A 144179-nucleotide genomic window follows, 5' to 3' on the forward strand; every position below is an offset into this window, starting at 1 on the left:
AATGCTGAATACAACAGGTGTAGTAGACCTTACAGTGAAATGCTGAATACAACAGGTGTAGTAGACCTTACAGTGAAATGCTGAATACAACAGGTGTAGTAGACCTTACAGTGAAATGCTGACTACAACAGGTGTAGTAGACCTTACAGTGAAATGCTGAATACAACAGGTGTAGTAGACCTTACAGTGAACTGCTGAATACAACAGGTGTAGTAGACCTTACAGTGAAATGCTGAATACAACAGGTGTAGTAGACCTTACAGTGAAATGCTGACTACAACAGGTGTAGTAGACCTTACAGTGAAATGCTGAATACAACAGGTGTAGTAGACCTTACAGTGAACTGCTGAATACAACAGGTGTAGTAGACCTTACAGTGAAATGCTTAATACAACAGGTGTAGTAGACCTTACAGTGAACTGCTGAATACAACAGGAGGTATAGACCTTACAGTGAAATGCTGAATACAACAGGTGTAGTAGACCTTACAGTGAAATGCTTAATACAACAGGTGTAGTAGACCTTACAGTGAACTGCTGAATACAACAGGAGGTATAGACCTTACAGTGAAATGCTGAATACAACAGGTGTAGTAGACCTTACAGTGAAATGCTGAATACAACAGGTGTAGTAGACCTCACAGTGAAATGCTGAATACAACAGGAGGTATAGACCTTACAGTGAAATGCTGAATACAACAGGTGTAGTAGACCTTACAGTGAAATGCTGAATACAACAGGTGTAGTAGACCTCACAGTGAAATGCTGAATACAACAGGAGGTATAGACCTTACAGTGAAATGCTGAATACAACAGGTGTAGTAGACCTTACAGTGAAATGCTGAATACAACAGGTGTAGTAGACCTTACAGTGAAATGCTGAATACAACAGGTGTAGTAGACCTTACAGTGAAATGCTGACTACAACAGGTGTAGTAGACCTTACAGTGAAATGCTGAATACAACAGGTGTAGTAGACCTTACAGTGAACTGCTGAATACAACAGGTGTAGTAGACCTCACAGTGAAATGCTGAATACAACAGGAGGTATAGACCTTACAGTGAAATGCTGAATACAACAGGTGTAGTAGACCTTACAGTGAAATGCTGAATACAACAGGTGTAGTAGACCTTACAGTGAAATGCTGAATACAACAGGTGTAGTAGACCTTACAGTGAAATGCTGACTACAACAGGTGTAGTAGACCTTACAGTGAAATGCTGAATACAACAGGTGTAGTAGACCTTACAGTGAACTGCTGAATACAACAGGTGTAGTAGACCTTACAGTGAAATGCTGAATACAACAGGTGTAGTAGACCTTACAGTGAAATGCTGACTACAACAGGTGTAGTAGACCTTACAGTGAAATGCTGAATACAACAGGTGTAGTAGACCTTACAGTGAAATGCTGAATACAACAGGTGTAGTAGACCTTACAGTGAAATGCTGAATACAACAGGTGTAGTAGACCTTACAGTGAAATGCTGAATACAACAGGTGTAGTAGACCTTACAGTGAAATGCTGAATACAACAGGTGTAGTAGACCTTACAGTGAAATGCTGAATACACCAGGTGTAGTAGACCTTACAGTGAAATGCTGAATACAACAGGTGTAGTAGACCTTACAGTGAAATGCTGAATACAACAGGTGTAGTAGACCTTACAGTGAAATGCTGAATACAACAGGTGTAGTAGACCTTACAGTGAAATGCTGACTACAACAGGTGTAGTAGACCTTACAGTGAAATGCTGACTACAACAGGTGTAGTAGACCTTACAGTGAACTGCTGAATACAACAGGTGTAGTAGACCTTACAGTGAACTGCTGAATACAACAGGTGTAGTAGACCTTACAGTGAAATGCTGAATACAACAGGTGTAGTAGACCTTACAGTGAACTCCTGAATACAACAGGTGTAGTAGACCTTACAGTGAAATGCTGAATACAACAGGTGTAGTAGACCTTACAGTGAACTGCTGAATACAACAGGTGTAGTAGACCTTACAGTGAAATGCTGAATACAACAGGTGTAGTAGACCTTACAGTGAAATGCTGAATACAACAGGTGTAGTAGTAGACCTTACAGTGAAATGCTGAATACAACAGGTGTAGTAGACCTTACAGTGAAATGCTGAATACAACAGGTGTAGTAGACCTTACAGTGAAATGCTGACTACAACAGGTGTAGTAGACCTTACAGTGAAATGCTGACTACAACAGGTGTAGTAGACCTTACAGTGAACTGCTGAATACAACAGGTGTAGTAGACCTTACAGTGAACTGCTGAATACAACAGGTGTAGTAGACCTTACAGTGAAATGCTGAATACAACAGGTGTAGTAGACCTTACAGTGAACTGCTGAATACAACAGGTGTAGTAGACCTTACAGTGAAATGCTGAATACAACAGGTGTAGTAGACCTTACAGTGAACTGCTGAATACAACAGGTGTAGTAGACCTTACAGTGAAATGCTGAATACAACAGGTGTAGTAGACCTTACAGTGAAATGCTGAATACAACAGGTGTAGTAGTAGACCTTACAGTGAAATGCTGAATACAACAGGTGTAGTAGACCTTACAGTGAAATGCTGAATACAACAGGTGTAGTAGACCTTACAGTGAAATGCTGAATACAACAGGTGTAGTAGACCTTACAGTGAAATGCTGACTACAACAGGTGTAGTAGACCTTACAGTGAACTGCTGAATACAACAGGTGTAGTAGACCTTACAGTGAAATGCTGAATACAACAGGTGTAGTAGACCTTACAGTGAAATGCTGAATACAACAGGTGTAGTAGACCTTACAGTGAAATGCTGACTACAACAGGTGTAGTAGACCTTACAGTGAAATGCTGACTACAACAGGTGTAGTAGATCTTACAGTGAAATGCTGAATACAACAGGTGTAGTAGACCTTACAGTGAAATGCTGAATACAACAGGTGTAGTAGACCTTACAGTGAAATGCTGAATACAACAGGTGTATGTAGACCTTACATTGAAATGCTGAATACAACAGGTGTAGTAGACCTCACAGTGAAATGCTGAATACAACAGGTGTAGTAGACCTCACAGTGAAATGCTGAATACAACAGGTGTAGTAGACCTCACAGTGAAATGCTGAATACAACAGGTGTAGTAGACCTCACAGTGAAATGCTGAATACAACAGGTGTAGTAGACCTTACAGTGAAATGCTGAATACAACAGGTGTAGTAGACCTTACAGTGAAATGCTGAATACAACAGGTGTAGTAGACCTTACAGTGAAATGCTGAATACAACAGGTGTAAGTAGACCTCACAGTGAAATGCTGAATACAACAGGTGTAGTAGACCTTACAGTGAAATGCTGAATACAACAGGTGTAGTAGACCTTACAGTGAAATGCTGAATACAACAGGTGTAGTAGACCTTACAGTGAAATGCTGAATACAACAGGTGTAAGTAGACCTTACAGTGAAATGCTGAATACAACAGGTGTAGTAGACCTTACAGTGAAATGCTGAATACAACAGGTGTAGTAGACCTTACAGTGAAATGCTGAATACAACAGGTGTAGTAGACCTTACAGTGAAATGCTGAATACAACAGGTGTAGTAGACCTTACAGTGAAATGCTGAATACAACAGGTGTAAGTAGACCTCACAGTGAAATGCTGAATACAACAGGTGTAGTAGACCTTACAGTGAAATGCTGAATACAACAGGTGTAAGTAGACCTTACAGTGAAATGCTGAATACAACAGGTGTAGTAGACCTTACAGTGAAATGCTGAATACAACAGGTGTAGTAGACCTTACAGTGAAATGCTGAATACAACAGGTGTAGTAGACCTTACAGTGAAATGCTGAATACAACAGGTGTAGTAGACCTTACAGTGAAATGCTGAATACAACAGGTGTAAGTAGACCTCACAGTGAAATGCTGAATACAACAGGTGTAGTAGACCTTACAGTGAAATGCTGAATACAACAGGTGTAAGTAGACCTTACAGTGAAATGCTGAATACAACAGGTGTAGTAGACCTTACAGTGAAATGCTGAATACAACAGGTGTAGTAGACCTTACAGTGAAATGCTGAATACAACAGGTGTAGTAGACCTTACAGTGAAATGCTGAATACAACAGGTGTAGTAGACCTTACAGTGAAATGCTGAATACAACAGGTGTAGTAGACCTTACAGTGAAATGCTGAATACAACAGGTGTAGTAGACCTTACAGTGAAATGCTGAATACAACAGGTGTAGTAGACCTTACAGTGAAATGCTGAATACAACAGGTGTAGTAGACCTTACAGTGAAATGCTGAATACAACAGGTGTAGTAGACCTTACAGTGAAATGCTGAATACAACAGGTGTAGTAGACCTTACAGTGAAATGCTTACATACAGGCTCTAACCAATAGTGCGAAGAAAAAAAAGTGTGTGTGTGTGTGTAAGTAAAGAAATAAAACAACAGTAAAAATACATTTGACAATAAGAGTAGCAAGGCTATATACAGACACCGGTTAGTCAGGCTTATTGAGGTAGTATGTACATGTGGATATGGTTAAAGTGACTATGCATATATGATGAACAGAGAGTAGCAGAAGCGTAAAAGGAGGGGTTTGCGGGAGGTGGGACACAATGCAGATAGCCCAGTTAGCCAATGTGCAGGAGCACTGGTTGGTCGGCCCAATTGAGGTAGTATGTACATGGATGTATAGTTGAAGTGACTATGCATATAAGATAAACAGAGAGTAGCAGCAGCGTAAAAAGAGGAGTGGGGGGGCCACAAAATGCAAATAGTCCGGGTAGCCATTTTATTACCTGTTCAGGAATCTTATGGCTTGGGGGTAAAAACTGTTGAGAAGCCTTTTTATCCTAGACTTGGCACTCCGGTACCGCTTGCCATGCGGTAGTAGAGAGAACAATCTATGATTGGGGTGGCTTGACAATTTTTAGGGCCTTCCTCTGACACCGCCTGGTGTAGAGGTCCTGGATGGCAGGCAGCTTTGCCCCAGTGATGTATTGGGCCGTACGAACTACCCTCTGAGGTGCCTTGCGGTCAGAGGTCGAGCAATTGCCGTACCAGGCAGTAATGCAACCGGTCAGGATGCTCTCGATGTTGCAGCTGTAGAACCTTTTGAGGATCTCAGGACCCACTACCCATGCCAAATCTTTTAGTCCCAGGTTCCTTAGCTTAGTGATGAGCTTTGAGGGTACTATGGTGTTGAACGCTGAGCTGTGAATAGCATTCTCACATAGGTGTTCCTTTTGTCCAGGTGGGAAAGGGCAGTGTGGAGTGCAATAGAGATTGCATCATCTGGGGATCTGTTTGGGCGGTATGCAAATTGGAGTGGGTCTAGGGTTTCTGGGATAATAGTGTCAATGTGAGCCATTACCAGCCTTTCAAAGCACTTCATGGCTACGGACGTGAGTGCTACGGGTCTGTAGTCATTTAGGCAGGTTGCCTTTGTGTTCTTGGGCACAGGGAGTACAGGGACACATGTTGGTATTAAAGACACAGTCAGGGACTGGTTGAAAATGTCACTGAAGACACCTGCCAGTTGGTCAGCACATGCCCGGAGCACACGTCCTGGTATTCCGTCTGGCCCCGCAGCCTTGTGTATGTTGACCTGTTTAAACGTCTTACTCACGTCGGCTACGGAGAGGGTGATCACACAGTCATCTGGAACAGCTGATTCTTTCATGCATGCCTCAGTGTTGCTTGCCTCGAAGCGAGCATAGAAGTGGTTTAGCTCGTCTGGTAGGCTCGTGTCACTGGGAAGCTTGCGGCTGTGCTTCCCTTTGTAGTCTGTAATAGTTTGCAAGCCCTGCCACATCCGACGAGCGTCGGAGCCGGTGTAGTATGATTCAATATTAGCCCTGTATTGATGCTTTGCCTGTTTGATGGTTCGTCGCAGGGCATAGCGGGATTTCTTGTAAGCTTCCAGGTTAGAGCCCCGGACCTTGAAAGCGGCAGCTCTACCCTTTAGCTCAGTGCGAATGTTGCCTGTAATCCATGATTTCTGGTTGGGGTATGTACGTACAGTCACTGTGGGGACGAAGTCCTCAATGCACTTATTGATAAAGCCAGTGACTGATGTGGTGTACTCCTCAATGCCATCGGAAGAATCCCGAAACATGTTCCAGTCTGTGATGGCAAAACAGTCCTGTAGTTTAGCATCTGCTTCATCTGACCTTTTTTTAAAAGACCGCATCACTGGTGCTTCCTGCTTTAGTTTTTGCTTGTAAGCAGGAAGCAGGAGAATAGAGTTGTGGTCTGATTTACCAAATGGAGGGCGAGGGAGAGCTTTGTACGCGTCTCTGTGTGTGGAGTACAGGTGATCTAGAATTGTTTTCCCTCTGGTTGCACATTTAACATGTTGATAGAGATTTGGTAGAACTGATTTAAGTTTCCCTGCATTAAGTCTCCGGCCACTAGGAGCACCGCCTCTGGGTGAGTGGTTTCCTGTTTGCTTATTTCCTTATACCGCTGACTGAGTGCGGTCTTAGTGCCAGCATCTGATTGTGGTGGTAAATAAACAGCCTCAAAAAGTATAGCTGAGAACTCTCTAGGCAAGTAGTGTGGCCTGTAATTTATCACAATATACTCTACTTCAGGCGAGCAAAATCTAGAGACTTCCTTAGATTTTGTGCGCCATCTGTTGTTTACAAATATTCACAGACCGCCCCCCCTTGTCTTAACGTGTGCTGTTCTATCTTGACGGTGCAGCGTGTATCCCGCTAGCTGAATATCCATGTCGTCATTCAGCCAAGATTCCGTGAAACATAGGATATTAGTTTTTGATGTCCCGTTGGTAGGATATTTGTGATCGTAACTCGTCTAGTTTATTGTCCAATGATTGCACGTTGGCGAGTAATATTGAAGGTAATGGAAGCTTTCCAACTCGCCTTCTGCGGATCCGGACGAGGCATCCGGCTCCTCTTCCTCTGCGTCACTTCCTTTTGCGAATAATTGGAATGTCTGCCCTGCGGGATGTTTGGAGAATATCGTGTGAGTCCTGCTTGTTGTTGTTGAATAAATCTTTGTCTAATCCGAGGTGAGTGATCGCTGTCCTGATATCCAGAAGCTCTTTGTCTAATCCGAGGTGAGTGATCACTGTCCTGATATCCAGAAGCTCTTTGTCTAATCCGAGGTGAGTGATCGCTGTCCTGATATCCAGAAGCTCTTTGTCTAATCCGAGGTGAGTGATCGCTGTCCTGATATCCAGAAGCTCTTTGTCTAATCCGAGGTGAGTGATCGCTGTCCTGATATCCAGAAGCTCTTTGTCTAATCCGAGGTGAGTGATCACTGTCCTGATATCTAGAAGCTCTTTGTCTAATCCGAGGTGAGTGAACGCTGTCCTGATATCCAGAAGCTCTTTTATGCCGTAAAATACGGTGGCAGAAACATTATGTACAAAATAATTTACAAATATCGCGAAAAAAAAAACACATAATAACACAATTGCTTAGGAGACCGTAAAACGGCGGCCATCTCCTCCAGCACCATTTTCCCAGTTCAATTCTTCCAGGAGTCCACTGGGCCTCTGGGTAATTAAATATCACGTCCTCCCTGGTCTCTGTGTAGTTAAAGATCACATCCTCCCTGGTCTCTGTATAATTAAAGATGACATCCTCCCTGGTCTCTGAGTAATTAAAGAGCACATCCTCCCTGGTGTATTCGTAATTAAAGATCACATCCTCCCTGGTCTCTGTGTAATTAAAGATCACAGCCTCCCTGGTCTCTGTGTAATTAAGGATCACATCCTCCCTGGTCTCTGTGTAATTAAAGATTGCATCCTCCCTGGTCTCTGTGTAATTAAGAATAACATCCTCCCTGGCCTCTGTGTAATTAACGATCGCATCCTCCCTGGTCTCTGTATAATTAAGGAACACATCCTCCCTGGTCTCTGGGTAATTAAAGATCACATCCTCCCTGGTCTATTCGTAATTAAAGATCACATCCTCCCTGTTCTCTGAGTAATTAAAGATCTTATCCTCCCTGGTCTCTGTGTAATTAAAGATCACAGTCTCCCTCGTTGAACCTGAGAGACTCATAAAACAGCAGACGACATCCTGTTTAGTCTCTCGGGATCCGTATACAAAGGATCCAGTAGCCAGGTTGCCCTGGCCGTGTCCGGCCTGCTTCTGGAACCTTTATAGGCAGGTCAGTTAACAACCAATTCTTATTTACAATGACGGCCTACCCCGGCCAAACCCGGGCGACGCTGGACCAATTGTGCGCTGCCCTATGGGACTCACAATCACTGCTGGATGTGATGCGGCAGGTAGCCTAGTGGTTAGAGTGTTGGGCCATTAACTGAAAGGTTTCTAGATTGAATCCCGAGCTGACAAGTTAAAAATCTGTTGTTCTGCCCCTGAACAAGGCAGTTCACCCACAGATCTTAGGCCGTCATTGAAAATAAGAATTTGTTCTTTAACTGACTTCCCTGGTTAAAAAAATGAATAAATTATGCAGCCTGGATTTGAACCAAGAACTGCACTGAGATGTGGGGGTTTATTCGATAGCCTCCTGCTCCTCAGAAGGCAGCCTGGATTTGAACCAGGAACTGCACTGAGATGTGGGGGTTTATTCGATAGCCTCCTGCTCCTCGGAAGGCAGCCTGGATTTGAACCAGGAACTGCACTGAGATGTGGGGGTTTATTCGATAGCCTCCTGCTCCTCGGAAGGCAGCCTGGATTTGAACCAGGAACTGCACTGAGATGTGGGGGTTTATTCGATAGCCTCCTGCTCCTCGGAAGGCAGCCTGGATTTGAACCAGGAACTGCACTGAGATGTGGGGGTTTATTCGATAGCCTCCTGCTCCTCGGAAGGCAGCCTGGATTTGAACCAGGAACTGCACTGAGATGTGGGGGTTTATTCGATAGCCTCCTGCTCCTCAGAAGGCAGCCTGGATTTGAACCAGGAACTGCACTGAGATGTGGGGGTTTATTCGATAGCCTCCTGCTCCTCAGAAGGCAGCCTGGATTTGAACCAGGAACTGCACTGAGATGTGGGGGTTTATTCGATAGCCTCCTGCTCCTCAGAAGGCAGCCTGGATTTGAACCAGGAACTGCACTGAGATGTGGGGGTTTATTCGATAGCCTCCTGCTCCTCAGAAGGCAGCCTGGATTTGAACCAGGAACTGCACTGAGATGTGGGGGTTTATTCGATAGCCTCCTGCTCCTCAGAAGGCAGCCTGGATTTGAACCAGGAACTGCACTGAGATGTGGGGGTTTATTTGATAGCCTCCTGCTCCTCAGAAGGCAGCCTGGATTTGAACCAGGAACTGCACTGAGATGTGGGGGTTTATTCGATAGCCTCCTGCTCCTCAGAAGGCAGCCTGGATTTGAACCAGGAACTGCACTGAGATGTGGGGGTTTATTCGATAGCCCCCTGCTCCTCAGAAGGCAGCCTGGATTTGAACCAGGAACTGCACTGAGATGTGGGGGTTTATTCGATAGCCTCCTGCTCCTCAGAAGGCAGCCTGGATTTGAACCAGGAACTGCACTGAGATGTGGGGGTTTATTCGATAGCCCCCTGCTCCTCAGAAGGCAGCCTGGATTTGAACCAGGAACTGCACTGAGATGTGGGGGTTTATTCGATAGCCTCCTGCTCCTCGGACCTCTCTTTCTCCGCCTCCTCTTCATGCATATCACTGGGGTCGGGGCCTGTTTCCGAGGGAGCCGTATATCCTCCACCTGGGGCTCGTCAGAGTCGTGAAAGAAGATTCTGCTAGCCCGTGGTGAGTAATCGCAGTCCTGATGTCTAAAAGTTATTTTCGGTCATAAGAGAAGGTAGCAGCAACATTATGTACAAAAAGAGTAAAAAAAATAAGTTACAAACAACGCAGATAAAAAATAAATAAAATACAATCGGTTGGGGGCATGTATAAAATGTCTGCCTTCTGCTCCGGCACCATCTCAGTCACATTTAAAGCATGTTTAGTGGTCTGCCACACCGCACCATGGCAGTGCTAGGACAGAGAGAGAGAGGTAGAGTGATATAGTTAGAATACTTAACAAGAGACTAGGGAAGAAGCAGGGACAAATACACAGATTTGGACAAAGGGTGTGCTCACACAGTCACACACACAGACACACACCTTCTTCATGTAGTTTTCCTCCCAGGTCTGTTTCTCGATATCCAGGCGTTCTCTGAGGGCCTTCATCTCCACCTAGTCAGTCAGGCAGAGACAGTTACTACCTGACAAGACCAAACAACAGAACACAACCCAAATTATCCAGTCAGACTGTCTGTAGGTCTGTCTCTATGGTAGGGAGGGTCCAGTCAGAGTGTCTGTAGGTCTGTCTCTATGGTAGGGAGGGTCCAGTCAGAGTGTCTGTAGGTCTGTCTTTATGGTAGGGAGGGTCCAGTCAGAGTGTCTGTAGGTCTGTCTCTATGGTAGGGAGGGTCCAGTCAGAGTGTCTGTAGGTCTGTCTCTATGGTAGGGAGGGTCCAGTCAGAGTGTCTGTAGGTCTGTCTCTATGGTAGGGAGGGTCCAGTCAGAGTGTCTGTAGGTCTGTCTCTATGGTAGGGAGGGTCCAGTCAGAGTGTCTGTAGGTCTGTCTATATGGTAGGGAGGGTCCAGTCAGAGTGTCTGTAGGTCTGTCTCTATGGTAGGGAGGGTCCAGTCAGAGTGTCTGTAGGTCTGTCTCTATGGTAGGGAGGGTCCAGTCAGAGTGTCTGTAGGTCTGTCTCTATGGTAGGGAGGGTCCAGTCAGAGTGTCTGTAGGTCTGTCTCTATGGTAGGGAGGGTCCAGTCAGAGTGTCTGTAGGTCTGTCTTTATGGTAGGGAGGGTCCAGTCAGAGTGTCTGTAGGTCTGTGTTAATGGTAGGGAGGGTCCAGTCAGAGTGTCTATGGGTCAGTCTTCTGTGGTCCTCTGTAGTCTTCTGTGGTCCTCTGTAGTCTTCTGTGGTCCTCTGTGGTCCTCTGTGGTCCTCTGTGGTCCTCTGTAGGTCAGTTGGTAGATCATGGCGCTTGCCATGTCAAAGTTGTGTGTTTGATTCACACTGCGACCACCCATATGAAAAAGTTTGCACGCATGGCTGGATATCTCTTTGCATAAAAGTGTTTTTAGGTTAGGGAGAGTACAGTATTATTATTATGGTAGGTTAGGGAGAGTACAGTATTATTATTATGGTAGGTTAGGGAGAGTACAGTAGTATTATTATGGTAGGTTAGGGAGAGTACAGTATTATTATTATGGTAGGTTAGGGAGAGTACAGTAGTATTATTATGGTAGGTTAGGGAGAGTACAGTATTATTATTATGGTAGGTTAGGGAGAGTACAGTATTATTATATGGTAGGTTAGGGAGAGTACAGTATTATTATTATGGTAGGTTAGGGAGAGTACAGTATTATTATGGTAGGTTAGGGAGAGTACAGTATTAATATTATTATGGTAGGTTAGGTTAGGGAGAGTACAGTATTAATATTATTATGGTAGGTTAGGGAGAGTACAGTATTATTATTATGGTAGGTTAGGGAGAGTACAGTATTATTATTTTGGTAGGTTAGGGAGAGTACAGTATTATTATTATGGTAGGTTTGGGAGAGTACAGTATTATTATTATGGTAGGTTAGGGAGAGTACATTATTATGGTAGGTTAGGGAGAGTACAGTATTATTATTATGGTAGGTTAGGGAGAGAACAGTAGTATTATTATGGTAGGTTAGGGAGAGTACAGTATTATTATGGTAGGTTAGGGAGAGTACAGTATTATTATTATGGTAGACTAGGGAGAGTACAGTATTATTATTATTATTATGGTAGGTTAGGGAGAGTACAGTATTATTATTATTGTTATGGTAGGTTAGGGAGAGTACAGTATTAATATAATGGTAGGTTAGGGAGAGTACAGTATTATTATGGCAGGTTAGGGAGAGTACAGATGTATTATTTTTATGGTAGGTTAGGGAGAGTACAGTGTTATCATTAGGTTAGGGAGAGTACAGTATTATTATTAAGTTAGGGAGAGTACAGTATTATTATGGTAGGTTAGGGAGAGTACAGTATTATTATTATGGTAGGTTAGGGAGAGTACAGTATTATTATTATTATGGTAGGTTAGGGAGAGTACAGTATTATTATTGTTATGGTAGGTTAGGGAGAGTACAGTATTATTATTATGGTAGGTTAGGGAAAGTACATTATTATGGTAGGTTAGGGAGAGTACAGTATTATTATTATGGTAGGTTAGGGAGAGTACATTATTATTAGGTTAGGGAGAGTACAGTATTATTATTATGGTAGGTTAGGGAGAGTACAGTAGTATTATTATGGTAGGTTAGGGAGAGTACAGTATTATTATTATGGTAGGCTAGGGAGAGTACAGTATTATTATTATGGTAGGTTAGGGAGAGTACAGTATTATTATTATGGTAGGTTAGGGAGAGTACAGTATTATAATTATTATTATTATTATGGTAGGTTAGTGAGAGTACAGTAGCATTATTATGGTAGGCTAGGGAGAGTACAGTATTATTATTATGGTAGGTTAGGGAGAGTACAGTATTATTATTATGGTAGGTTAGGGAGAGTACAGTAGTATTATTATGGTAGGTTAGGGAGAGTACAGTATTATTTTTATGGTAGGCTAGGGAGAGTACAGTCCTCTCCTGCTCTTCCTCTTTTCTTCTCTCACTTCTTTCCTTGCTGTTATCTGTTATATGCTGTTATCCTCCAGATGTCTCCTCAGGTCCTCTAACTCAACACCCTGCTCCTGCAGGGAGCCATAGTGATTCTTTAGATACTGGACTCACACGCTGTTCAAACTGTAGCCATTAATAATAATAATACCTTTCATTTGTAAAGCGCTTCTCACACCCAAGGCACTAAAAATGTTATAATAATAATATAAACAATCAGCAACACAGAGAACATTGAAAACAGACAACAATCCAAGCTAAGGTGGCGTGAGATCTGAAGAACAGAATTCACAGAAGCCTTTTGTTGGCCTGTGGGTAAGGTTTATGACCCCCCCATAAATACCTTTCTCCCTTTCCTCTCGACTCTACTGAAGGACTCTTGAAAGCCTTTGTTAAACATAGAGAGTCGGGGAACATCAAAAGTTGGGGGGAAAGGAACCATATTTCGGTAATCCAACTGTTTGAAAATATGGTTTGTTACTTAATGAATATGATGTCAGTCCGGTTGTCATCTGAGACATTCTTATTAATGATAGGATGACATAACTATAATGTGTAGACTTTCCACGATACAGTTTATCGAATTCACATGGAATTGTTGTGCAATTTAAATGTTCAAATATGAAACTATTCGTGAAAAGATTAAATGGAATTTTAGCTTCCAAATGAGAGAATTGGGTTTTCATAAGGTTAGAGCTCTGCTCACTCAGTGGCCCGCCCATGTGAAGAGACATCGGTTATAAACTATGAAACACACCCTTCTCTCCCTCCACTATATAAGCCCTTTACGAAAATATAACTTCCTGTTCCGAGTACGCGAGGCCTGTAGCCTCTGCGTTAAAAGGGCAAATAACTTGCTTTTCCGGGTACATTAGGGCGATGGTCCGATGTCAGAAGGATTCAGATAATAACTACAGAACGAAGCCAACCTCAGCGTGAGCTTTGGTTGCGAATGGTATGAACTTTGAACTCTTATTCACTACAGAAGGGATGCCTCCTAGCCGTTGAGTTAGCAGCGGCCACTGTAAATGTGGGCTAAGAAAGGACGGGCAAAGGATCTCTTCTAACAAACAACACGACACTGCCAAGTATTCAGTTTACCACCAGAGACCCTCTTAACCTCTTGAAGCTTGGGGCACTATTTTTAAGCATGAGTCACTTCCTGATTGGATTTTTCTTTGGCTTTCGCCTGCAATATCAGTTATGTTATACTCACAGACAATATTTTGACAGTTTTGGAAACTTTAGCGTGTTTTCTATCCTAATTATATGCATATTCTAGCATCTGGTCCTGAGAAATAGGCAGTTTACTTTGGGAACGTTATTTTTCCAAAAATAAAAATAGTGCCCCCTAGTTTCAAGAGGATAACATCATTGATGTGTCCTCATACAACGCCTTCGTGATTTGGAACAAGATCAACGCTACCTTGATGCCTGATAAGCAGAACAATAGGAGGGTGCAACTGGGAAAGGCACTTGTATCCCCACACATTCAAAGAAGAGAGCGCCTCCCCCACACAGCAGCCTCTGCAGCGCTTGTGAAAGCTGTTCAGGGGGCTGAATCTTGTCCTGATCCACTTGAGGCTGCAGCTGGGGCAGGCGAGAGGAGGAGATGCCAATTCTGTCCCCCAAAGAAGGACTGTAAAACAAATATGATGTGCTGCACATGTGAGAAATACATCTGAAAGGTTCATGCACACACTCTTACATACTGTCCTACATGTGCTAGTTGATTGGTTTATGCTCTTCACGTTTTTGTTTTGTATCTTATCTTATTTTATTATTAGTTTTTGTTGTTGATTATACACCTTGTGGGTGGGGGCAATGGTTCAACAAATGGGAGAAGACTAGAATGTTGTTATTGAATTCCTCATTGTACAGTATATAAGAATATATCATTATGTTTCCCTTCAATAAAACACATTCAAAACTACTTTCTGCACATTTCTGCTACTTTCTTAGGCTATACAAGTGCTCTCTTGCTAAACAATTGGTTTACACCTATGTACCACCTAAGTACCTTTAGCAAATATAATAATTATAATAAACCTCTACTTTAGTGAAGAAAACAATTATGACAAGTGTGTTGTAATAAAAACGAGTGGTGTCCACTGATTAAATGCAGTCTTTCTGCATTGTGAAGAGGGAAAACCCAGTTATTCGCAAAGTGTGTGATGAATGACAGGTTGTTTCTTCATACAAAATAGATTTGGGGCGGAAGGGTAGCCTAGTGGGTAGAGTGTTGGGCTCGTAACCAAAAGGTTGCAAGTTCAAATCCCCGAGCTGACAAGGTACAATCTGTCGTTCTGCCCCTGAACAGGCAGTTAACCCACTGTTCCTAGGCCTTCATTGAAAATAAGAATTTGTTCTTAACTGACTTGCCTAGTAAAATAAAAGTCAAAAAAAAAAATTGGCGTATTAAATTAAGCTGGTTTATTGAAGGCGGGTCATTTTTTATCGTTAGGACAAGGGGAGTATACAGGAAGTTAAGACTACACAAGGGTTTAAAGATGTTGGCAACAGGTTCCCTGTCAGATAGTACACGTGAAGAGGATGTAGCTCAGTGCCAGAGGCTATACTTTACCCATCAGTCACTGGTCTGTGTTCTAAACAGCACCCTATACCCTACACAGGGTATTACTTTTGATCAGAGCCCATAGGGTCCTGGTCAAAAGTAGTGCACTATATAGGGAATAGCATGCCATTTGGGACGCAGGCATAGCCTGGTTTTCCGGGATCCTTTGTTCTTATCCTGATGTGTCTTATCACTACTGATCAGGCAGTATGATATAGACACCAGGCAATGTGTAGGATAGAACGGACTAGTGGAAACAAGGCCATCCTCATACCACACGCACACAACGGGAAGGCCATCTCTACACCACACGCACACAACGGGAAGGCCATCTCTACACCACTCACACACAACGGGAAGGCCATCTCTACACCACTCAAATTAATGCACTCGCCTTGTAAAATAACAGAGGTTAAAGTGAGTTACAGTAAAGGGATGGTTTGGTGACTAACAAGACATGTCTCTAAAAAAGTATTTGTGACAGGGGGGCAGTATTGAGTAGCTTGGATGATTAAGGTGCCCAGAGTAAACTGCCTGCTACTCAGTCCCAGTAGCTAATATATGCATATTGTTTGAATGATGTCTGTGAGTATAACAAAACTCATATGGCAGGCGAAAACCTGAGAATAAAATCCAACCAGGAAGTGGGAAATCTGAGGTTGGTCGATTTTCAACTCATTCCTTATTGAAGATACAGTGGGATATTGGTCATGTTGCACTTCCTAAGGCTTCCACTAGATGCCAACAGTCTTTAGAACTTTGTTTGATGCTTCTACTGTGCGGTGGGGGCAAATGAGAGGGGAATGAGTCAGAGGTCTGGCAGAATGCTTTGAGCTTGTGACGCGCGGTCATGTGAGAGGTAGCTCACGTTGCATTGCTTTTCTACAGACAAAGGAATTCTCCGGTTGGAACATTATTGAAGATTTATGTTAAAACATCCTAAAGATTGATTCTATACTTAGTTTGACATGTTTCTACAGACTGTAACGGAACCTTTTGGACTTTTCGCCCGACCTTTCGGCTGGACTTGCACACGCGTTTGGATTTGTTTACCAAACGCCCCAACAAAGGAAGGTATTTGGACATAAATTATGAACTTTTTCGAACAAATCAAACATTTATTGTGGAACTGAGATTCCTGGGAGTGCATTCTGATGAAGATCATTAAAAGGTAAGTTAATATTTATAATGCTATTTCTGACTAATGTTGACTATACAACATGGCGGATATCTCTTTGGCTGTTTTGGTTTTTGAGAGCCGTACTCAGATTATTGCATGGTGTGCTTTTTCCGTTAAGCTTTTTTGAAATCTGACACAGCGGTTGCATTAAGGAGAAGTTCATCTAAAGTTCCATGTACAATAGTTGTATCTTTTATCAATGTTTATTATGAGTATTTCTGTGAATTGATGTGGCTCTCTGCAAAATCACTGCATGTTTTGGAACTACTGAATATAACACGCCAATGTAAAATGAGATTTTTGGATATAAATATGCACTTTATCGAACAAAACATACATGTTGTGTAACATGAAGTCCTGTGACTGTCGTCTGATGAAGATCATCAAAGGTTAGTGATTAATTTTATCTATATTTCTGCTTTTTGTGACTCCTCTCTTTGGCTGGAAAAATTGCTGTTTTTCTGTGACTTGGTGGTGACCTAACAATCGTTTGTGGTTCTTTCTCTGTAAGTCCTTTTTGAAATCAGACACTGTGGCTGGATTAACGAGAATTTTACCTTTAAAATGGTGTAAAATACTTGTCTGCTTTGAATTTGGCATCCTGCACTTTCACAGGCTGTTGCAGGGGTGACGCTAGCGTCCCACATATCCCAGAGAGGTTAAGCTAGTTTCTGTCCATTCTGTTGGGTTTCCTGTCTTGCCTATATACTGTCACAGTGTTACTGCAATGTGTCTGTGTGTGTGCGTCTGTGTGTATATACCTCTGCTTGGCCAACTCCCTCTTTCGCTGATACTGCTCGTCCCGGTCTCTCTCCAGCTGTTGTCGGAGTTCTTCACTCTGGCGTATGTAGCGTTGGGCTGCTCTCTCGTCTGCTTGCAGACCCCTCCTGTCTCAGCCTCCAGTATTTATGCTGCAGTAGTTTATGTGTCACGGGGCTAGGGTCAGTCTGTTATTTCTCCCATCTTATCCAGTGTCCTGTGTGAATTTAAGTATGCTATCTCTTTCTTTCTTTCTCAGAGGACCTGAGCCCTAGGACCATGCCTCAGGACTACCTGGCCTGATGACTCCTTGCTGTCCCCAGTCTACCTGGTCGTGTCGCTGCTCCAGTTTCAACTGTTCTGCCTGCGGCTATGGAACCCTGACCTGTTCACCGGACGTGCTGCCTATTTCAGACCTGCTGTTTTCAACTCTCTAGAGACAGCAGGAGCGGTAGAGATACTCTCAATGATCAGTTATGAAAAGCCAACTGACATTTACTCCTGAGGTGTTGACCTGTTGCACCCTCGACAACCACTGTGATTATTATAATTTTACCCTGTTGGTCATCTATGAACATTTGAACATCTTGGCCATGTTCTGTTATAATCTCCACCCGGCACAGCCAGAAGAAGACTGGCCACCCCTCATAGCCCGGTTCCTCTCTAGGTTTCTTCCTAGGTTCTGGCCTTTCTAGGGAGTTTTTCCTAGCCACCGTGCCTCTACACCTGCATTGCTTGCTGTTTGGTGGTTTTAGGCTGGGTTTCTGTACAGCACTTTGTGACATCAGCTGAAGAAAGGCTTTATAAATACATTTGATTGATTGCAGCAGCTCAGCCTCGTGAAGGACATGCAGCTTTTTCATCTTCCGCTTGTGTTTACAGATCAGCTTTTGGACCTCTGGCTCCAGACCTGGATTTCATGAAATGTGTTATAAAATTACTAAACTTCTCTCTGCCTCATGGCAAAATGTTTAGAATTGCAGAAAGCTTGCTTAAAAACTGCAACATTTCCTCTACTCCCCATGATAAGATATCTGGAATTGCATGAATTTACTTTAAAACTATTTATTTCCACCGTGAAGAGTGGGGGCCACTAAAATATTTAGCCTGCGAGGTGGAGGCGGGGCTATACTAAGATCTTGCTGAACACCCCAAAAGGCTAGGGCCTTTCCTGATCGGTAGAAAGATATTTGTTTCTGATTTCTGGTTTGTAAAAGCAGAGAAATAGACTAAGTGGTCAAAATGTCAGAGGAAACATAATTGATGATGTTACTAAATGTCACGAGTCCGACCGAGGGTGGCTTCCCTTCCCGGTCGGGTGGCGCTCGGCGGTCGTCGTCACCGGCCTATTAGCTGCCACTGATTGTCTTTCCTCCCCCTCCTTGTATGTTTATTGTTAGCACCTGTTTGTGAATGATTAGTTGGGCTTTATTAGACACCCGCCTGTTTCTTTGTGCGGGATTAATTATTGTGACCTTTGGTTATGTAGTAGAGGAACGTGTTTGTTCCTGGTCGTGTATTTCGGTTGTACTATTTTCGTCCCCCGTGTTTAGGGCAGTTTGGTTGTGAGCACCCTGTGGTGCGTTTGTGCATTAAAGAGCACAGCATTGCACTCTCTGTTTCCTACGTCTGACTCCACACCCACGACACCCAGAGCGTTACACTAAAACATCTGTATAGTTTGATTGGTAGAACACATTTCTGTTCTGATTTCAGATTTGAACAGCAGAGAAGTAGACTAAAGCCTCAGACACACCCATAGTGTTTGCTGGCTGAGAGTACTTAGCACCTACAAAGGTAAATTTGCGAACGAATTTAGCATGTAGAATCGTGTAAAAAATTACGGCAGTCAGCGTCTACAGTGGATGATCCCTAAAACACAGCTTGCTGAATGATCGGCAGATAAATGCTAGATCCACATTCAATGCGATGTGTGGCGAGCCTTAAGATTTTAAAGTTTGACTGTTTACTTTGAAAAGAATGTTGGACATCTGGGAGTTTAACAATGGGACCTTTATAAAGCTGAAGAAATCCAATGAAAGTGGATGAGTTTTTTGGGGGGGGAGGAGGACAGGTTTAGGGTTTAATAGTATAAATATTATCAAAACAATTCTGCACCAACAATAACGTTCTAAAGAATAAAACTTTTATGTTATTTAATTTAGGACTTTTGCTGTTCCAAGTCCCACCAAATAAGTCCCACTAAATAATAGTCACACTAAATAAGTCCCACTAAATAAGTCCCACTAAATAAGTCCCACTAAATAATAGTCACACTAAATAAGTCCCACTAAATAAGTCCTACTAAATAATAAAAGTCCCACTAAATAAGTCCTACTAAATAATAAAAGTCCCACTAAATAAGTCCCACTAAATAATAAAAGTACCACTAAATAAGTCCCACTAAATAATAAAAGTCCCACTAATATAAGACCCACTAAATAATAAAAGTCCCACTATATAAGACCCACTAAATAATTAAAGTCCCACTCTATAAGACCCACTAAATAATAAAAGTACCACTAAATGCTAAAAAGTCTGAAATAAGTTGTACATTAAAGTGTGACTGCTTTCACAAGTTACACTAATTAAGTTGACCCTTGACACTGACACAGTTTCAGATATTTTCCTCCCAAGTAGGATTTAGTGGAGGTTAGTGTCGGATAAGTAGTTCCTAGACTCTGCCTTAGGGGCAACTTCAACTGAAGCCCCCCTCTCTCACCTTTCAGTGATCTCTGATCTTCTTGATCTTCTCATGGATCCACTTCTCCCTGCAGACCTTTTCCGTGGCGCTCGTTACCTCTTTCAGCTTCTTAATCTCCTGGTGGCGACACCATCTCTGTGACATCTCTCATGACAAAGGTGCCTGAAAGAAACATCCAGAGTACTTTCAGTTGGCCACAGATTAGTCCTCTGTAGCTCATTTGGAAGAACATGGCTCTCGCAATACCAATGTAACGGATGTGAAACGGCTAGCTTAGTTAGCGGTGGTGCTAGTGTAACGGATGTGAAACGGCTAGCTTAGTTAGCGGTGTTGCTAGTGTAACGGATGTGAAACGGCTAGCTTAGTTAGCGGTGGTGCTAGTGTAACGGATGTGAAACGGCTAGCTTAGTTAGCGGTGGTGCTAGTGTAACGGATGTGAAACGGCTAGCTTAGTTAGCGGTGGTGCTAGTGTAACGGATGTGAAACGGCTAGCTTAGTTAGCGGTGGTGCTAGTGTAACGGATGTGAAACGGCTAGCTTAGTTAGCGGTGGTGCGCGCTAAATAGCGTTTCAATCGGTGACGTCACTTGCTCTGAGACCTTGAAGTAGTGGTTCCCCTTGCTCTGCAAGGGCCGCGGCTTTTGTGTAGCGATGGGTAACGATGCTTCGTGGGTGACTGTTGTTGATGTGTGCAGAGGGTCCCTGGTTCGTGCCCGGTTATGGGCGAGGGGACGGTCTAAAGTTATACTGTTACACCAGGTTAGTGGATTAAATTCCCGGGACAGCCCGTATGTACAAAGGACCACCCGTATGTACACGGGACCACCCACATGTGTATGGGACCACCCGTGTGTACATTGTTTTACTCAATGTATACACGCATGTATGTCAGTTTTGGATACAGGCGTCAGGCTAAATGGCATAATATTATCAGTCTCATGTTTTTAATAATAGATGGAGAGAGCAGTAATCAGACAGACATATATTCATATTAATTATTTATGTACGTTGGTAGTTATATGCAAACGTGAATGGTTTGTGGGGCTACACTGCACAAGAGGGAAAAGGTTATGAAATAATAGTGGTTATGTGTTCTAATGAGGGTAAGACCGAACCGCAGACAGACAAGGTGCTGAGAGAACAGTGTAGGGTTAGTCAGCTGCCTAGGACAGGGGTTTAATAAACTGGCATAACAAAGTCTACTGACAGACAGGCCATACCAGGGTGGTCCCGTGTACATGAGTAGACAAAACAGGGACGCAACGTTTTGTTACGTTCCGGTAGAAATATGTTATGTAGAATAATGAATCATGTCATTTCTATTTCATTTCATATTTCATTTCTATCTGCAGCAATTCAGAACATGGCCCTTATCTCATCTGACTCCTTTACAGCTCTTGTTGTGGATGGCTCAAGTCTGCCACCTAGTGGCCTTGACAGAGGATGGTAGTTCTGTAAGCTGTGTGTGTGTGTGTGTGTGTGTGTGTGTGTGTGTGTGTGTGTGTGTGTGTGTGTGTGTGTGTGTGTGTGTGTGTGTGTGTGTGTGTGTGTGTGTGTACACACCTGCTTTATAAAGGTGAAGTCTCTCTGGATAGTGACCTCGTACTTCTCCTTCTACGGTGAAGTTCCTGCTCAGCTCCTTCTCTGTCTCCTTCACATGTCTCACTGTTAGCGCCCTCTGCTGAGAGGAGAGGGAGGAAGGGGAAAGGGAGAAGGAAAGAGAGATGAAAACAGGACAGCTTGGGCAGCAACCCAATTTAATTTGGCCCCTAAGGTTGAAAAAAATGTTAAAAAATTGTTATTGATCTTTTTTTTTTGTTAAAATTGTTATTATAGGTTGAGATGAGGTAAAGATATATATTTAAAAGGTACAATGCAGCCCTTTATATCTCAATACCAAATCATTTCTGGGTAATTATTAAAAGTGTAATATGCAGAAATTGCTCCGCCATTTCCTGGTTACTAAACTTCTAGTCGCCTAATTTCAGTTTGTGACAAAACAAGCAAGTCTATTGTAGATAATCATTGTACCATCTAAACCGCTGTGAAAAATCTTTTACGTAACCAAAAATATTGTAATTTCAGCTGTTTGAAGCAAAACAAAACCGAAAATAAAGTGCGGGAAACATAGAAATAGAGCACATAGAAGAGAACTAACGGTTCTTAGACTTTTAATGAGAATTACATAGACCCACCCACTTTGGAACCAGGCACACCCACTGGGTTTTCCCCACAAAAGGGCTTCAATTTCAGACAGAAATACTCCTCAGATCATGCGGTTTAATCAGCTTCTTGATATGCCACACCTGTCAGGTGACTGGATTATCTTGGCAAAAGAGAAATGCTCACTAACAGGGGTGTAAAAAAATTTGTGCTCAAAATTTCAAGCTTTTTGTGTGTATGGAACATTTCAGGTATATTTTATTTCAGATCATGAAACATGGGACCAACATTTTACATGTGTTATATCTTTGTTCAGTATAGAAACCCCTCATTGTCAGTATTGGTTGTTGGTCTAGTTCAGAAATGGAGGCGAGCCCAGTACTATTTTAATAGCAGTATTCTCAAGTTAATATCTGGATAAGGACATTGAGAGTTTCCCCTCATCCCTGTATATAGCCTTGTTATATTGTTTTACTTTTTATTTAGTAAATGTTTTCTTAACTCTTCTTGAACTGCATTGTTGGTTAAGGGCTTGTAAGTAAAGCATTTCACGGTAAAGTCTACACTTGTTGTATTCGGCGCATGTGACAAATAAAGTTTGATTTGAATGTAGAGCGCCCCCATCTGGCAGGTGTATGGATCAGCTGGCCATGGCGCTCCAGGTTATCAGTGGTCAGGGAGTATCGTTGCTGAAGGAAGAGATCATACACACGTGTGTCTGTGACCGAAGGGGCTTTGAACATGAATCTCCTGGCGTAACAAGACTTTGTTAGCTCATTACGCTCAAAGGTTGAAGTTAGAGTACACATCAAGTAGTTCAACTCGATTGGATTATAAGGCATTAACAAGAGGTGAATACAGTTGTGAAACACGGACTGGATAGATGAAAATAATATGGAGAGAAACCTGACAGAAAAATTGCTTACAATTCCAAGTAGCTTTAGATCTGCTACGGAGAGAGGGAAGGGTACAACTTTAGTGCAGGGATTATCAACTGGATTCAGCCTCGGGCCGAGCAGGAACATATAATTACAAATCATTTGAAACAGATATAATATTTTATGAAAAAAAAAGATCATTTCAAACCTTGTTTCCATTTTGATTACGCTCTTTCTATTATGTGTGGAAATACTTGGAAACAGATGAAATTAAAATCACTTGGAGCTGATTTCCTGGTGTTTTTACAGTCTTATGTACAACAATGAAAATTAATAAATGTATATATTTTCCTCAGAAAACTGTGTGGGTGGGGGGGGCTGTCTCACCTCGTCTATCCAGGAGTACTTCTTGCGGCAGCTCTTGGGTTCAGACAGCCTCTGGTTCCTCCTCTAGCAGGTTCAGCATGTCTATAATACAGGGGTGGGGGGGGTCTATGACCACCCAGAATGACCTGACAGTGGAAGGCAACTCCAGTCCTCGAGGGACTGATTGGTGCCACAGGTCTGCCCCAGCTCCAGCCAACACACCTGACTCCAATAATCACATCTAATCATGATGTTCGTTTTAGAATGACATTAGTTTAATCAGCTGTGTTTGCTGGGGATGGGGGGGAAAGTGTGACACCAAATCAGGCCCTAGAGGACTGGAGTTGCTCTACCCTATCAGGTCGTTCAGGGTGGTCATGGACTGGGCTCTGCTCAACAGCGCCCCCTGTTACTGGTCCTCCACACTCACAGACTGCTGCACAATATCCTGTTATACAGAGAATAAATGTTTTTGATAACATTACAACCATATGGATATAATTGTAGACAATATACAGATTAGTAAGACAGATGTTGAGAATGAGACATAGACATGGGCATTATTCCAAAGATCAGGTCTCATGCATGATCTGTTAAATGTATATAGAGCTAGAATCATCAACAAATCCTTGGTTTGTTACCTGTGAGCATTGAGAATCTCTGCGATTGGACAGTGCAGGCGACAGCGCTCTCAGGTTCGTGACGTCACCCACGTCAGTCGCAACGTTCATTTTTTCATGAGCGCAATGTCTATATGCAACTATATGTGTTTAGGGGTCAGGATATGTTAACTGGCAATGGAGAAAGGAAATGGGGAACCCAGCTACAGTGTATCTGCTTCACACTCATTTACATTACGCCCGTGAATGACTGATGGGCTAAGTTGTCATGAGAGGCCTTCGGAGAGATTGACCTGTGTTCTTGGCGTCAGAGTCAGTAGGCGAGATGAGGTTCCTGTTGTAGGGGGAGGTGGGTCTCTGGTTACGGGGGGGGGGGGGGGGGGGGGGTCTTGGGGGGGTTTCTTGCGGCCCACCTTGGTGCTGTGGGATCTCAGGGTTTCCATCTCCTCCTGGGCCGAGGTCTGTACCTCTGCAGCACTCTGGGCTCTCGTCTGCAGCAGCTCCTACAGCATATCGGGAGGGGGCTGCATTAGGCAGGGAGGGGGCTACATTAGGCAGGCAGGGCCACGCAGAGCGAGACAGGGGAACTTGGGTGTAGTTGAACCCTAGACGCTGATCTTGGGTCAGTTTATCATTTCCAATCTTTTGACTGGTACTGTATGTGTACGGTACCTGTTAACGGGCATCCTGGGAAGTGGTTTTGTATGTTATTGCTGTAAGAGCGAATTGCCTAGCATGCGCTAACTGTAATGGTCACACTGTCTCCCTGCTAATTCACAGCTATTTCCATGCTAATTAACAGACGTATCACGAATCTACAGCCATCAACATACTGTTGTCCTGCGCATCTAATGTGTTTCCTTGTGTCTATCGTCAGGTATTTGGAGTATGGGGAGGAGCACAGAGAGAGACACAGCTGCATGTGAGCTCTCACATTTTACAACATGTTTTTTTTACAAAAGGATAGATCTGGAGTTAGATAAACTTGGATATTTCGGTAGGGACATATGCAGGATGCTACCCTACACAGCATGGCCTTAGCTCCAGATCAAAACTCCAAACCTACAACCTAATTTTGGCTAAAATGAACTGGAGGGATTACTGCTTTCCTTTTTCCAAGCTATATTGAGGTTGCTCTAGCAAACAAACAGCAGAGACCTGAGGAGACCATCCAATCTGGAACTGAGCTTGCTAGGACAGACCAGATACAACTTCAATGAGCACGGAGGTGTGAAGTGAGAGGTGTCGAAGCCTTTGGGCCCAACAAGTGGCCGTTCTGCTGCCCTGCTGCTTGGATTCCAACTGGCGATCTGTTTACTGTCCGTCCTGGCCTGTCTCCCCCTGTCTGGTACAGGTACCCCCACCACACTCTCCCCTCTCTGTTCCCCGTCTGTCCTGGCCTGTCTCCCCCTGTCTGGTACAGGTACCCCCACCACACTCCCCCCTCTATGTTCCCCGTCTGTCCTGGCCTGTCTCCCCCTGTCTGGTACAGGTACCCCCACCACACTCTCCCCTCTCTGTTCCCCGTGTGTCCTGGCATGTCTCCCCCTGTCTGGTACAGGTACCCCCACCACACTCTCCCCTCTCTGTTCCCCACCTGTCCTGACCTGTCTCCCCCTGTCTGGTACAGGTACCCCCACCACACTCCCCCCTCTCTCCCTGGCCTGTCTCCCCCTGTCTGGTACAGGTACCCCCACCACACTCCTCCCTCTCTCCCTGGCCTGTCTCCCCCTGTCTGGTACAGGTACCCCCACCACACTCCCCCCTCTCTGTTCCCCGTCTGTCCTGGCCTGTCTCCCCCTGTCTGGTACAGGTACCCTCACCACACTCCCCCCTCTCTGTTCCCCGTCTGTCCTGGCCTGTCTCCCCCTGTCTGGTACAGGTACCCCCACCACACTCCCCCCTCTCTGTTCCCCATCTGTCCTGGCCTGTCTCCCCCTGTCTGGTACAGGTACCCCCACCACACTCCCCCCTCTCTGTTCCCCGTATGTCCTGGCCTGTCTCCCCCTGTCTATACAGGTACCCCCACCACACTCACCCCTCTCTCCCTGGCCTGTCTCCCCCTGTCTGGTACAGGTACCCCCACACACTCCTCCCTCTCTCCCTGGCCTGTCTCCCCCTGTCTGGTACAGGTACCCCCACCACACTCCCCCCTCTCTCCCTGGCCTGTCTCCCCCTGTCTGGTACAGGTACCCCCACCACACTCCCCCATCTCTGTTTACTGTCTGTCCTGGCCTGTCTCCCCCTGTCTGGTACAGGTACCCCCACCACACTCCCCCCTCTCTGTTCCCCGTATGTCCTGGCCTGTCTCCCCCTGTCTGGTACAGGTACCCCCACCACACTCCCCCCTCTCTGTTCCCCATCTGTCCTGGCCTGTCTCCCCCTGTCTGGTACAGGTACCCCCACCACACTCCCCCCTCTCTGTTCCCCGTATGTCCTGGCCTGTCTCCCCCTGTCTGGTACAGGTAACCCCACCACACTCCCCCCTCTCTGTTCGGCTAAGTTGTATATAAACTTCTGACTTCAACTGTACATATATATACATATATAAAAGCTGAAATCAATATTATCTATATTCTCCAGATAATATTGATTTACTGCCTAACAATAATACTAATTAGAATTATGTTATTGAGGACTGGCCAGTAACACATGAATTATTTATTAATAATTGAACCCTTAATTCAGGTCGAATATATTGATATACGGCATAATAAAGGCCTTATTTACTACTTTTATATATATATATATATATATATATATATGTATATATATATATTACACACACTTATATATACACACACTTATAAACTACTTAATAGTGGCTAATATGTAAAGCTTGTAGCACACTCTATATGTGTTCACAACATTTTAATGAATAAACCCACTCTATATGTGTTCACAACATTTTAATGAATAAACCCACTCTATATGTGTTCACAACATTTTAATGAATAAACCCACTCTATATGTGTTCACAACATTTTAATGAATAAACCCACTCTATATGTGTTCACAACATTTTAATGAATAAACCCACTCTATATGTGTTCACAACATTTTAATGAATGAAACCCACTCTATATGTGTTCACAACATTTTAATGAATAAACCCACTCTATATGTGTTCACAACATTTTAATGAATAAACCCACTCTATATGTGTTCACAACATTTTAATGAATAAACCCACTCTATATGTGTTCACAACATTTTAATGAATAAACCCACTCTATATGTGTTCACAACATTTTAATGAATCAACCCACTCTATATGTGTTCACAACATTTTAATGAATCAACCCACTCTATATGTGTTCACAACATTTTAATGAATAAACCCACTCTATATGTGTTCACAACGTTTTAATGAATCAACCCACTCTATATGTGTTCACAACATTTTAATGAATAAACCCACTCTATATGTGTTCACAACATTTTAAAGAATAAACCCACTCTATATGTGTTCACAACATTTTAATGAATCAACCCACTCTATATGTGTTCACAACATTTTAATGAATAAACTTCAACCAAAGTTTTACAATGCGGTGCCTTCTTTAGGAAAGGTTAAAATGTGTATTTAAAGCATAGTGTTAACCATGCTTTTAATTGATAGGAAAGATAGAAGACGAGACAAGAAAGACAGTAGACGTTTTACACGGCAGTCATTTAGCAGACGATCTTATCCAGTCGGGCTGTGGCACTAAACCACAAGACCACTGCAGGCCGCTCCATAAAGACATTTGATTTTTCATTATTATACAACTTTCATAGCAAAAGGATTTGTCATTTCTCAAATATTAAAAGGGCAATCTGGGAATGGTACACCCATTTTCTAATTTATAAATTAGACACACTCCAGCTAAAAAAATAATAATAATAAATTTAAAAAAATTATTGTTGAAACAATATCTATCCCAATTAATGTACACCCACTTAAGGGTATAACATATATGTTTTGTGCAAATTAGTGGTTAGACGACCAATAGAGAACAGAAGGGGAAAAGCCCCTCCCACTTGTGCCATGTCATGACTTACTTGAACTTGAGATGTGCCTTTTGTTAAATAAATAACGTGATAAAGGAGATGAAAATGAGACTAAAGTGCCTCTTTAATGATATATAGCCATTCATTCTTGAAGAATGTAACTTAAAATGTCTCATGAGCTGTCCTACTTCACCACAAGCCAAAATATAAGCTTGTTTTAATATCTTTTTTATAAACAATGTAATTGTAAAAAACAGTCATTGTTTCCAAACCGCTGTCTATGAATTTAAGAGATACATTTCTTTAGCCTCTATCCCTAAGCTTTTTACAAAACAATGTCAGGGTCACTGTTTGTTTGAATCCCATACTGCCCCTTTAATAAATAAGTAAATATATTTCAGGTTATCCATCTTCACAAATAAATCAAGACAACAGTAAGGCCCATTGAAAACAACACTCACTCAGCAAGATGTGCCCAGGGAAAAGTGAACACACAATATACTAGATAGCCTATTGCTGCATATCCTATCTCCTTCCCAACTCTCGTTCTTCCAGAGCACGCCAGCCATTACTTTAAAAGATACATCTCCCGAACGAATAGCACTTGCACTCAGACTGCCAATTCAACCTTGCCCTTGACTGCATCACGGAAAGAATTTAAATGGTAAGAAACATCAGAATGAACAAGGTGCTCAGCAAATAAAGGGAGCTGAACAAACTGTGCCCATGATCAAAAATGGATTCGTAGGGGTAGGGGTAAGGGTGGGGGTAAGGGTAGGGGTAAGGGTAGGGGTAAGGGTAGGGGTTGGGGTCGACAGTAGTTGTTGGGCCATCAGAACATATGTAATCGCTGTCAGCATCTACCCCACTGGAGGTAAATTGGACAAAGCCTGGCTTGTCGGTCCTGATATGGCCGTCGATCCAGGACTGGTAACGGGACACTCTGGTGTAGATCCCAGGGAGATTGGGCCGAGCGCAGCCTTGACCCCAACTAACAACCCCAGACTGGACCCAGACAGAGTTCTGTTGGATCACCATTGGACCTCCTGAGTCACCCTGAGAAGATGGAGCAAGGTCATTAAAAGAAGGATCTAGGAAATTAAATGGAACGGGGCCCAGTTTTTCAAAACTTATCAGATCAGATTTCTGCAATCTGATCGGATTAAAAAGCATAGAAATGTAATGAGTAGAACAGAGGTATCATTGACCTGAATGGGGACGCCCGTTCTATTCATTCTATTTCTATGCATTTAATCCTGTCCGCTTGCCAAAATCCGAATCGATAACTTTTGAAAAACTGGGCACTGTCGTAGAACAAGATGAGTTAGTGTGAACTTTACCTGACATGAGTCCTTGCCCCCTGCCAGATCACCAGCACAGAGCATGTTGTCTGTGATTGAGCCTGCCCCATTGAGGCAGTCACACTGTCTGTTCCCCACAACTGAAACCTCCACTTCTTGCAGATCCTGGGGGGATGGGAGGGGAACTGAAGGAAATAAAGGAAGACAAGTGATGGGAGATTAAAAATGGGAGGTAACAACTTTATGACAGTTTTCATCAGGTTGTCAATTTCCATCAGAATAAGAAGAAATTCATGTGCACCTGCATTGTGACCACTGGGGGGCACTGTTTCACATAAAACATCATCTCATCAACATCTCCTACAATGGATCATGAATGTGTCCTCACCTCCTTCATTGACGTTGCCCCAGCCGGTCACCCAGCTATCAGTACCATTGTTGAAAACACTATCACTTGCTGCCAGACAGACGGGTCGGATGTAGTTTGTGAAGTTGACTGGTGAGGAGAGTCTGAGCAGAGCGATGTCGTTGTCCTTTGTTAAATCGTTGTAATCTGGATGTATAATGATCTCAGCCACAGTTCTGGACACTTCGTTGGGGTTAATCCCCTCCAGGGTCTGTAGACCAAGGCTAACGTTCCAACCATTTGGGTCTGAGCTTTGTTGGAACGAAAAATGTAATTAAATTAAGATGGATCAAAGTGATGAAATATAAGATTAACATGGAATTAATAGACAGTTACATTTTGGAAAAGTTATTTCAAGAGTTGCGCTCAGCTGCATCACAAATAACTGACATAATTATTTATTTGTAATACAACTTTTATGTCCCCTTGTATCTCACGCTAACTCACCTAGAGAAGCAGTGGGCTGCAGACATCACCCACGCCTTGTTGACGAGGGACCCACCGCAAACATGTCCGTCAGAAGTTTGGAGACTTGCCTGCCAGGGCCAACTTCCTGCAGGGGCATTTTCTCCTCCCACTATTTTGTTGTTGAGTGGAGGGGTGCCACACACTAACATAAAAATAGAGATTATTGGAATTAAATACTCCACATTTGCCATTGGTATTAGATCAACAATTTATATTGGAAATCTATAGTGTGGTATCTGCACCGGGATTTCAGCCAAACTGACTTTAGATGAAAATACAATGTCAGAAACTCATGTTTATCATTTGGAGGGTTCCACAAGGGTTCTGTAGGAAGGGTGATGGTTCTATGTGGAACCATACTGATCCAAAGAACCCTTTAAGCCTTTCAAAGGTTCTTTGCACTTTGCAGAAAATTATTATTTCCTCTTTTGAAGGGGCGGTGGCTCATTAGAATATTTTGGGGAGTGGTTTGCTCACAGCTGTTTTTGTGAATGTGTGAGTGAGTGTGTCATGCCAGTTTATCTAATCTGTTGTGTTATGCAATTACATGTTATAAATGTGACCTAAGGCCAGAAAACCACGGGAAGAGGCGACCTGGCACGCAGGCCGGGCTTGTCATTTTGGAAGCATGTCAACAGTGGGCGGCTCGTTACTGAGTTTCCCGAATTCCCACACACAGATGGAATTCTTGTCTGGGGCTCAGGTGAGTCAAAAAGTGGGGCGCAATATGCAAACAGACTGCGAAATATATACTTTCTCCTTTGAGTCAAGTAAAGGTGAGAAAAATGCATGTTACGCGCCTGAAAACCCGGAGCAGATGACGGATAGTGAATTTGAAATTTGATCCTGACAAAAGTGAGTATGATTCGTGGAGAACGTGGATCCATGCCTTTTGGCCGATCCATTTGTGGTGAAGAAGTAGTTGTGTTCTGTCAATTCGATCAGAGTATCCAGAGGTGAACTTTTTGTGCTGTTCATATGGCATTTCAAGACTCCAAGACCAAAGCGTTGACCTGCTTTTGTTCCGAACCCACTATGGTGTTTGGGGATAGTGGTATATAGAGTATGTAGGGTTAGAGGTTAGAGGACGGTTTCCTTTTTACCCAATTCCCCTTTGCCCTTTTGTTGTGAATAAATGTGCAATTTTCAAACTTTGAAAGGATACAATAAGTAACGAGGCCTCTACTCTGCCGGAAAGCCAGACCAAGATTACATGTTATATACACTGAGTGTACAAAACATTAGGAACACCTGCTTTTTACATGCTATAGACTGACCAGGTGAATCCATGTGAAAGCTTTCATTCCATATTGATGTCACTTGTTAAATCCACTTCAATCAGTGTGGATGAAGGGGAGGAGAGCAGTTAAAGAAGGATTTTTAAGCCTTGAGGCAATTCAAATCTAATCTAATTTTATTGTCACATTAACCGAATACAATGGTTCACCTTACCGAGAATTTTCTTTTTAATTTTTAATTTATTTAACCAGCAAGTCAGTTAAGAACAAATTCGTATTTACAATGACGGCCTACCAGGGAACAGTGGGGTTAACTGCCTTGTTCAGGGGCAGAACAACAGATTTTTACCTTGTCAGCTCAGGGATTCAATCCAGCAACCTTTCGGTTACTGGCCCAATACTCTAACCACTAGGCTACCTGCTTACTTACAAGGCCTTAACCAACAATGCCATTCAATAAATAGAGTTAAGAAAATATTTCTAAATGAACAAAAGTTTTTAAAAAATGCAAAAAATAACACAATAAATTAACAATAACGAGACTATATACAGGGGGTACCGGTACCGAGTCAATGTGCTGGGTAAAGGTTGGCCGAGGTAATTTGTACATGTAGGTAGGGATAAAGTGACTATGGATAGATAATAAACAGCGAGTAGCAGCAGTGTAAAATGTAAATAGTCCGGGTGGCCATTTCATTAATTGTTCAGGAGTCTTTTGTCAAGGGGGTAGAAGCTGTTCAGGAACCTTTTGGACCTGGACTTGGCACTCCTGTACCGCTTGCCGTGCGGTAGCAGAGAGAACAGTCTATGACTTGGGTGGCTGGAGTCTTTGCCAATGTTTTAGGGCCTTCCTCAGACACGCCTAGTATTTAGGTCCTGGATGGCAGGAAGCTTGGCCCCAGTGATGTGCTGGGCCGTATGCACTACCCTCTGTAGGGCCTTACGGTCAGATGCCGAGCATTAGCCATACCAGGCGGTGATGCAACCGGTCAAGATGCTCTCAATGCTGCAGCTGTAGAACTTTTTGAGGATCTGGGGGGGACACATGCCAAATCTTTTCAGTCTCCTGGGGAGGAAAAGTTGTTGTTGTGCCCTCTTCATGACTGTCTTGGTGTGTCTGGACCATGTTACATACATCCTTAGTGACGGGGACACCGAAGAACTTGAAGCTCTCGACCCGCTCCACTAAAGCCCAGGGGGCATGCTCGGCCCTTAATTACCTGTAGACCACGATCAGCTCCTTTCTCTGGCTGACGTTGAGGGAGAGGATGTTGTCATGGCACCACAGTGCCTTGTCACTGACCTCCTCCCCTACCTCACACTCAACGTCAACAAAACTAAGGAGATGATTGTGGACTTCAGGAAACAGCAGAGGGAACGCCCCCCTATCCACATCGATGTAACAGTAGTGGAGAGGGTAGTACGTTTTAAGTTCCTCGGCGTACACATCACAGACAGACTGAATTGGTCCACCCACACAGACAGCATCGTGAAGAAGGCGCAGCAGCGCCTCTTCAACCTCAGGAGGCTGAAGAAATTCGGCTTGTCACCAAAAGCACTCACAAACTTCTACAGATGCACAATCGAGAGCATCCTGTCGGGCTGTATCACCGCCTGGTACGGCAACTGCTCCGCCCACAACCGTAAGGCTCTCCAGAGGGTAGTGAGGTCTGCAGGACACCTACATCACCCGATGTCACAGGAAGGCCATAAAGATCATCAAGGACAACAACCACCCGAGCCACTGCCTGTTCACCCCACTATCATCCAGAAGGCGAGGTCAGTACAGGTGCATCAAAGCTGGGACCGAGAGACTGAAAAACAGCTTCTATCTCAAGGCCATCAGACTGTTAAACAGCCACCACTAACATTGAGTGGCTGCTGCCAACACACTGACTCAACTCCAGCCACTTTAATAATGGGAATTGATGGGAAATGATGTAAAATATATCACTAGCCACTTTAAACAATGCTACCTAATATAATGTTTACATACCCTACATTATTCATCCCATATGTATATGTATATACTGTACTCTATATCATCTACTGCATCTTTATGTAATACATGTATCACTAGCCACTTTAACTATGCCACTTTGTTTACATACTCATCTCATATGTATATACTGCACTCAATACCATCTACTGTATCTTGCCTATGCCGCTCTGTACCATCACTCATTCATATATCTTTATGTACATATTCTTTATCCCCTTACACTTGTGTCTATAAGGTAGTAGTTTTGGAATTGTTAGCTAGATTACTTGTTGGTTATTACTGCATTGTCGGAACTAGAAGCACAAGCATTTCGCTACACTCGCATTAACATCTGCTAACCATGTGTATGTGACAAATAACATTTGATTTGATTTGATTTGATTTATAGGCTGTCTCATCGTTGTCAGGGATCAGGCCTATAGCACAGTCGTGTCATCAGCAAACTTGATGATGGTGCTGGTGTCGGGCGCGGCCATGCAGTGAACTGGGAGTACATAAGGGGACTAAGCATGCACCCCTGAGGGGCCCCCGTGTTGACGGTCAACGTGGCAGATGTGTTGTTACCTACCCTTACCACCTAGGTAGGGGTGACCTGTCAGGAAGATCCAGTTGCAGAGGGACGCAAATTTTCACATGGAATAGCCTTAATTTCTCAGAACAAAAATAGACTGATGAGTTTCAGAATAAAGTTCTTTGTTTCTGGCCATTTTGAGCCTGTAATTGAACCCACAAATTCTGATGCTCCAAATGCCCAATTAGTCTAAAGAAGGACAGGTTTATTGCTTCTTTAACCAGAACAACAGTTTTCAGCTGTGATAACATCCTAGCAAAAGTGTTTTCTAATGATCAGATAGCCTTTTAAAATGATTCACTTGGATTAGCTAACATAACGTGCCATTGGAACACAGGAGTGTTGTTTGCTGATAATGGGCCTCTGTACGCCTATGTAGATATTCCATTAAAAAAATCTGCCTTTTCCAACTAGAATAGTAATTTACAACATTAACAATGTCTACACTGTATCTCTGATCAATTTGATGTTATTTTAATGGACAAAAAATGTGCTTTTCTTTCAAAAACGAGGACATTTCTAATTGACCCAAAACTTTTGAACGGTAGTGTATATGACATACTATATGATTAAGATGAGAGATGGTTACAATTCAGTCAGTCAGAGAGGATTGAGAAGTGGATTGAAAAATCCCTAATTGGACTTAATGTAAACTCACCAGTGGCTGATGAAGAGCCAACCGTTGAAGTGATGTCTGCAATAGTAGTAGTTGCTGGAAGGAATAGACAAAGAGGTTAAAAACCAAGCACGAGCACTTCCTGTAAAGCCCTGTAGCCCCAAAATATGATATTTCCTTTTTTTTTTAAACGCTTGTTTGTTACGTTGTATCATGCGGCAACCACCAGTTGATTTTTAAAGTTATTTTGTGACATTTTAAGAGTAATGTGTTGCGTTGTACCATGTAGCAACCACTGGTAGATGTACATTTTGATCGTAATTATTAAACCAGACAGAAACTATGACTGCTACACAATAACAAAACAGGGTTTCAGAATTTAGACTTTTGCTAGTTGTTTGAATGAGGATGTGCTAAGCACCCCCAAAACCATTCTGCTCGTGGTCCACTCAAAATTCATCACCTAGCCAGGAGGTTAATAAACAAATTAGGCACATTTGGGCAGTCTTGATACGACATTTTTTAAACATAAATGCAATGGCTATTTGGATCAGTCTAAAACTTTGCACACACACTGCTGCCATCTAGTGGCCAAAATCTAAATTGCACCTGGCCTTTCTCTTGCATTTCAAAGATGATGATACAAAAAAAATACAAAAGAACGGTTGTATTTTTCTTTGTATAATCTTTTACCAGATCTAATGTGTTAAATTCTCCTACATTCCTTTCACATTTCCACAAACTACAAAGTGTTTCCTTTCAAATGGTACCAAGAAAATGCATATCCCTGCTTCAGGGCCTGAGCTACAGGCAGTTAGATTTGGATATGTCATTTTAGGCGAAAATTTAGAAAAAGGCGAGGATCCTTAAGAAGATTCAATATAATATCAGAAAATTATTCATGATACTTTTACTTTTATATTTTAGCAATTACATTTACTTTTGATACTTAAGTATATTTAAAACCAAATACTGTTAGACTTTTACTCAAGTATTTTACTGGGTTTCACTTTCACTTGTACTTTAGTCATTGTCTATTATTAAGGTATCTTTACTTTTACTCAAGTATTACAATTGGGTACTTTTTCCACCACTGTTTATAAGTCATCTGACTAGGGCTAGCTAATGTTAGCAATCATGGCTACTCAGTACCTACAGTGCCTTGCGAAAGTATTCGTCCCCCTTGAACTTTGCGACCTTTTGCCACATTTCAGGCTTCAAACATAAAGATATAAAACTGTATTTTTTTTGTGAAGAATCAACAACAAGTGGGACACAATCATGAAGTGGAACAACATTTATTGGACATTTCAAACTTTTTTAACAAATCAAAAACTGAAATATTGGGCGTGCAAAATTATTCAGCCCCCTTAAGTTAATACTTTGTAGCGCCACCTTTTGCTGCGATTACAGCTGTAAGTCGCTTGGGGTATGCCTCTATCAGTTTTGCACATCGAGAGACTGACATTTTTTCCCATTCCTCCTTGCAAAACAGCTCGAGCTCAGTGAGGTTGGATGGAGAGCATTTGTGAACAGCAGTTTTCAGTTCTTTCCACAGATTCTCGATTGGATTCAGGTCTGGACTTTGACTTGGCCATTCTAACACCTGGATATGGTTATTTTTGAACCATTCCATTGTAGATTTTGCTTTATGTTTTGGATCATTGTCTTGTTGGAAGACAAATCTCCGTCCCAGTTTCAGGTCTTTTGCAGACTCCATCAGGTTTTCTTCCAGAATGGTCCTGTATTTGGCTCCATCCATCTTCCCATCAATTTTAACCACCTTCCCTGTCCCTGCTGAAGAAAAGCAGGCCCAAACCATGATGCTGTCACCACCATGTTTGACAGTGGGGATGGTGTGTTCAGGGTGATGAGCTGTGTTGCTTTTACGCCAAACATAACGTTTTGCATTGTTGCCAAAAAGTTCAATTTTGGTTTCATCTGACCAGAGCACCTTCTTCCACATGTTTGGTGTGTCTCCCAGGTGGCTTGTGGCAAACTTTAAGCGACACTTTTTATGGATATCTTTAAGAAATGGCTTTCTTCTTGCCACTCTTCCATAAAGGCCAGATTTGTGCAATATACAACTGATTGTTGTCCTATGGACAGAGTCTCCCACCTCAGCTGTAGATCTCTGCAGTTCATCCAGAGTGATCATGGGCCTCTTGGCTGCATCTCTGATCAGTCTTCTCCTTGTATGAGCTGAAGGTTTAGAGGGACGGCCAGGTCTTGGTAGATTTGCAGTGGTCTGATACCCCTTCCATTTCAATATTATCGCTTGCACAGTGCTCCTTGGGATGTTTAAAGCTTGGGAAATCTGTTTGTATCCAAATCCGGCTTTAAACTTCTTCACAATAGTATCTCGGACCTGCCTGGTGTGTTCCTTGTTCTTCATGATGCTCTCTGCGCTTTTAACGGACCTCTGAGACTATCACAGTGCAGGTGCATTTATACGGAGACTTGATTACACACAGGTGGATTGTATTTATCATCATTAGTCATTTAGGTCAACATTGGATCATTCAGAGATCCTCACTGAACTTCTGGAGAGAGTTTGCTGCACTGAAAGTAAAGGGGCTGAATAATTTTGCACGCCCAATTTTTCAGTTTTTGATTTGTTTAAAAAGTTTGAAATATCCAATAAATGTCGTTCCACTTCATGATTGTGTCCCACTTGTTGTTGATTCTTCACAAAAAAATACAGTTTTATATCTTTATGTTTGAAGCCTGAAATGTGGCAAAAGGTCGCAAAGTTCAAGGGGGCCGAATACTTTCGCAAGGTACTGTATATATTGTATTTACTGAAGACAATACTTCTAGAGCGATTCAAACACTTGACATCATCTAAGGTGCATCATCTAAGGTTTTAACCAACAACAAAGTAGATAATTATTAGCTAATTTACTAAATTAAACAATGCATGGAATGTGTGTAGAAATTACACTAAAACACTATGAAAACAGTTGTGTTTTAAAATCTTTCATTCAGAATCACAGATCATCTCGAGTGATATTGTGGCAATATTAATTTAATTTAAGTGTGCATTCCCATGCAATCTTTCTGTAGAATAAAGAAGTACATTGATTTATCTGTGCTAGTTCATTCACTACGAAGTGATCTGATCTCTGCTTGTTTCCTGTTATCTGTAAGTATCACATGAGGGTTTCAAGTCTTCTATAATTCGGTCAGAGTTGAAAAGTGGAATTGGACACGATGTAAACTCACCAGGAAGAGCAGTGGTCACCATACCTTGAGAAACAACAGGGTGGAATCAAGGTCAGCCAAATGAAATTCACATGTAAAATAGTAGCACAATCATCATCAAACAAAGTGGATAAAGTACTTACCCATCATCAACAGAAGCAACACGGAAAGCGTCCTTTGACTCCCCATTGTCAGAAGCTCCTTTTCTGCTCAAATCTAGGAGCAAACACGATTATCATTATCGTCATACCCACGAATATCATTATCCCCTTCTTCAAAACTGGCTTCATTCACAAATATGTTAGACGAGCTCACCTGTTTCTGTGCATTCACCCTTTCTTCTGTGTAGTTCTGTTGGGCTGGCGCTATACTCTTATATACTGTAGACAATGGGGGCATTGACAATGACATCAATGAATAATCTCAAGGACATCTACTGTCATTGTGACAAGTCCACTCACACGAATAGCTAACCTGTTTCTCTGGTTCTTTCCTTTATCCAGTCAGTTGGAATTAGGCATACAGTAAGTCTCTGAATGTTCTGGTAGCAAATACCTACCAAACCGGTTTGAATACATTTTCCACTGTTGATGGGCCATCGGCAGGGCAATTAGGTACACTCTTTAGAAAAAAAGGTTCAAAAATGGTTCTTCGAATGTCCCCATATGAGAACACTATTTGGGGTCTAGGTACAACCCTTTTTGGTTCCAGATAGAACCATTTTTTTAGTTACATGTAGAGTGCTCTGCGGAAAGGGTTCTACATGGAACCCAAAAGGGTTCTTCAAAGAGATCTCCTATGGGGACAGCCGAAGAACACGTTTAGATTCTAGAATTCTAGATAGCACCTTTTTTCCCTGAAGAGTGTATGCTAAGTTAAGGGTCTGTGAGAGGGTTTTGTACATGCAGTAATGTAATGCATTTTTTAAATGCAGAATAGTGTAGATTAATTGGAAGAACAAACCAATATCTTGAAATGTCTTGCTCACATACAGTACCAGTCAAACGTTTGGACACACCTACTTACTCAAAGGTTTTTCTTAATTGTTTTCTATTTTCTACATTGTAGAATAATAGTGAAGGCATCACAATATGAAATAACACATATGGAATTGTGTAGTAACCAAAAAGGTGTTAAACAAATCAAAAAGTATTTTAGATTCTTCAAACTAGCCAACCGTTGCCTTGATGACAGCTTTGACACTCTTTGCATTCTCTCAACCAGCTTCACGTGGAATGCTTTTCCAACAGTCTTGAAGGAGTTCCCACATATGCTGAGCACTTGTTGGATGCTTTAACTTCAGTCTGCGGTCCAACTCATCCCAAACCATCTCAAATGGGTTGAGGTTGGGGGGATTGTGGAGGTCAGGTCATCTGATGCAGTACTCCATCACTCTCCTTCTTGGTCAAATAGCCCTTACACAGCCTGGAGCTGTGTTGGGTCATTGTCCTGTTGAAAAACAAATGATTTCCCCCACTAAGTGAATGCTGAGGTAGACATGCTGGTTAAGTGTGCCTTGAATTCTAAATAAATCCCAGACAGTGTCACCAGCAAAGCACCCCCACACCATCACCCCTCCTCCTCCATGCTTCACGGTGGGAACCACACATGCAGAGATTATCTGTTCACCTACTCTGTCTCACAAAGACACGGTAGTTGGAATCAAAAATCTCAAATTTGGACTCATCAGACCAAAGGACAGATTTCCACCGGTCTAATGTCCATTGCTCTTGTTTCTTGGCCCAAGCAAGTCTCTTCTTATTATTGTTTTTTTTTTGTAGCAATTCGACCATGAAGCACTGATTCACACAGTCTCCTCTGAACAGTTGATGTTGAGATGTGTCTGTTACTTGAACTCTGTGAAGCATTTATTTGGGCTGAAATCTGAGGTGCAGTTAACTCTAATGAACTTGTCTTATGCAGCAGAGGTAACTCTGGGTCTTCCTGTCCTGTGGCGGTCCTCATGAGAGGCAGTTTCAATATAGCCCCTGATGGTTTTTGCAAAGTTCAAAGTTCTTGACTGACCTTCATGTCTTAAAGTAATGATGGACTGTCATTTATCCTTGCCTATTTGAGCTGTTCTTTCCATAATATGGACTTGATCTTTTATCAAATAGGGCTATTTTCTGTATACCACCGCTACCTTGTCACAACCCAACTGATTGGCTAAAACGCATTAGGAAGGAAAGAAATTCCGCAAATTAACTTTGAACAAGGCACACCTGTTAAATTGAAATGTATTCCAGGTGACTACCTCACGAAGCTGGTTGAGAGAATGCCAAGAGTGTGCAAAGCTGTCATCGAGGCAAAGGGTGGCTTTCAATATCCTAAGAATATCAATATTGGTGCCCACCTCTAGAAAATACACTAAAATAAAAGCTTACATTCTCTACGGTCGCTTCATTTAAAACATTTGTTCTTAAATTAAATAAAACATGCTGGAGTATAGAGGCAAAATAAACATCTTAGCTTCACTATACAACTACATATGGTGTTGAGTGTATATAAAATCAAAGTGTATTGGTCAGGTGCACAAGGCAGAGGGAAATGTTTGCATTGTCTTCAACAATGCAGTGCAATCCATTATTATTGTTTTTTTTTGTCATAGCTGTCATCCATGAATGTCAAGATTCTTAACATGAACAAACAATGTCTTCTTAGTCATCGTAGCTACATTTACACCTTATTTACCTGGCTGCAGTACATCTAATTGTTTGTACTATATTGTTCTTAGTCATATACAGTACGTGTATACTGTATTCTAGTCATTGAACACTGGTCACTTAAACATTTTTTTTAACGTAATGTTTTACCCACTTTACATGTATATATACTGTATTCATTGTTTGTTCATGTTAATAAGAATCTTGACATTCTTGGATACCAGCTTTGGGGAAAAAAGAAGAACGATGGATTAGACGTTACATGATGCGTGACAGTGGCTCTCGTAGAGCATGTTGAAGATTATTTGTGTTAACCAGAATACAAACTGAAACACAGCTGTTGCCTAACAAGAGGTAAATTTAGAGGTGTGGGAGGACAAAGGATCAGCATGTTCGCTTGTAACCGCAGCAACCACGTTCAGGTACAGAAGACTTGTAAACAGCTTCCTCCCCCCAGGCCGAGACTGCAGCACAGCTAATCAGATGGTTACCCGGACTATTTGCATTTAACCCCCTCCCCCTTTTTACGATGCTGCTACTCGCTATTTATTTTTTATTTTTATCTATGCATAGTCACTTTACCCCTACCTACATGTACAGTATTACCTAAATTACCTCGACTAACCTGTACCCCCGCACACTGAATCGGTACCCCTGTCCTTATTATTATTTTATTGTTGCTCTTGTATTGTTTACTTTAGTTTATTTAGTAAACATTTTCTTAACTCTTATTTTTCTTTAAAAAGCATTGTTGGTTAAAGGGCTTGTAAACTAGGCATTTCACTGTAAGGTTTAAACCTGTTGTATTCGGTGCGTGTGACATACAATTTTTTATTTTATTTGTTACGCTTTAAGGCTAAGAATGAACATCAAAAATAAACAAGAAAGGCTCGACCCTGATGCATTTTGATTTGTCGCTTTGCCATTCAGAGGCTGAGCTACGACATTCAGAAGTCAGTAGGCAGGTTCCCGTTGACCCAGGTTCATTTGATAAAAGCAATGTCACTAAAAATGAATGCGACATATGTCGTGGGAATGTCAGATCTCTGAGAAATGTACTAGTTCGACAAAAAAAACGATTGATCTGTTGGACATGGTGAATTTCTTTTTCGTCAACTTTGTGAAAAATGGTGATGGAAACGGCGTTGTTGTTTACTATTTTTGAAGGTATGTGTCACGGAGTCTAGTTGATAGGTAATCGACTAGCTGGGCTGTTCCCAGGACTCCGTGTGTAGGCACTTGTACAATGCTTGAACAAGGCTATTGAACTTGACATTGTTGTCTGTCTTTATTCTTTTATCTAACATATCATACTGAAACAGTATGCTGGCAACGTGTTGTCATCACATAACTATAAAGCTCCACATTTCACTCTACATGTCTACTGTTTATGGGACAAAACGACATGGGGACTACGGCAAGATAAATGGATGGAGGTTAGACACCAAGGGGTTTCTTAGTTTGATTCGAGAACGAGACACGTTTCCCCAAACAACCCACATGAAAAATACTATAGCATACTTTAATAAAATACTATAGCATACTTTAATAAAATACTATAGCATACTTTAATAAAATACTATAGCATACTTTAATAAAATACTATAGCATACTATAAAAAAAGACTATAGCATACTTTAATAAAATACTATAGCATACTTTAATAAAATACTATAGCATACTTTAAAAAAAGACTAAGCATACTATAAAAAAAGACTAAGCATACTATAAAAAAAGACTAAGCATACTATAAAAAAGACGAAGCATACTATAAAAAAAATACTATAGCATACTTTAATAAAATACTATAGCATACTATAAAAAAAGACTAAGCATACTATAAAAAAAGACTAAGCATACTATAAAAAAATACTATAGCATACTATAATAAAATACCATAGCATACTATAAAAACATACTATAGCATACTATAAAACATACTATAGTATTCACTGTAGTGTTTTTGCAGGCTTTACTGTAGTCATTTCAGCTAGATGTACTCCATACAACTCATTTATGTGAAATTTCCGTTTTTATTTTTTTAAATACATTTGCAGAAAAGTCAAAAACCTGTTTTTGCTTTGTCATTATTTTTAACATATATTCAGGGAGTCGGGAAGCAGGTGCAATGAAACAGGAACAACACAAAACAAGAACCGCGTATGTTATAGAAACAAACAATACTACCTAGTAACTGATAACAAAAGAGTGCTATATAAAGGGTGTGTTGTACCTTAACAATTGGATGCCAACCCTATGAAAACTTCTGACCCACTGGGAATGTGATGAAATAAATAAAATACGAAATAAATCATTCTCTCTACTATTATTCTGACATTTAAAATATAGTGGTTATCCTAACTGGCCTAAGACAGGGAATTTTTACGAAGATTAAATGTCAGGAATTGTGAAAAATGGAGCTGTATGATGTATGTAAACTTCTGACTTCAACTGTATGTTGGCGTCAGTAAGTGTGTGTGTTTAAGAGTGTCCGTGTAGATGAGTGTGAATGTGTGGGTAGACACCTGTGAATGTGCATAGAGTCCGTGCAGATAGACAGTGTATATAGTCTGTGGGTGAGGGTGGGCAGCCACTGTTTAGCTGTTCAGGAGTCGTCTCCTTCTTTCGGATTGCACTCAATTAGTATTTGGCAGCATTGCCTTTAAAATTGTTTAACTTGGGTCAAACGTTTCGGGTAGCCTTCCACAAGCTTCCCATCGTTATGTTTGGAGGAAAAGGGGGATGCTTGCAGGCCGAAGAACACCATCCCAACCGTGAAGCACGGGGGTGGAAGAATCATGTTGTGGGGGTGCTTTGCTGCATGAGGGACTGGTGCACTTCATAAAATAGATGGCATCATGAGGTAGGAAAATGATGTGGATATATTGAAGCAACATCTCAAGACATCAGTCAAGAAGTTAAAGCTTGGTCACAAATGGGTCTTCCACATGGACAATGACCCCAAGCATACTTCCAAAGTTGTGGCAAAATGGCTTAAGGACAACAAAGTCATGGTATTGGAGTGGCCATCACAAAGCCCTGACCTCAATCCTTTTGAAAATGTGTGGACACAACTGAAAAAGCATGTGCGAGCAAGGAGGCCTACAATCCTGACTCAGTTACACCAGCTCTGTCAGGAGGAATGGGCCAAAATTCACACAACTTATCGTAGGAAGCTTGTGGAAGGCTACCCAAAACGTTTGACCCAAGTTAAACAATTTAAAGGCAATGCTTCTAAATACTAATTGAGTGTATGTAAACGTCTGACCCAATGGGAATGTGATGCAAGAAATAAAAGCTGAAATAAATAATTCTCTCTACTATTATTCAGACATTTCACATTCTTAAAATAAAGTGGTGATCCTAACTGACCAAAGACAGGGAGTTTTTACTTGGATGAAATGTCACAGATTGTGAAAACTGAGTTTAAATGTATTTGGCTAAGGTGTATGTAAACTTCCGACTTCAACTGTACATACGGTTCAGGCACTCCAGTCTCCCTGCACATTGTACCTATGGTACTGGCACTGACCCTGTACTACATGGAAGGGATAGAGCTAAGGTTTTACACTGGCTGTATCCTTTGCACGTCACAAATCATCTCTGAAACCGTATGTACAGTACTACAGCCAGGTAGATAAGGTGGAAATGTATCTACGATGACAAACAATACATTGTTTTGTTCGTGTTAAGAATCTTGATCTTCTTGGATGACAGCTTTGACAAAAGAAAGAACGATGGATTAGACGGTACACGATGCGTGACCAATGCTGACGTATACATGGGTTCAATTCCCCTGAGAAATGAAACCAGAAGATTGGCTCATCATGAGGCTGTACCTTGCTACTAACTTCACACCCCGTCCCCGGAGCATTTTTAAGATTTAGCCATGCTATCAAAAGAAAATGTTCAGTAAAGCTCCAACGTTGTCAAATCAAAGTCACATTTGTCACGTGCCCCGAATACAACAGGTGTAGTAGACCTTACAGTCAAATGCTTACTTACAGGTTCTAACCAATAGTGCGAGAAAAAAATAGGTGTGTGTGTGTGTGTGTGTGTGTGTGCGTGCGTATGTGTGCGTATGTGTGCGTGCGTGTGTGTGTGTGTGTGCGTATGTGTGCGTGCGTGTGCGTGTGTGTGTGCGTGTGCGTGCGCGTGTAAGTAAAGAAATAAAACAACAGTAAAAAGACGTTGTCTCTATAAGGATCTAAATCACACCTGATTAATCCTCTAGCAACTAACATAAAAACATATCAAATTGTATTTGCATTGCACCTTTAACAAATGCATTTTTCCCCTTCTAAATACAGCTTGAATCTCTGCCCTACATTCACAATAGACAACCATGGGTGATAGAGACAAGAGAAAGCTTCACACAGTAGCCAGCATGCAAAAGACACTTAGGTAGACTTAAGGGCAACGGCCGGGATGCCAGCTGAAAAACAATGGTTATGTACAATTTCTAACACCTCGTCATTAACTAGGTTTGAATGTTGTCTTGTTTTAGGGGAACATGTTTAAATGTTTAATTCACAAAATAAAAACAAATGATATCCAAAGAACTAGTATTTAATGGAATGTACAGATCAAATGAAAGCCTAGTTTCAATTAAATTCCAGAAGTCATACACCCACTGTTTGTTTGTCGAATTGATCTCTCAGCACACACAGAACAACTGGTAAGTTTAGGTTTACTGAAAGCATAGTTTCAATGCACAAGTATTGTTAATTAAAAAAGATGTACTTAAAAGTTCCATCTAATTGAAGTGACTGTGTGCTGAGAACCAACAGAACACTTTTAACAATGCTTGTTATGCATCTTAACGTTCAACCAAGGACATCACCTTGACATGCAATACCTCACTGAACCAGAAATACAGCTACCCTGGATTACTGACTGATGATCGATGACGTCTGTGTGAATATGACTGTATGTTTTTGACTCACCACGTTAAAACATGATTGTCTTTAATACCAGGGTTATACGATCAGGTTGTGCATTGACACAAGAATTTGTGCACTGCTTATAAACACAAGTCTTAAATGTGAAGTTTCACCTTACCTCACACCGGAAAATGCTGAGTACCTAGCATGATTCAGGAGGGGAAGTCTAAGCAGCAAAGCCTCGCATTCACTCCCAATCATTCTACACCTCTACCAGCCAAGGCCCCAGGGTTCCGGTCTGGAAGCATGCTTTCGACTGGACTCAGAGGACAGCTTTAGTATTACAGTTTATCTAAAGTCTGGTCCAGAAAGACAATTCTCATAGACGGCGAGAAGTCAAATTTGAAAATTCCAAATAAGAGACTTTCGTTATCACTTTTGTCCCCAAAATATTCATTGAATGATTCAAGTAATTGTCTTCGAGACGGATGTTTTCGCCGAGTTTGACATCACCGGCACCGGGAGATAATGTATTGGAGTAAATGGAGAAGTGGAAAGTTTTGTCTCTTGTGGTCATATGAACAGAGTTGTGTATAGCATAAACCAGAGCTGTTCAGTTAGTTGCACTCAAACGGTGTCCCAGGTTTGAGTCCCTGATTAAATGGAAAACCAGAAGGGTTTTGACCCTATATGATCGACATTGAACAGCCCTGGCCTAAACAAATTAATTAGACAATGATGTAGCAGTAGCTATCAAGCTACATATGTAACAGCATTGCTTCCTTGTACCAGCCTGGGCTCGAACCAGGCACCCTGTCACGTTCTGACCATCGTTCGTGTGTGTTTTCCTTGTTTTAGTGTTGGTCAGGACGTGAACTGGGTGGGCATTCTATGTTGGATGTCTTGTTTGTCTATTTCTATGTCTGGCCTGATATGGTTCTCAATCAGAGGCAGGTGTTAGTCATTGTCTCTGATTGGGAACCATATTTAGGTAGCCTGGGTTTCACTGTGTGTTTGTGGGTGATTGTCCTTAGTGTTAGTTTGCACCAGTTTAGGCTGTTTCGGTTTTCATTACGTTTATTATTTTGTAGTGTTTGTATTTTGATTCGTGTTTTACGTTTGTTCATTAAAACATGGATCGCAATCTACACGCTGCATTTTGGTCCGACTCTCCTTCACACCTAGAAAACCGTTACACACCCGCTGAACACATCGACAACAGTCACCCACAGATCATCATTATACCTATCTCTCCACAAAAGTGGGAAGGGAAACAACTAATTCAAAATGTCTCAGATCGAGTGATGTTACCGATTGAAACACTACTAGCTTGCACCGCGAACTAGCCAGCCATTTCACCGCGGTTACACTGGGAACACATAGGCTAGTCAGCTAGCATTGCAAATGTTTAGGTTTAAGTTCTGACAGGCAGCTCATAGCTACGATGGGGTTCCGAAATTATTGACATCCTTGATAAAGATCAGCAAAAATTACTGTATAAAATAAACAATTCAAGTACGGAGTTATATGATATCCAAACAAAAAATGGGAAATTATATTATTTTATAATAGAGAAAGAGATTTTGTTTAATAAGGGCCAAAATAAGGGCCAAAATCATTGACACCCCTGTATTCAATATCTTTTTGTGTCACCTCCTGACCATAGAGAGCCTTTATTTTCTATGGTAGAGTAGGTCAGGGCGTGACTGGGGGTTAGTCTAGTTTATATTTTCTATGTGGATTTGTAGGTTCTTTTTTCTATGTTGGGGTTTTGGTATGATTCCCAATTAGAGGCAGCTGGCTATCGTTGTCTCTAATTGGGGATCATACTTACGTAGAATTTTTTCCACCTGTGGGTTATGGGATATTGTTTAGGTTTGGAGTTAGTGCACATAGCACCTCAGGAGTCACGGTTTGTTCGTTTATTGTTTTGTTAAGTTTCACTTATATTCAAGTATGTGCAACTCATATCGAGCTGCGTCTTGGTCAGACCATTATTACGAACAAGGTGACATCAATACCTCACCCTGAGAGGATAATTGCACTGAGCCTTTTACAAAAATGTTTTATGAGATTGGAGAACACATTGGGAGGGATCGTAGACCATTCCTCCATACAGAATTGTTCCAGATCATTGATCTCCTTCGTCTGCACTCATGGACTCTTCAATTCAAACAGGTTTCAAGTCTGAAGACTGAGAGCCATTGCAAAATGTAGATTTTGTGGCCATTAACAATTGTATGTGTATTTTGATGTGTGCTTGTGGTTATTGTCTTGCTGAAAGATCCACTTGCGGCCAAGTTTCAGCCTCATGGCAGAGTCAACCAGGTTTTTGTCTAAAAGGTCCTGGTACTGGATAAAGTTCATAATGTCGTCCCAGCTAGCACCTAATGTTCTGAGAACCATTTGTTTCTTAGAGCTTGGCGAGAGCGTGGTTGTCCTATGGTTATTTTGTATACAACCTTCCCACAACGTTCTGGGAACGGTGCAGGATACCCAGCTAGCACCTAATGTTCTGAGAACCATTTGTTTCTTAGAGCTTGGTGAGAGCGTGGTTGTTCTATGGTTATTATGTATACAACCTTCCCACAACGTTGTGGGAACGGTGCAGGATACCCAGCTAGCACCTAATGTTCTGAGAACCATTTGTTTCTTAGAGCTTGGTGAGAGCGTGGTTGTTCTATGGTTATTATGTATACAACCTTCCCACAACGTTGTGGGAACGGTGCAGGATACCCAGCTAGCACCTAATGTTCTGAGAACCATTTGTTTCTTAGAGCTTGGTGAGAGCGTGGTTGTTCTATGGTTATTTTGTATACAACCTTCCCACAACGTTCTGGGAACGGTGCAGGATACCCAGCTAGCACCTAATGTTCTGAGAACCATTTGTTTCTTAGAGCTTGGTGAGAGCGTGGTTGTTCTATGGTTATTTTGTATACAACCTTCCCACAACGTTCTGGGAACGGTGCAGGATACCCAGCTAGCACCTAATGTTCTGAGAACCATTTGTTTCTTAGAGCTTGGTGAGAGCGTGGTTGTTCTATGGTTATTTTGTATACAACCTTCCCACAACGTTCTGGGAACGGTGCAGGATAGTTGCTTGGCTTTGGAACATTCTCAGTACATTTAAGGAATCTGACAAAAAATATACATTTTCTTTGTATTTCATTACTTTAAACATGGGCAGAAAAAGGGGACATGCATTATGAACCTCAGAGAGACTGTGTGTGGGATAACAGCAAGGTTGCGTTTAGCACCGCTTGTTCCCTCGACAACGTTACCATCATTTAAATCTCGTATAGGGAGGGGTGTCAAACCCATTCCTTGGAGGGCCAAGTGTCTGCAGGTTTCAGTTTTTATTTTTCAACTAAGCCATAGACAACCAGGTGTGTGGAGGTCCTTACTGATTAGTGACCTTAATTAATCAATCAAGTACAAGGAAGGAGCAAAAACCTGCAACTACTCGGGCCCTCCGTTGTCTGTGTTTGACACCTGTGGCCTATAGAGTCCATAACCTGAATCACTAGACACCCAAGAGACTATTGCATGCACACATAGTGTGATGGTTTGGGGATGCTTTTCTGCCTCAGGACCTGGATGACTGGCCTTAATAGAAGGAACCATGAATTCTGCTCTGTATCAGAGAATTCTACAGGAGAATGTCAGGCCATCCGTCTGTGAGCTGAAGCACAGCTGGGTCATGAAGTAAGACAATGATCCAAAACACACAAGACTACATGAAAATGTCTCAAAAGCAACAAATGTGAAGTTTTGGAATGACCTAGTCGAAGTCCAGACCCTAATTCCAATTGAGATGTTGTGGCAGGACTTGAAACGAACAGTTCATTCTTGAAAACCCACAAATGTTGCTGGGTTAAAGCAGTTCTGCATGGAAGAGTGGCCCAAAATTCCTCCACAGCGACGTGAGAGACTGATCGACAACTACAGGATGTGTTTGGTTTAAGTCATTGCAGCTGAAAGGTGGCACAAAGTTATTATTCAATAAGAAATTACTTTTTCACACAGGGGAATTGGGTGTTGCATAACTTTGTTCATGAAATAAATTAACTAATGATGCAATTGTTGTGTTATTTGTTCACTCGGGTTCCCTTTATCTAATATTAGGTTTAGGTTGATGAAATTCAGTATCAAAGATAAGCAAAAGCTGAGAAAATGAGAAATGGGACAAATACTTTTTCACAGCACTGTGTGTATTATTATTTTCACATGAAACCAACTTTCTGTGTATTATACTGTTGCAAAATAAATACAAATAAATAAATTAAGCAACGCAGGTAGAACAATTCAAAGCATGAGAACATATTTTGTTTCATTGGTATGCAGACCTACCTGTTTCCTATCATTTGTTCAGGGACTGAACGTGAATCTGACTTGACGTTGAGGTATTTACTCAGCGTTACCTCTAATCACAGCTTTTGAATGTGACAGAAGTCACCCGGAGATGAGATGATTTAATGCCATGTTGATAGATTGTCACCATCCAGGTTTCCATCCAACCATTTTTTTATGCAACAGCGAAACCAAAAATCCCAACGGGTGTGAAGTAAACCCCATTTAGTCTGTAAACACAAAAGACATGTGACAAGGGAGGATCCTTTTTTGTTGTTGGTGTAATAAATTATGCGAAAAATGTTGAAAAACACTTTTTTGGTGAATAGCCTCCCACTCCTAGTCTACGACATGGTGATGCACACCCTTGTGGGATTGTTCAAGTGGAACAACTTCTAAGCTTTTATTAAGCTATCATAAACCTAATATTTACACGTAAGGCCAGGGCGTAAAAATACAGGGCATTCGGAAAAGTATTCAGACCCCTTGACATTTACAAATGTTGTCACGTTACAGCCTTATTCTAAAATGGATTAAAAATAACAAATTCCTCATCAATCTACACACAATACCCCATAATGACAAAACAAAAACAGGCTTTTAGAAATGTATTATAAAAATTAAAAAAATAAATACCTTATTTACATAAGTATTCAGACCCTTTGCTATGAGACTCACAAATGGGCTAAGGTGCATTCTGTTTCCATTGGTCATCCTTGAGATGTTTCTACAACTTGTTTGGAGTCCACCTGTGGTAAATTTAATTGAATGGACATGATTTGGAAAGGCACACACCTGTCTATATAAGGTCCCATAGTTGACAGTGCATGTCAGAGCAAAAACAAAGCCATGAGGTCGAAGGAGTTGTCCGGGAAGCTCAGAGACAGGATTGTGTCGAGGCACAGACCTAGGGAAGGTTACCAAAACATTTCTGCAGCATTGAAGGTCCTCAAGAACACAGTGGCCTCCATCATTCTTAAATGGAAGAAATGTGGAATCACCAAGACTCTTCCTGGAGGTGGCCACCCGACCAAACTGAGCAATCGGGGGAGAAGGGCCTTGGTCAGGGAGGTGACCCGATGGTCACTTTGACAGAGCTCCAGAGGTCCTCTGTGGAAATGGGAGAACCTACGAGAAGGACAACCATCTCTGCAGCACTCCACCGTTCAGGCCTTTACGGCCAGACGGAAGCTACTCCTTAGTAAAAGGCACATGACAGCCCACTTGGATTTTGCCAAAAGGCACTTAAAGGACTCTCAGACCATGAAACCAAGATTGAACTCTTTGGCCTGAATGCCAAGTGTCACGTCTGGAGGAAACCAGACAGCACTCATCACCTGGCCAGTACCATCCCTACGGTGAAGCATGATGGTGGCAGCATCATGCTGTGGGGATGTTTTTCAGCAGTAGAGACTGGGAGACTAGTCAGGATTGAGGGAAAGATGAACGGAGCAAAGTACGGAGAGATCTTTGGTGAAAAGCTGCCCCAGAGTGCTCAGGACCTCAGACTGGAGAGAAGATTTACCTTCCAACAGGACAAGCACACAGTCAAGACAACGCAGGAGTGGCTTCAGGACAAGTTTCTGAATGTCCTTGAGTGGCCCAGCCAGTGCCCAGACTTGAACCTGATCGATCATCTCTGGAGAGACCTGAAATTAGCTGTGCATCAACGTTCCCCATCCAACCTGACAGAGCTTGAGAGGATCAGCAGAGAAGAATGGGAGAAACTCCCCAAATATAGGTTTGCTAAGCTTGTAGCATCATACCCAAGAAGACGCTGCCAAAGCAGCTTCGACAAAGTACTGAGTAAAGTGTCTGAATACTTACGTAAATGTGATATTTCATAATTGTTTTTGATAACATTTTTTAAAAACTGTTTTTGCTTGTCATTATGGGGTATTGTGTGTAAATTGATGAGGGGGGAACAACTTCATCCATTTTAGAACAAGGCTGTAATGTAACAAAATGTGGAAAAAGTCAAGGGGTCTGAATATTTTCTGAAGGCACTGTATATAATCAGACTAAGACCAGCTCTTTGAAAGACAATGTGAGAGATGTGTGTTTGTGTGTGGAGTATGTATACTGTAAATGTGTGTGTGTGGAGTGTGTATACTGTAAATGTGTGTGTGTGTGGAGTATGTACACTGTAAATGTGTGTGTAGTATGTACACTGTAAAGTGCCTATGCATCTTTTGCAGCAGGAGTTTAGGTAGCACAGAGAGGACGTCAGGACTGTCGTCAGTCAGGAAGGGAGTGAGCTCTCTGGTCCTGTACACATTCCCTTCAATAACTCTGAAACTGGCAGGCATACAAAATGACAACATGTAGATTTAATGTTTGTTTTAATATGTCAATTGGCTCCAGCCGCTACATTGTGGCCACGGTACCACTCATAATGGCTTCCCATCTCCTCCAGTGCACTCACCCTGTGCAGAGATGTGTAGGGAGAAGAGCAGCTCTACGATGCCCTCTCTGGGGCTCACCCTGTGCAGAGATGTGTAGGGAGAAGAGCAGCTCTACGATGCCCTCTCTGGGGCTCTCCCTGTCAGACAGGCAGAAGAAGGACACTACCTCTCTGGGGCTCTCCCCGTCAGACAGGCAGAAGAGGGACACCACCTCTCTGGGGCTCTCCCCGTCAGACAGGCAGAAGAAGGACACCACCTCTCTGGGGCTCTCCCCGTCAGACAGGCAGAAGAGGGACACCACCTCTCTGGAGCTGTCTCTGTCAGACAGGCAGAAGAGGGACACCACCTCTCTGGAGCTGTCCGTGTCAGACAGGCAGAAGAGGGACACTACCTCTAGGAAGAAGGAGTTACATCTGCCTCGCCCTGATCTCTGGGACTCTCCCTGTCAGACAGGCAGAAGAGGGACACTACCTCTAGGAAGAAGGAGTTAGATCCGCCTCGCCCTGATCTCTGGGACTCTCCCCGTCAGACAGGCAGAAGAGGGACACTACCTCTAGGAAGAAGGAGTTACATCAGCCTCGCCCTGATCTCTGGGACTCTCCCTGTCAGACAGGCAGAAGAGGGACACTACCTCTAGGAAGAAGGAGTTACATCAGCCTCGCCCTGATCTCTGGGACTCTCCCTGTCAGACAGGCAGAAGAGGGACACTACCTCTCTGGGACTCTCCCTGTCAGACAGGCAGAAGAGGGACACTACCTTTAGGAAGAAGGAGTTACATCAGCCTCGCCCTGATCTCTGGGACTCTCCCTGTCAGACAGGCAGAAGAGGGACACTACCTCTAGGAAGAAGGAGTTACATCCGCCTCGCCCTGATCTCTGGGACTCTCCCTGTCAGACAGGCAGAAGAGGGACACTACCTCTCTGGGGCTCTCCCCGTCAGACAGGCAGAAGAGGGACACTACCTCTAGGAAGAAGGAGTTACATCCGCCTCGCCCTGATCTCTGGGACTCTCCCCGTCAGACAGGCAGAAGAGGGACACTACCTCTAGGAAGAAGGAGTTACATCCGCCTCGCCCTGATCTCTGGGACTCTCCCTGTCAGACAGGCAGAAGAGGGACACTACCTCTCTGGGGCTCTCCCCGTCAGACAGGCAGAAGAGGGACACTACCTCTAGGAAGAAGGAGTTACATCCGCCTCGCCCTGATCTCTGGGGCTCTCCCCGTCAGACAGGAGGAAGAGGGACACCACCTCTAGGAAGAAGGAGTTATATCAGCCTCGCCCTGATCTCTGGGACTCTCCCTGTCAGACAGGCAGAAGAGGGACACTACCTCTCTGGGACTCTCCCCGTCAGACAGGCAGAAGAGGGACACCACCTCTAGGAAGAAGGAGTTATATCAGCCTCGCCCTGATCTCTGCATGCTGCTGCAGAGTTTCCCTGAGAGAGGTGATAACAGATAGAGGAGTACGTACCGGGGTCAATGCATTCACTGCATGCTGCTGCAGAGTTTCCCTGAGAGAGGTGATAACAGATAGAGGAGTACGTACCGGGGTCAATGCATTCACTGCATGCTGCTGCAGAGTTTCCCTGAGAGAGGTGATAACAGATAGAGGAGTACGTACCGGGGTCAATGCATTCACTGCATGCTGCTGCAGAGTTTCCCTGAGAGAGGTGATAACAGATAGAGGAGTACGTACCGGGGTCAATGCATTCACTGCATGCTGCTGCAGAGTTTCCCTGAGAGAGGTGATAACAGATAGAGGAGTACGTACCGGGGTCAACGTACCGGGGTCAATGCATTCACTGCATGCTGCTGCAGAGTTTCCCTGAGAGAGGTGATAACAGATAGAGGAGTACGTACCGGGGTCAATGCATTCACTGCATGCTGCTGCAGAGTTTCCCTGAGAGAGGTGATAACAGATAGAGGAGTACGTACCGGGGTCAATGCATTCACTGAATGCTGCTGCAGAGTTTCCCTGAGAGAGGTGATAACAGATAGAGGAGTACGTACCGGGGTCAATGCATTCACTGAATGCTGCTGAAGAGTTTCCCTGAGAGAGGTGATAACAGATAGAGGAGTACGTACCGGGGTCAATGCATTCACTGAATGCTGCTGCAGAGTTTCCCTGAGAGAGGTGATAACAGATAGAGGAGTACGTACCGGGGTCAATGCATTCACTGCATGCTGCTGCAGAGTTTCCCTGAGAGAGGTGATAACAGATAGAGGAGTACGTACCGGGGTCAATGCATTCACTGCATGCTGCTGCAGAGTTTCCCTGAGAGAGGTGATAACAGATAGAGGAGTACGTACCGGGGTCAATGCATTCACTGAATGCTGCTGCAGAGTTTCCCTGAGAGAGGTGATAACAGATAGAGGAGTACGTACCGGGGTCAATGCATTCACTGCATGCTGCTGCAGAGTTTCCCTGAGAGAGGTGATAACAGATAGAGGAGTACGTACCGGGGTCAATGCATTCACTGCATGCTGCTGCAGAGTTTCCCTGAGAGAGGTGATAACAGATAGAGGAGTACGTACCGGGGTCAATGCATTCACTGCATGCTGCTGCAGAGTTTCCCTGAGAGAGGTGATAACAGATAGAGGAGTACGTACCGGGGTCAACGTACCGGGGTCAACGTACCGGGGTCAACGTACCGGGGTCAACGTACCGGGGTCAACGTACCGGGGTCAACGTACCGGGGTCAACTTACCGGGGTCAATGCATTCACTGAATGCTGCTGCAGAGTTTCCCTGAGAGAGGTGATAACAGATAGAGGAGTACGTACCGGGGTCAATGCATTCACTGCATGCTGCTGCAGAGTTTCCCTGAGAGAGGTGATAACAGATAGAGGAGTACGTACCGGGGTCAACGTACCGGGGTCAACGTACCGGGGTCAACGTACCGGGGTCAACGTACCGGGGTCAACGTACCGGGGTCAACGTACCGGGGTCAACGTACCGGGGTCAACGTACCGGGGTCAATGCATTCACTGAATGCTGCTGCAGAGTTTCCCTGAGAGAGGTGATAACAGATAGAGGAGTACGTACCGGGGTCAATGCATTCACTGCATGCTGCTGCAGAGTTTCCCTGAGAGAGGTGATAACAGATAGAGGAGTACGTACCGGGGTCAATGCATTCACTGCATGCTGCTGCAGAGTTTCCCTGAGAGAGGTGATAACAGATAGAGGAGTACGTACCGGGGTCAACGTACCGGGGTCAACGTACCGGGGTCAACGTACCGGGGTCAATGCATTCACTGCATGCTGCTGCAGAGTTTCCCTGAGAGAGGTGATAACAGATAGAGGAGTACGTACCGGGGTCAATGCATTCACTGCATGCTGCTGCAGAGTTTCCCTGAGAGAGGTGATAACAGATAGAGGAGTACGTACCGGGGTCAATGCATTCACTGAATGCTGCTGCAGAGTTTCCCTGAGAGAGGTGATAACAGATAGAGGAGTACGTACCGGGGTCAATGCATTCACTGAATGCTGCTGCAGAGTTTCCCTGAGAGAGGTGATAACAGATAGAGGAGTACGTACCGGGGTCAATGCATTCACTGCATGCTGCTGCAGAGTTTCCCTGAGAGAGGTGATAACAGATAGAGGAGTACGTACCGGGGTCAATGCATTCACTGCATGCTGCTGCAGAGTTTCCCTGAGAGAGGTGATAACAGATAGAGGAGTACGTACCGGGGTCAACGTACCGGGGTCAATGCATTCACTGCATGCTGCTGCAGAGTTTCCCTGAGAGAGGTGATAACAGATAGAGGAGTACGTACCGGGGTCAATGCATTCACTGCATGCTGCTGCAGAGTTTCCCTGAGAGAGGTGATAACAGATAGAGGAGTACGTACCGGGGTCAATGCATTCACTGCATGCTGCTGCAGAGTTTCCCTGAGAGAGGTGATAACAGATAGAGGAGTACGTACCGGGGTCAATGCATTCACTGAATGCTGCTGCAGAGTTTCCCTGAGAGAGGTGATAACAGATAGAGGAGTACGTACCGGGGTCAATGCATTCACTGAATGCTGCTGCAGAGTTTCCCTGAGAGAGGTGATAACAGATAGAGGAGTACGTACCGGGGTCAATGCATTCACTGAATGCTGCTGCAGAGTTTCCCTGAGAGAGGTGATAACAGATAGAGGAGTACGTACCGGGGTCAATGCATTCACTGAATGCTGCTGCAGAGTTTCCCTGAGAGAGGTGATAACAGATAGAGGAGTACGTACCGGGGTCAATGCATTCACTGCATGCTGCTGCAGAGTTTCCCTGAGAGAGGTGATAACAGATAGAGGAGTACGTACCGGGGTCAACGTACCGGGGTCAACGTACCGGGGTCAACGTACCGGGGTCAACGTACCGGGGTCAACGTACCGGGGTCAACGTACCGGGGTCAATGCATTCACTGAATGCTGCTGCAGAGTTTCCCTGAGAGAGGTGATAACAGATAGAGGAGTACGTACCGGGGTCAATGCATTCACTGCATGCTGCTGCAGAGTTTCCCTGAGAGAGGTGATAACAGATAGAGGAGTACGTACCGGGGTCAATGCATTCACTGCATGCTGCTGCAGAGTTTCCCTGAGAGAGGTGATAACAGATAGAGGAGTACGTACCGGGGTCAATGCATTCACTGCATGCTGCTGCAGAGTTTCCCTGAGAGAGGTGATAACAGATAGAGGAGTACGTACCGGGGTCAATGCATTCACTGCATGCTGCTGCAGAGTTTCCCTGAGAGAGGTGATAACAGATAGAGGAGTACTTACCGGGGTCAATGCATTCACTGCATGCTGCTGCAGAGTTTCCCTGAGAGAGGTGATAACAGATAGAGGAGTACGTACCGGGGTCAATGCATTCACTGCATGCTGCTGCAGAGTTTCCCTGAGAGAGGTGATAACAGATAGAGGAGTACGTACCGGGGTCAATGCATTCACTGCATGCTGCTGCAGAGTTTCCCTGAGAGAGGTGATAACAGATAGAGGAGTACGTACCGGGGTCAATGCATTCACTGCATGCTGTTGCAGAGTTTCCCTGAGAGAGGTGATAACAGATAGAGGAGTACGTACCGGGGTCAATGCATTCACTGCATGCTGCTGCAGAGTTTCCCTGAGAGAGGTGATAACAGATAGAGGAGTACGTACCGGGGTCAACGTACCGGGGTCAACGTACCGGGGTCAACGTACCGGGGTCAACGTACCGGGGTCAACGTACCGGGGTCAATGCATTCACTGAATGCTGCTTTTTCTTTATTGACGTAACTGATGACACATGCTAACTGTAAATCAGACATTTCAATCATCTATCACATTCATAATAACCTTTACTACAATTCATATGAAGGTAGTGCTGTGTGAAGAGGTAAAGACAAACATCAGCTTCAGAGCAAAGATCACTGAAGTAGAATGGCGCATGTCGAAGGACGTTTCTGAACTCATCTGATGGTCTGAGACACAGACCGGTTGGAAGTCTGGCTGCAGATCTTCCCTGACAATTAGGAGAGGACTTCCTGTCTGAAGGCTGCTCTGCAGGCAGGACAGACAGAATACGTGTCCACAGGGCAGGGCGGATGGCTCTTCAATCTCTGATAGGCACACTGGGCAATGAATGCCAAACCTGGATGGTCAAAAGTATCAGTAAAAACAAATAATCCAACTACGCCTCAATACACTGTGGCAAATGTCAAGTTTCCCAGTTTAAAAAACAGTGTCAGTATGTGAAGCTGAAATCACTAAGATATTAGTTTAATACAAAGCCAAGCACAACCATTATGATGTAGGATGAAGAGTCTTACCATAGGTCTCTGTTGATGACACAGATCAGCTGATGCAGGAAAATCCTGAGAGGAAGAAAATACATGGAAAATACATGGAAAATTCATAGAAAATACATGGAAAAGATGCAAACTAATCCATAATTTTAGTCCAACATGTTGAATAGGCTTTGCATAGCTGTCTTTAAACATGACATTGTCTAAGCCCAACCGCTCACTAACGTTTTAGAGAACGTTGCAGTGTTTCAGAGCCAGCTCCTCCAGCCTCCTCTGATTCCCCTCGAACATTACTTGCTGGATGAATGGTGTTACGACAAGTAGACCTGGCGGACAGAAGAAGTTGAAATCAAATCAAATTTGATTTTATTAGTCACATGCGCCAAATACAACAGTGAAATGATTACTTATGAGCCCCCAACCAACAATGCAATTTCAAAAAGTACGGACAGGTATTAAGAGATAAAAGTAACAAGTAATTAAAGAGCAGCAGTAAAACAACAATAGTGAGACTAAATACAGGGGGTACCGATACAGAGTCAATGTGCGGGGTCACCGGTTAGCTGAGGTAGAATGTACATGTAGGTAGAGTTATTGAAGTGACTATGCAGAGATGACAACAACAGAGAGTAGCAGCGGTGTAAAGAGGGGGGAGGGGCAATGAAAATAATCTGGGTAGCCATTTGATTAGATGTTCAGGATTCTTATGGTTTGGGGGTAGAAGCTGTTTAGAAGCCTCTTGGACCTAGACTTGGCACTCCAGTACCGCTTGCCGTGTGGTAGCAGTGAGAACAGTCTATGACTAGGGTGGCTGGAGTCTTTGACTCTAGCCACCCTTAATGATTCCAACCTAACTGTATGTAAACTTCCGACTTCAACTGTACTACACCTCTAATGATATAGTGTAGTCTCGTTATATTCTAGGATCTCTGAGGAATACATACGAATGTGATTTGGCTGGTTGAAACAAAGTTTACTGTGAGATTTTCACAGATTTCTTTCTTTACAAATTGAGTGGAAATACAAAATTGATCGTGCATGCTATTTGGACCTTTTTAGGACATGAAAAATGATTGTATCTAACAAAACAACACTTCATGTTATCTCTGGGACCCTTTGGAGGATAGATCAGAGCAAGATTTCAGAATGTAAGTTCACATTTTACCTTCAGAGGTGAATTTATCAAACCTATCACGGTGAAAAACGTGTTTTGTTGTTAGGAGCTGTCCTCAAACAATAGCATGGCATTTTTTCGCAGTAATAGCTACTGTAAATTGGACAGTGTAGTTAGATTAACAAGAATTTAAGCTTTCAGCCGTTATAAGACACTTATATGTACTGACATTTGTTGTTTCTCTAAAATCTGCGATGTTGACAAAAGGCGCTGCATGATTTACAACTGTCCCGTAGACGGGACGTCGATCCCTTAACAGAAAAATGACTCAAGTAAAAGTGAAAGTCACCCAGTATAATACTTGAGTAAGTCTAAAAGTATTTGGTTTTAAATATACTTAAGTATCAAAAGTAAATGTAAATTCTAAAACATACTGAAGTATCAAATGTTAAAGTATAAATCATTTCAGTCCTTATATTAAGCAAACCAGGCATCACAATGTTCTTGTTTTTATTTATGGATTTCCAGGGGCGCACTCCGGCACTCCGACACTCAGACACTCAGACACTCAGACAATTTACAAAGGAAGCTTGAGCTTTGTGAGTCCTCCAGGCAGTAGGGATGGCCAGGGATGTTCTCTTGATATGTGTGTGGAATTAGACCATTTTATTGTCCTGCTAAGCATTCAAAATGTAATGAGTACTTTTGGGTGTCAGGGAAAATGTTTGGAGTAAAAAAGTACATAATTTACTTTGGGAATGTAGTGAAGTAAAAGTTGTTAAAAATATAAAATAGTAAAGTACAGATGCCCCAAAAAACAACAAGTAATACTTTCAAGTATTTTTTACTTAAGTACTTTGCACCACTGCCTAAACCTATCGCTGTTACATTTAAAACTGGGTGAATGGAATATGAATGACAGTCATCCAATATGCTGTAATAGAAATAAGGCCATGCTCATGAGAAAAATAAATAAATTGGGCTCCCTAATCTGAAAAGGCACTGACTCCCACTGCTGGGTAGTGCTATGGCAAAACCCAAAATGTGCACCCAGTGGGGGCCCCAGGACCAAGTTTTCGAAACCCTGCTCTTGTTTTGCCACAAACTGAAATTAGGCAAACTATTAGAATTCTAGCAACCAGGAAATGTTGGAGCATTTTCTGCATATTGCACCTTTAAATACTCAGATACCATTCTCTAGTAGAAAAAATGGCTTGATTGCCAGAATCTCGCACTATCCCTTTAATTGAGTAACAATCAGTTATTGTATACTTTAGGTGGATTTATAATGTATCAATAAGTACCATTGACTTGCATTGGATTTGTGCCACAAATGCTAAAATGTTAGCAATTTTAAACAGTAGCCAGATGGGCAGAGCTCCCACTGAGGACCAATGGAGTGGACAAAACAATCACCAGGGGGCGCCAGACGAGTAGGCCTATCGTCTTTCACCTCAAAATGAGTAGGCCTATCGTCTTTCACCTCAAAATGAGTAGGCCTATCGTCTTTCACCTCAAAATGAGTAGGCCTATTGTCTTTCATCTCAAAATGAGTAGGCCTATCGTCTTTCACCTCAAAATGAGTAGGCCTATCGTCTTTCACCTCAAAATGAGTAGGCCTATCGTCTTTCACCTCAAAATGAGTAGGCCTATCGTCTTTCACCTCAAAATGAGTAGGCCTATCGTCTTTCACCTCAAAATGAGTAGGCCTATCGTCTTTCACCTCAAAATGAGTAGGCCTATCGTCTTTCACCTCAAAATGAGTAGGCCTATCGTCTTTCACCTCAAAATGAGTAGGCCTATCGTCTTTCACCTCAAAATGAGTAGGCCTATCGTCTTTCACCTCATCGTCTTTCACCTCAAAATGATTAGGCCTATCGTCTTTCACCTCAAAATGAGTAGGCCTATCGTCTTTCACCTCAAAATGAGTAGGCCTATCGTCTTTCACCTCAAAATGAGTAGGCCTATCGTCTTTCACCTCAAAATGAGTAGGCCTATCGTCTTTCACCTCAAAATGAGTAGGCCTATCGTCTTTCACCTCAAAATGAGTAGGCCTATCGTCTTTCACCTCAAAATGAGTAGGCCTATCGTCTTTCACCTCAAAATGAGTAGGCCTATCGTCTTTCACCTCAAAATGAGTAGGCCTATCGTCTTTCACCTCAAAATGAGTAGGCCTATCGTCTTTCACCTCAAAATGAGTAGGCCTATCGTCTTTCACCTCAAAATGAGTAGGCCTATCGTCTTTCACCTCAAAATGAGTAGGCCTATCGTCTTTCACCTCAAAATGAGTAGGCCTATCGTCTTTCACCTCAAAATGAGTAGGCCTATCGTCTTTCACCTCAAAATGAGTAGGCCTATCGTCTTTCACCTCAAAATGAGTAGGCCTATCGTCTTTCACCTCAAAATGAGTAGGCCTATCGTCTTTCACCTCAAAATGAGTAGGCCTATCGTCTTTCACCTCAAAATGAGTAGGCCTATCGTCTTTCACCTCAAAATGAGTAGGCCTATCGTCTTTCACCTCAAAATGAGTAGGCCTATCGTCTTTCACCTCAAAATGAGTAGGCCTATCGTCTTTCACCTCAAAATGAGTAGGCCTATCGTCTTTCACCTCAAAATGAGTAGGCCTATCGTCTTTCACCTCAAAATGAGTAGGCCTATCGTCTTTCACCTCAAAATGAGTAGGCCTATCGTCTTTCACCTCAAAATGAGTAGGCCTATCGTCTTTCACCTCAAAATGAGTAGGCCTATCGTCTTTCACCTCAAAATGAGTAGGCCTATCGTCTTTCACCTCAAAATGAGTAGGCCTATCGTCTTTCACCTCAAAATGAGTAGGCCTATCGTCTTTCACCTCAAAATGAGTAGGCCTATCGTCTTTCACCTCAAAATGAGTAGGCCTATTGTCTTTCACCTCAAAATGAGTAGGCCTATCGTCTTTCACCTCAAAATGAGTAGGCCTATCATCTTTCACCTCAAAATGAGTAGGCCTATTGTCTTTCACCTCAAAATGAGTAGGCCTATCGTCTTTCACCTCAAAATGAGTAGGCCTATCGTCTTTCACCTCAAAATGAGTAGGCCTATCGTCTTTCACCTCAAAATGAGTAGGCCTATCGTCTTTCACCTCAAAATGAGTAGGCCTATCGTCTTTCCGATCTCAATTGTCTAACCTAAAAACCTTTAGGCTACAGATTTTTTACCTGCAGTATATTACTAGTTATAATATATATATCTGGAAATCAAGTAGCACTAGGCCTACTGTGATAGATATTTTCAGAATAACTATTGGGTTGTCGACACATCTCATTTGAATAGTTTTATGTATAATCCCTTAAAAAAAAAAAGTGACAATAGGAAATGATCAAACACTTTCCATGCACTAAATTTAACAATATAACCTCAAATGTTTTGTCTGATATTTTAACTGCGTTATTTTCCCACTGTTTCCTTCTAAATGGCTTTAGAAGTTAAACCTGCTACACCGGTTTAATTAAAGGAATGTGGTACTGAGAGAGCCTCCTCTCCTCTATACTCATTACAAATAGATCATGACATCATGTAAAACCTACAGTGCATTCAGACCCTTTGACTTTTTCCACATATTGTTACAGCCTTATTCTAAAATGTATTATTGTTTTTTCCCCCTCATCTATCTACACACAATACCTCATAATGACAAAGCATATACAGCTTTTTAGAAAGGCCACTCCTCAGTCAAAGGCACATGACAGCCCGCTTGGCGTTTGCCAAAAGGCATCTAGAGACTCTCAGACCATGAGAAACAAGATTCTCTAGTCTGATGAAGCCAAGATTGAACTCTGGGGCCTGGATGCCAAGCGTCACGTCTGGAGGAAACCTGGCACCATCGCCACGGTGAAGCATGGTGGCGGCAGCATCATGCTGCGGGGATGTTTTTCAGTGGCAGGGACTGGGTGACCAGTCAGGATCGAGGCAAAGCTGAACTGAGCAAAGTAGAGAGAGATCCTTGATAAAAAAAAACCTGCTCCAGAGTGGTCAGGTTCTCAGACTGGGGCGAAGGTTCATCTTCCAACAGGACAACGACAATAGGCACAGAGCCAAGACAACACAGGAGTGGCTTCAGAACACGTTTCTGAATGTCCTTGAGTGGCCCAGCCAGAGCCTGTACTTGAACCCACTCGAACATCTCTGGAGAGACCTGAAATTAGCTGTGGAAACGCTCCCCATCCAACCTGACAGAGCTTGAGAGGATCTGCAGAGAAGAATGGGAGAAACTCCCAAATACAGGTGTGCCAAGCTTGTAGCTTCATACCCAAGAATAATCAATGCTGTAATCGCTGCCAAAGGTGCTTCAACAAAGTACTGTGTAAAGGGTCTGAATACTAATGTAAATGTAATATTGTAGCTTAATTTTTTGTATAAATTAGCAAAAAAATGTTTTTACTTTGTCATTATGAGAGGCATTGTGTGTAGATTGATGAGGGGGGAAAACGATGTAATCCATTTTAGAATAAGGCTGTAACGTAACAAAATGTGGAGAAATTCAAGGTGTCTGAATACATTTTCCAAAGACAATGCAGAGAGTACCATGTTACCAACATGATTTCTTCACCTACTGTTATACAGATAGTCAATCGTTATTTTTTGTAATCAGAATATATTTTATAAAGATACTCGTTTTAATATAACAATATAATGCGTAACTCGTAACTTCGGCGGGCCTAAAACATTCGTCCTCACCTCAAGTTCTGCTTTCTGCTGTAGCTAAACCTAATAACATCCCTACCAGACCAAACCTTCACAAAAGTTTTTTCACTTTATTAAGGTAATATCAAAAGTAGGTCAAGTCCATGTTTATCTGCAAGATCACGGTCGAACCTTGGTTGGAGGCCGAGGAGTTGCCATATCAGGCAATGATACAACCACAGGATGCTCTCGATGGTGCAGTTGAAGAACCTTTTGAAGATCTGAGGACCCATGCCATATCTTTTCAGTCTCCTGTAGGGGAATAGGTTTTGTTATGCCTTCTTCACGACTCTTGGTGTGCTTGGACCATGTTAGTTTGTTGGTGATGTGGACACCAAGGAACTTGAAGCTCTCAACCTGCTCCTGCTCGGTCCTCCTTTTTCTGAGTATTTCTGTAAATTGATGTGGCTCTCTGCAAATTCGCCGGATGTTTTCGAGGCGCAACATTACTGAACATAGCACGCCAATGTAAACTGAGATTTTTTTATATAAATATGAACTTTATCAAACAAAAACATACATGTATTGTGTAACATGAAGTCCTATGAGTGCCATCTGATGAAGATCATCAAAGGTTAGTGGTTCATTTTATCTCTATTCCTGCTTTTTGTGACTCCACTGGAAAATGGCTGTATGTTTTTCTGTGACTAGGCGCTAACCTAACACAATCGTATGGTGTGCTTTTGCTGTAAAGCCTTTTTGAAATTGAACACGATGGGTAGATTAACAAGGAGTTAAGCTTTAATTTGGTGTATTGTACTTGTGAATGTATGAAAGTTAAATATTTCAACAACAAAATAAATGGATTTCGCGCTCCGCCATTTCAGCGGATGTTGTCGAGGCGGAACCCCTAGCCTTAACAGGTTTTAAGAAGACAAAAATCAGCCTAAAAGTACAAAACAAACACGGTTCTTCATCGATAGGAATTGTTTATTGTTTTACTGGTATTTCTGATATTAAATTAAAATCCAGGTCTACAGCATCATACAACTTTCTTTCAGGGTCCAGTTCTTCAGCTCAGAGTGGGAAGTTAGGATTTATGTAGCTCTGGTCCAAGGTGTTGCGTGTGGCTGAAACTCAGCATCAACAAGCCCCACACGTAACTCCCTGGACCAGATCGGGGACTTATTTTATGCATTTTAAGATAATCGTTCTCAACAACTCACACAGGGGGAAGTGGATATAAAAATGGGCAAAATAACCTTAAACCATTCTCAAATAAAATCTACAAAATAAAAACTCAACTTTTTCAATGGAAATTACTCCCGAGCGCTTACAAAAAAAACAAAAAAAAAAACTCATCTGGGATAAAAAAAAAAGTATAGTTTGAAACCCATGACCCCTCTTCTCCAATCAACTGACAAGGATCATTTACTGATATCAGCCCCAAAATGGAGGAAAACCTCAAGTGACGACAGGCTCAACCGCTTGGACATGTGCTCGCTACATATATCCCTGTCCAGGAAATACCTGAAGGCTGGAAAAAGTTGAGGTATCTGTTAGACTAAATCTGACTGCTACAGTGTCAAATTAGGGAGTAAATATCTAACAAAAAAAAACCATTTCAAACCAAAGACTTCATTGAATGCCATCAAAATAGCAGTGTCAAGGTTTGGCCACTTTATAAGAATATAAAGCTGAATGAATTGAATCAGCGTTCTGTGTGAAATAACACAGACACCTCCCCTGTGCTGACCAAGAGACACTGTAGAATAGGTACTTGTTCATGCTAACCACTAACCCCATTCATATTCTCAGACATTAAATGGTGTACCTAGATCCTTGTAATCTGTATCTAAAACGGGGACATGAGAAGAGAAAACATTCCTTACTGAATTGATTGTGCGGACATAAGTTATTTGACGTCAAATAATTACTGTTGGAATGAGTTCAGTTTTACAGCTTTTTAGTGTGGAGAGAAAATATTGGTTCTCTGTAACAGAAGCAAACACACCATGAGCTCTTTAGCCCTGCCTGGCCAACACCTTTCCCAGTTCTTTCACAATCCCTCTTTTTTCCCCCTCCCCCTGCTTCCCTTGCCATCTTTCTTCCTCTCTCCATCCCAGGTGCACAGCACATTGGCCTGCTAAAAGGCATGGGACCATTAAGGCATCTTTCTCTCTCTCCGCTATGTTGACCTGTGACCTATAGTGTCTTTGAAGGCAGAGTGATGGAGACCCATAGGGAACGTCGGAGGAATAAAAAGCATTCCATACCTCTCTGGCCCCTCCTAGACGGGCACCAGTCGAAAGAGGAGAACTGATGCAAGACAGGGAAGGAGAGAAAGAGAGAGATGCAGTGTTGGTAGCTAACCCAGTAAGCAAGCATCTCAAAGCTGCCAACAAAACAAACATGGCGTACTATAAGCTTCAAAACTTTATCAAACTTACCAAATAACCCAAAATTGAATGGTTTCATTAAATGCTAGGACCATCACTCCAAACTCACTCCTGAGGGCAGGGCATCAACTTAGGGGAAAGTGCCTGAGCAATCGAGAACACATCACTACTGCAATACAAAACACTCAAATAAAACAGCTAGGTTTATGATAGTGCCTGATAGGTTAATTGTATAACTCTGTGAAGAGGTTCGGGCCAATCAAGAGATCTTCTGGATAGACCGTCAGTGTCTGATAACTCTTGGGAGAAATGAGAAAAAACACACCCGATATCTACTGTAGCTACAATCAGGAAAACAAAACGCTTCATGTGCAATTAAATAAAACAGCAATCAATCCTTCCTCAAGGAATGTATATTATTTACACAGACTTTCCAGACTAAGTCGCGAGAGCGAAAGGGTGCACCGGTCGGTGTGAGTGACATATAACTTAAAATGATTGAGTCTTTCCCTTTGCTGTTGTCCCTGAAGCACAGCAACATTTATTGGTGCCAGGTCATGGAGCAACGTAAGGAACCGTGGGGAGGAAGAGGGAAGAAGCCTTGTTGCCAAAGTGCTTTCAGCTAAACATGTCCCAGCCAGTCTCAGTCAGGGGCCACGGCAGAGAGCGCGTGAGAGAGATGAGAGCACAGTCATTATTTGTTAAATCATTTGATTTGGTGTAAACAAATGCCATCGTTTTGCGCTTGTCAACCCCACAGCAGTCTGAGTTTGAATGGACAGGGGGGGGCCAAGAGGAGACATCCAATCACGCAGCTGTTTGCAGTATCCAATCCCGGTGCGAAGTCGTTGGTGGATAAGGGAAGCGGGTGGGTAGAGGTGTTCGGGAAACACGGGGGCCAGGGCAGGGGTGGGGTTTAACCCCTCGGCAGGCTGCACATCTCACAGAGCTCTGTGCCTGGTTGGTTCATAAAGGTGCAGTGGAGACAAGACCACATCGCCGAGGAGGATGCTGGGGTAGAGGGGCCCCCGCCCATGGCCCCGTACTCCTGAGGGCCCGATGACTGCCCACCCACCGTGCCTGAGGAGAGGAGGGAGAGAGGGGTCAGGGACATAAGAGTGGCGGTGACTCTTACCAGGAAGGACTTTTCAGACTTCCTTTTTATATGTAGGGATGATACATGAAAGGAGCGCCAACCAAATGTATCTTTGTGGTCAATAAAGTTCTACTGAATTGAATGCAAGACAAGTTTACCTCAATCACTTTAAAATCAAATCCAAAACCACATTTTATTGGTCGCATACACATATTTAGCAGATGTTATTGCGGGTGTAATGAAATGATTGTGTTCCTAACTCCAACAGTGCAGTAATATCTAACAATTCACAACAATACACACTAATCTAAAAGTAAAATAATGGAATTAAGAAACAAATAACAACCCATTACTCTTCAACAGTGACAGAAATGTAATAATTTCAACTAAGGCATGTCCGTGTCCTACCTGGATGGCCAGAGGTACTTACTGCACAACTGCTCGATAGTGGCCCACTGCTCAGACTTCTTCCAGGTCTGAGCCAGCTCCTCGTCTTTCGTCTTCACAGCGTCCAACAGCAGACCAATGCTGTCCTGGGAACAAATAATGAGAACATATTTGGGTAAAAAAATAATAAAAAACATTACGTAACTATTTTCTGGCCACGCCAAGATAACCCCAATAGAATGCAGGGAAACAGTGTGATTTTTAAATGATAGATGACATCATTTAGAGCCAAGTTGCCATGAACAAAGAGATAAGGGGGGGGAGGAGTACAAATACACAATCATTTCCACATTGAACAAACGTGGTGATAATCTGAACCTTTTGTAGCGTGACAACACAACAAAACATAGTGCTTGAATGTTTTTGGAGAGAGAGAGCGAGAGAGCGCGAGAGAGCGAGAGAGAGAAAGAGAGAAAGAGAGTGCGCGATACGGTTGAGCGATGTCTGGAAGGAAATATTGTCCCATCTTCCTGTAAAAACTGTTTTTCACGGTATACTGAAACTTTGGTCGTTTTTTTTAATACTAGAACACATTTTTGTTACTTCGGTATCAAAATGTGTCTCACGTCATCTACAGATTGAGAGGAGCAAGTCTAGTAATTTGCCAATCTTCAAGGGAGCAGTAGATAGCTAGCCAGGCTACTTGCGCCCATGCAGCTGACAGTGCAAGCCACTTAAGAGAAGCAAGCGAGAGGAGAAAATGCCCACAGCATGGCTTCTAACAGAAACACCATATCTCCACACCCAAAGCTTGTTGACAAAACTGGCTCCAGAAGTGAACTATGAACTTAAGAGCAGATAACGACAACTATGCAAAAATGTGTTACAAAGCAGTGCAAATGGCGGTTTAGTTGCAAAACGACAAACTATTTTACAGGTGACGTTTGTATTGTAACATTCTACTAGCAGCTACATTACATTTTTTTAGGAGATAATGACCTGAACATAGTGTTTTCAGAAAGTATTCACACCCTGAGACATTGCTGTTTTACAGCTTGGATTTAAAATGGATTACATTGAGATTGTGTCACTGGCCTACACACAATACCCCATAATGTCAAAGTGGAATTAAAAATATAAAAGCTGAAAATGTTTTGAGTCAATAAGTATTCAACTCCTTTGTTATGGCGATGCCCAAATAAGTTCAGGAGTAAAAATGTGCTTTACAAGTCCCATAAATTGCATGGACTCATCACTATGTAAGTGTGTGACATTTTTGAAAGACTACCTCAATCGCTGTACTCCACACATACAGATAATTGTACGGTCCCTCAGTCGAGCAGTGAATTTCAAAAACACAGATTCCACCACAAAAATACCAGGGAGGTTTTCCAATGCATCACAAGTAAGGGCACCTATTGGTAGATGGGTAAAAACAAAAAACACATTGAATATCCCTTTGGGGATGGTGACGTTATTACTTTGGGTGCTGTATGAATAAACCAAGTCACTACAAAGACACAGGCGTCCTTCCTAACTCATGTCCGATGTTTCATGAGCTGAAATAAAAGATCCAAGGAATGTTCAATACGCGACTCAAGGCTGACTCAATACGCGACTCAAGGCTGACTCAATACGCGACTCAAGGCTGACTCAATACGCGACTCAAGGCTGACTCAATACGCGACTCAAGGCTGACTCAATACGCGACTCAAGGCTGACTCAATACATTTGCAAAAATGTCTAAAAACATATTTTCACTTTGTCATCATGGGGTAATGTGTGTAGATGGGTGAACAACTCAAATACATGTTTTTATTAATGCTGTAACAACTATAATTTGGTATAAGTCCAGTGCTATGAATACTTCCTGAAGGCAAAGTATTCATGACATTTATGCGATCACTATAATAATATGATTACAACCCAAAAGTAAATGTGAAATGCACTCTTAACTTCACTATGACAACAATGTACTTAGACTACATCACATTTATCTGGGCTTGCTAGAAGTAGTCACTAGCCAGCCAGCAGTCATGGGCGAAGCATTGCTCCCTGGGAGTTGAAATGCACTCTGGGAATCGTAGTAGGCGGTGTAAAATCCATTTTATCTCACTGATGTGTGGACTATTGCAATATAGAGGCTTTTCTGTGAACAATGAGATTGTAAGGAAAAACTTATTGACGAGTTAAGACACCAAATCATTTCCACAACGGACAAATGTGGTGATAATCTGAACCTTTTGCAGCATGACAACAAACCAAAACATTGTGCTTGAACGTTTTTGGTTTGAGAGTGAGAGAGAGTGAGGGTGTGCACAATACGGTTGGGCGATGTCTGGAATGACACCTTCATTCCATCTTCCTGTGAAAACATTAGTTTTGTCCGATATACCGAAACTTCAGTACTTTTCCGGCTCAGAAGTGTGTGAAATGCACTCATAACTTGCTATGACAGCAATATACACTGAATAAAAATATAGACGCAATCAAGTGTTGGGCCTGTTTCATGAGCTGAAAAAGCGTACTTCTTTCAAATGTTGTGCACAAATTGGTTTACATCCCTGTTAGTGAGCATTTCTTCTTTGCCAAGATAATCCATCCACCTGACAGGTGTGGCATATCAAGAAGCTGATTAAACAGCATGCTCATTACACACAGGTGCACCTTGTGCTGGGAAAAATAAAAGGCCACTAAAATGTGCAGTTGTCTCACACGACACAATGCCACAGATGTCTCAAGTTGAGGGAGCGTGCAATTGGCATGCTGACTGCAGGAATGTCCACCAGAGGTGTTGCCAGAGAATTTCATGTTAATTTCTCTACCATAAGCCCCCTGCAACATTTTTTTTTTCAGAGAAAATGGCAGATCATCCAACCGGCCTCACAACCACTGACCACGTTTAACCACGCCAGCCCAGGACCTCCACATGCAGTTTCTTCATCTGCGGGATCATCAGACCAGCCACCCGGACAAGCTGGTGAAACTGTCAGAAACTGACTCCAGGAAGCTCATCTCAAAGCACGTTGCCCTCACCAGGGTTTTGACCTGACTGTAATATGGCGTCATAAGTGACTTCAGTGGGCAAATGCTCACCTTTAGATGGCGACCGGCACGCTGGAGAAGTGTGCTCTTCGCAGATGAATATCGGCTTCAACTGTACCGGATAGATGTTGTGTGGACAAGCGGTTTTCTAATGCCAACGTTATGAACAGAGTGCCCCATGGTGGCACTGGGGTTATGGTATGGGGCAGAATTAAGCTATGGACAATGAACACAATTGCATTTTATTGATGGCAATTTGAATGCACAGAGATACCACGACGAGATCCTGAGACCCACTGCCGTGGTCCAAATTCTGATATTGTGACAACACTAATAAACATCGTTGACATACGATTGTACCGTGTATTTCCCCCCTCAGGAGGAGAACGCGTGTTGTGCATGGAAGGGTCAATTGGCGGGAAGAAAGCAATATAATGGATACATTGCTAATAATTTTTCTGTATCTAGTCTAGACTAGTCTGAGACTGTTCTTCCCCCCTCCACTCACTACTCTAGGTTATTTACTTACTTACTTGGTTCACACTCATTTCTTAAAATGTTTTAACTTGTAGGTCTATATTTAGGATTTGTACAGTTTGATAGGTAAAAGGCATATCCTAATAGGCCTATTAGAAACAAATGAACAATGGCAAATGTTACACTAAGTGTTATAAATGATAATTTGTTTAAACTTCCTATTCCATTAGTATATTTAGCAATTGTTTTGTTCTCTCTTGTCGATAAAACGCAATTGTAAATTCGCCCAACCCTAGTGTACAAGTCTGTATGTGAGTGAGTGAGTGACAGTATGGGTGTGTGGGGTACGGTGTGAGTGTGTGTGTGCAGAACTTACTCTGAGAGGCATGACCTCGTTGGTGACCAGGAAGAGGAGCAGGTGGAAGTCAGACACCATGTCCAGGAATACAGTCGAGGTGCACTGGGACAGGTACGTCGCTAAACTGTGGAAATCCTGTCTCACACACACACACACACACACACACACACACAGGAAGGGGAAAACATGGAATATGATCAAGAATAATAACTTCCTATGACCCCCATAGCCCAGGGACTCTTAGGATGAATTGGCATACAATCTTGTGATCAGGTCAGATCGAAACAGAGAAATAATGGCTGTTGCCAAAGTAGGTTAACAAAAGGCTAAGCTTGAGAGCTAGCATATTTATTTCATTTGCGATTTTCATGAATAGTTAACGTTGCGTTATGGTAATGAGCTTAGGTCTATAAATAGGATCCCGGATCTGGGTTTGCTCGCCGCAACTGGTTAAACAAAGTCAGAAAAACACTTTTCGGAGCCTTCTGTATGTAGGTCATTCTTTGACCACTGAAAGAAAACAAAATACCAAACCTCACACATCAGAACAACCAATTTAGCTGTGTGTGTGTGTCAATGTGTACCTGTGTCTCTCCCAGGATGTCTCTGTTCTCTATGGGAAAGCGTGGTGTGGAGCTGAAGGTGTACTGGGGGTCCTTGGGGAAGGTGGTGGTTATCTGGATAGAGATGGATAGAAGGAGTGACAAACAAAGTTAACTGACTGGAACCGCTTGTCTCTTGGCCCTCCCCACCTCTCCCGCTGAGCCAAGTTAAAACATCTCTGTCCTGGCACCACAATGGTGGAACCAGCTTCCCCCTGAAGATAGGACAGCCGAGTCCCTCTGCTCATTTTCCGAAAACATTTGAAACCATAACTCAAAGAATATCTTAAATGAATCCCATAGCGCAGTCTGCTAGTTAGAGAAGCGTTAACAGACTGGAAGACAGTTCCATCTTGGAGAGTCCCTTTGACATCAGCGAGATGTAGAGCCAAGACAACAGATGTCAGTTGAATATGAAAACAGAGGACCACGAGACGACAACAGAGCGGACCACGAGACGACAACAGAGCGGACCACGAGACGACAACAGAGCGGACCACGAGACGACAACAGAGCGGACCACGAGACGACAACAGAGCGGACCACGAGACGACAACAGAGCGGAACACGAGACGACAACAGAGCGGACCACGAGACGACAACAGAGCGGACCACGAGACGACAACAGAGCGGACCACGAGACGACAACAGAGCGGACCACGAGACGACAACAGAGCGGACCACGAGACGACAACAGAGCGGACCACGAGACGACAACAGAGCGGAACACGAGACGACAACAGAGCGGAACACGAGACGACAACAGAGCGGAACACGAGACGACAACAGAGCGGAACACGAGACGACAACAGAGCGGACCACGAGACGACAACAGAGCGGACCACGAGACGACAACAGAGCGGACCACGAGACGACAACAGAGCGGACCACGAGACGACAACAGAGCGGAACACGAGACGACAACAGAGGAATACAAGAGAAGTAATAAAGTGCTCTCAGCTGGTGCCAGTAAATATTTGGCGAGTCCATCTAGTTCTTTATTTTCTTGGGCTCATCATTGGACAGAACAACCTCATGATAGGTTGGTAGAGTTATGGTGATTTGGATATTTCTGTATGGCGTGGAGCTGCCAATATTTTACAACATTATTGTGAAAGGAGAAAGACATCTTTACAGCGTCGGGCAAACCTTCAGTTGAACAATTTAGTTGTTCGCAAAACACACATAGCAACTAGAAATGTGAAACACTTGCTAGTTAGATGGAGAATGTTAATGAACTAATTTTAAACGGTCAGAAGCGTATTTCAGTTGACTGGCCCTGCTATGTAAACCTGCCCTACCACTCCTCATGTCATTGGTTGATTCCCTTCTTTAAACCTGCATAAAAGGTCAAATGTACACACCCACATTCTTTCATACTTACGTCTATGATAAGGTACTCCACAGGAAGGGGCCGGGCTAAATATGTGATGTCATTGCCAAATTTATCTTTGTCCTGTTGAGGGGGATGAAGAAAAATGACAATCAATGGAGAGAAATACGACAGCTGTAACAGTTCCAATAGTTATTTGGTATTTTATTAGGATCCCCATTAGCTGTTTCTGTGGTCCACACAGTACATGAAGACATAATACAGAACATTAATAGACAAGAACAGAACTACATACAATGGCACATCAATACATACACAAAATATCTAGGTCAAATAGGGGAGAAACGTTGTGCTGCGAGGCTTTGCGTTCTGTTTTTTTGAAACCAGGTTTGCTGTTCATTTGAGCAATAGGAGACGGAAGAGAGTTCCATGGCTCTAATACCTACTGGGTCCTTGAATTTGTTTTGGATGAGGACAGTGAAAAGACCCCTGGTGGCATGTCTGGTGGGGTAAGTGTGAGCGTGTCAGAGCTGTGTGTGTGTAAGTAGACTACGCAAACCGTTTGGAATTTCACAACATTGTTTCTCATAAAAATAACACTTAACCAAGAGAGACTGGAATGCATATTATTTCAATTAGCCTTCTGATTACAATGAAGAGCAAGATGTGCCGCTCTGTTCTGGGCCGCTGCAGCTTAACTCGATCTTTCCCGGCACCACTTGACCCTACGCATGGTAAGACAAAACTAGAACCTGCAGGACCTGTTTTTGAAGTGTGGTGTCAAAACAAAAACAGAGCATCTGTTTATTATGGACAGACCTCACCCCATCTTTACAACTATTGAATCTACAGTACCAGTCAAAAGTTGACACAGCTACTCATTCCAGGGTTTTATATTTCTTATATTTTCTACATTGTAGAATAATAGTGAAGACATCAAAACTATGATAGAACACATATGGAATCAGGTAGTCACCAAAAAAAAGTATATATATGTGATATGTTGATTTGTTTGAGATTCTTCAAAGTAGTCACCCTTTGCCTTGATGACAGCTTTGCACACTCTTGGCGTTCTCTCAACCAGCTTCACCTGGAATGCATTTTGATTAATAGGTGTGCACTGTTCAAAGTTTATTAGTGGAATTGATTTCCTTCTTAATGCGTTTGAGACAATCAGTTGTCTTGTGACAAGGTAGGGGTGGTATACAGAAGATGACCCTATTTGCTAAAAGTCCATATAGGCAAAAACAGCTCAAATACGCAAAGAGAAACGATAGTCCATCATTACTTTAAGACATGAAGGTCAGTCAATACAGAATATTTCAAGAACTTAATATTAAGTGCAGTTGCAAAAACCATCAAGCGCTATGATGATGCTGGCTCTCATGAAGACCTCCACAGGAAAGGAAGACCCAGAGTTACCTGTGCTGTAGAGGACAAGTTTATTAGAGGTAATTACAACCTCAGACTGCAGCCCAAATAAATGCTTCAGAGTTCAAGCAACAGACACATCAACTGTTCAGAGAAGACTGTGTGAATCAGGCCATCATGGTCAAATTGCTGCAAAGAAACCACTAAAGGACACCAATAAGAAGACTTGCTTGGGCCAAGAAACACAAGCAATGGACAATAGACAGGTGGAAATCTGTCCTTTGGTCTGATGAGTCCAAATTTGAGGTTTTTGGTTCCAACCGCCGTGTCTATGTGAGACGCAGAGTAGGTGAACGGACGATCTGTGGTTCCCACCGTGAAGCATGGAGGAGGTGGTGTGATGGTGTGTGTACGGGGGGGCTTTGTTGGTGACACGGTCTGTGATTTATTTAGAATTCAAGGCACACTTAACCAGCATGTCTATCACAGCATTCTGCAGCGATACGCCGTCCGTGTTCGCGCTTAGTGGGACAATCATTTGTTTTCCTACAGGACAACGACCCAACACAACTCCAGGCTGATGTACGGGCTATTTGACCTAAGAGAGTGATGGAGTGCTGCATCAGATGACCTGGCCTCCACAATCACAACCCAATTGAGATGGTTTGGGATGAGTTGGACCGCAGAGTGAAGGAAAAGCAGCCAACAAGCGCTCAGCATGTGGGAACTCCTTCAAGACTCTTGGAAAAAATATTCCTCATGAAGCTGGTTGAGAGAATGCCAAGAGTGTGAAAATTGTCAAGGCATAGGGTGGATTACTCTGAAAAATAACATATTTTGATTGGTTAACCCTTTTTTGGTTACTACATGATTCCATGTGTTATTTCATAGTTTTGATGTCTTCACTATCATCCTACAATGTAGAAAATAGTGAAAATAAAAACCCTTGAATGAGTCGGTGTGTACAAACTTGACTGGTACTGTATATGTTTGGACCATGACAGTTTACAATCTAAGGTAACGCCAAGTAATTTAGTCTCCTCAACTTGTTCAACAGCCACACCACTCATTACCAGATCCAGCTGAGGTCTAGAGCGTCAGGAATGATTTGTACCAGATATAATGCTCTTGGTTTTAGAGATGTTCAGGACCAGTTTATTACTGGCCACCCATTCCAAAACAGACTGCAACTCTTCGTTAAGGGTTTCAGTGACTTCATTATCTGTGGTTGCTGACAAGTATATGGTTGAATCAGCATACATGGGACACACAGGGTTTGTTAAATAGCAGTGACAGGGCATTGATAAACATAGTAACGAGGGCCAAGAGAGCTGCCATGGTACACCACACGTTTGACATTAGAGAAGCCTCTATTAAAGAAAAGTTATATTCGATCGATAGATCTTTAGCCACAATATGCCATTGGTTGAAAGGCCATAATTAAAATTTTTATTTATTTATTTAATTTTTTTTAACATACGTTTTCAACAGGTTATGTATGGTCAATAATATCGAAGGCGTCACTTAAATCGAACAGTACAGCTCCCACAACCTTCTAAATATACATTTCAAACAATCATCAGTCATTTGTGTCAGTGCAGTACATGTTGAGTGCCCTTCTCTATAAACATGCTGAAAGTCTGTTGACAATTTGTTTACAGAGAAATAGCATTGTATTTGGTCAATAACGGCAGGGGCGGCAGGGTAGCCTAGTGGTTAGAGCGTTGGACTATTAACCGGAAGGTTGCAAGTTCAAAGCCCCGAGCTGACAAGGTACAAATCTGTTGTTCTGCCCCTGAACAGGCAGTGTTTGAAAATAAGTGTTTGAAAATAAGAATTTGTTCTTGCCTGGTTAAAAAGGTTAAAAAAAAATATATATATATATATATATATATATAAAAATAAAAAAAATCCAACTGTTTTTTTTAAAGAGCTGGCAAGCTGATCGTTTTGCTGTTAGAACCGGTAAAACCCACTTTGCCACTCCTGGGTAGCGGAATGACTTTGGCTTCCCTCCAGGCCAGATAACTAACACCTTCCTCTAGACTCAGATTAAAGATGTGACAGATAGCTGACTTTATGGCCACTCCTACCATCCTCAGTAGCTTTCCAAGTTGTCAATGCCAGGTTTAAGTATTGATCAATAATAATTCTCACCTCTCCCACACTAACTTAACAAAATTCAAACTTACAATGCTTTTCTCTTTTTTGATGCATGAATACGATCGCTCACTGTTAATTGTTGGCATTTCCTGCCTAAGTTTGTCACCTTCGCCAATGAAGGAATCAAAATGAAGGAATCAATGAACCAATGAAGGAATCAAAATAACACCAAATGGTTGTGTGAGGAATAGATGATTCAATGAAAGATTAATTTGTTTTTCTGCCCATGATTTTAAAAAGTACTCCTAAGATTTTTTCCCCCATCATTCATCTTGGCTTCATAATACGGTTATTTTTGTTGAGTTTAGTCATCATTTCTCAATTTGCAGTAAGTCAGCCAGTCAGATGTGCAGCGCCCCCCCGCCCCCCCAATCGCTTTCCCATCTCTTTCAAACATAGCGTCTCAATTTCCCATCAATCCACAGACCCTTAAGAGACTGACTGTTAGAACTGTTAACAGGTGAATGTTTATCAATAATTAGAAGAAGCAAATTTGTCAAGTGCAGCGTCTGGAAACTCCTTATGAATCACATCAGACACAAGAGTCACAGCAGAATATTTTGTATGATCTCTTACACACCATTTTAGGCCCAGCTTTTGGAACATTGGCTCTCCTAGATAGATCACTGTATCTAATAGGTACAAAAATAATCTTCTTCCTCTTGAGCAGACAGTTTGATTAATCAATATTCTCTGGTTCCCAAGAAAGTATACCTCTCTGTTTACATCACATACACTATCAAGCATTTCACACATTATTTAGATAGTGACTGTTAGCACTTGGCCTATAATAACACCTCATAATTAAAGGCTTTAGACGTGCCAAGTGAACCTGTAACCACAACACTCCAACAACACTTGACAAAAAGATCTTCTCTAAGCATTTCAGGGATTTGGCTCTGAATATATACTGAACAAAAATATGAAAGCAACATGTTAAGTGTTTGTTTCATGAGCTGAAATAAAAAGGGACCAAGATATGTTCCATACGCACCAAAAGCTTATTTCGCGCAAATGTTGTGCACAAATTTGGTTCCATCCCTGTTAGTGAGCATTTCTCCTTTGCCAAGATAATCCATCCACCTGACAGGTGTGGCATATCAAGAAGCTGATTAAACGGTATGATCATTACACAGGTGCACTTTATCCTGGGGACAATAAAAAGGCCACTAAAATGTGCAGTTGTCTCACATGACACAATACCACAGATGTCTCAAGTTGAGGGAGCGTGCAATTGGCATGCTGACTGCATGAATGTCTACCAGAACTGTTGTCAGAGAATTTCTCTACCATAAGCTGCCTCTGTCGTTTTAGAAAATGTCAGCAAGTCCAACCGGCCTCACAACTGCAGACCACGTGTAACAACGCCAGCCCAGGACCTCCACATCCGGCTTCTTCACCTGCGGGATGGTCTGAGACCAGCCACCCAGCAACTGATGAAATTGAGAAGTATTTCTGTCTGTAATAAAGCCCTTTTGTGGGTTAAAACTCATTCTGATCAGCTGGGCCTGGCTCACCAGTGGGTGGGCCTAAGCCCCCCCCAGGTCCACCCATGGCTGCTCCCCTGCCCAGTCATGTGAAATCCATAGATTAGGGCATAATTCATTTATTTAAATTGCCTGATTTTCTTATATAACTAACTCAGTAAAATTGTTGCGTCTATATTTTAGTTTAGGGTATATAGAGAGAAAAAAAACCTCCCCCATAAGTATTCCTTTCTCTTTTATATATGTTATATCCTGCTATTGCTACTGCTGTATCAAAAGGAATGATCCAAGTAAGTCTCAGAAGAGGTTAATATATTATTGTTGTCATCTGATGTTACCAGGTTATTGATTTCATGAACCTTATTTCTGAGGCTACATATATTAATATGGGCCATTTTCAGCCCTTTCCTGGGTAGCCTCAGACATAATATGGAAAAGAACAAACAAAGAGGAAAAATTAAAAAAAACATCAGTCCATTTGCGTGTGCTGCGGGGTTGAAGCTACAAACCCATAGGTTCGTCTCCCATCCCTTCCAGGCTTTTGGGAGGGAGGGTGAAAATAAAAAATAAGAAACCGGCACACTGGTCTTGCTATTATCACTGCTCTTGCTAGTATCACTGCTCTTGCTAGTATCACTGCTCTTGCTAGTATCACTGCTCTTGCTAGTATCACTGCTCTTGCTAGTATCACTGCTCTTGCTTAAGCTTTAAGTATTGGCCTCATGGCCGAGGGTGGACAATGAGGCTGACATAGCAGATGTAAGCAATGTCCCAACGCGCTCCGGCAACTTTCATGGCCGAGATAAGTTATTTTCTCTTCTGGCGCACATTTTTCAGGATAGTCCTTGGTGAGGAAGATGCACATTCCTCTCAAGTTCTTGGCTCTTTCCAGAACAGCTACCTTGTCCTTGAACCTCAAGAACTTGACCACTATTGGCCTGGGCCTGTCACCTGGGTTGGTGGCGAGTTTTCTAGTCCTCTGGGCATGCTCCACCTCAAATCTTCCTATGATCCATCTTCAATTTCTCAGAGATCATTTCCCTCACTTTGTCCTCATACTTCATCCAGGTATCATGTTGAGATCCTGCAATTCCATCCACAACCATGTTGTTCCGCCGTCATTGTTATCATGGATTCACACATACAGGATGAGAGAGGTGCTTATGCCCTAGGCAGAGAGAGGATGAGGGAGGTGCTTATGCCCTAGACCAGGGATTGGCAATTCCAGTCCTCGAGCGCCTGATTGGTGCCACAGTCTTGTCCGAGCACCAGCTAACACACCTGACTGGAATAATCACGATCTTCAGTTTAGAATGACATTAGTTTAATCAGCTGTGTTTGCTAGGGATGGTGGGGCAGTGTGACACCAAATCAGGCTGGAGATGACCACCTATGCTCGGCAGGGTAGCCTAGTGGTTAGCGCATTGGACTAGTAACCGAAAGGTTGCAAGTTCGAATCCCCAAGCTGACAAGGTACAAACAAATCTGTCGTTCTGCCCCTGAACAGGCAGTTAACCCACTGTTCCTAGGCCGTCATTGAAAATAAGAATTTGTTCTTAACTGACTTGTTCTTAACCGACTAGTTAAATAAAAGGTACAATTAAAAAATAAATGCTCTAAACAGAGAGATTAAGATCTTTGGGTTGCATTCATTCTGTCATTCGCACATTCTTGGAAAGATGTCATGTGATGAAAACGTGTTGTTAGTTCTATAAAGCAGTAATCCATTAGGTTTACCTCAGGTCCAAGCTAGCACCATTTATTCACACAGAGTTCCCTTTCGGCTAACTCCATCTACTGGATGACATTTTTTAGTTTTTTGTTTGTTTAAAATCAACATTTTGTTCCTGCCATTTTAGCCTAAAAAAAGAAACATTAGGAGCAGTAAAAATGAGTGAAGTGGTGAGAGATTTTAGTGACTGTCTCCTTGTAACTGTACCTTGTAGAAGACGTCTGGTACGTACTGCTCTGTGCTGGACTCTTTAGCGTAGCCCAGCTCAGGGGCGTCTCGGCAGGGCAGTAGACACTCATCTCTGACCAGGGCCATGCACTGGTTAGACACCTGGTAACCCTCAAAGTGCACCTGGTTATCAGGACCACCTGCAGGGAGAGGAAGTGAGGCACACAGTCACCCTCACAGAACACCTGGAAAAATCACAAGACAGGCAGTCATCATCATCATCAAGCATGATTGATCCGTTATACAATAGTGCAGGCCCGGGATAGCCACATTATATTCATAGACTCATGGCCATGGTTGTGGTGAAATATCCACATCTCTTTAATCCATGGGACAACATTTCATTCACACCCAAGTTCACATCCCAAACTTGAAGTGAGCCGTTAGGAGAACGCAGGCTAGAGGTTTGATTTTATTACACATTAACGCAATGAGTCGGTCGGTGCAAACACTCGTCACTAAACACCCAGGTTTGAGTCCCATAGGGCGGCGCACAATTGGCCCAGCGTCGCCCGGGTTAGGGTTGGTGGGGTAGGCCGTCATTGTAGAATAAGAATGTTCTTAACCGACTTGCTTAGCTAAATACAAAAAGGTTTTTAAAAATTAATTATTGTAACAACGTGCTGCATTACTATCCTCAAAGCAAAGTCCACCATGTACAGTTGAAGTCAGAAGTTTACATACACCTTAGCCAAATACATTTAAACTCCGTTTTTCACAATTCCTGACATTTAATCCTAATAAAAATTCCCTGTCTTAGGTTGGTTAGAATCACCACTTTATTTTAAGAATATGAAATGTCAGAATAATAGTAGAGAGAATAATTTATTTCTTGCATCACATTCCCAGTGGGTCAGAAGTTTACATACACTCAATTAGTATTTGGTAGCATTGCCTTTAAATTGTTTAACTTGGGTCAAACGTTTCAGGGAGCCTTCCACAAGCTTCCCACAATAATTTGGATGAATTTTGGCCCATTCCTCCTGACAGAGCTGGTGTAACTGAGTTCAGGTTTGTAGGCCTCCTTGCTCACACATGCTTTTTCAGTTGTGCCCACACATTTTCTATAGGATTGAGGTCAGGGCTTTGTGATGGCCACTCCAATACCTTGACTTTGTTGGCCTTAAGCCATTCTGCCACAACTTTGGGAGTATGCTTGGGGTTATTGTCATTTGGAAGACCCATTTGCAACTAAGCTTTAACTTCCTGACTGATGTCTTGAGATGTTGCTTCAATATATCCACGTAATGTTTCTTCCTCATGACGCCATCTATTTTGTGAAGTAAACCAGTCCCTCCTGCAGCAAAGCACCCCCACAACATGATGCTGCCACCCCCGTGCTTCATGGTTGGGATGGTGTTCATTGGCTTGCAAGCCTCCCCCTTTTCCCTCCAAACATAACGATGGTCATTATGGCCAAACAGTTCCATTTTTGTTTCATCAGACCAGAGGACATTTCTCCAAAAAGTACGATCTTTGTCCCCGTGTGCAGTTGCAAACGGTAGCCTGGCTTTTTAAAAATGGCGATTTGGAGCAGTGGCTTCTTCCTTGCAGAGTCGCCTTTCAGGTTATGTCGATATAGGAATCATTTTACTGGGATATAGATACTTTTGTACCCGTTTCCTCCAGCATCTTCACAAGGTCCTTTGCTGTTGTTCTGGGATTGATTTGCACTTTTCGCCCTGAAGTTCATCTCTAAGAGACAGAACGCATCTCCTTCCTGAGCGGTATGACGGCCGCGGGGTCCCATGGTGTTTATACTTGCGTACGATTGTTTGTACAGATGAACGTGGTACCTTCAGGCGTTTGGAAATTGCTCCCAAGGATGAACCAGACTTGTGGAGGACTACAATTTTTTTTATGAGGTCTTGGCTGATATTTTTTTATTTTCCCGTGATGTCAAGCAAAGAGGCACTGAGTTTGAAGGTCGGCCTTGAAATACATCCACAGGTACATCTCCAATTGACTCAAATGATGTCAATTAGCCTGTCAGAAGCTTCTAAAGCCATGACATAATTTTCTGGAATTTTCCAAGCTGTTTAAAGGCAGTCAACTTTGTGTATGTAAACTTCTGACCCACTGGAATTGCGATAGTGAATTATAAGTGAAATAATCGGTCTATAAACAATCGTTGGAAAAATAACTTGTGCTATCCACAAAGTAGATGTCCTAACCGACTTGCCAAAACTATAGTTTGTTAACAAGAAATTTGTGGAGTGGTTGAAAAACGAGTTTCAATGACCTAAGTGTTTGTAAACTTCCAACTTCAACTGTACCTACTGCTATAGAGCGAGTCAGACAACTAGGACACATCTACACCTGCTTCTGGTCTGGTAGGATTCTGTTGTAGAAGTCATTAGATGGCCTTGTTAGGTCCGTGTACCTGTGGCCACCACAGTGATAAACTTGGACCCAAAGTGTCCGTCGGGTGAGAGTCTGCAGGGGTTACACTGTTGGTTCTGGAAGTGTCCAGCCGTGATGCACTCCTCCGCACTTAGGAAGTACGAGTCCTTGTTCCTGGTGTATTTGACCGTGCCTATCCTGGTGTCCTCAGAGAGAAGGTCAGTGAAGATCCACCCCACCTTCAGTAAAGAAGGAAAACTACGGTCAGCAAAGTCAAGCACATCAAACTCCACATTGTTGGACTAAGAATATATATTATACTTTTGTCGAGTAACCTATATATTCATAAGGTAATTCTCTGGTGTGGACAGCTATAGTAACATACACTGCATTCAGGAAGCATTTAGACCCCTTGACTTTTCCCCCCATTTTGTTACAGCCTTACTCTAAACTAGATTTTTTTTAAACCCCCCCCCCCCCCCCAATCTACAGACAATACTCCATAACGACAAAGCAAAAGTTATTATTAAATTTATACCAATTTATAAAACACAAAACAGAAATATCACATTTACATAAGTATTCAGACCCTTTACTCAGTACTTTGTTGAAACACCTTTGGTAAGTACAGCCTCGAGTCTTCTGGGGTATGACACTAAAAGCTTGGCACGCCTGTATTTGGGGAGTTTCTCCCATTCTTTGAAGATCCTCTCAAGCGCTGCCAGGTTGGATGGGGAGCGTCTCTCCAGAGATGTTCGACCGGGTTCAACTCCGGGCTCTGGCTGGACCACTCAAGGACATTCAGAAACTTGTCCACGGCCACTCCTGCGTTGTCTTGGCTGTGTGCTTAGGGTCGTTGTCCTGTTGGAAGGTGAACCTTGACCCTAGTCTGAGGTCCTGCACTGGAGCAGGTTTTCATCAAGGATCTCTGTACTTTGCTCTGTTCATCTTTTTCTCGATCCTGACTAGTCTCCCAGTCCCTGAAAAACATGAACACAGCATGATGCTGCCACCACCACGCTTCACCGTAGGGATGTTGCCAGGTTTCCTTCCTCTTGTCTGGCCACTACCATAGAGGCCTGATTGGTGGAGTGCTGCAGAGATGGTTGCCGTTCTGGAAGGTTCTCCCATCTCTACAGATAAACTCCGGAGCTATGTATGAGTGACCATCGGGGTCTTGGTCACCTCCCTCACCAAGGTCCTTCTCTCACGATTGCTCAGTTTGGCCAGGCAGCTGTGTTTTTGCGGAACTTCAATGCTGCAGAAATGTTATGGTACCCTTCCCCAGATCTGTGTCTCGACACAAATCCTGTCTCAGAGCTCTAAGGACAACTCCTAAGACCTCATGTCTTGGTTTTTTCTCTGGCATGCATTGTCAACTGCGGGACATTATATCGACAGGTGTGTGCCTTTCCAAATCATGTCCAATCAATTTAAATTTACCACAGAGGGACTCCAATCAAGTTGTAGAAACATCAAGGATGATTAATGGAAACAGGATGCACCAGAACTCAATTTTGACTCTCGTAGCATTACGTATTTAATAAATCAGCAAACATTTCTAGAAACCTGTTTTCGCTTTGTCATTATGGGGTATTGTGTGTAGATTGATGAGGGAATCAATTTTTAATATCCCTTTTAGAACAATATATATATATATATATATATATATAAAATAAAACGTGGAGAAAGGGAAAGGGTCTGAATACTTCTCGAATGCACTGATTGGGCGTCTTTCTTAAAATCCATGATGGTTGCGTAAACTTTCTACACATTACATACACTATGGCCTGAGGGCATATGGAAGCTGTTTAAAGCCCCTATCCTGTAAAGACTGAGGAATCTAGGGAATGCCCCATATTGATGAGTGCCTCATGACCCCAGTGGTCTATAATGATGGGCCAGCCAGACTGGACAGTAGCTGTCCTTAAATCAAATTTAATTTGTCACAGACATGGTTAGCATATGTTAATGCCAGTGTAGTGAAATGCTTCTGGTTCTGACTGTGCAATAATATCTAACAAGTAATCTAACAATTTCCCAACAACTACCTAATACACACACATCTGAAGGGGTGAATGAGAATATGTACATATAAATATATTGATGAGTGATGGCCGAGTGGCATAGGCAAGGTGCAATAGATGGTATAAAATACAGTAAATACATTTGAGTAATGTAAGATATGTACACATGATTAAAGTGGCATTGTTTAAAGTGACTAGTGATCCATTTGTTAAAGTGGCCAGTGATTAGGTCTCCTTGTAGGCAGCAGCCTCCGAGTTGGTGAGTGCTGTTTAGCAGTCTGATGGCCTTGAGATAGAAGCTGTTCTCCTGCACCTGTTCCCCTTGAGTGACGGGGAATTACAACCCAGGTGTTCTCCTATACCTGTTCCCCCTGGGTGACGGGGTACAACCATATATCTGTACCCCCTGTGAGACGGGGTACGACCCAGATGTTCTCCTATACCTGTTCCCCGAGGAGGGGGTACAACCCAGATATTCTCCTACACCTGTTCCCAGATGTTCTCCTATACCTGTTCCCCCTGAGAGACGGGGTACGACCCAGATGAAGGGTTGTACATGGAAAAGGATACTACCCCTCCAACGCTGTGATACATTGTGACATCAAAATACAAATGTGGCACTAAGTCAGCTGGACACATATTGAAGAGCACAATAGTTTAGAGATATGAGGGTACTAGGCAGAATCAAACTCTGGATCAAGGAAAGGATATGGGAAAATAAATAAAGTCCATATTTTTAGCTTGTGGTGTCGTCTAACCTTGCGCAGGCCCAGCTTGGCTGCGATCTCCTCCACGGCTGCAGCTTTAGGGTCCTCTACCAGCTCAAGACTGTTCTGGGTGGCAATCTGATGGACAGAGGAATTCATAAGAGCTCAAATTCAACCAACTAAATCAAACACATCTAGTATAAACATTTCTTTAAAAACAAAGTACACAAGCTTAAAGTAGTTTCCAATAGCCTAAGAATATATATATCACACATTCAAAAGTGTGGGGTCAATTAGAAATGTGCTTTATTTTCAAAAACAAGGACATTTTTTGTCCATTTAAAATAACATCAAATTGATCAGCAATACAATGTAGACATTGTTAATGTTGTAAATGACTATTGTAGCTGGAAACGGCTGATTTTTTATGGAATATCTACATAGGCGTACATATGCCCATTATCAGCAACCATCACTCCTGTGTTCCAATGGCACATTGTGTTTGACTTTTAAAATTATAAACTTGGATTAGGTAACTGATCATTAGAAAACCCTTTTGCAATTATGTTAGCACAACTGAAAACTGTTGTCCTGATTAAAGAAGCAATAAAACGGGCCATCTTTAGACTAGTTAAGTATCTGGAGCGTCAGCATTTGTGGGTTCGATTACAGGCAGAAGCAAAGATCATTCTTCTTAAACTCATCATTCTATTCTTGTTCTGAGAAATGAAGGCTATTCCATGCGAGAAATTGCCAAGAAACTGAAGATCTCGTACAATGCTGTGACCTACTCCCTTCACAGAACTGCGCAAACTGGCTCTAACCAGAATATAAAGAGGAGTGGGAGGCCCCGGTGCACAACTGAGCAAGAGGACAAGTACATTAGAGTGTCTAGTTTGAGAATCAGATGCCTCACAAGTCCTCAACTGGCAGCTTCATTAAATAGTACCCGTAAAACACCAGTCTCAACGTCAACAGCGAAGAGGAGACTCTGGGATGCTGGTCTTCTAGGCAGAGTTCCTCTGTCCAGTGTCTGTTCTTTTGCCCATCTTAATCTTTTATTTTTTTAATGGACAGTCTGATGTATGGCTTTTTCATTGCAACTCCGCAGTAACCCCACCATAGGGGCACACTGTTCACAACTTTAACTACCATACACGTGGTCAGCGGTTGAGGCCGGTTGGAAGAACTGCCATTTTCTCTAAAACAATGTAGCAGGGGGCTTATGGTAGAGAAATTAATTCAATTATCTGGCAACAGTTCTGGTGGACATTCCTGCAGTAATAATGCCAACTGCACACTCCCCCAAACCTTTAGACAACTGTGGCATTGTGTCGTGTGACAAAACTGCACATTTTAGTGGCCTTTTATTGTCCCCAAGTACAAGGTGCACCTGTGTAATGATCATGCTGTTTAATCAGCTTCTTGATATGCCACACCTGTCAGGTGGATGTATTATCTTGGCAAAGGAGAAATGCTCACTAACAGGGATGTAAACACACCTGTGCACAACATTTGAGACGATGAAGCTTTGTGTGTGTGTGGAACATTTCTGGAATCTTTTATTTCAGCTCATGAAACCAACAGTTTACACGTTGCGCTTGTATTTTTGTTCAATGTAGATACAATGATCTGATTACTTAAGTCTGTGATAAATACTGCTCCTGCAACAGCAGCACTTGGTCAATACCCATTACCCATTGAAAGTGAACCTACTGCCATCCTGTTGCTAATTAATCTCACTACATCTACAAATCACTAACAAACCATTGGATTGAGTCCAGAGCGCTGAACACTCACCTGCGGGGGTTCGTAGATGGCAGCAACCTCTGCTCTGATGGCCAGAGGGATGTCTTTGTGCTCCGTGTACCTGCCGTACAGGTAGCCCATCCTCTGGCTGCCCGTCTTCCTCCAGAAGTCCAGGAAACGGTCTGCGATGGTGTGGTTCTCAAACATGATGTTGTCTATATGTCTGTATTTCTGTTGGCAGGGATGAGGCGGGTTATTAAATCAACATCTCCACTAGGAAATGAGTAGAGGTTGAGAAACCTCTCTGAGGTGCATTCCAATAGGTTACAGTGGATTCGTCTCCTCGTGTCCTTTTCTAATCTGAAGTGATGTGACCGAAGTGGGCAGGTGAAGAAGTGAAATCAAATAGCTGTGTAAGCACCAATCCACCATATTTCCTTGTTATCACCCATCCTGTGAAGCCCAATGACTAAATGAAGCCAAGAAAACAAGGAGGAGCTACTCTAGAAAAGGGTTTGCCAAACTCGGTCCTGCCCCACCCCCCTCTCTAGGTGCATATTTTTGCTTTTTGCCCTAGCACTACACAGAGCATTCAAATAATCAAAGCTCGATGGTTATTTTAACATCAGCTGTATAGTGCTAGTGCAAAAACAAATACAAATGTAAACATGTGCCCGGGGGGGCCCCAGGAACGAGTTTGAGAATCCCCGCTTTAGACTTCCCGAGATGGACCCTTGGCAGTAAAGAGGAGTATTGAGGTGGACCCTTGGCAGTAAAGTGGAGTATTGAGATGGACCCTTGGCAGTAAAGTGGAGTATTGAGGTGGACCCTTGGCAGTAAAGTGGAGTATTGAGATGGGCCCTTGGCAGTAAAGTGGAGAGAGTTATAGGGTGTACTTGTCTATTGAGGGTGATGGCGCTGGGCTGGCACTTGGTGCAGATCCCCTCTGGCCAGGGAGGGTGGCCCTCGCAGCCCGACTTGATCTTACAGCTGATGTTCTCCAGGGCCACAAACTTCCCTCTGTAGAGGAAAATAAGATTTGAATAAAGAGACAAAGAGCTTGTGGAGGTGGCCAATCCTCCTGCTGAAGAAGAGCAGAGTATACAGAGTGTATATTCTTTTGATATCGTCATGGCAAACATGTTGCCAAGACAATACAGAGATATCTAGAACCAGGCTACAGGCTAGAGCCACTCACTTGTCAGCGCCTCCTGTCAGCTTGCGGATGTAGGCATGGAATGACATGTGTTTGACAGGTGGCTCTAGATGACTCAGGTACTCTTCGTCAAAAGGCTGGCAGATAGAAAACAATTGAAATTCACAGCGAAGTTGACACGTAAAACAAATTTAAAGCAACACAGTCAATTGTTGGACGAACGAAGGAGGAAAGAGCACTTACCTCTAGGGGCACACAGTGCACGCACTTTCCCATAGATCCATGTCGACACCTGAAACAAGAACTGAATCAATACACTGATACAATTGAATGGCTTAATACAATTACATATCTAGCTGGCAACAGTCTCTCTTATGTCTGTGGATCTCTGCTCCTATAGATCTTTATGTACATAAATATCTCTGCTCCTATAGATCTTTATGTATATAAATATCTTACAGCTGTAGGATCGATGCTCCTGTTATGGGTGTGAACGTTTAAACTAAATTCATACAGGACAGCCACCGCGGCAACCCTAACGTTACAACAGGACGGCCACCGCGGCAACCCTAACGTTACAACAGGACGGCCACCGCGGCAACCCTAACGTTACAACAGGACGGCCACCGCGGCAACCCTAACGTTACAACAGGAGGGCCACCGCGGCAACCCTAACGTTACAACAGGACGGCCACCGCGGCAACCCTAACGTTACAACAGGACGGCCACCGCGGCAACCCCAACGTTACAACAGGACGGCCACCGCGGCAACCCCAACGTTACAACAGGACGGCCACCGCGGCAACCCCAACGTTACAACAGGACGGCCACCGCGGCAACCCCAACGTTACAACAGGACGGCCACCGCGGCAACCCCAACGTTACAACAGCACGGCCACCGCGGCAATCCTAACGTTACAACAGCACGGCCACCGCGGCAACCCTAACGTTACAACAGGACGGCCACCGCGGCAACCCTAACGTTACAACAGGACGGCCACCGCGGCAACCCTAACGTTACAACAGGACGGCCACCGCGGCAACCCTAACGTTACAACAGGACGGCCACCGCGGCAACCCTAACGTTACAACAGGACGGCCACCGCGGCAACCCTAACGTTACAACAGGACGGCCACCGCGGCAACCCTAACGTTACAGGACGGCCACCGCGGCAACCCTAACATTACAGGACGGCCACCGCGGCAACCCTAACGTTACAGGACGGCCACCGCGGCAACCCTAACATTACAGGACGGCCACCACGGCAACCCTAACGTTACAGGACGGCCACCCTAATGTTACAGGACAGCCACCGCGGCAACCCTGACGTTACAGGACAGCCACCGCGGCAACCCTAACGTTACAGGACAGCCACCGCGGCAACCCTAACGTTACAGGACGGCCACCGCGGCAACCCTAAAGTTACAGGACAGCCACCGCGGCCTTGCTAACGTTACAGCCACCGCGGCCTTCCTAACGTTACAGGACAGCCACCGCGGCAACATCTGCATTGCTTGCTCTTTGGGGTTTTAGACTGGGTTTCCGTATAAGCACTTTGTAACAATTGCTGGTGTAAAAAGAGCTTTATAAATACATTTGATTAATTAATTGATGCATCTTTCACAGTTTTTGGCCACGGATATAAAGTGCGATGTACGTCATCACTAACACCCGACTACAGAAATGATTGCAGTTGATATGCAGGCATTGTCAATGGCCTAGCTAATTTCCCCCCAAACATCAGACACCCCCTAACTTCGGGCACAGCATTTAAATGGACTGGAAAATAACGGTACGTTTTGAGATTAAAGACAACCTTCTAGCTAGCTGACCACCTATTTTCATTGCAGTTTATGTAACTTAAGTTAGGTTGAAAAATAAATAAATAAATAAATAAATATATATATATATATTACATACACACACACGTTTGGGGTCCATTAAAATATCAAATTGATCAGAAAAACAGTGTAGACATTGTTAAATGACCACTGTAGCTGGAAACGACTTATTTTTTTTAAATGGAATATGTACATAGTCGTACAGAGGCCCATTATCAGCAACCATCACTCCTGTGTTCCAATGGCACATAATTGTGAAGGGGTTGCACAATTATCTTAGCACAGCTGAAAACTGTTGTCCTCATTCAAGAAGCAACAAAACTGGCCTTCTTTAGACTAATTGAGTATTTGGAGCGTCAGCATTTGTGGGTTTGATTACAGGCTCAAAATGGCCAGAAACAAAGAACTTAGAAATTGCCTCTAACCAGAATAGAAAGAGTGGGAGGCCCCGGTGCACAACTGAGCAAGAGTGCAAGTACATTGGAGTGTCTAGTGTGAGAAACAGACGCCTCACAAGTCCTCAACTGGCAGCTTCGTTAAATAGTACCCTGCAAACCACCAGTCTCAATGTCAACAGTGAAGAGGCAACTCCGGGATGCTGGCTTTCTGGGCAGAGTTGCAAAGAAAAAGCCACATCTCAGACTGGCCAATAAATAGATGGGCAGACACTAGACAGAGGAACTCTGCCTAGAAGGCCAGCATCCCGGAGTTGCCTCTTCACTGTTGACGTTGAGACCGGCAAGATCTATATTGACATCAAGTGTTTAAAAACTGAAGAAAAAAAAAATAGCAGAATGGGAGCTAAAATCCCTCTGCTTTTATCTTCACCCACTACCATATTTGGTATTGAGGAAACGCCAGGCGGATGCTTCACATTTCTACATCCGGTGAAATATCTGTCTCATTGTTCTAGCTGTGCCTCCAGTTAACAGCATTAGAACGCTCAAATTCCTCCCCTTTTAACCAGTAGGCCTAAAATCCCGGATTTGGTGCGTTCTCTTTTTCCCTGTTTGATTAGTGAGCTTAAAACTAGATGGGCAGGCTTTTGTTAAAACAAGAAACCAAACTAGGCCCCTTGGCTAATGAATAAGCAACTTGCCTTCTTCAAAAACAATGTTATTGTTGCATATTTCAGTCTGGAACCTGGGGCAGTGTAACCTATTCTGCTTCACTGTAGCAGTTCGCAAAAAAAAGCCTAATCTATTACTCCAAAACGGCAGCTTGTGGTTGGAACACACACTTCCTTACTTTAATCAACCTGTCCATTTTGAACGTGTGATCAAGCTGACTTTATTTGGCAAGGAATGTAGCTCTTCTACAGATTCTGTTAGTGTATCCCATCAGTCATTTCTGTAGGCAGGAGCAGAGCTTGGATGTGTGTAAAAAAGAGTGTCAGATTGAAGATGAGTGAGCGACACGTAACGGAGGGAAAAGGAGAAATGTAAGGAGAATAACTGATCACATGGCTAGGTACCTTTTTTGTTGTTTTGAGTCCCTAAACCGCAGTACACAAGTAACACTCGAGTCCAATGTGAATTAACAGTAGTCTTCGGGACAAAGATGTAACTCGCCCAAAGCAGATTCCAGATGCCACTATATATGACTGGAAGGCTTGGGTGAAATACCGCATTTTGAAATACCGACCGCGACTGCTTTTAACTATATGTATACCTAAATTATATCCAGCTCATGATAAGTGGCTAGATGTCAAGATCAAGATCTTCTTGGTTAGAGCAGAGACCCCTATCCTGGATTAAAATCCCGGGTGCGTAAAATAGCACCTGCTATATTTTATATTTGAGATTCTTCAAAGTAGCCACCCTTGGCATTGACAGCTTTGTACACTCTTGGCATTCTCTTAACCAACTTCACCTGGAATGCTTTTCCAAAAGTCTTGAAGGAGTTCCCACATATGCTGAGCACTTGTTGGCTGCATTTCCTTCACTATAAGGTCCAACTCATCCCAAACCATCTCAATTGGGTTGAGGTCGGATGATTGTGGAGGACAGGTCATCTGATGCAGCACTCAATCACTCTCTTTCTTTGTAAAATAGCCCTTACTCAGCCTGGAGGTGTGTTGGGTCATTGTCCTGTTGAAAAACAAATGATAGTCCCACTAAGCGCAAACCAGATGGGAAGACGTATCGCTGCAGAATGCTGTGGTATCCATGCTGGTTAAATGTGACATTGAATTCAAAATAAAAGCAAAGCCCCCCCCCCCCCCCCCACCATCAGGCCTCGTCCTCCATGCTTCACAGTGGGAACCACACATGCAGAGATCATCTGTTCACCTGCTCTACGTCTCACAAAGTCATGGCGGTTGGAACCAAAAATGTCTCATTTGGACTCATTAAACCAAAGGACAGATTTCCACCGGTCTATTGTCCATTGCTCGTGTTTCTTGGCCCAAGCAAGTCTTCTTATTGGTGTCCTTTAGTGGTTTCTTTACAGCAATTCGACCATGATGGCCTGATTCACACACTCCTCTGAATAGTTGATGTAGAGGTGTGTCTGTTACTTGAAATCTGAAGCATTTATTTGGCCTGCAATTTCTGAGGCTGGTAACTCTAATGAACTTATCTTTTGCAGCAGAGTTAACTCTGGGCAATCCTTATGAGAGGGAGTGTCATCATAACGCTTCATGGTTTTTGCAACTGCACTCAAAGAGACTGCACTCAAAGAGACTGCACTTGAAGAAACTGCATTCGAAGAAACATTCAAAGTTCTTGACGTTTTTCGGATTGACTGACCTTCATGTTTTAAAGTAATGATGGACTGTTCTTGCAATAATATGGACTTGGTCTTTTACCAAATAGGGCCATCTTCTGTATACCACCCCTACCTTGTCACAACACAACTGATTGGCTCATAACGCATTATTAAGGAAAGAAATTCCACAAATGAAGGGACACTTGTTAATTGAAATGAAGCTGGTTATCCAAAGCTGTCACCAAGGCAAAGGGTGCCTACTTTGAAGTATCTCAAATATATTTTGATTTGTTCAACACTTTTTGGTTACTGCATGATTCCACATGTGTTATTTTATAGTTGTGACATCTTCACTATAAACTCTACAATGTAGAAAATAGTAGGTGTGTCCAAACTTGTGACTGGTATTGTATATAAACCTTACAGCTGTGGATCACTGTTCCTCTAGATCTTTGCTTAAATACAACATACAGGAAGTATATAAAGCTCTTACAGCTGTGGATCTTTATTCCTGTAGATCTTTCCCTCCTGCTTGGCCAGGTACTGGTCGATCTCGTCCTCTGAGATTTGGGGCGCCGAGTGGGAGCGTGACATCATGGACGATGAAGAAGAGGACGAATGGGAGGTAGAGGGTAGTGATGACGAGTGAGGCGTGGCCAGGTCCATGGTCTCTCCTGCCGGTCCCGGGGAGCCCGAGGGGTATAGGTAGAGCATGTCTCCATGTCTAGAGGGAGGGAAGAATTAGACACATTAAATTCACCCACACAATGAGCATAATGACAATCGAAGATAAAATGCTGAAGTGACGATATTGATGAGAACATGTGTAGCTAGCTAAATGGAGCAGTCTAACGACTAGTGATGCATGTAGTAGGGCTAATAGTAACAACTCAATGCTGCTCCTAACTCACTTGATCTTCAGCAGGCTGAGGGTCTTATTCTGGGACTGGATCTCGTCAGTCTTGTTACGGTTCAGGAAGATGGTGAAGCCGTTGGAGGGGAATCCAAACTCTTTGCCCACCTGACAGTAGAAACAGAGTAATGACCATTAGTCCTGTCTCGCTTGCCAGACTCGTGGCACGGCGGTGGGAAGAGACTAGATAATGATGAGCTTTAGTTGAGGGTTAAGTAGGGCCACTTGTCTCCTGGAGCATGGCACATCATGAGTGTAGTATAAAGTAAAGTGTCTAATTGTCTATTAAAAGCCCATGAAATAAAAAAAATAAAAAAGGGGAAAACAAAGATTCTAAGAAATCTGGTTGTGAAGATCGCGCATGTCTCGCTAATCCTTCTATCAACTGTGTGTTTAACCTCTTACTTCTACCCCCTCCTTTTTCGAACATTCTGTTAAAAATCGCGCAACTTTTCAGCGTCCTGCTACTCATGCCAGGAATATAGTATATGCATATGATTAGTATGTGTGGATAGAAAACACTCTGAAGTTTATAAAACTGGTTAAATCACGGCTGTGACTATAACAGATCGTGTGTTTCATTGAAAAACGCAAGAAAAACTGCTCTCTGAAAGCTAAAAATAATTTCCATAAGTCACTTCCACGAGTTGTTAAAAGAGAACAGAATTTAATATCGACCTGCCTGCAATTCATACAAATTCCACACGATGTCGCCATTGTCGTCATTTTCAATTGAATTAATTGTTGGAAAATCCATCTATCTGGCATCCATTTTCCCAGTCTTCACCCGGATGTTGTTGATGAAGACATTAGCAGCCATTGATTTGCAAGCGAAGACCTATTGAAAATACATCGCCCTGTAATCATTTTGATAGATTATAAACGTTTACTAATACCTAAAGTTGGATTACAAAAGGATTTCGAAGTGTTTTGTGAAAGTTAATCGTCGACTTTTTTAATTTAAAAAAATTACGCAGCGTTTAAAAACGATGTTTTTTTCTGAATGACACAGCTTCCATACAAAGCTATTTTGGGTATATATGGACCGATTTAAACTAAAAAAAAGACCCAATAGTGATGTTTATGGGGCATATAGGAGTGCCAAGAAAGAAGCTCGTCAAAGGTAATGAATGTTTTATATTTTATTTCTGCGTTTTGGGTAGCGCCGGCTACCGCAAAATCTGTTGTTTACGTGTCGTGCTGGCATTTTGGGGGGTGCATGCTATCAGATAATAGCTTCTCATGCTTTCGCCGAAAAGCATTTTAAAAATCTGACTTGCTGGCTAGGTTCACAACGAGTGTAGCTTTAATTCAATACCCTGCTTGTGAATTTTGATCAAAGATTGAGTTGTAACGAGTACATTTAGCATTTAGCGTAGCGCATTTGCATTTCCAGGTGCATACTTGAGACGTCTGCGTCTCAAGTATGGTCAAGAAGTTTTAACAAAGAGTGTTCACTCCACTTAATTTCACTACCCATTAAACTGTCAAAGGGGATTACCAAACAGGCTGACAGAGGAGAAAGTAAGACTGTCAGAGTTGCCTGGTCTACGGTCATTATCGCAGAGACATCCAAGATCTATCCAAGTCCTCTGAGTACTTCCGCTGAGCCTAAGTGGGCTTTCTTGCATTTAATCAAATCCATAATGCTTTAGTGGTGCAAAGAGAGTCAACTCTGTTGTACTGCTGGTCACATCTACCAACAACGGATAAGTCACAATTCCAAGAGATCAGCAGGAAAAACATTAACGACTGAGGATGTCCATGTTGCCAAACTGGAAGGTTAAAGCAAAAGGTGTCACTAAAGCAGGTTTCAATCCAACTTCATTTGAGTAAAGTGCGCACACACAAAAGTATGTGGACACCCCTTCAAAATGAGTGGTTCAGTTATTTCAGCCCCACACTATCGCTATAGACAAACATTGGCAGTAGAATGGCCTTAGAGAAGTGCTCAGTGAATTGGTGGAGGAGGAATCCTGGTTTGGGGCTGTTTTTCATGGTTCAGGCTAGGCCCCTTAGTTCTAGTGACGGGAAATCTTAATGCTACATTCTAGACAATTCTATGCTTCCAACTTTGTGGCAATTCCACAAATTAACTTTTAAGAAGGCACACTGGTTAATTGAAATGCATTCCAGGTGACTACCTCATGAAGCTGGTTAAGAGAATGTCAAGCGAGTACATATCTGTCAAGGCAAAGGGTGGCTACTTTGAAGAATCTCAAATATATTTTGATTTGTTTAACCCTTTTTTGGTTAATACATGATTCCATATGTTTGAATGTCTTCACTATTATTATACAATGTAGAAAATAGTAAAAATAAAGAAAACCCCTTTAATGAGTAGGTGTTCTAAAATTTTGGACCGGTTGTGTGTGTGTATTTTCTGATATTTCTTATACATCTCTCAGATATAGAGGACAGACACTTCAGAACCAACTTCCATTCAATTTTTTTTTTGGGGGGGGGGGGGGGGGGGGAGCGGGGGCGCTATCTGTTGTTCCATGTAGTGAATATGTTATTCGATGCAATAATAGCAGAAAGGCCCCCCCCAAAAAAATTGTTCAGAACAATACCAAACAAAAAGATACCTCGAGTGGTCTTAAAATTCTAAATCATATAGCAAAATGACCCTCGGTATAACCTTCTCACACAATTCCACATAGCTTCCTAGACCCACACCCTTCCCACCCAGCTTAGACTCTTATGGGTTAATTAATGCCTCTGAGCTCTTCATGCAATTCTCCATTTCCATCTCTCCCCATCACTGACTGAGTGACTGTACATCTGAGACCAGGGAATAAAAAAATACCCTCATTGATCTGCCACACATTTATTTATTTTTTAACTCAAAGACATGCATTTTTAATAAGGCACTGCCGCAGGCAACCCTTCTCCACGGTGACCGAACAGCCGGCCACTCCTGATTCAGCCATTGATGTGGAAATTTGACCCCCACTTAAGATTTCCTACCCAATACTGTCTCGCAGTCACTGAGGTCCATTTGTGTCCAAGGCGTTGCCCATATTTCACTGTCATTATCTAAATGCTGCTAAGCCACAGTTAGACATTCATATCCATTTCATCCAAACACAATCTGGCTAGATGAAGTGGATTTGGAATGCAAAACCCTTACTGGAAGGTAGCTAGGTACTCCCAAGGGGTTTTATCCTGGCAGGATAGCAAGCAGCTGCTGTGGTGAATCTATTGATAGCACGCTGTTTAAAAACATTGCATTGCACACCATTCTCTCTCCACATAACTCACAGCTTTCCCTACACACACACAGGTCTCTGCTGAGCCATGCATCAGATCCATCAACAGTGGATGCCATTAACTGCACAGGCAAGGGGGGGGGGGGGGGGGGGGGTAAACACTGAAATATCTTCGCTTTCCTGCAGAGCTGCATGCTTCATACATAAATTAACAGAGGTTGAGCACAGGCTAGGCACAGGGAGATAAAGACATAAATGTCCATCTTCTGATGCTAGCTGGTCAATAGCACAGTTGGAAAGAATGTGCTATGAATATGACAACAGAATGACAGAAACAACTACAAGTTTCCCATGTGTTTGTGGAAAGTACTGTTTGTTGTACACGGCCCAACCATATAGCCTAGAGTACCACTGAGAGCCAATGTTTGTCTTCATATCATGCATCCATACTTTAATACCTTATTGAGGAAAGCGGCTGCTGTCTCCTTCTTGGTGGCAGGGATCTTCTTCATCCCGTTCGGGGACTGAACCCTGATGATCTGCAAATTAGGAAAAACATTACATTCTCCACATCATATTGTTGTTTCCTTGAATTTAGATTGCTTTGCCAAACCAAATACATCCATTGGGGAAACCATATTATTCATGACTCATTAGCTAATTTGATTAACCATGAGCTGGTTACTGGCAACCCACTGAAAACATGACACTGCTGTAGCTAGTTAGATTGTTCAGCTAGTCTCTTTCAGTGTGTGGACCATGACAGTGCATAAATATGGGTGGAGGGTCGTTGACACCATTGTCGTTCATCTTTATCATGACACAGGGGGTCATAATTCACAAGCAATAACGTGGTTGTGATATTAATGATATTAAATTAACAGTAGCTAGTTTAGTTAGTTGTTAAAATGACATGAGCAGCTTATATCATGCCATGGGCCGGCTAAAATACCAGTGACTGGTTTTCAGGTCATAAGCTAACTTAGTTGGATTGTTTTACCTCGAATGAGCAAAGATAACAACACTAGCTAAAGTTAGCTAGCCGATATTGTGGCTAACTAAGTTAATGTTTGCTAGTCATTTTTTCTGCCACAAGTTGAATACAAACTATGAACACGGACTAGCTTTTATTTCTCAAAATGTAGCTAACTGTTGCTTCTTTCTTGCAAAAAAAAAAAGTAGAGGCCAGGGTTATGTTGATAAAACCAGTTAGCTTGCTAACCACAGGTACAGTATGTAGCTAACTAGCTAGTTAACAAAGTCAACAATGTGCCCTTTCTCAAAGTGAACGTCCACGTATTTTATTTTTTATCCAACAACGTTACAAATATAACGTTATTAAGTTAATATACTACGACCTTGTTTATTAAATAAGATAGTTTTAACTAAAAACAACAGTACATACGGGCACATTTTAATTCAAAACATTTCTGACCAGTTAAGCTTGCTAACAGTGAGTTAGCAGTTATCTAGGCCTTGTCATTCTAGTACTGATGCTAGCAAGTGGCTAATTCTGCTGCCTCATCACTCCGACAATCAGACTACGGTAACGTTAGCTAGCGAAGTTAGCTACCTAGCCGGCTAACAATACACAATATTTTATCAATAACTACAATGTGTTGTCACACTTACCATATTTTCTGCCATTGATGTTCGGGTTTTGTGCTCCCGATGTATTTCGCTGTGTAACAAAATAGACCGATGTCAGAGATTAAAAATTGACTGACTGGACAAGAGTCAACAAAACTCCATCCCACAATTCAAACACCGGGCGTTACACGCTAACAAGTCCGTACCCTAGTGTCCCTCCTCATCAATCGCCCGAGTGAAACAATCAATATAAAATAATTCTGCCACTTTATTTTTAGCAACATTTCCAGGTTATTACGCCCTCGATAAAGTAACCACATTTAATTGAAATGAAGGGATAACAACAACAAAAATACCAATAATTTGTTGGCTGTTGTTCAAATTGACAAGCCCTAAACTTTTTGTAAGAGCCATTTCGGCCTGCTTTACTGTGCTCATTAGAGAAAAGAGGAAGCGGCGAAGTGAAAGGGACGTCACGACTTACAAAAAGTCATAATTATGGCTAAACCCCGCCTATTTCTACAATGTATCTTTTTTTACATCAGATTTTAAATCTAACCCTGAACTTTAAAGTAATCACACTGCTAACATTATGTCAAATGAAATGTTATTGGTCACATGTTTAGCAGATGTTGCGAAATGCTTGTGTTTCTCGCTCCAACAGTGCAGTACTATCTAACAAGTAATATCTAACAATTTCACAACAATACACACAATACACACAAATTGAAAGTAAATGAATGGAGTTAAGAATATATAAATATTTGAACAAGCGATGTCAGAGCGGCATAGACAAAACATACAGTAGAATATAATATAATACAGTATATACAGTGGGGCAAAAAAGTATTTAGTCAGCCACCAATTGTGCAAGTACTGAGGCCTGTAATGACAAAATGAAAAAAAAAAATCCAGAAAATCACATTGTAGGATTTTTAATGAATTTATTTGCAAATTATGGTGGAAAATAAGTATTTGGTCACCTACAAACAAGCAAGATTTCTGGCTCTGACAGACCTGTAACTTCTTCTTTAAGAGGCTCCTCTGTCCTCCACTCGTTACCTGTATTAATGGCACCTTCTTTGAACTTGTTATCAGTATAAAAGACACCTGTCCACAACCTCAAACAGTCACACTCCAAACTCCACTATGGCCAAGACCAAAGAGTTGTCAAAGGACACCAGAAACAAAATTGTAGACCTGCATCAGGCTGGGAAGACTGAATCTGCAATAGGTAAGCAGCTTGGTTTGAAGATATCAACTGTGGGAGCAATTATTAGGAAATGGAAGACATACAAGACCACTGATAATCTCCGTCGATCTGGGGCTCCACGCAAGATCTCACCCCGTGGGGTCAAAATGATCACAAGAACGGTGAGCAAAAATCCCAGAACCACACGGGGGGACCTAGTGAATGACCTGCAGTGAGCTGGGACCAAAGTAACAAAGCCTACCATCAGTAACAGACTACGCCGCCAGGGACTCAAATCCTGCAGTGCCAGACGTGTCCCCCTGCTTAAGCCAGTACATGTCCAGGCCCGTCTGAAGTTTGCTAGAGAGCATTTGGATGATCCGGAGAAGATTGGGAGAATGTCATATGGTCAGATGAAACCAAAATATAACTTTTTGGTAAAAAATCAACTCGTCGTGTTTGGAGGACAAAGAATGCTGAGTTGCATCCAAAGAACACCATACCTACTGTGAAGCATGGGGGTGGAAACATCATGCTTTGGGGCTGTTTTTCTGCAAAGGGACCAGGACGACTGATCCGTGTAAAGGAAAGAATGAATTGCGCCATGTATCGTGAGATTTTGAGTGAAAACCTCCTTCCATCAGCACAAAGATGAAACGTGGCTGGGTCTTTCAGCATGACAATGATCCCAAACACACCGCCCGGGCAAAGAAGGAGTGGCTTCATAAGACGCATTTCAAGGTCCTGGAGTGACCTAGCCAGTCTCCAGATCTCAAGCCCATAGAAAATCTTTGGAGGAGTTGAAAGTCCGTGTTGCCCAGCAACAGCCCCAAAACATCACTGCTCTAGAGGAGATCTGCATGGAGGAATGGGCCAAAATACCAGCAACAGTGTGTGAAAACCTTGTGAAGACTTACAGAAAACATTTGACCTCTGTCATTGCCAACAAAGGGTATATAACAAAGTAGAGAAAAACTTTTGTTATTGACCAAATACTTATTTTCCACCATAATTTGCAAATAAATTAATTAAAAATCCTACAATGTGATTTTCTGGATTTGTTTTCTCATTTTGTCTGTCATAGTTGAAGTGTACCTATGATGAAAATTACAGGCCTCTCTCATCTTTTTAAGTGGGAGAACTTGCATAATTGTTGGTTGACTAAATACTTTTTTGCCCCACTGGACATGAGATGAGTAGTGCAAAATATGTAAACATTAATAAAGTGACTAGCGTTCCATTATTAAAGTGGCCATTGATTCCAAGTCTATGTATATAGGGCAGCCGCCTCTAAAGTGCTAGTGATTACTATTTAACAGTCTTATGGCCTTGAAATATAAGCTTTTTTTCAGTCTCTCTGTCCCAGCTTTGATGCACCTGTACTGACCTCGCCTTCTGGATCAGAATAAACTCTTATTTACAATGACGGCCTACCCCGGCCAAACCCGGACGACGCTGGGCCAATAGTGTGCCGCCCTGTGGGACTCCCAATCACGTCCGGATGTGATGCAGCCTGGATTCGAACCAGGTACTGCAGTGACGCCTCTTGCACTAAGATGCAGTGCGATGATAGCGAGGTGAACAGACAGTGGCTCGGGTGGTTGTTGTCAGAAGAGGACTGGCCACCCCTCATAGTCTGGTTCCTCTCTAGGTTTCTTCTTAGGTTTTGACCTTTCTAGGGAGTTTTTCCTAGCCACCGTGCTTCTACACCTGCATTGCTTGCTGTTTGGGGTTTTGGGCTGGGTTTCTGTACAGCACATTGAGATATCAGCTGATGTAAGAAGGGCTTTATAAATAAATGTGATTTGTCCTTGATTATTTTTTTGGCCTTTTTACCCACTTCGAATTATTGATATTATGAGATGATGCAGAGATAATGAAGAGGAAAGATTGTCTTCTACATGAGTACACAACTACAGACTGCAGCGCACAACTACAAACTGCAGTGAACATAATGAAAAGACGAGCATGCAGCATAAACACAATACACACAGGACACAACGCCAACATGCGGTGGACAAAGTATAAGACAGAGAACATGCAATCATACTAATACCTACATCTATGAATGATATATGCTATTAAAATGGAACTGGCCATACGGGTACATTGATCTCTGGAAATATGATTCAATGAAATATACAATTGAAATTGATATGAAACTACAATGAACCAAAAGAAAACAAAATGATGGTAAGCGTGATAAGGAAAATAATGAGATGAATGAAATAGAGATCACACGCCCAACTATATAATATGTCTAAGAGACGTCAACATGAGCATGAAAAACCTACAAAAAAGAAGCACAACAACACGAGACATCACCAACTACTACTGCCCAATCACAGCATGGTAGATTATCAGGTGACAATCACATTTGGAATCGAGTTTGACATCCGAGGTTTGTGGGTAATCTGTGCAGTGGCTGTCAGTGGCATCTACATCCATTGTAGTAATGTTGCATTATTCTCCAATCCGTGTCAGTGGAGACTGGCGGGAGGAGCTATGGGAAGATGGGCTCATTGTAAATGAATGGAACGGTATCAACCACATTAAACATATGGAAACCAAAGGTTTGACTCTGTTTCATTTATTCCATTCCAGGCATGACAATGAGCCCGTCCTCCTACTGCTCATCCCACCAGCCTCCACTGTCCCATGTAAATCATGCAGCTTGGGGTAAAACTAAGGGCAGTAAAAGTCAAAATTCCCAATGACAAGGTGTTTTTTCCAAGCCATTAAACAAGCTTCTATCACGGAGAATACTAAGTTAGAATATATAGTACCAGTCAAAAGTTTGGACACACCTACTCATTTATGGGTTTTTCGTTATTTTTTAAACTATTTTCTATATAATAATAGTGAAGACATCAAAACTATGAAATAGCACATATGGAATCATGACGTAATCACAAAAGTTTTTGAACAAATCAAAATGTATTTTATATTTCAGATTCTTCAAAATAACAACCCTTTGCCTTGATGACAGCTTTGCACTCTCTTGTTATTTCATAGTTTTGATGTCTTCACTATTATTCTACGATGTAGAAAATAGTAAAAAAAATTAAGAAAAACCCTGGAATGAGTAGGTGTGTCCAAAATTTTCACTGGTACTGTACATGATATATAATACAGATAGTCATAAATCATTTATTATAAAAAAAATATATATATAAAATCAGTATAAGAGAAGGAGAAGTGAAGAGTATGCCAGTGATAAACAGGATGGAATGTTATAATCCTGCTTCTGTTAAAGTTGTGTGTGTGTGTGTGTGTGTGTGTGTGTGTGTGTGTGTGTGTGTGTGTACCACTAATGGATAGGTGAGGGAGGAGAAAATGGGAGTGGGATGATGATGATGAGGATGATGTAGCTTCATCCACATTGTCCCAGGGACAGATTACAGATTACAGCTCAGCAATGACCAGCAGCTGTCTCATCTCTACAGGAGTCATGTTTTATAAGTGTTTATTCCACATAGAAGGGCAGGCATCTATGATGACAGCAGAGGTGCCGAGGCACATGAAATGAGAACCCACCCATTTCACGAGTATGTCACTTGTTTGTTTCCTCAAGGTTGAGGCTGCTTTGCTTTCGTAAGTGTTGTTTGTTGTGTTCCGTGTAAAGGAGAGGATAGAAGAAGAGAAGCGCGTGGAGATGGTGGAGAGGAGAAGGGCAAAATGGCTGCCGGTTGCTGCAATAGACAGCGATACCAGAACAGAGTCCTAATCATGAGCAGACATTTTGTATGATGTGAACGTTGGCTGCAGAAACAAAACAAGAAAGCAGTGAAAGATGGATACACTCTTAGAAAAAAATGGTTCCAAAATGATTCTTCGGCCTTCCTCATAGAATAAACTTTTTTGGTTCCAGGTAGAATCCTTTTTGGTTCCAGGCAGAAATAGAACCCTTTTGGGTTCCATGTAGAATACTCTATGGAAAGGGTTCTACATGAAACCCAAAAGGGTTCTACCTGGAACTAAAAGGGTTTTTACCTAGTAGCAAAAAAGGGGTCTACAAAGGGTTCTACAACGGAAACAGCAGTAGAACCCTTTTAGGTTCTAGATAAGAGTGTAGACAGTTGTTTTTCTGTAACGTTTTCTTTATTTATTTATTCTTTGGTTTATGTTTGAAAAGTTCTAGTCAAACCCAGTGAGAGTGCTCGAGGCACATGCATGGCTTGAAGTAGACGGAGGTGGATGCAGAGGACTGTGGGATGGATGGTGAAGGTCTGGATGACTTAGATGATACCATATTTGGCCAGTTCACTAAGCTCCAGGTGGTTGAAGGCCTCCCAGGGGCAGATTACTGTGATGTCTGCAGAGGAAACACATGTTACGTTCAGTAAAAGTCAGTAGGCCAAGCAAACTATACAATATGGCTTTCTACAGTTTTTTAGGGAAGGCGCAGGTCGAGTAGATGAACAGTAATAATGAACGTACCAGTGCCTAAGCCCTCCATTCCAGGGATGTCATCGCCAAAGCTGTAAAGGAGACAGAGATCATTTATTTACAATCAGACCTCATGAAAATGTCATTATGCACTTGTCGAATGCCTGTTTGAGACTAAGAATCCCAATGAAAGTGGCCCTTACCCCTGAATTCCCTTCTTGGGGGGCTTGCTCTTGAACTGGCGAGTCTGCCTCTGCTTGAATTTAGGGGGTCCCTTGCGTGGTGTTGCAGGGCCTCCAGTGACACGGGTGGCAGACTTGATCTCCAACTTGGGGACCTCGAGATTCATGGTTATTAGTTAGCTGGTTGATGTGTGCAGCTGCTTATGTGTTCAATCCCTCTCTGAAGTCCTCTTCTGGGGAAATGGGGAAACAGAGAGAAACAGATTGTATTACACCTGCACTTCATGATAGAACCCACATTGTCATAGCTTGGTGTTTTATCAATTCAGTATTGACTGTTTGGAGTATTGACTGGCTGCATCACCTCTTGGTATCTCAACTGTACGTCATCCGACCACGAGGTGCTACAGAGGGTAATGCATACGGCCCAGTACATCACCGGGGCCGAGCTCCCTGACATCCAGGACCTCTATCCCAGGAGGTGTCAGAGGAAGGCCTTAAAAATGGTCAAAGACTCCAGCCACCCAAGTCACAGTCTGTTCTCTCTGCTACCGCACGGCAAACAGTACCGAAGCTCTAAGTCTGGGACCAAAAGGCTCCTGAACAGTTTCTACCTCCAAGCAATAAGAAGCTAAACAGTTAATTAAATGGCTACCTGAACGTTCTGCTTCTCACAAACCTACCTACATGTAGAGAGTACTTCAATCAATCACCCCAACTACTTCATACCCCAGTACACTGACTCAGTACCGGTACTCCTTGTTTATAGCCTGTCTACTTATTGTTATTTTATTGTGTTACTATTGTATTTTGATCTATTTGTTAATTATTTTACTTTTTAATTGCATTGTTGGGAAAGGGCTCGTAAGTAGGCATTTCACCGTAACAATAAAATATAATTAAAAGACAAGTACCTGGCCCTTAACTTTGTCTGACATGTAGACCTCATCCTAATCCCCTTACTGATCGTATCGCCCTCGTCATGTAATGTCCGATGAATGTCTAGCTCGAATAACTATTCATCATGTAATCCCCAGTCCACGTAAATAAGCACCCCCCCCCCCACCACCACCACATCCTCCTTCCTCATTTCAAGCCAGTGGCCAGTCATCTACACTTGGGCTAATCTTATTAGTACAAGGACAACACGGAGAATATGTTGAGCAGGCAGAAAGGGTCTAAGAACCAATCCTATTATCTACCCCTCATACAATGGTGTTCCAAAAGCTAACAAGGCTCTAGAATGTTTCTTACTGGGATCAACTGTACATTATGTTTAACTCAACAGGAGGTCACTTTCAATGCACAACGATGCATTGAGCAGCAGTTGAGAAAATTAAACATGAAAATCAGCCATACAAGAATGTTCAGAAATGTGATCGTTTTGGGTCTGTCTAATTTAAACTGCTACGTGTATCAGGAACATTTCAAACACTAAACAGATCTCTAACTGAAACATTTATCCACACTACAAAGTCATGAAGCAGTTCTCTCTAAATCCATTCAAGAACCTCCCAATATCAATATAACTGCTCAAAACGATCTCCCTTCACACATTCCTTCTTCAACCACACACATTCCCTCTTCAAGTGCCAACTATTCAGGAAGTAGCCTATTTTCTTACTACTTGAAAAACTTCTCTCCCCTCCTCTCTTTTCTACGAGGTTCAACAGTACAGTTACAAAATCCATCACGTCTCAGTCATCACGGGCTATGTGTCTGAATGGATGGTGGGTGTACTCACCTGCTGCTTGGGTGAAGGCTAGCCAGAAGAGTGGGCGTGGGCGCTGAGCGCAGCTCTCTCTAGCAGATGTGTGGGTCTCTATGCTAGGTTGGCTCTGAGGGCCAGGCTGGGCTGACCGGACTTCTTATATTCCTCATGGCCCCTCTGCAGATTAGGAATGTCCCGCCTCCCATCACTGACCCCTTGTTATTGCAGCTCTGGTCTGAGGTGGGGTTCAGCGGGTGAGGGTCAGGGGGTGGGAGTCAGGGAGTGGGGGTCAGGGGGTGAGGGTCAGGGGGTGGGAGTCAGGGGGTGAGAGTCAGCGGATGGGAGTCAGCGGGTGGGGGTCAGGGGGTGGGAGTCAGGGGGTGGGAGTCAGAGGGTGGGAGTCAGGGGGTGGGAGTCAGGGGGTGGGGGTCAGGGGGAGGAGTCAGGGGTGGGGTCAGGGGGACCCTTGTGAAGGGGAGGGGAGCAGAAGAGGGGGTGAAGGGAGATAGATGGAAGTTAATTAGAGTGCAAAGACAGCAATAACTTGAATGCATGTAGTGATGCTTGTATTCTAGCATGTTTTCCATACATGAAATCCAAGATGACACCTTCAATGGTCTTTTATCTACAGTCTTCAAAATCCTTCAAACTAAATGGAGACATAATACGGGATACAACATTGCATGGAGGTGTGGATTAATCAACTGGGTGAATGACGTCCTCGTGTCACCCAGAACCAAATGAGAAAACTGTCACGAGAGATTAGGAATTATGTAGCTAATAATACATTATTGACTTGAATGGTAATGAAGATTCTCCATATGTCCAGAACCTTCCAGTCCTATACCTACTGACCAGAACCTTCCAGTCCTATACCTACTGGCCAGAACCTTCCAGTCCTAGCCCTACTGACCAGAACCTTCCAGTCCTATCCCTACTGACCAGAACCTTCCAGTCCTATACCTACTGACCAGAACATTCCAGTCCTAGCCCTACTGACCAGAACCTTCCAGTCCTAGCCCTACTGACCAGAACCTTCCAGTCCTATACCTACTGACCAGAACCTTCCAGTCCTAGCCCTACTGACCAGAACCTTCCAGTCCTATACCTACTGACCAGAACCTTCCAGTCCTATACCTACTGACCAGAACCTTCCAGTCCTAGCCCTACTGACCAGAACCTTCCAGTCCTAGCCCTACTGACCAGAACCTTCCAGTCCTAGCCCTACTGACCAGAACCATACAGTCCTAGCCCTACTGACCAGAACCTTCCAGTCCTATCCCTACTGACCAGAACCTTCCAGTCCTAGCCCTACTGACCAGAACCTTCCAGTCCTAGCCCTACTGACCAGAACCTTCCAGTCCTATACCTACTGACCAGAACCTTCCAGTCCTAGCCCTACTGTCCAGCCCTCCCACCTGTTACGTAACCCTCTCTCCATCCATCTGCTGGGCCAGGTTCTCTGGGCTGGCCTGGCCAAGGGGTGTCACCAAAGCCTCAATGCCCGTCCCTCAGGAGTATCTCAGATTGACTGATCTATTCCTCAACGCACCACATAGGCTAATCCTCTACGGTGAGTGTCTTCATGGTAGGCTACTCACCAGATGACTCACTTGTACCTCACTCTAAAGACACTCCACATGCTCTCAGATGGCTGCAGCCAGTCAAGTGAGCAACCCCCTCCCCTCCCTCACTCTGAAAAACAGAAAACAATTACTCTGACTGGAGTTGGGGATTATAGTGGCCGGCTTCTGTTCTCTAGTTAATTAATGACATTGGGTAAACCCACAGTGAGGCCGGGATTATTTCACCTCAGTAGTTATTGGCCAATCGGTTTTCAATTATGCTCATCATCTACATGCATTAGATTTGAAATGAATGACAGATCAAATTGATAGCATGTGGCTCTGCATCAATACCGTCTCCTCTGCATCAATACCGTCTCCTCTGCATCAATACCGTCTCCTCTGCATCAATACCGTCTCCTACCGTCTCCTCTGCATCAATACCGTCTCTTCTGCATCAATACCGTCTCCTCTGCATCAATACCGTATCCTCTGCATCAATACCGTCTCTTCTGCATCAAAACCGTCTCCTCTGCATCAATACCGTCTCCTCTGCATCAATACCATCTCCTCTGCATCAATACCGTCTCCTCTGCATCAATACCGTCTCCTCTGCATCAATACCGTCTCCTCTGCATCAATACTGTCTCCTCTGCATCAATACCGTCTCCTCTGCATCAATACCGTCTCCTACCGTCTCCTCTGCATCAATACCGTCTCCTCTGCATCAATACCGTCTCCTCTGCATCAATACCGTCTCCTACCGTCTCCTCTGCATCAATACCGTCTCCTCTGCATCAAAACCGTCTCCTCTGCATCAATACCGTCTCCTCTGCATCAATACCGTCTCCTCTGCATCAAAACCTTGTCAGCGTGTGATATTCATCAGAGCCCAAATATAGTAGGCCTATGGCATTGACTATTGTTCTTTCTGACCTGAGATATTTTGTTTAATGTTGTCCATAGCACATTCCATGTATTGTACTACAATCCTATTTTTGAAGCGAATATCATTACTGTAAAATAAATACAATAGACTAGATGAATATTACATCAGGTGGCTAAACATTATGTTTGCTAGACAAGGCATAGGTTAAGTGACATGTGACATGGAAAGGATACATGATTTCAAAGTGTATAGCATTCTAAACTCCCAGGTATCCTGCATTTTACTAGGATCCTGAATTGACTTCATTCATCTGAGCTGTAGTCAATCAGCAGTTGTCCAGCAGTGTAGAGTGCTGCCACATTCACAACTGTAAAATCAGAAATCTCTGGTTTCCAACTTCAGTGTGATCAAGAAAACTGGAAACGAACAAAAACGAGCTCCGACTGGGAGAAATTGTTTTGAACAGTCATCCAAGTCGGAAACGCTGGCATCTTTCTAAAGCTTTTTCTGATAAAGGTTATCGTTTGATCTGGGTTATTTGGGGGGATTATACGTTATAAGATATTCTTTAGGGTGATCAAGCCAGATGGCTATGATGTCATGGGAAACAATGAACGATTATGCTGGTTGTAATGTCCCTTACTGCTAGGTGCCCATGTCACAATGCTACATGTCATAATGCCCCTTACTGCTAAGTGCCCATGTCACAATGCTACATGTCATAATGTCCCTTACTGCTAAGTGCCCATGTCACAATGCTACATGTCATAATGCCCCTTTCTGCTAAGTGCCCATGTCACAATGCTACATGTCATAATGTCCCTTACTGCTAAGTGCCCATGTCACAATGCTACATGTCATAATGCCCCTTACTGCTAAGTGCCCATGTCACAATGCTACATGTCATAATGTCCCTTACTGCTTAGTGCCCATGTCACAATGCTACATGTCATAATGCCCCTTACTGCTAAGTGCCCATGTCACAATGCTACATGTCATAATGTCCCTTACTGCTAAGTGCCCATGTCACAATGCTACATGTCACAATGTCCCTTACTGCTTAGTGCCCTTGTCACAATGCTACATGTCATAATGCCCCTTACTGCTAAGTGCCCATGTCACAATGCTACATGTCACAATGTCCCTTACTGCTAAGTGCCCATGTCACAATGCTACATTTCACAATGCTACGTTACAATGACACGTGTCATAATACCCCTTACTGCCAAGTGCCCATGTCACAATGCTACATGTCATAATGCTACATCACAATGCTACATGTCATAATGCTACATCACAATGCTACATGTCATAATGCCCCTTACTGCCAGGTGCCCATGTCACAATGCTACATGTCATAATGCTACATCACAATGCTACATGTCATAATGCTACATCACAATGCTACATGTCATAATGCCCCTTACTGCCAAGTGCTCATGTCACAATGCTACATGTCATAATGCTACATCACAATGCTACATGTCATAATACCCCTTACTGCCAAGTGCCCATGTCACAATGCTACACGTCCCCAATGCCCCTTTCCTGTGCATTTATTCTCACATGGAAACAGAACTTAAAATGTCAGAAGTGTCAAAAAGTATTTGTTATTCAACAGATGATAACTCTCTACTATTGAACTAGACCACCCTATAGTGGTCAATATCATAGAGTCAAAATGGCCAAAGAAAATGAGAGTTCATTCCGTCATACAAGTACAAGATTTATTTCAAAACAAATGTTGTCCATCGTCAACCTACACTTACAATTTATATTTAAATAATAAATAAGAACAACTCATCCACCACCAACTGATAAAAATAAAATCAATCCATAAACCTATTTTTTTTTAAATCCAAACATAATTGTGCGTATTCTATTTCAAGTGTCAGGGAAATGTATTTTTCAGGTTCATTTGTCACAGCATAGCAGAAAGTAACACTGTCAGACGGCATAAAGAAATTAAACATCAAAATGTATTGAGATTATGTGAACATTGAAATCATTAGGCCTACCTTATTGAATGCCTCAACAAAGTATGCTTGAATGGCACTAGGCTATATCTATGCATGAATGAAATGAGAAATTATACATGTATACACTCATGCAAAAACCTATAGACTAGGTTAGAATATGCAAGATTATGCGATGACAAAAACTAGTTGAAATGGCCATGACTAAGTGAAATGACAGTTTGATAGACACGTAGGATAAAATGCATACCAGTATTCAAATACGAGGGAGTGGTTTAAAGTGCATAGAGTGTCAAAAGGCCCTCAATGTCCCCATTCCCTCTCTGCCACACAAAGACAATAAAAAAAAAAGAGTCTACTTCTTCTTCTTCATCATCCTGATCTCCATCTTCAGGAAGGCTTTCAGGTTTTCATCCGATACGTTCTCCTCAATAGCAGCCAGGGCACTCTCTTTCCCAAACCCTCCATCACGGTAGTAGGCTAGGAGCTGCTCTGCGTGTTCGATCCACACACAGTTATGGCAACCGCTCATACAACAGTGGGTGGGGGCGAGTGGAGGGCCAACGGCCTTGGCAGGAGGGGGGTCAGAGCTACAGTGGCCAGAGCTAGACTCAAGGCTACTGTCTGGGGTATTCAGAGTAGGAGGAGTTGGAGTGGTTGATCCAACTTCAGCTGTGACTCTACGGACAGTTCCTAGTCTGAGGTAAGGTTTTACCCACGGCAGTTGAAACTGTTGAGAGATCCGCCCTCCCAGGTACAGGACACACAGCTGGTAGAAATACAAAACATATTGCCTAATTTCAGCACCCTCATGTGGTAATGAAAGAGAAGGGTGAGAGAGAAACAGTATGGTGTGGTAGGTAACTAGCTAGCTAGTTTAAAAAAATGTACTGTTAAGGGGTGTAGGCTTGGGGAATGAGAGCTAGTAGCTAGCTATCCCTTGATCATGACTCTCAGTTCCTTTATATTACATATAAGAGTCATTGGATGAAGGCCTCTTCTGTATGGGGGAGTTTTCTTATGAGCCCCGACACTCAGTCTGAACATAAACACCCATCACGGTTTTGGAAGCAAAAGGAACGTATCTTTCATATCAGCAAGAAATAAATGTACAAAAAAGTGAAATGTTAAATTGATACAGACCTTTATGGGGTTAGTGTTGCCAGATGGCCATACCTCCATGTTACAGTGAGTTCACAGTCAACTGTCTTCTGTCTGTTTTCCATCTGTGCTAAACCTCAACATTTCTCTTTCACTAGAGACATTTCTGATCCCCAGCTACATGGGCACCCATAAAAATTAACACATTCCACTACTTTCCCCAATACTACACATTCCTTTGTCTCATGCCCTTCTGCACATTTCTCACACCTTGGACCCTCCCTCCTACACACTGCTGTCAGATGCCCATAAACTTGACACCTATAACATCTTAATGTAATCGGCACATACGCTCGTACAGGATAACGTATATATCCTAAATTCACTTTGTCCGGCAAAAGACAACTTCACAACTCGCATGAAACGACGAGCATCACATAAACCGGAAATCTTTGGTCAACGTTGATATCTACTGCTACCCCAGTTATCACTCCTTTCATTGGTGCCATTTTCTTGAGAACGAAACAATTCACTTTACTTATTTCGAGGGCATTCTTCCTCTGCCCAACAGAAGCAAACAATTATCACTAGACCACTTTTAGCCACCCTCCCTGATTCCACATGACCCAACTCTTTTTTTCCACCCACAGTGAAACCACAAATGGATCGGCCAAAAGGCAAGAGTCCACTTTTTCCATAAACTTCACTCCTACTGTCACAGACTCTTCTTTATCCTGATCCTCGGTGCATACTTTACTGCACTTACCACCACCGATACTTCCCCCTCATTCACTTCAATTTCTCCTCCGTCTTCAGCTCCCCCTGCTTACACTTTCTACCATTCTTCTTTGACAAACCATCTCCCTTTCCCCACCATTTTATCCGACTCAAACTCACCCTCTTCTTCCCTCACTCTCTTAGACCTCTTTCTCCCTCCATTCCTTCTCTGTTTCCCCAAGTACACGTCTCCTTATGATTATACTGCCGCTCCATCCCCGACACCCACAGTGTACTTGCTTTATCTAGGGACTCCACTTCCCCCTTCGGGAGTTATGCTCATGTGCCTCTTATTTTGATGTGATATGAAAGTAGAGGATTTGTTTCTAGAACCGTATCGCAATCGAGAATCAACATGCGTTTAGATGGAGTATTTTGCGGTTTTGGCTTCCAGAGCCAATTCGCCCGTAAACAGAACACGTAGCCAATATCCGTGGACTATAAGGAGTAATGTTAAGTACCTTTAGTCCAACATTGTACAAAACCCCCAAATACTCCATCTAAACGTGAAACGATTCGCAATTGCTCCACGGTTCTAGAAAACACAAGCCCTCTACTTTCATATCACATCAAAAAATAAATACAAAATGCACACTTACTCTACACCCTTTTCAACCGTTTTAGCAGTATTTTTCAGTAGCAACACCTATTCCGTTTACAGGTGTTAAGAGATACAGATGAGTGATTGGGAAAGTAGTCGTCGGTTTTCCGTAAATACGCGATGTAACATGGGGATAAGACCGTATGGGAACACTAACCCCGTTAACGGTCTGTATCAATTTAAACAGTTATTTATTATTATCATTTCTCGCTGATATGAAAGATAAGGTCCTCATGGTTCCAACCCCGTACAGCGTTTTACTGTTCAGACCGCGCGTCGCGGCTCTTCATTAACGAAACTCCCCATACAGACGACGCCTTCGTCGAATAACTCATGTGTAATGGTACTGAGAGTCATGACCAAGGGACCGTGCGTCTGTGGATAACCAACCTTCTGTAAAGACAACGATGATCCCATGATATTTCCTCTCAAACGAAACATCTTTCTGATGTATACGTTGCTACATATCTGAAGACATAATTTCCTACGTAGAGTACAATCCACAAATCTATTTCCCTCCTAAGTGTTTCAGCTACTTGGCTAACTAGCTCGCATGCCAGCCGTGAAATTCCGCCATGTTGGAATGAACTATGACCGTCAGTGGCTGTAAGCAACGTTGCTGATTGGCTGAAAGGAAACACAGTGCGGGCTGATGTTCATGACTGCATTGTCAACTTGTGTCCAGCAGATGTCATTAAAGACTATCTATGAATTTGGCCTTCAAGTTAAAACATCCCTCAGTGTCTGATTTGTCAAGAAAAACGGAGCAAACGAATGTATATAATGGTCCATTTATAAACAACGGATATTTCAACAGATTTGTAATGAAGATGTTAGATACATTTAAAAAAAAAAATGATATGCCCTGCTGGCTGTAGGCTACATCAATACATATGTACTTCCAACAAAGAGAGACTCTTGCTTCATCATTACTACATCAAGCTGAGGATGGATGGAGGGTGTGAGTATTACCCGATGGACGTCTTGTTGCCAAGGACTACCTGCTTAGAGAGTTGAAGAGCTATGCAGCTGCTCTGTCAGGATTCTCTCATTAGCGCACGAGAAAAGAGTCTTAACACATGACATCATTTGATTCCACTTCTGAGTGTTAGAATAAAATAATTAGAACATCCTATTATATGGGGAGCTCTATGGTTCAGCTTTGTTAAAAATGGTTTCAGTTCGAGTCATATATAATGCTTTATGTAGAGGGCTATCCCTTTGAGCAAAAGCCGTTGAAAATGTGTATTTCTGAGTAAAATGCATATGTTTCTGTCTCGTGCTCACTAGGATGTTGTTATTCGAGTATTACATTTTGTAACAGCACACCAACACTCTGTTCCAAAGTATGCCAACAAACTAATATCCTGATGCCAGCCCTTCACTGATTCACTTCCTTGCAATTACTCACACCTCCCAAAGAAAATGTTTTCCTTTGACTGCGTTACAATGGTTGGCAAACATATGCAGCACAATTGTACATCTTGTCCAAAGGTCTGTTGGCATTAGAGTACGAGCCTACCTCTGTGTGTGACCGTGAATCATGGAAGTCAATATTACACCAACAGGATTCTCTCTCACTGTATAGCCAGTCTATAGACTACAATACGTTCAGGTATTTCTCCATACAGCCTAACCTACTACAGCATGTAGTAACAACCTGAATTATTATTATTTTAATTTCACCTTTATTTAACCAGGTAGACTAGTAGAGAACACCTTTATTTAACCAGGTAGACTAGTTGAGAACACCTTTATTTAACCAGGTAGGCTAGTTGAGAACACCTTTATTTAACCAGGTAGGCTAGTTGAGAACACCTTTATTTAACCAGGTAGGCTAGTTGAGAACACCTTTATTTAACCAGGTAGGCTAGTTGAGAACACCTTTATTTAACCAGGTAGGCTAGTTGAGAACACCTTTATTTATCCAGGTAGGCTAGTTGAGAACACCTTTATTTAACCAGGTAGACCAGTTGAGAACACCTTTATTTAACCAGGTAGGCCAGTTGAGAACAAGTTCTCGTTTACAAATGCGACCTGGTCAAGATAAAGCAAAGCAGAGCGACACAAACAACACAGAGTTACACATGGAATAAACAAACATACAGTCAATAATACAATAGAAAAAGTCTATATACAGTGTGTGCAAATGAGGTAGGATAAGGGAGGTAAGGCAATAAATAGGCCATGATGACAAAGTAATTACAATATAGCAATTAAACACTGGAATGGTAGATGTGCAGAAGATGAATGTGCAAGTAGAGATACTGGGGTGCAAAGGAGCAAGATAAATAAATAAATACAGTATGGGGATGAGGTAGTTGGATGGGCTATTTACAGATGGGCTATGTACAGGTGCTGTGATCTGTGAGCTGCTCTGACAGCTGGTGCTTGAAGCTAGTGAGGGGGATAAGTGTTTCCAGCTTCAGTGATTTTTGCAGTTCGTTCCGCCGAGAGTTCTGTAGACCGGTATTACCTCTGTGTGACATGACTGAAGTAAATATTTTCAGGGTCTCTGCACAAAAGTGATATGTCTGTTATTTCTTCATAGTGTCTGTAGCCGTCTATGCTTGCTGAAATAATCTCAAGACTCTTCACTACTCATAGGTTGTATCCCAAATGTCATACTGTTTTCTTAATGGGCCCAGGTCAAGAGTATTGCATTATGTGACCTTGCCGCAGGAAGTAGGGGTCCTGAGGGTGCTGCGGCACCCCCTGAAAAATCATATTTAAAAAAATGCTTATATTCAATAAATGTAAAAATCTTGATTTTTTTTTTTCTTTCACAAAAGTAGTGAACAGGGCCTTTACTAGTCCTGTATTAATGGCCATTGTGGACAAAGACATTTGTCCAGCCCCCTGTTGGAGAAAAAAAAACACACACTCCCAAACTACTTCCCCCGGCTATGGGCAGGGGGAGTTTGTCATGATTTCGGGGCATGTTGTCACGTGAAACTTATTGAAGCCTCTGACTCTGCATATCCATTGCATGGGACTGAAGGCTCACATTTAACTGATGTTAAAACTCTCTCACTTTCTCCCACACAAACACACACACACACACACACACACACACACACACACACACACACACACACACACACACACACACACACACACACACACACACACACACACACACACACACACACACACACACACACACACACACCACCCAACTACTACCCGTGGCTATGCTGTGTGGGTAATAGGCCATTTGGAACCAGGCCAAAAGGTCAGTCATTCTTTTTTAACTCCCTGAGAGGAGTTTGCTCACTGGCTAATCTTCTATATTTTATTAAGAGCATTAGAGTGTTACTGGTTCAGATTTGGTCGCTAATAAATGGCTTCATTATGTTCATGTGTGATAATCTGTTTCTTTGATGTGTTTATTCTCTGTGAGAGTATTCTCTGTGAGAGTATTCTCTGTGAGAGTATTCCCTGTGAGAGTATTCCCTGTGAGAGTATTCCCTGTGAGAGTATTCTCTGTGAGAGTATTCCCTGTGAGAGTATTCTCCGTGAGAGTATTCTCTGTGAGAGTATTCTCTGTGAGAGTATTCCCTGTGAGAGTATTCCCTGTGAGAGTATTCTCTGTGAGAGTATTCTCTGTGAGAGTATTCTCTGTGAGAGTATTCCCTGTGAGAGTATTCTCTGTGAGAGTATTCTCTGTGAGAGTATTCTCTGTGAGAGTAGGCAGTCCTGTGGCCACAGCCCATGCTTTCTTACTCTACTTGACCACTTCGACGATGCATGACGAAGTATGTTAGTAGTGTTGTGTGTGTGTGTGTGTGGGGGGGGGGGGGGGGGATCCCTATGGGCCTTAATGTTTGCAAGCCACTTCCATGGAGACTCTGTCGCATGGAAATACTGAGATACCAGGTGACCTACAGGTGTCAGGTGTGTCATCTACAGGTGTGTCACCTACAGGTGTGTCACTTACACCTACAGGTGTGTCACCTACAGGTGTGTCACCTACAGGTGTGTCACTTACACCTACAGGTGTGTCAACTACAGGTGTGTCACCTACAGGTGTGTCACCTACAGGTGTGTCACCTACCTGGGAAAGGTCTTGAAACATGTTGGAGCCACTCATCTAGGGAGAGGCTGTCTGTGTTGCACATGTTCTCTATCCTGATTCATACCACAGGTTTAAAGATACTCAAATGTATAATGGGATGGTAACAGTGTCAATGTCAACACATGATGAAGTCACTTGTCAGACTGTGGGAGATAACAAGTGGACTGCGGACTGACCCTTTAGTGTTATTGGTAGTAGTGTAGAACAGTCACAATGACTCTGGAATGTACGGACAGATATCTGTTGTCAGGTGGGGTCCGTCATTTAGGTTTATCAGTTCGAGGTGGCGCCTCACGTAGTTTTTTTTTAATCATGGGCTGGACAGTGAGGATAGGTTACTTATCATGGGCTGGACAGTGAGGATAGGTTACTTATCATGGGCTGGTCAACCTGAATGGTAATGCTTCTGCGTTCCACAACTCTCCACCTTTTGCACAACAACAGAGATGGGGGTAGACATTTCCTTTTGATTGCTACATCTTCCACAATCTGTCAACTTTAGTAATGAAAGTATTTCTATTTGGATACAAAGGATCAGGTTCTGGGACAGAGTAACCCATGACATATCTGTGTTTAAAGAGCCATAACTTTCAAGTGAGCAGACATACGCCAGTGAAGTGCTGTCCAGAGAGTTACTCCAGAGAGAGAGAGAGAGAGAGAGAGAGAGAGAGATAAACCCTGTAAGTATGCCAGATATGTCTCTAGTAAAAGGGGGAGGAGAAGGGTACTCGTTCTCTCACACTGCCACAGCGTTTGTATCTGAGGCAGTCAGCCCCCCTCCTCCACCCAGCTGAATAGAGTTTCTCTCCACACCTGTTCCCATGGAAACCAGGGAACTTCAGTTTACCTCAGGCAGGTATTTCCTTAGGGCTCTCCACTCAGAATGTGGGTCAGATTGTCCGAGACATATGCATGGTAACACGAGGAGAAACATTTAGAAGAGGACTTTAAACAAAGAAAAAATATACACGTCTGTTACAATACACATGACCATCATGTTACACATGTGGCTACAAGTTACAGGATAAAGAGCTTTAGCTGTCCCTGTGTTTGAAGCCTTCTGACTGTGGGCCACACAATGGGCCTGGCTGGCAGCCTTTCTGACAATTTCCTTTTGGCCTGGTGGCCGTTCTGCAATGTCCCTGTCCCTCTTTAAAAGGGAAAACATTCCCGCTCTGGTGACAATACAGCACGCCGTGACTAAAGATAGAGGGTCTTAAACTGAGGCAGAGAAAATCTCAGTTTCCCTGCCCTTCAACAGTTGGCGAAGCAGCTGTTTTTCTCTATGACTGACAAAAGAGGTTCAAGTGGTACTTCTATGCGATTGCGTGGCATGCAACAGTTGTAGTTCTACCTACTCTGATGTAGCCTTCCCATGACAGTCTGACAGTGTAGTGCCTGAAGGAAGAGGGTAGCCCACTGCATCTGTCTCAACAGGCTGGGCAAACACCTGCAGACCTCTCCTGGTCTCTCAAACGGGGATAGTCAGAGAAACATTACTGGGTAACACAGTATTACTGACTCATCAAGCTCTTTCCCTTGCACCCACTACTACCCACCCACTCCTACCCACTCACTCCTACCCACCCACTCCTACCCACTCACTCCTACCCACTCACTCCTACCCACCCACTCCTACCCACTCACTCCTACCCACTCACTCCTACCCACCCACTCCTACCCACTCACTCCTACCCACTCACTCCTACCCACCCACTCCTACCCACTCACTCCTACCCACCCACTCCTACCCACCTACTCCTACCCACCCACTCCTACCCACTCACTCCTACCCACCCACTCCTACCCACCCACTCCTACCCACTCACTCCTACCCACCCACTCCTACCCACCCACTCCTACCCACCTACTCCTACCCACCCACTCCTACCCACCTACTCCTACCCACCCACTCCTACCCACTCACTCCTACCCACCCACTCCTACCCACCCACTCCTACCCACCCACTCCTACCCACTCACTCCTACCCACCCACTCCTACCCACCCACTCCTACCCACTCACTCCTACCCACCCACTCCTACCCACCCACTCCCACCCACCCACTACTACCCACTCACTTCTACCCACCCACCTACCCATACCTACCAACCCACTCCTACCCACCCACTCCTACCCACCCATTCTTACCCACCTACTCCTACCCACCCACTCCTACCCACTCACTCCTACCCACCCACTCCTACCCACCCACTCCTACCCACCCACTCCTACCCATCCACTCCTACCCACTCACTCCTACCCACTCACTCCTACCCACCCACTCCTACCCACTCACTCCTACCCACCCACTCCTACCCACCCACTCCCACCCACCCACTACTACCCACTCACTTCTACCCACCCACCTACCCATACCTACCAACCCACTCCTACCCACCCACTCCTACCCACCCACTCCTAACCACTCACTTCTACCCACCCACCTACCCATACCTACCCACCCACTCCTACCCACCCACTCCTACCCACCCACTCCTATCCATTCACTCCTACCCACTCCTTCTCACTCTATCCTACCCACTCACTCCTACTTCTATTCACTCCTACTCATACCACCTACTCCTACGTTTTAACAACTTAACAGCTACGACCACAATGAGTGATTCGAAGGTAGTTGTCAAGGAGTTTTCCATATGTCTCTAAATGTGTTCTTCACCTGACTCTTCAGATCACCTGACACTTCAGATCACCTGACACTTCAGATCACCTGACACTTCAGATCACCTGACTCTTCAGTTCACCTGACTCTTCAGATCACCTGACTCTTCAGATCACCTGACACTTCAGATCACCTGACTCTTCAGATCACCTGACACTTCAGATCACCTGACTCTTCAGATCACCTGACTTTTCAGTTCACCTGACTCTTCAGTTCACCTGACTCTTCAGTTCACCTGACTCTTCAGATCACCTGACTCTTTCTATTGGCATTGGTTGATGCTTTGAAAGGATGTAGCCGACAAGCTGAACATCTAAGGTTTTGGGTTACGAGATTATCTGTTCAGGGGATGACGCTGTGGTTGTCCGCAGGACAGGGGGCTGTTGTGGTCCTGCAGACAGTAGACTATCTTCGCTGGCCCTGCCTTCCTCTGACTCTCCTCTCTCACAGGACCAGCTCTGTCCTAAACACACAAAGACCAGACTGTTCATCTCCTCTGGCAGTCCAGCAGCCACCGCTACGGATCCAAAATGACATCTTAGTGACACCCCAGACTCCTCGCCTGACAGGAATCCGGATGGCCACAGGCCACAGTGTGAAGAGAACGCAGAGGGAGGGTATACAGAATTAGGGGAAGAGGAGGACAGAGACCTGTCCTGAGAGGTTATTTTTGAACATGTCTGTTCCTATTGTAGTTGGACGTATTCATTCATATAAGTGCATCAAAAACATATTTTTTTCATCAAAAACATATTTTTTTCCCCTCAGGGATAGGTAGTATAGAGCCTAGTAACCCTCAGGGATAGGTAGTATAGAGCCAAGTAACCCTCAGGGATAGGTAGTATAGAGCCAAGTAACCCTCAGGGATAGGTAGTATAGAGCCAAGTAACCCTCAGTGATAGGTAGTATAGAGCCAAGTAACCCTCAGTGATAGGTAGTATAGAGCCAAGTAACACTCAGGGATAGGTAGTATAGAGCCAAGTAACCCTCAGGGATAGGTAGTATAGAGCCAAGTAACCCTCAGGGATAGGTAGTATAGAGCCAAGAAACCCTCAGGGATTTTTTATTTTACCTTTATTTAACTAGTCAGTTAAGAACAAATTCTTATTTTCAATGACGGCCTAGTGGGTTAACTGCCTGTTCAGGGGCAGAACGACAGATTTGTACCTTGCCAGTTCGGGGATTTGAACTTGCAACCTTCCGGTTACTAGTCCAACGCTCTAACCACTAGGCTACCCTGCCGCCGTATAGGTGTTCTATTCCCCAGAATATCTATGTGGAAACGTATCAGGTGGCTGGCTATTCAAGAGTTCACTTAGGAAAAAGTAGTTCTGGGTTCAGAGATGAATGAAAAATATACCTTTTTTTTGCTCTCTATTTTTGCTCATGTCAAACATTTGCCTTCACTGTCATCTATACCGAAATACTCAATCAGTATCACAGTTTCTAATGTTGCTATGGTTTCCTCTGTGAATTAACTGTTGCTAATGTTGCTATGGTTTCCTCAGTGAATTGACTGCTGCTAATGTTTCCATGGTTTCCCCTGTGAATGAACTGCTGCTAATGTTGCTATGGTTTCCTCAGTGAATTGACTGCTGCTAATGTTTCCTCAGTGAATGAACTGCTGCTAATGTTGCTATGGTTTCCTCAGTGAATTGACTACTGCTAATGTTTCCTCAGGGAATTAACTGTTCCTCACAGTGCTAATGTTTACTGATACAGTGAATGGAATGCCCTTGGCATAACCCTACCATACAATCAACACAATACATAATGCCACGTAGATGTACACAGACACAGACGTATAGATTTGTTTGCAGTATACAACAGGGCTCTGATATGGACCATTAATGACTGTAGTTGTGAGGCAAATCTGTACTGTATGTTATTTAATTACATTTATTTAACCTTTATTTTAACTCGGCAAGTCAATTAAGAACAAATTCTTAATTACAATGACTGCCTACACCGGCCAAACTCGGACAACGCTGGGCCAATTTTGCGCCGCCCTATGGGACTCCCAATTACATCCGGTTGTGATACAGCCTGGAATCAAACCAAGGTGTCTGTAGTGACGCCTCAAGCACTGAGATGCAGTGCCTTAGACCGCTGCACTACTCAACAGGTCTCTGTTTGCTTTGACCACTGGCTCCAGGTCATCTATAAGACATTGCTAGGTAAGGCCTCGCCTTATCTCAGCTCACTGGCCACCATAGCAATACCCACCCGCAGCACGCGCTCCAGCAGGTATATTTCACTGGTCACCCCCAAAGCAACTCCTTTGGCCGCCTTTCCTTCCAGTTCTCTGCTGCCAATGTCTGGAACAAACTGCAACAATCACTGAAGCTGGAGACTCATATCTCACTCTCTAACTTTAAGCAACAGCTGTCAGAGCAGCTCACAGATCACTGCACCTGTACATAGCCCATCTGTAAATAGTCCATCCAACTACCTCATCCCCATACTGTTATTTATTTTTTGCTCCTTTGCACCCCAGTATCTATACTTGCACATTCATCTTCTGCACATCTATCACTCCAGTGTTTAATTGCTAAATTGTAATTACTTTGTCACTATGGCCTATTTATTGCCTTACCTCCCTAATCTTACCTCATTTGGCCCTTGCTACATATTCGTCGCCAGACCCACTGGCTCCAGGTCATCTACAAGTCCATGCTAGGTAAAGCTCCGCCTTATCTCAGTTCACTGGTCACGATGGCAACACCCACCCGTAGCACGCGCTCCAGCAGGTGTATCTCACTGATCATCCCTAAAGCCAACACCTAATTTGGCCGCCTTTCCTTCCAGTTCTCTGCTGCCTGTGACTGGAACGGCTGGCTGTACATAGTCCATCGGTAAATAGCCCACCCAATTTACCTACCTCATCCCCATACTGTTTTTATTTATTTACTTCTCTGCTCTTTTGCACACCAGTATCTCTACCTGCACATGACCATCTGATCATTTATCACTCCAGTGTTAATCTGCTAAATTGTAATTATTCGCCTACCTCCTCATGCCTTTTGCACACAATGTATATAGACTCTCTTTTTTCTTTATTTTTTTCTACTGTGTTATTGACTTGTTTATTGTTTACTCCATGTGTAACTCTGTGTTGTTGTCTGTTCACACTGCTATGCTTTATCTTGGCCAGGTCGCAGTTGTAAATGAGAACTTGTTCTCAACTGGCCTACCTGGGTAAATAAAGGTGTTCTCAACTGGCCTACCTGGGTAAATAAAGGTCAAATAAAAAAGAGATGTTGTAACTGCCCCCAGCTTTTTTGCAAACTGCTGGTTAATCATTTCTGAGGGAGAGAGTCACCTTTTCTCTAGGTCAGGGGGGGAGAGGAGGGGGGGCAATTCCAGTCCTCGAGGGCCTGATTGGTGCCACAGGTCTGCCCCAGCCCCAGCCAACACACCTGACTCCAATAATCACCTAAACATCAAATCAAAATCAAATTTATTTATATAGCCCTTCGTACATCAGCTGATATCTCAAAGTGCTGTACAGAAACCCAGCCTAAAACCCCAAACAGCAAGCAATGCAGGTGTAGAAGCACGGTGGCTAGGAAAAACTCCCTAGAAAGGCCAAAACCTAGGAAGAAACCTAGAGAGGAACCAGGCTATGTGGGGTGGCCAGTCCTCTTCTGGCTGTGCCGGGTGGAGATTATAACAGAACATGGTCAAGATGTTCAAATGTTCATAAATGACCAGCATGGTCGAATAATAATAAGGCAGAACAGTTGAAACTGGAGCAGCAGCACAGTCAGGTGGACTGGGGACAGCAAGGAGTCATCATGTCAGGTATTCCTGGGGCATGGTCCTAGGGCTCAGGTCCTCCGAGAGAGAGAAAGAAAGAGAGAATTAGAGAGAGCATATGTGGGATGGCCAGTCCTCTTCTGGCTGTGCCGGGTGGAGATTATAACAGAACATGGCCAAGATGTTCAAATGTTCATAAATGACCAGCATGGTCGAATAATAATAAGGCAGAACAGTTGAAAGAAACTGGAGCAGCAGCACGGCCAGGTGGACTGGTGACAGCAAGGAGTCATCATGTCAGGTAGTCCTGGGGCATGGTCCTAGGGCTCAGGTCCTCCGAGAGAGAGAAAGAGAGAATTAGAGAACGCACACTTAAATTCACACAGGACACCGAATAGGACAGGAGAAGTACTCCAGATATAACAAACTGACCCTAGCCCCCCGACACATAAACTACTGCAGCATAAATACTGGAGGCTGAGACAGGAGGGGGCAGGAGACACTGTGGCCCCATCCGAGGACACCCCCGGACAGGGCCAAACAGGAAGGATATAACCCCACCCACTTTGCCAAAGCACAGCCCCCACACCACTAGAGGGATATCTTCAACCACCAACTTACCATCCTGAGACAAGGCTGAGTATAGCCCACAAAGACCTCCGCCACGGCACAACCCAAGGGGGGGGGGGGGGGGGGCGCCAACCCAGACAGGATGACCACATCAGTGAATCAACCCACTCAGGTGACGCACCCCCTCCAGGGACAGCATGAGAGAGCCCCAGTAAGCCAGTGACTCAGCCCCTGTAATAGGGTTAGAGGCAGAGAATCCCAGTGGAAAGAGGGGAACCGGCCAGGCAGAGACAGCAAGGGCGGTTCGTTGCTCCAGAGCCTTTCCGTTCACCCTCCCACTCCTGGGCCAGACTACACTCAATCATATGACCCACTGAAGAGATGAGTCTTCAGTAGAGACTTAAAGGTTGAGACCGAGTTTGCGTCTCTGACATGGGTAGGCAGACAGTTCCATAAAAATGGAGCTCTATAGGAGAAAGCCCTGCCTCCAGCTGTTTGCTTAGAAATTCTAGGGACAATTAGGAGGCCTGCGTCTTGTGACCGTAGCTTACGTGTAGGTATGTACGGCAGGACCAAATCAGAGAGATAGGTAGGAGCAAGCCCATGTAATGCTTTGTAGGTTAGCAGTAAAACCTTGAAATCAGCCCTTGCTTTGACAGGAAGCCAGTGTAGAGAGGCTAGCACTGGAGTAATATGATCAAATTTTGGGGTTCTAGTCAGGATTCTAGCAGCCGTATTTAGCACTAACTGAAGTTTATTTAGTGCTTTATCCGGGTAGCCGGAAAGTAGAGCATTGCAGTAGTCTAACCTAGAAGTGACAAAAGCATGGATTAATTTTTCTGCATCATTTTTGGACAGAAAGTTTCTGATTTTTGCAATGTTACGTAGATGGAAAAAAGCTGTCCTTGAAATGGTCTTGATATGTTCTTCAAAAGAGAGATCAGGGTCCAGAGTAACGCCGAGGTCCTTCACAGTTTTATTTGAGACGACTGTACAACCATTAAGATTAATTGTCAGATTCAACAGAAGATCTCTTTGTTTCTTGGGACCTAGAACAAGCATCTCTGTTTTGTCCGAGTTTAAAAGTAGAAAGTTTGCAGCCATCCACTTCCTTATGTCTGAAACACATTCTTCTAGCAAGGGCAATTTTGGGGCTTCACCATGTTTCATTGAAATGTACAGCTGTACACTAAACATGATGTTCAGTTTAGAATGACATTAGTTTAATCAGTTGTGTTTGCTAGGGATGGAGGGGAAAGTGTGACACCAATCAGGCCCTAGAGGACTGGAGATTCCCACCCCTGCTCTAGGTCATAGCTGAATTCTAAACCGATCCTCATATTGATGTAGTAACTTGCACTGAGAGTGGCTAAAACTCACTGTAAATGTGTATTCTAATTTATACCCTATTCCCTATGATGTAGCTCATGAGCCAATGGGCTCTGGTCAAAAATAGTGCACTATATACTGTAGGGAATATGATGCCATTTGGCAAGCAGCTTACGTTTCTCCTGTTATGGACTGTATAACCTTACTGACCGGTGACCGCATAGTGACGCTGCATTATGACCATCTTTGTAGTCCATTATGACCATCTTTGTAGTCCATTATGCCCATGTTTGTAGTCCATTATGCCCATGTTTGTAGTCCATTATGCCCATGTTTGTAGTCCATTATGCCCATGTTTGTAGTCCATTATGCCCATGTTTGTAGTCCATTATGCCCATGTTTGTAGTCCATTATGCCCATGTTTGTAGTCCATTATGCCCATGTTTGTAGTCCATTATGCCCATGTTTGAAGTTGCAGGGTAGGACTCTCTCTCCGTCCAAAAAGCTCCAGAAATGTGTTAGCCAGCTAGCTCCTGATGTGACCACACTCATCAATGGCTGGAGTTTGTCCTGGCTGCAGGTGTTTCTCAGTTTGCTTGCTGAGGGGACCTCGGCACTGGCGTTAGGCCTGTGGCAGTGGACGAGAGGTGGGCTTGAGGCTGGCTGAAGGGAGGCTGGCCTGGAAGGGACTGTTATTGCACTGGGACAGAGGGCTTTTGATAGGAAGTCTGGCCTTGCACTGCCAGTGACTGTGTGTGTATGTGTGTATGTGTGTGTGTGTGTGTGTGTGTGTGTGTGTGTGTGTGTGTGTGTGCGTGCGTGCGTGCGTGCGTGTGTGTGAGTGTGTGTGAGTGTGTGTGAGTGTGTGTGTGTGTGTGTGTGTGTGTGTGTGTGAGAGTGTTGTACCTGTCTTACTCTCATCTCAGTCAGTCAGAGAGAGAACATGTTCCTTTATCCTTTATCAGGTAAAGCTCTGCAGAGGCTAATGCTAATGTCCTCTCTCACGTAGGCCTAGGCTACAAATAAATGTACCATATTTCAAGTCATTTTGCAGCTGCTTTTGTCCAGTGTGTCCAATGTGGTGTGTGATATGGTGTCCCAGTGTTTGAGCTCATTTCGCAAATGTTTTCAATCAAAGTCTGAGTTCAATTTGGTGTCCACTGTGGTATCCGAAATGGTGTCCAGTGATTGTGAAATCAAATGAGGATATCATTAACACAGACAAAAGTTGTTTAGCAAGCCATTTATCCCTTTGCATGTGGTACAGTGAGTTGTGATGTAATACTGACACCTTTTACCTTTCATGGGAACACAGACATTTGCATATTGTTTCTGTTCTTGCGAGCGATACTAAGGCTTCAGTGACCAGAATACACACAGTCACAGACCCAGATGACAACAGGACACAGACAAAGTCATACCACCTATCAATCAAGGTGTATGACAAAGCCTTAAAGGGGCAGTTCAAGGTGAATGACAAAGCCTTAAAGGGGCAATTCAAGGTGTATGACAATGTATTAAAGGGGCAATTCAAGGTGTATGACAAAGCCTTAAAGATGCAATTCAAGGTGTTTGATAAAGCCTTAAAGGGGCAATTCAAGGTGTTTGATAAAGCCTTAAAGGGGCAATTCAAGGTGTTTGATAAAGCCTTAAAGGGGCAATTCAAGGTGTTTGATAAAGCCTTAAAGGGGCAATTCAAGGTGTTTGATAAAGCCTTAAAGGGGCAATTCAAGGTGTTTGATAAAGCCTTAAAGGGGCAATTCAAGGTGTTTGATAAAGCCTTAAAGGGGCAGTTCAAGGTGTGTGACAAAGCCTTAAAGAAGCAATTCAAGATGTTTGACAAAACCTTAAAGGGGCAATTTAAGGTGTGTGACAATACCTTAAAGGGGCAGTTCAAGGTGTATGGCAATGTATTAAAGCTGCAATTCAAGGTGTAAGCCTTAAAGGGGCAATCTGCAGTTTCTACATGCATTTTTGAAGAATATAACTTAGAAATGCCTAATTTTAATTGTTTTATTTTATTTCACCTTTATTTAACCAGGTAAACTAGTTGAGAACAAGTTCTCATTTGCAATTGCGACCTGGCCGAGATAAAGCATAGCAGTTCAACACATACAACGACACAGAGTTACATGGAATGAACAAAACATACAGTCAATAATACAGTAGAACAAAAAGAAAACAAAAAGTCTATATACAGTGAGTACAAATGAGGTAAGATAAGGGAGTTAAGGCAATAAATAGGCCATGGTGGCGAGGTAATTACAATATGGCAATTAAACACTGGAATGGTAGATGTGCAGAAGATGGATGTGCAAGTAGAGATACTGTGGTGCAAAAGGAGCTAAATAAATAAATACAGTATGGGGATGAGGTAGATAGATGGGCTGCATACAGATGGGCTATGAACAGGTGCAGTGATCTGTGAGCTGCTCTGACAGCTGGTTCTTAAAGCTAGAAAAGGAGATGGGAATCTCCAATCTCCTCATGAGCTTTAGTTCAACTGTTGTACCCCATCAGAACGTAAAATATGCATGTTTTACTCCAATGTGTGTACACAAAGTAAATGTAAACAAACACTATATAACCTCAACAAGGTTAAAACTATGATTTTGATATCATAGACGGTTAGTCCTTGTATCCATAGCTTTATCTACGAATTTTAGAGTGGTTAATTTTCTACAGCCCCGTCCCTCAGCTTTTTATGGAAAGATGGGCTTTGTTATTGTTTAAATTGCTGATTGCCGCTTTATGGGAAGGGCAAACAATCGTGTGACATCTCTGCTACCTCAATGGACACAGAACACAGAATAAATGAGGGTAGAGATGCCTCTCTGAATACTCTGACCACAGAATGACGTGGAACACTACTGTATCGATATGGCTCCTGTGACCTTGTGTTCACAGACAGGGTTTTTCACATCTCTTCCTCTGAGTATATGGTCTGATCTCAAGTGTAGATTTTTTACTAGAAATGCGTAAATCCTCTTGACAATGTAGGAGACTCCTCTTGGCAATATGTAGGAGACACCTCTTTACAATATGTAGGAGACTCCTATGTGCAATATGTAGGAGACTCCTCTTGGCAATGTAGGAGACTCCTCTTTACAATATGTAGGAGACTCCTCTTTACAATATGTAGGAGACTCCTCTTGGCAATATGTAGGAGACTCCTCTTTACAATATGTAGGAGACTCCTCTTTCCAATATGTAGGAGACTCCTCTTTCCAATAAGTAGGAGACTCCTCTTTCCAATATGTAGGAGACTCCTCTTGGCAATATGTAGGAGACTCCTCTTTCCAATATGTAGGAGACTCCTCTTTACAATATGTAGGAGACTCCTCTTTCCAATATGTAGGAGATTCCTCTTGGCAATATGTAGGAGACTCCTCTTTACAATATGTAGGAGACTCCTCTTTACAATATGTAGGAGACTCTTTTTTACAATATGTAGGAGACTCCTCTTTACAATATGTAGGAGACTCTTTTCTACAATATGTAGGAGACTCCTCTTTACAATATGTAGGAGACTCCTCTTTACAATATGTAGGATACTCCTCTTGGCCTCAGAAAGAGAGCACTGTTCCAAATGGAACTATATGACCTATTTAGTGCACTCCACTCTATAGTGAATATGGTGTCATTTGAGATGCATCCATTGTGTAACAGAGTCATCATGTGTGGGCGGCGCTGAGACAAGGAACCACAGCTCTGTATTCAACCTCCCTGCTCTTACATGATACATCCGCTGTTGTTAAAACCCCAGTTTCTGTACAAACGTCACATAATGGATTTTTATAACCCTTACATTGGATCCTCTTTGAAATATCCGGTTGTCCATCTGTTAGGCGTGTGTATGGGAGGCGAAGTCAAGTGCAGGAGAGCGGAGTGTAATAAACAGGCTCACTTTAATACCGGTTAACTAATGACAGCACATAACACATACAAGTACCAAAAAACACAGTCTAAAACACAAGTGCAACGCCTGACAATCATCCACGTAACAGATAACAATCACTCACAAATACAACATGGGGGAACAGAGGGTTAAATAATAAACCAGTGATTGGTTGAGTGAAGTCAGGTGTGATAAAGACAAAGACAAAACAAATGGAAAACGAAAAGTGGATCGGCGGTGGCTAGAAAGCCGGTGACGTCGACCGCCGAACGAACAAGGAGAGGGACCGACTTCGTTGGAAGTCATAACACCATCCTGTCTGCCCATCAAAGATGAGAATGACAAAGCTTATCACGTTACATCACCTTACGGAAAATCACATGATTTCACAATGTGACATTTAGCTTCTTTTGGAATAAAAAAAAATATATATACATGTATATACATCCCACTCGTTCCATCACAGTTCAAATCACATCACTACACAGTCTCAGGTGCCTGTGAGGACGGAGCATTTATCGACAGTCTCAGGTGCCTGTGAGGACGGAGCATTTATCGACAGTCTCAGGTGCCTGTGAGGACGGAGCATTTATCGACAGTCTCAGGTGCCTGTGAGGACGGAGCATTTATTGACAGTCTCAGGTGCCTGTGAGGACGGAGCATTTATTGACAGTCTCAGGTGCCTGTGAGGACGGAGAATTTATCGACAGTCTCAGGTGCCTGTGAGGACGGAGCATTTATCGACAGTCTCAGGTGCCTGTGAGGACGGAGCATTTATTGACAGTCTCAGGTGCCTGTGAGGACGGAGCATTTATTGACAGTCTCAGGTGCCTGTGAGGACGGAGCATTTATCGACAGTCTCAGGTGCCTGTTATGACAGAGCCTTTATTGACAGTCTCAGGTGCCTGTGAGGACGGAGCATTTATTGACAGTCTCAGGTGCCTGTGAGGACAGAACCTTTATTGACAGTCTCAGGTGCCTGTAAGGACAGAACATTTATTGACAGTCTCAGGTGCCTGTGAGGACGGAGCCTTTATTGACAGTCTCAGGTGCCTGTGAGGACAGAACCTTTATTGACAGTCTCAGGATCCTGTTATGACAGAGCCTTTATTGACAGTCTCAGGAGCCTGTTATGACAGAGCCTTTATTGACAGTCTCAGGTGCCTGTGAGGACCGAGCATTTATGGACAGTCTCAGGTGCCTGTTATGACAGAGCCTTTATTGACAGTCTCAGGAGCCTGTTATGACAGAGCCTTTATTGACAGTCTCAGGTGCCTGTGAGGCCCGAGCATTTATGGACAGTCTCAGGTGCCTGTTATGACAGAGCCTTTATTGACAGTCTCAGGAGCCTGTTATGACAGCCTTTATTGACAGTCTCAGGAGCCTGTGAGGACGGGGCCTTTATTGACAGTCTCAGGTGCCTGTGAGGACAGAACCTTTATTGACAGTCTCAGGTGCCTGTGAGGACAGAACCTTTATTGACAGTCTCAGGTGCCTGTGAGGACAGAACCTTTATTGACAGTCTCAGGAGCCTGTGAGGACAGAATCTTTATTGACAATCTCAGGTGCCTGTGAGGACAGAACCTTTATTGACAGTCTCAGGTGCCTGTGAGGACAGAACCTTTATTGACAGTCTCAGGTGCCTGTTATGACAGAACCTTTATTGACAGTCTCAGGTGCCTGTTATGACAGAACCTTTATTGACAGTCTCAGGTGCCTGTGAGGACAGAACCTTTATTGACAGTCTCAGGAGCCTGTGAGGACAGAACCTTTATTGACAGTCTCAGGTGCCTGTGAGGACAGAACCTTTATTGACAGTCTCAGGAGCCTGTTATGACAGAGCCTTTATGGACAGTCTCAGGTGCCTGTGAGGACAGAACCTTTATTGACAGTCTCAGGTGCCTGTGAGGACGGTGCCTTTATCGACAGTCTCAGGTGCCTGTTATGACAGAGCCTTTATCGACAGTCTCAGGTGCCTGTGAGGACAGAACCTTTATTGACAGTCTCAGGTGCCTGTGAGGACGGAGCCTTTATCGACAGTCTCAGGTGCCTTTGAGGACGGAGCCTTTATTGACAGTCTCAGGTGCCTGTGAGGACGGGGCCTTTATCGACAGTCTCAGGTGCCTGTGAGGACGGAGCATTTATCGACAGGATTCTTTGTAATGCCTCTACTGTAAAATCCCCAAAAAGTCCCCCAAAAAACTCAGCCTCACTCACAACGGTGCCTGTTTCTCATTTCTCATTTAAGCATTTAGACTCAGCTGGCATACAGTATGTCCCATTATAACTACAAGTTACCAAACTGTACCGCGTGAGTTCATATGTGTACATGTGAAGTGTACCCTTTGACCTTTGTGTACACCAGGGAACAACACTGTCATGTACTCTAACCAAACCCTTATTATATGAGAGTGTGTTAATATGGTCCAAGCAATTAGTATGAACCTGGTGACACTGCATACTTTACTTCAAGTGCCCTTGAGCACTGATGGTTTTATTTCAAGTGCCTTTGAGCACTGCTAGTTTTACTTCAAGTGACCTTGAGCACTGCTAGTTTTACTTCAAGTGCCCTTGAGCACTGCTAGTTTTATTTCAAGTGCCCTTGAGCACTGCTAGTTTTACTTCAAGTGACCTTGAGCACTGCTAGTTTTACTTTGATGGTGATAATTGGACGATTATTTACTTGGTTCTAGGTAGCTTTTAGCAAAGTGCCGGAAATGCATTCTTGCCAGTAAGGGGTGCAAAGTAAACCAGTAAGGGGTGCAAAGTAAACCTGTAAGGGGTGCAAAGTAAACCAGTAAGGGGTGCAAAGTCAACCAGTAAGGGGTGCAAAGTCAACCAGTAAGGGGTGCAAAGTCAACCAGTAAGGGGTGCAAAGTCAACCAGTAAGGGGTGCAAAGTCAACCAGTAAGGGGTGCAAAGTCAACCAGTAAGGGGTGCAAAGTCAACCAGTAAGGGGTGCAAAGTAAACCAGTAAGGGGTGCAAAGTCAACCAGTAAGGGGTGCAAAGTCAACCAGGGGGTAATTGAGGGACAGTGAAATACAAGCCTTGGTTTTAAGGGGGCTGGGGTGTGGTGAAAGTGCTTGTCAAGTCGGAGTGGTGAGTGTGAGAGATTGTGTGAGTGTGTATGTGTGAGTGAGTGAGTGAGTGAGTGAGTGAAGGTGCTACCATACTTTAAGGTTTATGTTGATTAGTTTTAGTTTCCATGGTTTCAAGAATGAAGGAGGCAGCAGAGTAAAAGTCGGTTTATGCCATGTTGACATGGGGACGAGGATAGAGGACAGACAACACATTCAAACTCATTCATACCCTCCTCTCAGTCTATCCTTATCCTTTATAGACCTGAGACTATAGCCCCGTGTAGGGTGGTTCCAGCATAACAGACATACTGTATCTTTTTAAACTGATCAGAGTACTCAACTCCTGACGTTAAAGTTGAAACACTGAGGTAAACACTAATGTTCAGGCAATATTTAAAAAATATATATAATACATAGAACCCTTCTTGCCTTCCAAAGAATTATCAAAGAACCCTTTCTTCCAAAAAAGAGTTCTTAGGATGTTAAAGATTCTAGGTAGAACCCTTTGCCTTTTTTAAATTAACCCTGGTTTTCCAAAAAGGTTCTTCAGATGAAAACGGTTCTTAGTAGAAACCTATCCCTCCACAGAGAATATGAACACACACGTGGATATTCTGGACCATAAACCAGTACTATTCTATATCCTGTCTTACTTTTGTCCTGTCTTATGTTGTCATAATACAACCAGGGAGAGGACTATGGACAGACGTATGGTATATTTCATATCAAAGGCAGAAAAAGGATTATACAAACCTAGATTCATTATTTCCATCCCCTTTGATGATTGGCATCGTTCCATCCGTCTAATACCAGTCAGTTTAACTGACACATCGCCATGACCACGTACGGTACGGTACATTACGTAATGACACGTCATTATGAAAATAACCATGACTGCTTTTCCGATCCTCCGATTCTCCACCGGTGGATCAGACCGTCTGGGCATCGGTAATACACACCGAGAAAATAATGCTGCAGAAGTGACCTTCTCCCAAACAATTCTTCTGTCATTTTGTTGTTGTGTACAATAACAAATTGATGTTATCCTTTTCCACAACAACCTAATCAAACATAACCACATTTCCAATACACTGTCCCAGCCACTCGATAATATTAACAGTCTATAACAAGAGACTAGCAACTACCTGACTGTGCAGTACATGAACTTATCTGTTCTATTCAAATACACACCGGCCCTTCGTGGGAGATTTATGGTTTAGTAAAATTACAGGCAAAACAAATGAGGGGAGCGAAAGCCAACAGAGGTCGGCTCTCTTACAAACAAAAGCACTTTCTTGGCAGTGAACGCAACACACTGCCCTACATCCTTTTAGCCATCTCACTATACCCACTCTCCATTTAAACATATCTTAAAAACAGGTTGTTTCATTTTGGACCGTCTCCCTGTGTTGTTATGCCTTAACTGACCTGATGTCGGAGCCTTCTAGCACATGAAGACTCTGGGCAAAATAAGTGCACTATATAGGGAACAGGGGGCCATTTAGAAGGCATGTTCACTCTGAAGCAGAGACCCTGAGGGGAGTTCCACAGAGGCCCTTATCACAGGTGGCTATGGAAATTATGTGTGTGAGAGAGAGAGAGAGAGAGAGAGAGAGAGAGAGAGAGAGAGAGAGAGAGAGAGAGGCAGAGAGAGGTAGAGAGAGAGAGAGGTAGAGAGAGAGAGAGAGAGGTAGAGAGAGGTAGAGGTAGAGAGAGAGAGAGAGAGGTAGAGAGAGGTAGAGGTAGAGAGAGGTAGAGGTAGAGAGAGGTAGAGAGAGGTAGAGGTAGAGAGAGGGAGAGAGGTAGAGAGGGGGAGAGGTAGAGAGAGGTAGAGAGAGGTAGAGAGAGGTAGAGGTAGAGAGAGGTAGAGGTAGAGAGAGGTAGAGAGAGGTAGAGGTAGAGAGATAGAGAGAGAGGTAGAGAGAGGTAGAGGTAGAGAGAGAGAGAGAGAGAGAGGTAGAGAGAGGTAGAGGTAGAGAAAGGTAGAGAGAGAGAGAGAGAGAGAGAGAGAGAGAGAGAGAGAGAGAGAGGTAGAGAGAGGTAGAGAGAGGTAGAGGTAGAGAAAGGTAGAGAGAGAGAGAGAGAGAGAGAGAGAGAGGTAGAGAGAGGTAGAGAGAGGTAGAGAGAGAGTGTTAGTGTTCTGGTGGCTCTGTTATAGTGTAGGGTGTGTTTTCCTGGTTTGGTTTAGGTCCATTCAACCCCTTAGAGGGCAAGGTAAGTGTCAATAAATACACAGCCAGTCTGAGTGATCACCTTTAATCTATGATGAATCATTTCTATCCAGATGGGAGTGTTCTCTTCCAGGATGACAATGCCCCCATTCATAGGGCACGAGTGGTCAATGAATGTTTTGATGAGCATGAAGATGATGTAAACCATATGCCATGGCCGTCTCAGCCACCAGATCTCAACCTAATTGAACACGTTTTTACACCACCATCCACAAAACACCAAATGATGGAATTTGTTGTGGAAGAATGGTGTCACATCCGTCCAGTAGATTACCAGACACTTGTAGAATATATGCCAGGTGCATTGAAGCTGTTTTGGCTCGTGGTGACCCAACAGTATTAGGTATTAACAGTATTAGGGTAAATAACAGTATTAGGTATTAACAGTATTAGGGTAAATAACAGTATTAGGTAATAACAGTATTAGGTATTAACAGTATTAGGTAATAACAGTATTAGGAGCTAACAGTATTAGGTAATAACAGTATTAGGGTAAATACCAGTATTAGGAGCTAACAGTATTAGGTATTAACAGTATTAGGGTAAATAACAGTATTAGGTATTAACAGTATTAGGGTAAATACCAGTATTAGGTATTAACAGTATTAGGTATTAACAGTATTAGGGTAAATACCAGTATTAGGAGCTAACCGTATTAGGTATTAACAGTATTAGGCATTAACAGTATTAGGTAATAACAGTATTAGGGTAAATAACAGTATTAGGAGCTAACAGTATTAGGAGCTAACAGTATTAGGTATTAACAGTATTAGGTAATAACAGTATTAGGGTAAATAACAGTATTAGGGTAAATAACAGTATTAGGGTAAATAACAGTATTAGGTATTAACAGTATTAGGTATTATTAACAGTATTAGGTATTAACAGTATTAGGGTAAATAACAGTATTAGGGTAAATACCAGTATTAGGTATTAACAGTATTAGGTATTAACAGTATTAGGTATTAACAGTATTAGGAATTAACAGTATTAGGCATTAACAGTATTAGGTATTAACAGTAGTAGAGTAAACAACAGTATTAGGTATTAACAGTATTAGGTATTAACAGTATTAGGTATTAACAGTATTAGGTATTAACAATATTAGGTTAATAACAGTATTAGGTATTAACAGTATTAGGTATTAACAGTATTAGGGTAAATAACAGTATTAGGGTAAATACCAGTATTAGGAGCTAACAGTGTTAGGTATTAACAGTATTAGGGTAAATACCAGTATTAGGAGCTAACAGTATTAGGTATTAACAGCATTAGGTATTAACAGTATTAGGTATTAACAGTATTAGGGTAAATACCAGTATTAGGAGCTAACAGTATTAGGGTAAATACCAGTATTAGGAGCTAACAGTATTAGTTATTAACAGTATTAGGTAATAACAGTATTAGATATTAACAGTATTATGTATTAACAGTATTAGGTATTAACAGTATTAGGTAATAACAGTATTAGGTATTGACAGTATTAGGTAATAACAGTATTAGGTATTAACAGTATTAGGTAATAACAGTATTAGGGTAAACAACAGTATTAGGTATTAACAGTATTAGGGTAAATAACAGTATTAGGTATTAACAGTATTAGGTATTAACAGTATTAGGTAATAACAGTATCAGGGTAAACAACAGTATTAGGTATTAACAGTATTAGGGTAAATAACAGTATTAGGTATTAACAGTATTAGGGTAAACAACAGTATTAGGTATTAACAGTATTAGGTATTAACAGTATTAGGTATTAACAGTATTAGGTATTAACAGTATTAGGTAATAACAGTATTAGGGTAAACAACAGTATTAGGTATAATATTGATTCATTATGACAGATTCTCTGGACTGTATGTACTTCACCATGAAATGTTTATTTAGATTTTCATTTTTCTTTCAGACATCAATGGCTGTTGATACAGTATGTTCAACCAATCGATTCACTCACAGTCGCTTTACAACACATCATGTTAGATTGAACATTCAGGATTTCATTTACAGGTGTTGGCTCAACACTGATTTACAAGAAAAGTAATTATTGTAAATGTCTTAAATATCATATTTCCAAATTCATACAACAATTCATACAATAATTGATTCCTTACATATGTAGAGGGAGAAGCCATTCATTGGCATGGCATTAACATTAGGTCATTCAACAATCGTTAGCCACAAATTGAAATAGCAATTTTAACTTTCTGAAAGTGATACCCATTCACAAGCCAGGCACTAAACATTGACATAATAATATCGACACTTACTTCAATTGAAAGCTCGAAAGTGCACGCTTTCTGTACGCTAAAACCTATAAATGAGTGCATTAGTGTTAGGTAGGTATCCCCCGTGACAGAAGAGACCTTTTCCAAGATTCCATGGAACCATAGAGGGTGTTCCAGGTATGGAATGTTCCACTGTTAAGGGGTCCTCTTCTGAGAACACTGGGATGACAGGTTTATCCCATCACACCAGTTGCCCCCCCTCGCTTGACTGATCCTGTTGTTGGCTGCACTTCCACGTGACTACTGTGTATGTGACTATTGTGTGTGTGTGTGTGTGTGTGTGTATATATCTATCTTTGTAGCCTAAATACACCCCCACATGCTAAGAGAGAGTGAGACTAGTATTCCATGCTGTTAGCATGCTCACATTTCATCTGTCACAGTGTGTCCAGCGGAGAGCTCAGCTCATAGTCAGAGGTGACCTCTGCAAAAGGTATTGTTCTCTCCCAACGCCATGGGCCTGCTCTCTGTGGGTTGCTTTGACTCCTGTCAGACAGACAGATGGGGCAGGGACTGGAACGGGGACAGACAGACCTGTAGGACACTGTCCATCTATCGATAGAGGGTTATGTCGTACACAGGACTGTCCAATCTTTAGGGGTTTTACAAAGGGCAAACTGTTCGTGTCGTTCACCTAAACGTCACCTCTGGAGTCTGATAGGCTGGTAGGTCAGAGTTCAGGTAGGCCTCATTGTGATGGGTCCCGTTAAAACCAGCTCATATCAAGGATGCAATGGATAACAGCAAAATAGAGTCAACATGAGGAAACTGTAGCAATAAATATGTCTTGAGGAGAGAGGTGTAAAGTAGTCTGTGTTCACCACTGGGATATCTTCTGCAGTCCATTCCCCTGAAAACAGAAAAAGATGGAGAGATATTGTTAAAAAACCGATATAGACCTAATGTCATATAATTAGGTATAGTGTACAGACAGTGCTAACGCAATATGTGTGTCGGGAAAAAAAAACTGAACTGAAAGAAGGTCAAAGGAAAGGCCATTAACACCGGGAAAAACACCGGGAAAAACACCGGGAAAAACACCGGGAAAAACGAAGTGAAAAGAGAAGACTGATCCAAAGCAATAAGAGAAACAGATGGGATGGACAAAAAACAACCACATATGTAGAGATAGAAACCGTCCAATAAGACAAGACGACAGTACAAGACCAGGAAGAAACGTAAGTGACAGGCTTGTCAAGATGAAACGGAGACCGAGAAGGAATGCATTGTGATTGTGTGTGTTTACTGTATACAGTATCCACCTTTGTAGCCAAAATACCCCCCCCCCCCCCCATGCTAAGAGAGAGTGAGACGAGGACTGTATTTTCCACCATTCTCAGAGGAGAAGAGGAGAACGGACAGGGAGAGAGGTGAGGAGAATATGTCAGAGGACAGCGGGCACGAGTCCCAAATGGCACCCTATTCCATATATAGTGCACTACTTTTGTCCAGGGCTCTGGTCAAAAGTAGCACTACGAAGGGAATAGGGTGCCATTTTGGAACGCATCACAGGGTCTTTCTATCTCCACCTACACTGTGGCCCTGCTGGGTCTGTGTGTCTGCTGTCTTGTCGGTGCGACCCGACAGGATACTGCCCCCGCTGTGGGCCACGGAGCTGTTGTTGGTGGAGGCTCGGGGGATGTGAGACATTTCCTGCTGCGACCAGACATACACAAGGAACACAACATGCTCATCATGATCCATACGAAAGAGAACGGAAGAATATTTAAACACAATGGATATGAATAAAGATCCCTCTTTCTTTTTAATGAAACAATTGAAAAACACAACAACAACAACCTGTGGCAGTGTGTGTGTGTCGCGCCCGTACGTGTGTGTGTGTGTGTGTGTGTGCATGGACAAACAATTGATGGCCAGTACTCACATTCCCCATTCCCCTGCTGATGAGAGCCAGCTCAGTGGGCTGGTAGACAGAATGGTGGCTCTGACCACTATAGCCGCTGTATGGAGACACAACTTTGGGACCTGCGAGGGAAAACAACAAGAAAACATTCGACAACATTAGATCCCAATCACACACTGAGTGGCTTTCAATGACATAGACTGACCCAGGTGAATCCAGGTGAAAGCAATGATCCCTTATTGATGACACTTGTTAAATCCACTTCAAAATCAGTGTAGATGAAGGGGAGGAGACGGGTTAAAGAATGATTTTTAAGCCTTGAGACAATTGAGACATGGATTGTGTACGTGTGTCTTTCAGAGGGTGAATGGACAAGACAAAATATTTAAGTGCCTTTGAACGGGGTATGGTTTTTCACGCTCAACAGCTTCCCGTGTGTATCAACAATGGCCCACCACCCAAAGGACATCCAGCCAACTTGACAAAACCGTGGGAAGCATTTGGGTCAACATGGGCCAGCATCCCTGTGGAACGCTTTCTACACGTGTAGAGTCCATGACCCGACGAACTGAGGCTGTTCTGAGGGCAAAAGGGTGTGCAACTCAATATTAGGAAGGTGTTTCTATTGTTTCGCACACTCAGTGTTTATGTCGGGACAATGGGATACTTTCTTTATATCATCACGTTTTCAAATCCTAAATCTCAATCAAATCCACGTAGTCAGACATTCACGGGCGCGTTCAAGCAGTATCCTCTGGGTATTCAGTGTTCCCAAGCAACCAGTCATAGTAGCTTGTTCTATTCAACCACCAAGACAAGATCATAAACAACAGACGCAGGCGATACGTCTATTATCTCCGCTGTGCAGTCAAATGTGCAGTCCTCTATAAAGGTAGGATGGATAATGCTTGGTTAATGTGAGAGACATTTTTGTTTCCCCCCCCAGGTGGAATTGCCTGGTCCTCCCCTGTGAAATATCTGCCTACCATGACACTGTTGCCACACCTTGTTTGCTAATTGAGACAGCGCGGTAACGCAAACACAAACAGTGATGTTGGGGCAAGCTGACGAGTGTGTGTTTGTGTGTGTATGGTATACTGGTTAGGTCACTGTTTTGTCCTGGACATCTGAATCCCATTGAGTCACCTGGTAGACCCGTGGGAATGGAATATATGTGTGGGAGAGAGAGAGGATTTGGTTGGTTAAATGTTTAAATAAGTCCTCAGGATATACAAAGACAATGAAGGACTTTTTCTGGTTTCATAGCTCTCTCTCGTCACGACAGATATCATCCTTCGGTTCTCAGTCTCTCCCAGAAAAGGTTGATTCGTTTTTAAAAACAAACATCATTTTCCTGTTAATATTTAATAATAGCTAAATATGAATAGAAAATCGCCAAAAATGGAAGGGTTATTTTTTGTCAAATCCTTCTCTGTTCTCACCTCATTATTAGTTTGATATGGCAACTGATGTGTCAGAGGCCAGATAGCAGAGGGCTCGTTATATTTTTGTTCCTTTTATTTTATCAAACATGATTCTCCACTCAGTATAAACTGACTAAACACTGTATGTGTTCTAATAATGTATTGATATGTTCCCAGACCTTGGGCAACGTGCTGGAACATTGGTACATTGTGGGAGGCCAAAATCAAATCAAATCTAACCTGTCTGTCTAGAGACGAGTCACCTGGTGCCAGCTGATCTCAACAGACCAGGACATACAGTAGGTTAACCTCAGTCAGGACAGAGCTGCTAACTCATGTGGCGCCATCCGCATTAACACGTGCTATTATTCCTCCCTCCCACTCTGACCTAAACCATTGCCTGCGTCCCAAATGGCCCCCTATTCCCTATAAAGTGCACTACTTTTGACCAGTGCCTTTGGTCAAATGTAGTGCCCTATATAGGAAACAGGGTGCCATTTGGTTGTGATGAGGTGAGGCCAGGGCAAGCCGAGGGCAGGTGGAGCAGCATCAAAGAGATAGAGTGGGAGGAGAGGAGAGGAGAGGGGAGGGGAGGGGAGGAGAGGAGAGGAGAGGAGAGGAGAGGAGAGGAGAGGAGAGGAGAGGAGAGGAGAGGAGAGGAGAGGAGACACAGTGTCCTGTCTGGCTGTGCTGCAGCCTGCGAGATCAGATTATGGTCGCCAATAGGATAAAAACCACATCAGCATATCAAATTCTTTAAGGTATGCAGATTGTACTGTATACTGGATGTGAAATTCAGTACTGTTTCAATGATATTCATTGAGCTTTTCTTATCCATCTCGCAGATTATTTTCAACTTACTGTTTTGGAAGATATTTTATTTCAGACTCAGGGGTCATTGAAAAAAAAGTACATTGGAATATGAACAAATAAACTGTAGAGTGTGCAGATTGTTACATGTAGACAACAATGTTATTTCATTCACGTGTCTGACTATACGTACAAAAGCCCCATACCTTCCTGAACCTGCTGACAAGCCCCATACCCTCCTGAACCTGCTGACAAGCCCCATACCCTCCTGAACCTGCTGACAAGCCCCATACCCTCCTGAACCTGTTGACAAGCCCCATACCCTCCTGAACCTGCTGACAAGCCCCATACCTTCCTGAACCTGCTGACAAGCCCCATACCCTCCTGAACCTGCTGAAAAGCCCCATACCCTCCTGAACCTGCTGACAAGCCCCATACCCTCCTGAACCTGCTGACAAGCCCCATACCCTCCTGAACCTGCTGACAAGCCCCATACCCTCCTGAACCTGCTGACAAGCCCCATACCTTCCTGAACCTGCTGACAAGCCCCATACCCTCCTGAACCTGCTGACAAGCCCCATACCCTCCTGAACCTGATGACAAGCCCCATACCCTCCTGAACCTGCTGACAAGCCCCATACCCTCCTGAACCTGCTGACAAGCCCCATACCCTCCTGAACCTGCTGACAAGCCCCATACCTTCCTGAACCTGCTGACAAGCCCCATACCTTCCCGAACCTGCTGACAAGCCCCATACCCTCCTGAACCTGCTGACAAGTATGTGTGTGTGTATGTGTACGGTACTGTGTGTGTGTGTGTGGCTACATACCGAAGTTGGGCTCATCCATAGAGAAAGCCTTGTTCTCCATAAACATGCTCTGGGCTCCTTGCTCCCTCAGGATATTCTCATAGCCCACACCTCTGCTCAGGTCCTCTCCGAACCCTGGTGCGCCCCCCTCCTCTTCCCCGGTCAGAGAGCATATCTCTGGGATGGTGTAGAGGATCAGGAACACCCAGGCGTTGCTGACCAGGGCGATGGCCAGGGTAGGGTCATCCCAGCTGGGTCCGCCGGTCGTCTGGTTCCCCCAGACGTACATGGTGATCCAGGCCACCCAGATGAACACAGAGAGGAGACCCGTGACGAGGATGAAGGCTCCCTCCTTGCGCCACTGTTTGTATTTCCCGCACAGGGTGGGTAAGGAAGCCACTACGACAGCTAGGAGAAGATTCAATACGTAGATCAGCGCCATGACAAAGTCCCGGTTGGCGATGTTACAAGGTACGTCCGTGGCTGTGCCAAGTGCTATCCCTGTAGCGTTGAGAGGATATCGAACCACAGTGATGATCAGCCACTCCGTGTTGATGACCACCTCCACCAGCCAGAGTCCCAGGGCTCCCAGACACAGCACCGAGGCCCGGGGCCCCCGATCTCCCCTGCGGGCCAGGAGGTTCAGCTTCACACACTGCATGAGAAGACACGCGAAGCACCCGGCGAACAGCACCCCGAAGAGGAAGCGTCGCGAAGCACAGGTGGCGAAGTCCTTCCCTACGATGAAGGAGAAGGTGAGGCAGAAGAGGCCCAGGGTACTGACCAGGAAGCAGGCATGGAGGCCCACGGAGCACATCCTATTCTTGTCTGTGATGAAGGGCAGGCTGGCCAGGAGGACGATGAAGAGGACGATGGAGACCAGCACGCCGGCCGCCGCCAACGCTTCCAGCACGATGCCCCATACGGCACTGAGGTCACACAGGCTGTAGTACAGGGAGCCTACGTTGGAGCCACACCCACTTGGGGTCACACTGGCAGCCATCGAGACGGGGAAAGACCAGAGAGTGATGACGGTCGGGACTAGGAGATGAAGTCTCTGGAGTGTGTGGTCCATGTTGTTGGGCAGCACCTGTTGACACAGAGATAGAAGGAGAGACTCAGTAGGTTGGCATATCAGAAGGTTCTTAAGAGGGAGAAGAGAGAAACCAGGGTCGTTGTCATACATTAAAGAGTCACTCTTGATACGCCCAAGCAGGTAAACATGAGTCAAGAGCAAACAGATAAAATTATACTGTAATCAGGATGTAACGGCGTATACCCACTTTACACAAACAACAGATGGAAAGATTTTATTTATGTTTAAAATGGCTTAGATGTTAATTTTTACAACTTTTTTCTAAAGGTACCAGAGCCTATACCAGAGGTACCAGAGGTATTTCTGAAGCTGGCATTTATCCAAGCCCTTTTTGAGAATCATTGATAAGACTTTAAAAACAAATATAGAGTTAGTCCACCGTGTGAGCATGATAACACTTAGGAATGTCAGTTGAGACACTCTTTAACGGTCAGAGGACACAGTATAGTACAGCACACACACACACACACACACACACACACACACACACACACACACACACACACACACACACACACCATATAAATTCACTCACAAGACACCACACATACTATACACACAGTGTACAAAACATTTGGAACACCTTCCTAATATTGAGTTTCAACCCCCCCCCCCCCCCCCCCCCAATTGATCAGGGCATGGACTCTAAGAGGTGTGGAAAGCGTTCCACAGGGATGTTGACTCACAGTTGTGTCAAGTTGGCTAAATGTCCTTTGGGTGGTGGACCACCTTCTTGATACACACGGGAAACTGTTGAGGGTGAAAAACCCAGCAACGTTGCAGTTCTTGACACAAACCGGTGTGCCTGGCACCTACTGCCATACCCCGTTCAATGGCACTTAAATATTTTGTCTTGCCCATTCACACGTACACGATCCATGGTTCAAGGCTTAATAAGGGAACACTAGTCACATTAATAATGTTTAAATAATGTTTACACACCACTTTACTCATCTCATATGAATATACTGTTTTCTATTCTACTGTATTTCAGTCAAAGCCACTCTGACATTGCTCGATCTAATAATTTATATATTTCTTAATACCGTTATTTTACTTTTAGATTCGTGTGTATTGTTGTGAATTGTTTTTTAGATACTACTGCACTGTTGGAGTTAGAAACAAAAGCATTTCGCTACACGCGCAATAACATCTGCTAAATATGTGTACGCGACCAATAAAATTTGATTTGATCTATTTGGTTATGAAATGTCTGCTCAGTGTAATGTAATTTGACGGGGACAGAGAGAAATGGCATGGCACAGCATTCAAATAAGTCTGGTCTACTGTAGGGATGCTTATTTTCAAAAAAGTTGGCGGTTGTTTAGATGAGTTTGACAAACTCATCACAAGGGCAAATCTTGGTCTTAAAATAGAAGCTTTAAAAAGGCACATGGCACATAATCTCAAATTCAAGTTATAGTTGGAGCA

General features: G+C 43.2%; 5 protein-coding genes across 7 annotated transcripts in view; all 5 read right to left on the reverse strand.

Moving 5' to 3' along the window:
• Window positions 1-26977: 26977 nt before the first annotated feature.
• LOC139376971 (tryptase-like) lies at window positions 26978-38047 on the reverse strand. The gene is made up of 8 exons (XM_071120004.1): window positions 38007-38047; window positions 37835-37907; window positions 37713-37736; window positions 34530-34583; window positions 30040-30202; window positions 29575-29843; window positions 29226-29371; window positions 26978-28941 (listed from the first exon to the last, which is right to left on the reverse strand). Exons 2-8 carry the CDS (start codon window positions 37878-37880, stop codon window positions 28543-28545), a joined length of 1101 nt encoding a protein of 366 aa, XP_070976105.1. The 5' UTR covers window positions 37881-37907; window positions 38007-38047; the 3' UTR covers window positions 26978-28542.
• A 27545-nt stretch (window positions 38048-65592) lies between these two features.
• On the reverse strand, window positions 65593-98907 carry LOC139376972 (nuclear protein localization protein 4 homolog). The gene is made up of 16 exons (XM_071120005.1): window positions 98492-98907; window positions 97318-97398; window positions 93646-93755; window positions 93228-93458; window positions 88427-88475; window positions 88226-88320; window positions 87924-88047; window positions 87079-87258; window positions 85330-85416; window positions 82585-82783; window positions 80181-80341; window positions 73272-73343; window positions 71870-71962; window positions 71304-71420; window positions 67449-67551; window positions 65593-67002 (listed from the first exon to the last, which is right to left on the reverse strand). Exons 1-16 carry the CDS (start codon window positions 98504-98506, stop codon window positions 66839-66841), a joined length of 1881 nt encoding a protein of 626 aa, XP_070976106.1. The 5' UTR covers window positions 98507-98907; the 3' UTR covers window positions 65593-66838.
• A 4813-nt stretch (window positions 98908-103720) lies between these two features.
• LOC139375719 (retinal rod rhodopsin-sensitive cGMP 3',5'-cyclic phosphodiesterase subunit gamma) lies at window positions 103721-106172 on the reverse strand. Of its 2 annotated transcripts, none has more exons than XM_071117531.1 (4): window positions 105957-106172; window positions 104234-104445; window positions 104082-104122; window positions 103721-103956 (listed from the first exon to the last, which is right to left on the reverse strand). In XM_071117531.1, exons 2-4 carry the CDS (start codon window positions 104377-104379, stop codon window positions 103880-103882), a joined length of 264 nt encoding a protein of 87 aa, XP_070973632.1. In that variant the 5' UTR covers window positions 104380-104445; window positions 105957-106172; the 3' UTR covers window positions 103721-103879. The 2 variants fall into 2 exon arrangements, with proteins under 2 accessions (XP_070973632.1, XP_070973633.1); XM_071117532.1 differs by having other exon boundaries at window positions 104234-104442; window positions 105957-106061.
• A 4333-nt stretch (window positions 106173-110505) lies between these two features.
• Window positions 110506-113407, reverse strand: LOC139375720 (oxidoreductase-like domain-containing protein 1). The gene is made up of 2 exons (XM_071117533.1): window positions 113223-113407; window positions 110506-111122 (listed from the first exon to the last, which is right to left on the reverse strand). Exons 1-2 carry the CDS (start codon window positions 113271-113273, stop codon window positions 110709-110711), a joined length of 465 nt encoding a protein of 154 aa, XP_070973634.1. The 5' UTR covers window positions 113274-113407; the 3' UTR covers window positions 110506-110708.
• A 22908-nt stretch (window positions 113408-136315) lies between these two features.
• LOC139376973 (G-protein coupled receptor family C group 5 member C-like) overlaps window positions 136316-144179 on the reverse strand; it is a 10690-nt gene continuing 2826 nt past the window's right edge. The window contains exons 2-5 of one of the 2 annotated variants that reach the window (XM_071120006.1): window positions 141674-142742; window positions 138632-138732; window positions 138280-138402; window positions 136316-137596 (exon numbers count right to left, since the gene is read on the reverse strand). In XM_071120006.1, the coding sequence (XP_070976107.1) occupies window positions 137564-137596; window positions 138280-138402; window positions 138632-138732; window positions 141674-142727 (1311 nt within the window). In that variant the 5' untranslated portion in view covers window positions 142728-142742 and the 3' untranslated portion in view covers window positions 136316-137563. The remainder of the gene's footprint in view (window positions 137597-138279; window positions 138403-138631; window positions 138733-141673; window positions 142743-144179) is intronic. The other variant, XM_071120007.1, reaches the window with a different exon arrangement.

This window comes from Oncorhynchus clarkii, chromosome 20 (genome assembly GCF_045791955.1).
Source record: "Oncorhynchus clarkii lewisi isolate Uvic-CL-2024 chromosome 20, UVic_Ocla_1.0, whole genome shotgun sequence".
Lineage (NCBI taxonomy): Eukaryota > Metazoa > Chordata > Actinopteri > Salmoniformes > Salmonidae > Oncorhynchus > Oncorhynchus clarkii.

Coding starts and splice junctions, on each gene's coding strand:
- LOC139375719 (XM_071117531.1), bottom strand. CDS start 104,379: ATGAATCTCGAGGTCCCCAAGTTGGAGATCAAGTCTGCCACCCGTGTC. Junction 104,123..104,233: donor CCCAAGAAGGGAATTCAGGG/GTAAGGGCCACT, acceptor TCTCCTTTACAG/CTTTGGCGATGACATCCCTG. Junction 103,957..104,081: donor AATGGAGGGCTTAGGCACTG/GTACGTTCATTA, acceptor TTTCCTCTGCAG/ACATCACAGTAATCTGCCCC.
- LOC139376971 (XM_071120004.1), bottom strand. CDS start 37,880: ATGGGGAGTCAAAGGACGCTTTCCGTGTTGCTTCTGTTGATGATGG. Junction 29,844..30,039: donor GCAGCCCACTGCTTCTCTAG/GTGAGTTAGCGT, acceptor GTTCCAACAAAG/CTCAGACCCAAATGGTTGGA. Junction 29,372..29,574: donor GGGCAACGTCAATGAAGGAG/GTGAGGACACAT, acceptor TATTTCCTTCAG/TTCCCCTCCCATCCCCCCAG.
- LOC139375720 (XM_071117533.1), bottom strand. CDS start 113,273: ATGTTTCGTTTGAGAGGAAATATCATGGGATCATCGTTGTCTTTACAG. Junction 111,123..113,222: donor CATCGTTGTCTTTACAGAAG/GTTGGTTATCCA, acceptor TATTTCTACCAG/CTGTGTGTCCTGTACCTGGG.
- LOC139376972 (XM_071120005.1), bottom strand. Junction 93,756..97,317: donor CAGCCGCTTTCCTCAATAAG/GTATTAAAGTAT, acceptor TTCTACTGTCAG/GTGGGCAAAGAGTTTGGATT. Junction 67,552..71,303: donor ACGAGGTCATGCCTCTCAGA/GTAAGTTCTGCA, acceptor ATTTGTTCCCAG/GACAGCATTGGTCTGCTGTT.